Genomic DNA, 144,179 nt, shown 5'->3' with positions numbered 1-144,179 from the left:
CCCTTTCTCTCTATTTAACACTATTCCACCCTTTCTCTTTCACTATGAAATGCCCGATGTGATAACTATTGATATCTGTATGAACATGGTTTCTTAGATAGCTTTAGTGACACAAATCTCCGTTGCCATATATATATTCATCAAGTTTGATATTGTCTTCTTTCGTTATAAAGTATATTATTTCTATATAAGCCTAGGCCTAATATTTTTCATAATAACTACTATAGAGTCCAAAACCATCTTTAAGTCATTATCGGTTTAGTAGCTGTCCTAAGCAAAGCTTTCCCAATTAACTGACCTGCATTTTTTTAATCGATTTGAATGAACATAATTATGTGATATAATACGTTAACTTAACATTTTTAATGGCAGATGCATTAGGCTAAGCATGATAAAAACAATGTAAAAAAGGCAAAAAATGAATAATATCGCTTTCGCATAAGAAGTAGAAAGATCTATTTATCCGAAGTTTAAAGACCCATTTTAGTCACATTATGTATCTACACTGTAAAAACTGTGGTGTTAAAACTGACACCAATTGGTGTTAAAAGAGGACCACACCCTGAGGTGTTAAAACTTCACCATAAAGATTGAACATAACACCAAATAGTGTAAATGTAACAACCAAAGGTGTTGTAATAACATCTATAGGTGTAAAACTAACACCACCAATTTAACACCGGTGTAAAATATCTGGTGTGGTCCTCTATGTACACCGGTTAACACCACAGTTTTTGCTGTGTACACATCTCATCCGACTAGAAGCAAATCAAATGTCGTTTTTTATTCGAAATGCAGGAACTTGTCAGTATAGTATTGTCAGTATATGCGCCTCATTGTGATTGCTTAAAGTCGTTCTTATTAGGTTTTCTATAGTCCATTGTCAATGGTACATGGATTATTTTATAACCCCCCCCCCCAAAAAAAAAGTGGTTTTTAATGGAAGGGGGTATAAGCTTAGATCAATTTGGTTCTAGACTTTTACCCACTGTACCATACAAAATAAAAGCTTCTTTAAACAAATTGCCTGAGAGACACATCTCGACAGATTCTTTACATGCATAATTTGTTATTACTGGCAAGTTCGAATACTCCTCATCACAATTAACATTCTGCATGTACTGAGGACGGATCATTGCCCCCGGGCTTTTTTTTCACCATAAAACGTTATAGATTGCTACTATGCAATCAACAAGTTCATGTTTGGTTTATTATTTTCATTGTAAGACTACATCCTATCTCGTTGACGGAGTAACCCCGTCTGTATTGAACGGCAAAACTTCCTAATGTGGAAGCACATGTGAAGTGGTTGCCATTTTTAAGGCACGTGGTGCCCGACCCGTTTCAGCACGTTATTATAACAAACTTAATGTAATGACAGTTTTAAGCTACTTAACTCATTTTTTTAATTTAATTGGCTATAGTAATATTGCTTCATTGCTCATTTGTCATGTTTGTTGACATAATAAGTCCTAATGAAACAGGAGGCTGCTTTTTAATAAATCGGATGCAGGAAAACGAATAATATACAAATGTCTATACGACGACATTCAATTACAGAATAAAACATAAACGAACATCAACCAATATGTTACGGGAGCACCTATTTTCAGAAAAAAGGGTGCAATATTGCATCTTTAAAGTGCTCTCCCTTTTGAAAGGTACAAAGTTGGTGAAAATGTTTTTTAAACAGTGCTACTAATGTAATATTTGTTTATACCTTTCATAGCAATACAAGCGATAAAATCAGAGTTCCAAGGGGAGGGGGAGCTGGCCTGATCAGTTTTGTTTTGTTTTGATATTATTAAAGACCGTTTGAGTCCTTGAATTATGACAAAATGCTTCCAAACTAAATCAAGATGTAAGACATTGTCTATATAATCCTTGTACTTGGCTTAAACATTTTCATTGTTCTTCAAAACGACAAACAACTATCAAGTTCCACAATTCGTCACGTCTCATTAATTAATAATATCCGATACGGCTAAACAGGAAAGATATTTTTAGCACATGTGAGATCAGTAATAGCTCCCCAAACCATTCTGGAATCCTTCACCACTCCGCTACTTCAGACAACAAAATGTCTCAGGTTTTTTTAACGAACTTGAATTGCCCCAATCCTGCTCATAGTCAACTATGAATTTGCACAAACTGCTATACACTGTAAAAAAAAAAAAAAAAAAAAAAGCAGTGCCCCTCCTAGTTCCTCCTCCCCTTGCGTGCCTTGAAAATAAGGATGGAGCATGGTCCATCTTGGAAGGTGGGCTTTTAAAATGTTTTCATTAAAACATCTTTTCTTTCAGATATTTCAAACATTATTTCCCCTATAAAGACAATGTAATCCAACTTTCAAGGAAGATAATATCATATTCTTATCAGTAATATTCCAGAAAAAGGATGCTAATTGGAGGGATTACTGATACACAAGTGGTATGACTGGGGCGATCTTCAATATACATCACACTATGGACAATAAGAATCTAAAGTTGAGGAACTCTTCTAACCTTCTTAAGCAAAGATTTTTTTTCTTGAAAAGTTTATTGATTCACTTCAGGCATTTTCGGCCGATGTACAAGACAATTAAGGTTATAGGTTAGACCGTACTGCTATTATGACGTAGCTCCCAATAAGATCTTTTTTGTATTGCCTACGTTAAACTTCATTTTATTTCTATCAATTTATTTCCAGAGGTTGAACTTTTTTCATTTGGCCTGTAATCTACGAACGAATTTGTTACTACCACGCCTTAGTCTTAGAATAACTTACACAAATTTGTATTTTCCGGAACGAATTCTAGAACGTCTTGGTTACCCAGTCTTATCCTGATTCCTAGATTCGCTGATTACATAGACCTAGCTACAAATTCTAATTGCCCCAGAGGTGTAGATATGAGGTGGTTGAGTGGTTTAATGTGCCCTTCTACGTACAAGAAAGTACACAGTTCGAAATACGGCCATAGCACTGTAATGCCCAGGCATGTACACTGTACAAAAATATTTATTAAAACTTTAACCAGCACGAGGGTAAGTATGTCAACCAATTTGTGGCAGTATTTATTCAATGCGGGAAGCATATTGTCCAGTAAGATTAAAACAATAAGCAGCAATTGCTTTAAAATGGGCAAAGTTTTCATCACACTGGACAAATAAAAATGCCCGAAAGAAATGCCCAATGTTTGTTGGCCACAAAATTACCCTCATGGAGCATATTTACCAGATATTCTTTGAAAGTGTACAAGGAAGTTTATATACATTACTCTTTCTATTTGATTCATTGATACAGGTCTGTAATTCCCAAATGCACAAGCATTCAAGCGCCCCCTCTCTCTGAAAAAAAATACAATCGGTGTTCTATTTCATTTATATTCATATTTCGCTTTTGGTATTTTTTACATGACCAAAAATAATGATGTTCAAAAATACATACTCATTAAAGGTACTGAAAAACCCTTCAATTTCTATGATACGGGGGAGGGGGGCTAATTTAGCACATGTATTGTAGTACACTCCGATCCCTATATGATTTTTCGCGTGCAATTGTTCAGGGTTTCATTTTTACAACACGACAGGTGATTATGAGATTTTGTACCTCCGGTAATTAAAGTTAATTCAGTATTAACCCATGCCTTTAAGGGGAATCTCCCTATATACCTTCTGTATTGAAGCAATCATATCTGAGGTGGGTGTGGTCCCGAACACTTGGAGTTGACCCCTCTAATCCGGATAATTAGCGACGTCTACCCTTACGGTGTAGGTATGGGTAGTAACGAGTGTCGTCTGCTATTTAATCTAACATGTGACCATGTTTACATGTTTATAGGCTCTATTGACGTATATGCCTACATGTCACTATTGAAACGTGAATTGGGTCAAAATACCCCCTTCATTCTTGTGACTTACAGTGGCACTTCAGTTGCAACCATGGTAATCATTAATATATATATGTATTCAGACTATCATGATTATAGAAATAGAATTTTGAACATTCATTTAGGCCTAACTTATTTCTCCTCACCGAAAAAACGATTACCAAAATACATAAAAAAAAATAATAAAAAAAAGATGGTGCTTCCCCCATAATTCTTAGGTTATAATATTTTCCAATCATCACTTCTAATATTTGTTTTCACATTGTACTCCCCTGGGGCATCAGCAATTATTTGAGCTCGGACATCCATGGTCATTCTTTACAAACATAATGTCATATTGCTATAAACAAAACATCAGAAAGTGTAGATTTTGAAAAGAATATTATTATTAATCTCATGTGAAGTATATGGCAGGATGATAAATAAAATAAAAATTATGTATGTACACGCTGATACCCCTTTCCTAACTTTCAAGTGCGTCTAAAGAACTTTACCTTAGCTTCCTTTACTTCTTTATCTTGCTTTCTTTCGAACCATGGTAGTAAAATGGATACTTTATACACTTCAAAATTCTACCCAATTTAAATGTAAGAAATGTTGAATTTAAGTTATTCAAAAAATCAAGGTTTCATAAAACATTTGATTATATAAGCATGAATATGAATGTATTAAGTGCCCTTAATAAACAAGTATTTATTCGAACCTATGTGGTATTTTATTCATAGTGTAAGCCTTCATCTTCAACAGGCATGTTTTCTATGCGGCAAATAATTGACCTTGACCACTGCTGAATACACAAATTCCAGAGTAAACTATTTGAAATTTCAACCTTATTGTCATTTACAAGACATAAGGTTATTTTGAAACTTGGGCTTGATCTTGACCGCTAATTGACGTCACACTGTCCCGGAAGAACACGTCATGGACGAGGAAATATCTTGGGAGCAAAACACTCTCTGAGATCACGCTGAATACAATAATTGCCCTCAATTAGAAACAGTTATCATTTGCTATTTAAATCCCCCTGAAACCACGTATACGAGTTGTTTAGCAATATGGAACCATGTAAGTTATCATTCGATTTGATTATCACTGGTGTAGAATGAAAACCTTCGCTTAATTAGCGGATGTTAAAGATTAGACACACACTCTTTTTACGTTTGCGTGGAGGAAACGTGATTCCGTGACGAGCATTTCAATTGCTGTTCAGTGCTTGGGGGAGGGAGTGGGAAGGGGGTGATGTGTTTAGTTGAAGAGAAGGGGCAGCTGTGATCGTTAAAAGTAAAGTCTGACCAGACATGCATCCTAAAATTCATACTGGAAAAATAACTGATCTGGAGCATCGAATTACGGAGCTTCATATAGGGTTTGATACAGTTGGTCATTCAATGAGGCGTACAATTTTTTCCCCGTTTTTTTTGTGTAAAAAAGAAAAGAAAAATCTCTAATTTCTTTGGAGTGTTCTTAGTACTACAACCCTATTGACTGAATTTGTTCCTTTTGTAAAATAGTTGTTTTTTTTGTAAATACGTACATTTTTATATTTTTATTTTGGGAAATATTCCAGATTGTTTATGTAAGACCCTGCTTTAGACGGTCGAAGAATTGAATGGGGTTTCCCCGTGAATGAAATGATTTTGATAAATAAATAATATAAATAAAATGAAGAAAAACAAATGAAGCAAATAATATTTTGTGCGGATTACCATTGACCATTAAACCTGCAACTTAAACACGCAAATGGCCGATACTCTAGGCTGAAAAGGATATAATTTGAATAAGTTTGTAACAAAATTAATGCAGAAAATATTCCTGAAGTCGGCTAAAACGTAAATGAAGTTCTGACGTTTCAAATTTTGTATCATTACCTCGGTTATTATTTTTTCCCGGGGGAGGGGGAAATATTGTTTCCTACAAATCTATGCGTCCCCTATATACTCTCTGAAAAAAATGCGTAAGGCTCTAATTGCATTCAGGACTCTGCGACACGTGCCCTGATCATACTGGCAACACCTGACTTAAGGATAACGTAATGCTTCACGCACATTAGGTAAGGATTCAAGTTTAAAAGTTCAAAATGTTAGTCATTCTTAATTCGTGGCAGCACTTGATTTTATTCATTCACGTTGGGATTGACTTGTGGAGGAGTGTCTAACACGGATCTCATATTCTTCTTGCATGTAATCACACTTTAGATGGTTGTCTGGTCTACACCAAATGACTTGGTGACACGTCATCTGTGGGGCGACATTGAGGAGAGGGCAAGATCCACATTGTGTGAGACCAACTGTTAAACCCCTTGTTAGATCATCTTAAAGATTATCTTAACGCAATGGTTGTTCTAATATGATTTCCTCCCAGTCTATATTTAATGCAAATCCATTTTTTTCAGGGGGGATGTTTACCAAGACAAGGGCCCCGTTGCAAAAAAAGACCATTATGGTAACTTTGACGTCCAAGTGTAACCACAATGCATACGCTGATCAACAGCCAATCAAAATCAAGGATTTCAAGAAAGTTACCATTGACCATTGACATGCAAAGGTCTCCAGTATCATGATTTCCGAACGAAAAGAAAATCAAAGTTCTGAAATGCGATGGTCATGTTTGATTATTCAAATGTAATTTAAACACTGTCATTTCATATCAATTATATTTAGTTCTATATTGTAGATTTGCATACTTATATGAAAATGTTAATTGGAAGACAAATAAATGATTTAATAAATGTTTCCTACAGGTCGGGGTTTTTTTTAAAGACCGGATGAGTAAACAATCCAAAATATTGACTGGTATCTGTTCGTTCAACGTAAGACCTCATGGCCCAGAATTGACCCCTGTATAATATCAGGATGATGAAGACAGTATGCGCCGAAGAAAAGAACAAAGCTAGAAATCATGATTTTGATAATCATAGTTATCATAATCATTCAGGTGGGTGTTTCATAAAGTTGTTCGTAAGATAAGAACGACTGGTGATCCTTTCTTTTGGTAAATGGTATACACCATAGGCGATGGTTTAGCGCCCCGGGGGGGCCACTTACATTGACGAGTGGATACCATGCGCGACCAAAAAAACACGTAAAAAGGATGTCCTTTTCACGATAGGGCACGTTACGTACGTAACGTGAAAAGGGTGTCAAAAACACAAAAATAATGAAAAAAGGGTATCTATTTCGTTCGGAAAATTACGTGTTTAGGGTCGAATTTGCGGGGATGATAAAACAAAATTAAAATGTTATATAAAGGATGTCCTTTTTGCCCCAACACTACGTGTTTAGAGTCCTATTTGCGCGAGGTGTAGAAGGTGGGGTCGTACTAAACCAAATGAGGTAAAGCCGACAACCAAAGGACCCGTAACAATAAAACATTCCTGTACTTGTTTAGGGGTTCATTTCAGGGAATATTTGCCAAGAGTATCGTTTTGTTTCCAATACTTGTTAAGGGTAGGGTTTCACACGCCAATACTTGTTAAGGGGTGCATTTTCAGAATATGGAAATTACGTGTTTAGGGTGCCTTTCGAGACCCCATGGTCGCGCATGGTATCCACTCGTGAATGAAAGTGGCCCCCCGGGCTTAGCGCGTAAGAAAGGATCACCAGTCGTTCTTAACGAACAGCTTTATGAAACACTCACCTGGATTAGTAAAAATATGACGCTCGGGGTGGTGTTTCATCAATATTTTCGTCCGACAAGTTGTAAGATCTGACAACTTTCCTGTATTCTGATTGGTTGAGAAGCATTGTTACCATAGTAACTGTCGGATAAAACAGGACTTGTCGGATAAAACGTCCTACAAGTCCTTTCGTGAAACGCTCCCCAGATGTGCAAAATGATAGTGACGTGAAAAGTAACAGTTGCTTAGATTTAGCAGAGTGTTACCATTATCTCCATAACAAATGATGGAATTCTGATTTTTTTTTTTTGGATAGCCTTTTTGACGGAAAGTGTCATATTGGGGAATTAGGGCAAATTTGTAGATATCGTAAAAAGACTTCTCAGAGATTTACGAAGCTCTTCGTTCACTGTAAAAACTGTGGTGTTAAAACTGACACCAATTGGTGTTAATAGAGGACCACACCCTGAGGTGTTAAAATAACACCCTAGAGATTGAACATAACACCAAAGAGTGTAAATGTAAAAACCATAGTTGTTATAATAACACATATAGGTGTAAAACTAACACCACCAATTTAACACCGGTGTAAAATAACTGGTGTGGTCCTCTATGTACAGCGGTTAACACCACGGTTTTTGCTGTGTTATAATATCAAATTGTAAGCTTGTTATAAAAAAATGCTTTCTGAATTTCGGAGACTATGACATAATGATAGTTCCGTGTAAAGATGCAATTTTGCACGCTCGTTTAATTCGGTCGACTTGAAAATATATATTTATAACTCGTGTGCCACGTCGAACCTCTACCTTCATAGACACTTTGTTTATTCTGCCCTGGACTTTTGAAGACACATAATACGATATAAAGAGTGTACATTTGAAAGATATGATGTATTCGTGAAGTTTGAATAACCATCTTTCTGGCAATTATATTTCTTCAAAAGCAGACAGGAATTCCCAGTCACATACTTGAGCGCGAATGTTGACTCTCGATTCGTCCTTTCCGCAGGGAGGATAAAGTACTCTCCCCTTCCAATATCCCTACACCCTTAGTCATCTGATCCAGGCAGAACAAGTGACACCATGAAAAGTTTGACGGCCCCAAACTTATTTATAGCAGCGACCTGTCTCTCCATAACCTCTGTATAAGACGGAAGTGAATGAGGGGGGGGGGGGAGGCTCCGTGGAGGATCCAGCTAAGATGGATACAACGCCATTTAAGGGACCGTGTTTTAGGGTGTCTCAAAACGATTGTCTACCTGACTGCATCCGCACGCAGGGGGTGGGCATCGTGAGAGGCATCTTGTCTAGACTTCCCGGAGAGAAATATTTACAAGGGGTAACACTGAGCTCTTAAACACTAGAGATGAAATAAAAACAAAACAATGGAATCAAATGACGAATGCATGGAAACATAGGTGAAGGATAAATCCTGTAACAGTTCACTTGAAAGAAGAATTTAAAGGGAGGTTGAGTAAATTTGTGAAGGTTTGCAAAAAAAAATAATAATAAATCGATGGCATACACACTGTCAGTGCATCTAATAATGTTTGAAGAGGTTAATATTATTTTATAAGCATCATTACATGTTTCGAAATAAGTTGAAAAGTGATTATTTTCCCTCCCTAGCTTACTTTGTTATAACATAAGCGTCCATATTGACACTCATGTCTGTAGTGATCATTATCACATATTTTATTAGTGACCGATTAGCTTAAAATCTCAGGAGATTCCTGTCTGACCTAATGATTTTAAATGATGATAACAGTGTCAGCTGCAAGAGAACTGCTAATTATTTGTGAGTGAAATTAAACAATCCCTTAAACAATTCTTTGAAAAAATACCCCCTATTAATATTAGTGAATCCGACATTATTCAGAGTGTAAAAACAATAATTACACGGGGACCCTTTGTTCAAGGTGAATGTGGAATAAAAATTATGTTTAAAAAGACTTTATCCTAGTACATTAGCCACGTTAATTTCCAGCACATTGTAGCCTACTCCTTTTCTGATATGGATTTCGTGCAGATATTAATAATTTTCTTAAAGTCGTTGCCAAGATCTTAATTGTATTTAATGAGCGTCTTTTGAATATCTTAAGGAACACCCTTTTATTACTTTGAAAAGAGAATTATAAAACTAATTGGAACAGAATACAAGGGATTAAAATAAACTTCGAAGGAAAATAAAAGAAGGGCCCTAATTATCCCTCAAAAGCATCGAAAAGGTGATAGCTCGTAGTACATAAAATCTATTCACAAAACAATTGGAAAGGGGAATGTTATTTCTCGTTAAAATGTGATGATTGTAAATATGATTTATTGAGGAAAAGTCATGATAAGACGCGCTATTACAATATTACATTTGCACTCGGCCTTTTTGTAAAGAAAAGCCGGCAATCATTTGTTATCACTCTATAATGTGCAAGTGGAAGACAATTAAGCAAAAATGCTGCATTGTGGGTAATGGACCAGGAACCATTTAATGTAAATAACATACACACAAAACTCACATCCTCTCGCTTACATTATACACCCGCTCGGCCACGGCACCACCACCTACACACACCCACTCATAACCCACCCACCCACACACAAAAAAACGAAAACCTCACTACAAAAAAAAAGTCTTGCCAAAATCTGGGGAGTCATTGGGTTGTCACAAGTCATCGCATCAAGGTTTCCAGCCCTCTCGGAGGCCCATCATTTTTTTTCTTGAAGGAAATATTAATATTTCAAAATTTACTTGGGCTATAATCATGATTAAGAGACCGTAACCCGTCAATATATCGGCGTAGCCAAGGTTACTCTACGTTTTAAAAGACGTGATATCACGCAAATTATTACGTCACAAATAAATACAATGTGGAACTTCCTCTGAAGGTATTCTAATTGAGATTTGAAGAGCAAATAATGTTGCAACTTTTTCATAAGGATAATTTGTCAATGGAGAAGAACCTTGAAAGGTGTTGCAAGAATCTATTTCAACTGAAAGTAAAAAAAAATCTGTGTAGGTGGGCTTTGAACAATGAGCGGCTTGTCTTCATTCATTTCTTTCACATATCATTTAGAGTAAGGGATTTTTTTTTAATTCATGTTTTCATATATTTAAAAACATACCATGAGAAATACGGAGTCAATACCACCTAATCTGATTTTTATTAACGCATTACATTAATTCATTAAATATGTATATTCAAATTTTCTGACTAAGACCCCTAAAACGCAGTTAGTAAGTTTTACACTATTTTTGACAGGTTTCTTCGCAATTTTAACAGATTTTTTAAACTCCGAAAACTATATTTAAGTGACACAAAGCCAGTAATCCTTCCTCTTCGTTGATATTCCTTCCAAATTCTAAAAATAAATCCTCAAGAAGGGAGGCCCACCAAGTTTTCCTGCGACTCGTGTCTAACTCACTGGTCTCTCTCGAGTCTAAGAATCGGGTTCGTGCAATGGTCATATTGATACTATGTAACGCCATCTCACGGTAATTAATTGTGACTCTCAGTTCCGTCTCTTATTTCCTATGTTTAAGGCAGTCACGTGGCACTGTCTTTTCTTCCGATGGATTTCTTTCTGCTAAATTACCGACATGTATTGCAACATTTTTTTTCTCTGAAAAGGGAGAAAAATAGAAAGAAATCGTGTGCAGTACACTGATGAACTGTCTAATCTGCGAGGTGAAATATAGGGAAAAATCGCATTGTTCTTTTTTTTAGGTGATAAAAAAAAATATAACAAGGATAATAAGAGTCAAATATGAATGATATTGAAGACCTACATTTTTTACTAAAATTTCTCATAGAATTCACCAAAAGTGCAAACGAAATCCTTTAATTTCACCACTTTTGAAAATGAAAAAGCCCCCCCCCCCATGAAAGGCTCGTTTGCTTCGCTCCCTTGCTTTCGAATATTGTAGAAAATTGTAGCGTTTTACCCCCACCCCCTCAAAAAAAACATCTGCGCACGGAGAGGAAACTGAGGAAATGTCCTCTCTTGGAATGCGAATTTGTATATCAGTCTATGGGCACATGGGAGAAGTCTGTAGCACTAAAATCTAAGTGGCAAAAGATGTAGATGTTATAAAACAGCCGCGCATGCTTTGGACTATAGCGCAATCATCATGATCTTTGAAACATAAGTATGTATCTAATGAGTAGAATTTTTGCCTTGAACGCTGCTTGAATTTCAACAAATTGCTGGATGTCAATCATCCTTTAATGAAAGATATTTTTAAAAATCCCTATATAAAATCAAATGAGGACGTGTTTACATGAAAAAACATTAGGTGTTTATGTCTTAACAAAGCAAAATAGATGTAAGCAATAACTTTTAATTTATTCTTTTACAACAATCATGACAATATAATAATAATAACAATTTTATGTACCACAAAATCTCAAAAATGCTTCTAAGCAGTTAAGAGAAAGGAAAATGAAGTATAAAGGAAATAGAAATACTTTGCACAACAAAATGTATCAAAACTAATGTAACAATTTACAACTTTCTCACCAAATCATGAATGAAGAAATACCATCAAATGGGCCAATATACACATGATATGATCAATTTAAGATTTAAAAGGATGAATTTTAAGCATAACTTTAAATGTATTAACACTGTTGGCATTGCGAATTTGTAGGGGGAGATCGTTCCAAAGAAATGAAGCTGCATAAGATATAATATGATATAAGGCCACGGATCCACAAGAAGGTAAGACAGTAGTTAACCAGGTCACTGGAGTTGAACCTATAATTATAGATAATTAACATCCTCTTCCCCATCCCACTCCCCACTGTCTAGAATCACCCAAGTCATTTTGTTCCTCCTGACACCCCGTAACCCCACAGATTTTGGAAATCGTCTGCTTCCTCTATTTTGTCACAAAACCGAACTCATCATTTTCCTGATTTACATAAGCAGTGTTTCTTTGAAGATATTTAATGTACTTCTTGAAAATGGATCTTATTCCCCATATGCAGATACAAGTGGTTGTTACCCCTTTTGTTCAAGTTTCTATCTTTTTTCCCTTTTCATTATTATTATCATCATTACGGTTATTATTATAGTTATCATTATCATTATCCTTATTATCATTATTATTATAATTATTATTATCCTTTGTTATCGTTATTATTTTTTTATTCATTATTTTTATTATTATCATTATTATTATAATTGATATTATTATCATTCTTATTGTTATTATTATTATCATCATCATTATAAATATTGGTATTATCATTAAAGTCTACAAAATCTTTTTTCTTCTTTTGCTCCACCTCCTAATAATAATAATAAATTGGTACTTATATAGCGCATAATCAATTGAAATTGCTCTATGCGTTTTGTACAAATTGCTCTCAATATTACAGTTACATTACAACAAAAATAAATATGTTTTCAAACATATACCTCCTCGTAATTTTCTCCCCCCCCCCCCCCCTCCCCTTCCTCTCGTTCTTGTTTGGCTATGATTCCAAGCATAGTCTTAACCATGCAGCAGCTACCTTCAAGCTTCTTGATAGGAAGTTCAAGATAATAAGTACAAGCAGAGTTTTAACCATGTAATAGCTACTGTCAATCTACTTGGTAGGAAGTTCAATATAATAAGTTAATCCAAGGAAGACAGGCAATTATTTACCTGCCCTCTTTAGACAAACTCGAGCTCGAGGGTTTGTCTTGAAACAAAACCTCTCTGCACGATCATCATATACACATTTCATATTTCTAAAAAGGGAACAACATAAAGGTATTATCTTTCTACATCCTAAATGGCTTATGCTACACTGTAAAAAATGAATTGGTAATTTAGCACTTACAGCGCTTATTTTCTAGTTTGAATTTGAAAATCAGCACTCGTAGTGCAGTCACTATACAAGCGCTGTAAGTGCTAAATTATCACTTCATTTTTCATAGTGAATGAAGTCAGACATTGTACCTACTTAAAAGTGATACGGCTTTTAAAACCATTTTTAACGCTTTTTTATACAGGGTGTCCACATGCAGGTAAGGGAATTTTCAAGATTTCCAGATTGTTCTTTGCCTTTAATTTTATTGGATGGTTTGATATTAGGTATCTGCCAAGGAGGTAACAGAATGCAAGCTTTGAACGCAAAATTCTTAAAATCCATCATTCCGCTTGCATATCTGCATGGGACATCCTATAAATTTGACCAAAATGAGCAACGCTATTGAATTGATTGTTATGTGGGGAAAGATATACTTTGATTTTAGCAATAGTTTTTAGCTTAACCGATTGAAGAGCAAAAATCAAATCAGACCCGTGTTTAAACAGCATTTCTTAACAATCAAAAAGCAGCAATGACAGGCTGAGAAAGTGTAGTTTAGTCTACATTCTTGCCAGTTTTGATGTCTCCGAATTAAAGTTGAAAGCTGTTTAATAATAACAATATTTAAAAAAGAATTGCATCGGGAACCAAGCTGTCTACATTCTGATTAAGTCTTTGAATTAAGGAAATATACCAAAAAACAGGTCGACGCCATATTAAGTGCAACCTCCCCAGAAGGGTTTTTGAATGGTTAAAAAATGAGGAGAAAGAAAATTGAAGTAAGAAGGAAAGATTTTTTTCTTGAGATGTAATTCTACAATGCCCATCCTTTCTGGAAAAAACATAGTGACCCATAGTATGTGCCACAGTATGTTCACAGTGTGGAACACGATGTGAAATCACCTTCACACTGTTAAAATTGAGCATTTCAACAGTGTGGATCACATATTCACATAGTCCACCGTATGAACACACTAAAAAGTCACATCTTCACACAGAGTGAAAATATGTTCACACTATTGAATCTGACCATTTAATCAGTGTGAATAATATTCTCACAGAGTCCACTATGTGAACACACTGTGATCATACTGTGTGTCACTGTGTACTTTCCATCATGGCTATTATTCCATTGAGGAAAAAACATGACGTCACCATCGATTCTCTCTGCCCCCTCCAAAAAAGTAGGGTCAAACCTGTCTATTCTGGTATGACCAGAGCAAGTCGTAAGAATGACAAATATCGATTAATGGTTTGGGGCCATGATATTTGCTGTCTAGCACGTGAAAGAGAGCCAGTGATGATTAATTTCCTCCTTGGGGTACCTTAAATTTGGTGGTTTCCACGTGACACAATTTGTAATGTGTGGGACTCCAATCATTTGACATGAAGGAAGCTCATCCTAAAATGGCCGCAAGGTAATTCTATCAAACTCATTTGACTACTCTACTCTTGGAATCGTCAGAGGGACGGAAGAGAAGGGGAAGACACAGTAATTTGCAGGTTGTCGCAGACGTAATGAATAAATTAACCAACCCACTAATTACTTTGAATCAACCTCTTCACAACTGACACTTAGTTTGATTGATATTTGTTTGCTGTGCTGTAATCAGACAAACGATCGACATCACGTCGACATAATTATGTTTGACGCATTTTAATGCGATACCGTTACGGTAACGCTAATTATACCATATCAAAACCCACTCATTATGTCAGTATGAACATCCTAACGCTGTTGGCCTCCTATTTTTTAATGGATGTTCCATGATTTTATCTTTAAAGGGGAATGAAACCTTTGGAACAGGTAGGCTTATGAGAAAGTTATGAGCATTTGAATATTGCAATCCCTAATGCTATGGTGATCCCCCCATTGGCAATGCGACAAGGATGTGTGATGTCACATATAAACAACTTTCCCTTTGATGGACTATAAAATACCCCAAACTGTCTGTTTTTGCTTTTTCTTATAAGTTCATAAAATTTATTTTTATGGTGATACAAACTCTTTATCCATGATGTATTCTTTAAATATCTGTATTACATATTTCAAAAAAATACATCATGTATTCTTTAAATATCTGTATTACATGCCCTCCAATAGAAAAAAAACGCATTATCTACTGATAGATATGATAAAAGAGGCAGTTTCACTGAAATATATACTAAAGTAATGGGGAGGGTTGTTCACAAGTGACATCACACATCTTCATCGCATTGCCAATTTGAGGATCTCCATAGCATTAGTGATTGCAATATTCAAATGCTCATAACTTTCTTATTATTTGTCTGATTTTTCTCAATTTTTCGTTGATCTGTTTCTTTGATTTTCCTGTTTTAACACAAGCTGTCTTGATTTAAAGGTTTCATTCTCCTTTAAAAACCGAGTATATTCATTAAATGAAATGAGACACGTCAACGGATCATAAATTAAACTTTTTTCTCTCTCTCTTGTTCTAATCTTATTATTTTCTCATATCTACTAAATACACACTTTTTTAAAAGATTGCACAATCGTTGTCAGATGAAGAAAGAGACTCTTAAACTTTGAAACCCCGGGGGGGGGGGCGGCACTTACATCGAAGGGTGGATACCATGCGCGACCCCCCCAAAAAAAACCACGTAAAAAGGATGTCTTTTTCACGATAGGGCACGTTACGTACGAAACGTGATAACGGTGTCAAAAACACAAAAATAATGAAAAAAGGGTATCTATTTCGCTAGGAAAGCTACGTATTTAGGGTCACATTTGCGGGGATGATAAAACAAAATTGAAATATTTTATAAAGGATGTCCTTTTTGCCCTACCACTACGTGTTTAGAGTCCGATTTGCGCGAGGTGAAAGTTGGGGCCGTACTAAAATGGTGTGTAAAGGTAAAACTGACGAACGACGTCGACGGACATAAAAATAAAATATCGCTGTACTTGTTTAGGGGTTCATTTCAGAAAATACTTGCCAAGAGTATCGTTTTGTTTTCAATACTTGTAAAGGGTAGGGTCTCACACGCCAATACTTGTTAAGGGGTGCATTTTCAGAATATGGAAAATACGTGTTTAGGGTGCTTTTCGAGACCCCTTGGTGGCGCATGGTATCCACTCGTCAATGGAAGTGCCCCCCGCCCCCGGGGTTTGAAAACGCGGAAGACACAAGTTGAATTGAAAATAATTAGACAATTTTCATAGACCGTAGAACTATAGTTATCTCGGACACGTGGCTCTACATAGGTGTGTTAGACAGGCACATTGGATGGGATTTTATATCACCCCCCCCCAGGTTTCTCGTATTAGAACCTGGGCCAGGAAGTTCCACAGGGGTACGATTTACCACCCCTGCTCTTCAATGTCTTTAGATGAGTAAACTGCTTTAAAATGCCACGCTTAGCAAGTATTTGAGAAGTCTTCTAAAACAAAGTGGGCAATTATTACACCAGAAAATACCATTTTACTTTGTATACATGAACAATTCAGCCATTTGGCTGCGACTCATGTTTTTAATAAACCTTGAATTGAATTAAATTGAATTGAATTTAGTCTTGACTCAGATAATTAAAAGCACTTTATCGCTTGAAACAATCTTACGATTTTGCAATAAGCTCCTTAAAACGGGTAATAGTATTTACCAAGGGCGGAAATCTCTCACCAAAGGTAGGGGGACCAATTAAGGGCTGGAAAATTTTACAAAATTTTACACACAAAACAAGTTATAACCCCAAGTGTCAGGTGATTTCGACCAAAATAAATTTGAAAAGTAAAAAAAGGTTTATTACCAAAAACGTAAGTGAGGTCATCTCGTCCAAAATAACATGTTTTATTTCGACTTTAAATGATGTATTTCTTTCCGTCATAAAATACCAAAAATAGTAGGAGGGGGCCATTTGATATTGTATCCCTTACTATTTTGGATAGGGGAGGGACGCGTCCCCCTGTCCCCTCTGGGATTTCCTCCCATGTATTCAGAGAACACATCATTCTGAATCCTCATCTTCCATCTTTCTTTCTTTAAGTGATTTTTTCTCCTTTGCTCCTCCTTTTTTTCAAATAGAGAAGAAAAAAAAAATCATGTGAATTTTCTATTAACATGCCTTGTAATTATTACTTCTGCATTGTAATTGCTCTGTTCGATACTACATAAAAGAATCTGGCAACTTTATCAGCGTTCATACGGATACATGCTCTTCCACCGCAGCTCTTGCGTCATTTGGCGAGGCGTTTATCTACATTTGCCACTCTCCACCCATGAGTAGTAATGGGTTCCCGGTAGGAAGGAATTACTTGAATGCTCAATGCGCCCGATTAGGGTAGCCGGGGTAATAGTATGCAACGCTTCGTAACATTTGTATTTAACCCTATATAAATGTTGCAGAAATATCATAATTATTGTTAATATATATAGGTTAACCTGATGAAAATATTAAGGAAAGCTTGTATCACGTGCAGTGTGAATCAAAGAGTTAAGTGCTACACTATAATAACTGTGGTGTTAAAACTGACACCAATTAGTGTTAATAGAGGACCACACCCTGAGGTGTTAAAATAGCACCCTAAAGATTGAACATAACACCAAAGAGTGTAAATGTATCAACCAAAGGTGTTGTAATAACACCTATAGGTGTAAAACTAACACCACAAATTTAACACCGGTGTAAAATAACTGGTTTGGTCCTCTATGTACACCGGTTAACACCACAGTTTTTGCTGTGTACCTCTACCCACAGTTCGTTTGCTAACACATCATTTTTACGAAGCCAACTCGAAACCAGACGGCAGAGTTTCATTCGTATGGAATTCATTACCCTTATTTTATGTTGAATTCAGGTTATTTCTAGAGATCCGTCGTTCTATAAAAGGAAAGTTTATTGGTAGTTCACACCATATCTGTTACCACAGTAATAGCCCGTCTCTCAATTCTTATCCCTTTTATTGTTCAGTTTGGCAAGGAAGAGGAAGAAGCAGGGGATAAACTGCTCATCGACAACTTAATCTCTTGTGGAATATTACTCATTGAAAAGGGAGAGAGGGTGGTAAAACTTGGTGTTCCGATGTTTTTACGACGAATCGGGTTAGGATATTAGTGCCTCGGGATAGGGGGCGCCATTGCAAACGATTGATTAGATGTCATTTATTGACGCTCACAAATGTCATCGAATGAATTAAATTAAAGAAAATAAATACATTTGCATGAAGTCATATTCAGTTGTCGTTATATCCACCAGATGCATTTGCAAAATAACGTATAAAGTATTACGCTTGTCAATTTTTCAATTTAAAAGCAGAACTGACATCTGGATGCAGGATTTGATATCATCGCACATGCAGAGCTATTGTTTATCATTACGAGCTTTAAAAATACTATGTATAACAAACGAAGTAGGCCTACTTTACTACAAGTGATACGTCTTGGTAGATGTATATATATATATATATATATATATATTATAACATGAAACAAAAAATGCCTTAAACACGTTAAAGACCATCGTATCTTGCAAAATCAATTAGATGGAACTAGGAGTACATTATTTTGGGGAAAAATATATTAATTTAAATCCCATAACAATGTTGTTAAAGTACCTCATAATCTCCAATAAAAAAGAGGGATAAGGACATAAATAAGATACTAAGGTAAAATAATTGACATTCGTTACTTTATTAATAGGCCTAATTTGTAACACTTGCATTAACTTGGGAAATCGATGATTAAGGAATATTCAATTATCTTTAAAGATGTAATGGCACCTATCTAAACCGTAATGAAAGTAACAAACCAAATAAACGCTATTGCATCACAACAAGACCTCATTAATATTTCTTTATCACTTTGCAGTTTATTCCTCTGTAATCATGCATGGTCTTGCAATTTGAGACTACCATTCTATAATTTGTAACTCTATCATGTCATTGGTTAGAGCAACGAGAATGCAGAAAAGTTATCATTTCTGACAAAATACGTATTACGTTTTAGTCAATTAGTCATTGAATTTTGAAAATAGAATGTAATCTTGGTCTTATAAATTGTGGCTTTATAATTTTCAATGTTGATTCACCAATTGTGAAAAACACTACTAAGAGAGGCTGCTGAATATGACGTCATAATCTTATAGCACCTTCCTTTACATGACAGATATTGCAGATTCTTCTCTTAGTTTAGTAATAAGCTATATTGATGTTATCATAAACACAAAATATTCACTGCTAGATTTATTTTCGTTCGGTCTCATTTTCATGTTTTCATAATAAAAAAAATCAGAATTAAATAACGTTTGCAGAAAATGATGAATGACGACTTTCATGCTTTTATGAATACCTAATTTTATGCTCCAGGGCTCCCAATCAGCTATAATTACTCATTAATGTAAATACTATTTTTTCCTCAAAGTCATGTATCAGGAAGTAGGACTAGTTTATAATTTTGCATGCAATATTTCATTTATTTATATGTTGTTTCTTTCTTCTGTAAAATATATATCCAATATATTGCACTCTTTAAACATGCTAAATTAAATCGTTAATCTTACATTACTTTGTCAGACATCACTTATACAAGTCATGTCAATTTCAACCAATACATAAGGTTTACATCGAAACTTGGTACTCCGTTTTCAGAATTTTTACAATTATATTATAAGTACTGTTTTTGATTCATAAAAACACCAACGTGAAAGACAACGACGAAACAGGTCATACTAATGACTCGATTGATAAGCATTGAGATATATGAATGGCAAGTAGATGGTATTATTGTAAAAAACAAACAGAGCGTGAAGGAGATTCAAGCTGCTGGTTGATAATAATAGTAATACCTATACTAATAATATAAATATAAAAACTAATAACATTTCTGCAAGGATTCACCAATTCTCCATTTACCCTTTCGAGAAAGATCATGGGGTAAACCTCGTTAATGGATTATGAAACCACTAGACTGCACTTCAGATTTTATGAAATACCATTTGCAAACTCTTCAAGTACAACTTATTTCAATACTAAAGTAAAAATCTGTCAAATAGAACAGGTTTTTTAAGAAAGGAAAATTGTTTGGTAGCATGGGTAGGTTGGAGTTTGGAATATCACCTACTTTTATTTTTCATTATCACATAAGTCCATAATATTTTGCATTATTTCAGTAATACTTTTCACTTCATAACTACGTGTCAGCACATTCGAAACATAATATGCATAGTAGATTTCTAATGTCTCTGGATTTGTCTACATTGTATCAAACATATCCAATATGCATACATGGCATTGTTGATAAACAATGTTGGCGATAGGGCCAATCATATTCCGGTGTACACGATCATGGCTTATTTGCAGTGGGTATTTCATATTGTTAGAAGTGTCTTATGTCACTGGACTGTATAGTTATGCATTCGAGTCGAATGTAACATAGACGTCATTTTCGACATAATAACTAAGTTTCCTACCCGGCTCATCGTTCTCTTTACTCCTTCCCTCGTCGATGTCGACTTCGTCTTCTGTAATTGGTATAAACGATGAAGTTCTATCGGTGCGGGTGTGACCGTTTTGACGACCTCGGATAAGCGAGGGGATTCTCTTTGAGCTATCAATACGAAGGACGTCGGACGATATTTTGCCTCCGTCGTAGACATCGTGTTGCGAGTAGACGTTAAAATGGACGTCCATGTTTACGGGGTTGTCGTGACTCATGTCGCCAAAGGCCATGACGGGGTTGATGGCGATGGGATGATCTTTATCACGTCGTCGACAGCGTACGATGCCGATTATTATGGCGATGAGGATGATGAAGGCGACGCCACCGCAGACTGCGATGGTGATGATGAGATTGAGGCTTAATGGAGACGCGGATGTTGGGACGTTATTCGGTCTCGGTAAATACAAACACCATGTAGTAGGTTGTGGTTCTGGAGTGGCAGGCATGGTGGGTATGGTAGGAAGCTTGGTGGTTAGGGTACTACTTCCTGGGTCTTCAGTCCTTGGTGACGTCTCAGGAGCAGATGTCACCTCAAACCTTGCGGCCAAAGATGTACCCAATCCCACTCCATTTCTCCGCGCTCTACAAAAGAGAGTCCCTGATTGATCAGGCCGAAGATTCCTTATCGTAAATACAGAGCTTCTACTTTCATTGTAGTTTCTGAATTCAAGTTGGTCATTATCAAACTTAGTAGAACCAGAAACGAACCAACCAACGGTGTAACCTTTCAAATTGATCTCACACATGAAACTGATATTCCCTCCTACTTCTGCTTCCTGCCGTAGTGGACTCACCGAGAGCAAGGGCATCTCACACGACAATCCTTCCTCCTCACAATCCTGGACATTTTCACCACACGAAAAAGCACACACTGGATGTACTGTAAGAGCTCGCCGTACGTCCAAAACAAGACCTGTTGAATATGTGTTATTATTTTTCATCTGTATGTTCTCGTTTCCGAGCCAATTTAAAGAGCCCGAAGAGTAGGTAAACATGTCTGTTGTGCACGTGAACATTATGTGATCGTTCGGCGAGAGAACATCTTCGCTTGTCATGTTTGAGGAGCAAGTTGGCACCACCAACGATGGCGTCATCGGAGTTGTCGGAATCGTACTTGATATTGTAGTCATCATGGTCAATGTCGTAGTCGAGGGCTTCTCTGCGACCCGAACGTAAATCGTTCCGTTTTCTCGATCCTCTCCTCGGCAGATATAAAGTCCCTCGTCGGTGCTTCTAACATTAGAAATTGATATGCGCAAAGAATAGCAATTCTCATCTTGTACTTTTCCTGGAACAAACGTACAAGGGGCACGTTGATTCGTAATTATAACTCTATCATCACCTTGCAAAACGGCGTCATCTTTTAACCAAGTCAGTTGATTCCTTGAATGTTCAGTATCAGTAACACAATATAAAGTCAGGTTGTCTCCAATATTTAAGGTTTGTCCTGTTTCATTTTCCTGCAAGGGACGACTACACATGCCGATATCGTCTGTTTGTGCTTGAGTACCAAGTCGATTAGCGTCTTGCATCGCTAAGACGTTTAGAAGGAGCCATATGCACCTTCCACAGAGTCCTGGCAAATTGATCTTCATCTTGAGAACTTGAAATCCAAACCGTTCCTGTCTATTTCGTGTGACCAACCATACGAGACTGATAAACAGTAGGGTCCGTAAGTATAGTCTCTATATGAGTAACCCCAAAAGCTCTATTGTCAACCTGTGTCCGACTCCCACAATACCTGTATACAATAGCTGTCCATATAAGGCAGTTAGTTCTTAAATATTAACATCCAGAAAAAGGAGAGAAAAAAAAATCAAGGACCATTTACAAAGGGTTGAATTTGTGACGTAATGACGTACGACAATAGTTCGTTTCCACTGAGGCGTATCCAAGCAGTTTTTTTTGTCGAGATTACTCCGTTTTCTGTAGAGTAAAAGGGATACCTCCTCCTACCGTTATTTTCGACAAGACTTTCTATAATTATAGTCACGGTGGTGCAATTGAGTTTCACCTTTCCGAGCCCAATTTAATGCCTCTCTTATATACCTGTACAAACATTCTACTTTAATTGACAGCATTTCAAGATGTATGAATAAGGCCTTGACGACATTCTTGTCTTTAAAATAAAATGTATTTTCAACTATTTCAGGCATAGGTTTTGTATTTCTGGAATAATCTTAATGGTACTAAAGAATGTTCCTGAATAAACTGGACTTGAAATACAACACAAATTAATTGACAATGTTCCACAACATAGTTTTTCTTAATTACTTTTTTTTGTATTTTGACGAGTAAGCTAATGTGCCATAGGTTATAGTCAAATTGAAAACAAAAAAAAAATACTTATAAAAATACGGCATAAACAACAGCGGCCTGTATCCAACGTCTGCTCACTCATTAATTTTACAGACCTTTCGAAATTTTCGAGCTATTAGAACTGCGTCGACTCTACGGTGAGTTGAGGTTTTTTTTTAAGTCTCTGTATTATAGTTCAACAGCTTTCTTTCCATCTGACATATACATTTGGTGTAATTTAAATGTTTCTGTGTACTGAATGATGTCTTATCATAGAGTATTTTTCACTTTGGTTGAGAGGATCGATAAGGGAAATGAATTCAGAAACTTAGAAGGAAAGAAAAAAGGGAAAATGGTCATTAAGTTACGAGTAATCACTGCGCTCAAACTGCCTCTTTAAAATACAATACAGTAAGCAAGGAGGCCATTCCATTCATCAAAAGTGAATTGTTATTACAAGGGTGTCAATTTTTTTTTATAATAAAACGGTGACCATGAACTGAAAAGTTCTTCATTATTTTCCCTTGATTGGAAATTGGACTTGGTTCGTGGGGGAAAAAAGAATGATTTCAACAGGAATAATCATCCTTCTGGTATTTGAAGGAGATGTCTCCATGGAAACGAGAATGCTAATGATGCTGTTCACTCCCCACTCCCCTCCCCTTCTCTCTCATTCTCTTTCTCTCTCTATCTTTATTTCTCTTTCTCCTTGGGTTGGAGAAATATAATGAATACTAAGCTAGTATAGACTCTCTCCTTTTCAATGGATTAATCATTGTACGGGCTGCTTTTCAATAAGGCCAATGAATCCGAAATATATAAATGGCATATATTGTTAACAGCGTACCTGCAGGATTGTATTGTAACTGATTGGTCTCAGATAAAAGCTTTGTCCGTGGCAAGCACTTTATTAAAAATATTGTTGAAACTTTTCCCACGTTAGTCACTCAAGCTTTGCATTTGTTATCTTTAAGTTATTCACATGGGCTTGGAATATGTGTGATATTTTCTTGATATTATTCATATTATGATCATAATATATGAGGACCTTTGACGATGCTTAATCGTATGAATGCACATCTGGCATTCAGATCATATCAGGGCCCTGTTGTACAAAGATTTACGATTGATCCCATCAATCGCAACTATGGACGGCCAGCAACGTCAACATCTATTATGCACGTTTGTTCAAAATATTTTCTAGCTGTGATGTATATTCATGCATTCATTGTTTTCTTGAAAATTCACTGCGCTTCTTTTGCATAAAAGGGACATTGTGCAAATTTTTCGAAGAAAAAATTATGACACTGATGGATTTCCATAGAGTTACGATTGATCAGATCAATTGTAACTCTTTGTACAACAGAGCTCAGATGAAAATCAACAATAATCTAATGCTAGTATTCACCAATTCACCACCCTCCCTCACATCACTCTTTCTCATATTCTCTCATTCCACTCTTGCCGCTCCCTCTTTTGTGCCCATGTCACCTTTATTCAGTTTCCATTTCTCTCCCGCTCTACGCCCTTCTTCTTCTCGGGCTTTTTGTGTTTACTTACATAAAACATCATGGTTCAAAGGTATGTTGATATAAACTGACTTTTAATGAATGCAAAATCAACAAGAACACCGACCGCATGAAGCTTTAAACTGAACGAACCTTTTCGATTAACATTGGTCATGTTGGTAGGCAGGAGAGAAAGTAAAAATGGCTGTTCATTTGCATTGCTGATATAATTTCAGGAGATTATTGACACGTTAGATATTTTTGTAACCGATACACAGATTAACCGGTTAAATAGATAAATGTTATACATGTGTAAGAGATCTGAGAGTTTTAAAAGAAGAATCTCATGCAAATATTTCAAAAATAAAAGCTGAAGCAGATTGCTATGAGGCCATACAATATGCGTTTTGGAAGCTAATGTATTGTTTAGTGAGTGTGTGTGGGTGTGTGTGTGCGAAGGGGGGGGGGCTCATAACCACACACTCGGGGCATAACTATCGTCAAAATTTCAAATGGTGTCTGTCTACACGGTAAAATGTTATGCCAATTTAAATATTCTTGGGCAAGTATTGGTCCTGAAAAGGACCACCCAATGTCGACGTTTCGACAAGGGTGTTCTTGTCGTCCTCAGGAGAATGAGCAAAGTTTTCTATTACCATTATATAGTATAATACATTATCATTGAATGAGTTTTGCTGAGTTATTACTTTTCGTGACCAATAGTATTAACATAGCTAAATAGTAACTGTTGCGGTTGATCTTCAAATTAATTTCATCGCCATCAATTTCGAATTCATCTATTTCCCATATAATTTTTTTGGGGGGTGGCAAAAATGAGATTGACCCCAACCACCTTACATTACTTCGTTTAGCAGTATCGCTTGAATTGTAGTTTCATTTGAAAACAGAAAGCACTGGTTTGTTACGATGACACGTGTGAAGAAAAACAACCCAACTAAGTCACTCCTGTATATCTTTATACATTTTTTTATTGATTTACAGTATGCTTGATGTCTAGGAAATTCACAAAATGCCTGTGTGTCATCATTTTGTCTAAAGTCCGCAACTGTGAAAGAAAAATAAATGGATGTATAATTGTCGCCGGAACTGCACAAGCATTTCTAGACTAAAGAAACATGGGCAATTATCTTCTTTTACAATTACAATGTGCAAGATGACGTAGGGAGTATAGACACTAGGTGGGAAGAAAAAAAGGAGAAAGAATGGTTGTAATAAAGGAGATATACATGCATAAAGGCTTGGTCACACCACCCGAGCGTTGTTGGAGCGGTCGTGGAGCGGTAGGGAGAGAGGGTCGAATTTCGCTCAAAAAGTTTTGGAAAAAAATGAAAACAAAATCGAAAAAAAAAAAAAAAATCGAAATCGAAAATGGTGAACGGAAGCGAGCGGTGATGATATTTTTTCTCTCCGCTCCACGACCGCTACAACAACGCTCGGGCGGTGTGACCAGGCCTTAAAATAGATAGGGAGATGGGAGAGAGGTAATGAGCTAGGGGATGAGTGAGTGAGTGATGGGGATTGGAAATATTGATGGGGTGAGCGAAAGAGAGAGGGGCCAGTAGAATGAATTAATTAAAGGGAAGAAAAATATGAAATTATGCAAATAAGCGAGATACTTGTTTATCAATTAAAATACCATTTAAATTGACAATATCATTATTCATTCATTCATGTCGAAAAAATACTATAATAATGTACATGTATGTCTTTATTTTGTGTTTGATATCGTCTTCTTGAAAAGAGTTTTCCATTTTAAACACAATTAACGATTTTGACCAGCAAAAACGAAATGTATTATGTTTCACATTGATTTTTCTTTTACATTTTCACACTCATATTGAGCTCATCAATCTGCGTATACAGTTAAAGAAATTATCTTCAGTTCAAATAGATAAATAATATGAGTTCTAGTCGACTGCCTACTTTCGGAAATGAGGCTTGCAATAACCGATTACCATAAATTTCTCAAAGCATGAACAATAACACATTCATAATAAAATCAATCATTTTTCCTGGCTATTTAATCATTCAAAAATATTGATTTTTTTAAATATATACCCATCGTCAAATATCATTTTGAAATTGATGTTTAAATTTTATTTAAAAAATAGTTGAAACATACAAATCAAGAAATGGAACATTTCATACAAAGCAAATTTCGATATATAAGAAAACATAATTTGAAAGACTATAGACGTTACATTGAAAATAAATTGACTCAATTCTCTGCAATAAATGAGAAAATGAACCCCGACCTGCCTGAGCTTAAATGCCGTCTTCATCTGTAAGTCTACATTCATGTTTTACTGTACCTGTCTAAAAAAATAAATGATATATAAAAAAAAAATCACTTCATTTTAAGCACCCATTCACATGTTTTCTTTTCACTTTTTAAGGAGACGGTAACTTACATTGCTCATGCATTTAATTATTTGGTTTGATAAACAAATAATTAAGATTAACAAATAAAATTCACCATTAAACATCTGTTCAATAAACACAGAAGTGAGGAATATTACTTAAATAATTACAAAACCGTACTAATAATACCGTGAACTACTCGAGTTCCACCACCTAGTTCTGGGTCAGGATAGTGCTCGTAATATCCTTGGTCAATTGACCCATTATGACGAGGGAGCGTACCCTGGAAAGATCCAGCTGAATTCGATTTTGAAGGAATGGATGCGTACACATCTGGGTCTCTTTCGAATACTGGATTATCGAATGAATTATCATCAACATCATCATCATCCGCATCTAAGTAGGGTATGGGAAGGAGATAACCGGAAGGCTCATCTGCTTCGTCTGATTTGTCCTCGGTTGGGCCACTCATTTCCTTAGCGTCTTTGCCTCCGAGAACAGTCTGCATATCGTAGGCATTGAACGGAGAGGGCGCCTGCGAATCTAACATTGCAGCATCCCTGCGGAGTCTCCCGCGCTTCTCCGCGGAGGCATTCCTTCGAATCAATAAGCAGGTGAAGCAAATGATGAGGACGATTAGGAGAATGGATATCGTTACGACTATCGAAATGATTTCAGCGATACTTACTCCCGCTGAACTGTTCTCTCCTAGGTCTGGATTTGGCGTTTCCATTGATGCATTGACCGTACGCACAGGTGCCTGTGTCGATTGTTGTGAAATGACTTGCGTAGTTTGCATCCTCGTGGTAGCTGCGGTGGAAGGGTCCGCTGCGATCGTTGCAGCAGGGGTCGTAATTACAGTAGTAGCAGTTGTCGCAGAAACAGAAGTGTCAAGAGTGGCCGTAGGAACAAAAGTGATAGGAGTTGTCGTAGAAACAGAACTGGCAGGGGTGGTTGCCGCTTTTGTAGATGGAGGCATTGTTGTAGGAGCAGTGGTGCTAGAGAAGGGTGTGGTTGTGACAGGCATAGTTACAGTTGAAGGAGGGGATGGCGGTGGCGGTGGTGGTGGTGGTGGTGTTATGAATGGAGTGGAGGAGTGCTGTTGAGAAGTATTCTGCCCAACGGTTGATACAGAAGGTATGGTTGTGCGCATACTAGTAGCTTCAGTCCCAGAATTCGGCGAACTCACCGTATTGTTAGAAATGACAGTTTCTGTCATCATCGTAGTAGCTGCATTCAGAGTAGTAGTTTCCGCAACAACTAGCAAGGTACTTACGATCTCAGTGAGAATTTCGCTTGAACCGATTTTCTTTAGAGAACATTGGAACTGTGTCCCATTACTAGCAGGATCAATATCAATAAATATAAGGGCACACGTAGAATTGTCATCAGAACAGTCTATACTCACAGTTGTGCCTTGAATGTTGGCAGGAATGTTCCACCCTACCGTGTGGTTACGGATGGATGTCTCACAGGTGAAGTTTGCATCACCACCTGCTTCAATCCGCTGAGACATCGGGTAAGCCGTGAATGGGGCACCGACAGAACAGTTCCGCGCACTACCAGAAACACAGTTATCATGACTCATATTACATGCAGCAGAGCAAGTAAAGGTTGATCCAAGCACTTCGGATGTGACTGCAAGGTCCAGAAGACTCGTCGTAAACTCTCCGCTCATTGAAACATTCTCGACTCCACCTTGAATCATTGATCCCCATGCAGGTGTCCAAGGAGGATTGCCAGTCTGTGTCCGACAGGTCAATGTGATAGTGCCATCTTCGTTTTCAGAATCGCCAACTTGTAGATCAGCGTGGCACATCGGATATATGCTATCCGGTACAACGATTACATCTATGTCCAACGGTGCTGATGTGTCGTTATTGATGCGACAGGTATAAAACTCTCCGGCGTCATCTGGAGACACACCAACAATGGCCATACCATAATTGTAACAACCATCGCCAACATCCACTTCGCCTGGTAATAGCACCCGAGGGTCTTCCACAAACTTACTGTTCCCCATCACTAGAAGAGTTTCTCCACGGTACCAGGACGCCCTCTCGAAGTTGGCCGAACTGACGTTGCAGTAGAATATGAGAAAGTCTCCCGATTCCGGTGAAAAGTTGGATGTCGACACTGATAGTTCACCGGTGCACTGGGCAGAGATTTCCTGGACTACGAGAGAGACCATGGCCATTATAAAGGGCATCCACTGGCAAAATGCTGAGAACCCCATTTTACCAATAATATTGGCCTGGTAAAAACGCATTCAACCAGTCTGTTAAGTATTTAAAGAGTGCTAGAAGTCTAGCTGCTAAGAAAATTATACGTTGGAGACCAGAAGGTATTGCAGTATTATCGAAAGTTCAACTAAAATGTTTTCTGGGAAGATTTGTCCAACTCGTATCGATTTTGACAATCAAGATTCGATTCGCACTCACAACAATGGTAAAATATGCATGTTGCAGACATGGATATACTTTGATAATGATCACAAACGTTCAATTACTCTCGTCTCCTCTCAAGATGTTCGGCATAGTTTGCAATAAGTAAAAGGCAGTGTCGGCCACCGGCTTGCAACAAGTTCTTCTATTATTCTTTTTTGTTGCTAAAACTCATGCCTCATCATTCCAAAAATAGCAATCCAAATAAAGACGATGTGACGTCGTGGTATCGAGACAATTTGCATGAATTCAGTTATTGGCTTGGAAAACTAAGAACAATAAGACGACCGCGATCGAGGTAGCCTTGGCCGACTGAATGCCTGCGATGGTGGGTGCTGAAGGATGGAATAAAATAACATAGACATCACACGTTTGCCAATTTGAATGAAAATATGCTGGAAGGTGGAAACAAAAGTTGAAGCAAGTTTCTCACTCTGAGGTCATATTCGTCCCCCATCTCGAACGTGTTACAGATCGTACAGTAACCAAGAGCTGAGATCATACCCCAAAACTGACCAACACCATGTTCTTAAAGAAAGAACGAGAGAGGGTGACGCTTAAGCCAGGGTCCCAACTCATTATGCAAACGCATAGTGTGATAGGCGATTGGGAACAACATTGAATGAAGAAATATCTGAGAATTTCGGAAAATTTTCATTTCCATTAATAGTTTTACTGTTTACTGTAATTGAAAAGTTATATAAATATTAAATTGTGTTTATCAACCTCTGTCTTCAAGTTCCTCGATGTAAATACTAATAACCAATTCAATGAAGCCTATTGTTTAGTAATTTCAAGGTTTATTGGTTTTATTGTCGCGATACGCGATAATCCGTTAATTAATAAACTAATAAAATTAAGGGAGTGTTCAATGAAAACTGCAATCAAGTATTTGTATTATGGAGTCTTGCAATTTGTTCAAAGCTTGTACTGATTGCCCCCACCCCCCCCCCCCTGATAAAAAAGTGCATTCTGATTTTATGACGGTTAAAAAGACATTTGTCGATTTTTATTGTATAATAACACATTATTGTCATTAATTTACTTGTTACATTTCTCTTGACTATGAAAACGATTTATAATTGAAATAAAAGAAGAAAAACTATGTAGTTCTTACCCTCTCCTTAAAGCATCCAGTCAAAAGAAATGGTCGCGATGCATCGTTCACACGTTTGCTGTGGTTGATGATTAGTAGAACCATGCTGTACTCCCATAGCAGAGAGGTCGAGTTAATAATGCAAACCCAAGTCCAATTATTTTGTGAATTAATTAGGCGTGGCATATCTGATTGAATTCCTGATATTAAGTTCTCCAGAAATAGCTCTCTATTATACAGCCTGTAATTATTTCAGATCGATTAATTAAAACAAAAATCTATTTTGTTTATTTTTTGCTGTTAAACCCTAACCGACCCAACGCCCAATGTATCATAAAACTCATTGGAATTTTAAGGTGTATATGCGCATTATTTTATTTGTTTTGCCTATTGGCGAGTCTTGTCGTATTTGGTTTTACCACAAGAGACAGATTATGCATCCTCTGTTTCGACGTTTGTTTGCCATGGGTAAGTTTGAATATCACAAATCCTTTCTTCGGCTGCTTTATCTTTCATTCATTCGTTCTGAAGTAAATCTTAACGTATGTGATTAGAAAATGAGATGAGCAATGTTCCATTTTCCCTCGATATTCTGAGGTATAAGTAACCGTTTACATGGTTGAAATGGATGTTAAATCACGATTTTATGAATAAAAATTCAAGGGATGGACTTTTTAAAGTCACTTTTCCGTAGATGCCAGAATTAGGTTTTTCTTGGGAAAAAAGTCCTTCCGATAGTAGATGCAGTACGTTTGGAAAGACAAACACTAATGTAATATTGCAAATTAGAATTCGGGGAGTAACACGTGCTTCTTTCACCAAAACGAAAATGATGAAGAAAAAAAAACTAGAGAAAGAAAGAGATTTGCATTGAAAACGAGATGGTATGGGGGTGATTTTTATAAATCGAATTTATAAAACGACAAAAAACAGTAAAAAAATGAGTATTTTCTGAAGAGAGCCCATATTACAATATCTATAAATAATAAATAATAATAATAATAACGTTTTATTTACCCAGGGTAGCCACTTCAGTTAGGAAACTGCTCTACCAGCGGGCCCTGCATAACACAACATGTTATTAAATTACCCTTCTCCAATCTAAATGCTTAGCGCCGAGCAAGAAGGCAGAAGGTCCCATTTTTATAAGTCTTTGGTATGACTCGGCCAAAGATCGAACCCACGACCTCCCGTTCATGAGGCGGACGCTCTACCGCTGAGCCACCATTTTAAAAATGAAATAGTGTAATAATGGCTATGACTTCAGTAGTATTGATTGGATTCACATTGAAGGCTGTCTTTTATTACAAGCCAGTTCGTAGTTCCTTTCTGCGCATGATCAAAAGATTCTACGCATGATCAGAAGAAGATCATTTGTACTAAAGTGACATGGTGCTTTAAAATCTAATGAGATAAGCACCAACTTTGATGTCTTGATTATTCATATATTCTTTTGAATTGTCGTTTTCATTTTCATCCACAAAAAAACAACAATGCTTCCACGAACGACTGGTATTTCACAGTTTGTCAATTACATTGTGCAACATGCTAAGATATGCATTCAAAGTAGGAATGCAACAAATACCTTCATTAAGTGCTCATTGGTGTGCTATTCTAGTCACCTGGTCTATTCAATTTCTTCATCCTGCTATGTAAGGCAAGCTTACGTAATATCTTGCTTTGAAATCTGCCTATTATGATGAAAGAAATGAAAGGTCATTTGACCAAAATTGCCCATGAAGTAACTACGAACTGGTCTATGATCTGCTGCCGTCTTTCGATCAACTAATAAAATATATTGGCACTGTGAACTAACTTAAATGTACAATTAATAATTCGTTAAACTGCACATAACTGCAATTCTTTGCTTTGGGAAGTAATGTAAATATACCTACAATCCTTTTTAGAATAGTTCGCATTTGGGAGTAGTACGCATTTTGGAATATCGAATAGCATTAAGAATTGTGAAGCCAGACATACCAGGTGGGTGTTTTATAAAGCTGTTCGTAAGTTAAGGGCGACTTTAAGAACGACTGGTGATCCTTTCTTGTGGTAAATGATATAATAAATTGGCGATGGTTTACCGCGTAAGAGAGGATCACCAGTCGTTCTTAAAGTCGCTCTTAACTTACGAACAGCTTTATGAAACGGCCCCCAGAAGAAGAAGATATGATAACAATGGTGATAATAATAGTGATAGTGATGAAAAGAGTATACTACTACTGCTACTACTACTACTACTACTACTACTACTACTACTACTACTACTACTACTACTACTACTACTACTACTACTACTACTACTACTACTACTACTACTATACTACTACTACTACTACTACAATTACTACTACTACTACTACTACTACTACTATACTACTACTACTACTACTACTACTACTACTACTACTACTACTACTACTATACTACTGCTACTACTACTACTTCTACTACTACTACTACTACTACTACTACTACTACTACTACTACTTCTACTACTACTACTACTACTACTACTACTACTACTGCTACTACTACTACTACTACTACTACTACTACTACTATTACTACTACTATACTACTACTACTACTACTACTACTACTAGGCCTACTACTACTATACTACTACTACTACTTCTACTTCTACTACTACTACTACTATTTTTTTCTACCACTACTACTACTTCTACTACGACGACGACGACTCCTACTACTACTAATAATAAAAATAACTATAATAAATGATAATAATAACAATAATGATAATATTAATAATAACAATAACTACAATAATAATTATAGTAGTAACAGCAATAATATCAATGATATTAATAATGATAGTGATAATAACATTATGAAAAAGAGAATCCTGTTGAAATTGAATGCTGCATCTTTTTTAAATGCACCACTGACTATTGCCCAAAGTATACGAAGGGATTTTCCCCGTGTGTTTTATGCTCTCTGGAATTTACACTCTGTCAAACAATGTTGTTGTCATTTGCTTCTTGTTTTTTAGTCATTATTGTAAGCAGCAACGCTAAGTCAAGCAGAACGTACCTCACTTGCTATTTTGTTTATTTTTGTTTGATAATGAACTGAGAAGAGTCTGGTTCACAAGAGAAAATTTTTATCGCTTGCCCGGATTTCTCATTGCTGCGCTTATTCACTATTTTCATCATTGTTTTTTTTTATTATTAGCAATGCAATTTTATTATAGCTTATCAAAAGTAATAATCTCATACGAAAACATAACGAATGGGAAGTTGACTGGAGTTGGCTCAATTTTCTGGTCAAGGGGAATTTCGGGGGTATTTTTATTCATGATTTTCAAGTTTTCCCAGTTTTCCGTACACAGCAAAAACTGTGGTGTTAACCGGTGTACATAGAGGACCACGTCAGTTATTTCACACCGGTTTTAAATTGGTGGTGTTAGTTTTACACCTATAGGTGTTATTACAACACCTTTGGTTGTTACATTTACACTCTTTGGTGTTATGCTTAATCTCTAGGGTGTAATTTTAACACCTCAGGTTGTTGTCCTCTATTAACAACAATTGTGTCAGTTTTAACACCAGAGTTTTTTCAGTGTAAGTATAGTAAAAGACAGCAAAATAAGGAAGTTCCTTTGCACAATGTAAGGTCACAGAAACCTGAAGGGGAAGGGGTGTCATTGTTTTGTTTTTTTCGTTTTCTCTAAAATAGCCATCATGCATTGCACACATTAAGAACACATTATAGAACCTGGATAGATTTCATTGAACTTGGTTTACGAGTTGAACTTTGGTTGCCAAAGGTTCGAACAATGTTCAAAACAAATATTTCAAAAATGTGCAAAACAGCGATGTTTAACATTCTAGCAAGAAAAATCTGACATTAAACATTGCCATGATTGCTATTTGCCTTTTTCCTTTTCAGTATTTTATGTTCAATATGCAAAGGAATACTTGTAGGATCTCCCTGGAACATGAAAGGTTTTGTATAAATGTTTGGAGAAAAGAAACCGAATGTTAGTGCACAAAAGCAAACCAATTGTTTACCACCTTAAGAAGGAAGTTTCGCATTTAAAATAATTCAGTTTGGTTTTCTATTGATATTTTGATAGTTATCTTGGGGGGAAAAGATAGCGCGTACGTTATCTCTTAATACTAATATACCATAAAATACATGCACACTTTTTGCGGCAACTTTCCTTTGAGTCAATAGAGTTTAATCATACGAATATTATTTACAACGCCATTTTCTCTATTTACGCCGTTGAACTAAATCACATCAATCATATAATTAGGATGATATCGGAATTGTAATGAAGAGAACACTGAAACATAATCCTTCCTTGCAACATAGCGAGAGGAGAAAGACATATTGGGTCGCATATAAAATTTAAATAGTCTGTTTATGATCGCATCTGGATATACGGTCAAGTCTACCACAACACAGAGCTGATATGAAAATTTTAAAATGTCAAAGAAACACAAAGTGGACGATGACCTAATGTAAAAGTCGATATTTCTGAAGCTACATGCCTATTCATGACATGCAGGCTGATCACTGATCATGCTGATGAAAAATATATATTTATCATTTACCACTTGAAGCGCCCAAATAAGGAACGGCAGGCATGGAACCATGAAAAAATAAAAAGTAGAAAAAAGACTATGCATTCCTCTCATCATGCCCTCATTGAAGGTCAAGTCCACCTCAGAAAAATGTTGATTTGAATCAATAGCGAAAAATCAGACAAGCAGAATGCTGAAAATTTCATCAAAATCGGATGTAAAATAAGAAAGTTATGACATTTCAAAGTTTCGCTTATTTTTAACAAAATAGTTATATGAACGAGCCAGTTACATCCAAAGGAGAGAGTCGATGATTTCACTCACTCACTATTTCTTTTGTTTTTTATTGTTTGAATTATACAATATTTCAATTTTCACGAATTCGACGATTAGGACCTCGTTGCCTGAAGCAATTCCACGTGTTCAGGGAGGAATGAAACTTCATTTCACATGACAATGACGAGAAAATCAAAATATTTCATATTTCATAGAATAAAATACAAGAAATAGTGAGTGAGTGATGTCATCAGTTCCCTCATTTGCATACCGACCGAGATGTGCATATAACTGTTTTGTGAAATGAAGCGAAACTTTAAAATGTCATAACTTTCTTACTTTACATCCGATTTTGATGAAATTTTCAGTGTTATGCTTGTTGAATTTTTCTCTTTTTATTCAAATCAAGTTTTTTGGGGGGCTGGATTTATCCTTTAAATAACAATAAAACTCATTCCCCCATGCAATCCATGCACAGAGTACTGACATCATCTCTCTTTTTAGAGTTAGCAAATATTGCGTGGTAAAAAGAATAAAGAATTGGTGAACATCTGACTAACAGAATAGGGGGTGTGCTTGTCTTGCTATTCATTTCAGGTATGTGTATGTGGGATTTAAAGTCACAAAAACCATATCGGACAAAATACAAAATTATGATATGTTCTTTGGCATGAAACAACACATATACATTTACCAAAGTACAGATAATAAGTAGATAGTAATTTGTAGGGGCGTTTGGTTAATCAATATCAAAAGTAAATCCTCAATATTATTTCTAACCTTTGGACATTACAAGATGATCATTTTATTCTTTGCTGTTATGATACAGCTCAGTTATCATTACCAGGTCAGTACCACACACTTACATACATATAATATGATAAATGCATTTTGGCAATAAAACATTGATTACTCAAGTCTGAACACGAAAATTAAAACACGAATATGATAAATGATTTTAAATGATAACGGCCTGCTCACAATATCAAATGCACCACTGCCGTACAGATTGTGGGAGGGGACCTGCCCCCACACCCTTCCTTGCCTGACCGACAAAATAAGAGGGAAATGGAACAAGGAGGGGGGGAATGGATGGGTAAAATATGAACATATCTCACAAAATTATATATTCAAATTTTCCAAATAATAAGACAAGTGCGAATGATAATGGGGGGGGGGTGTGAAAGTGACAGAGGGGGGGGGGGGGGTTAGCTAAAGTGATATATAGGTGAAATGGGGGGGGGGCTCTTATACGTGATTATACCAAAGTCTAGACGCCTCTTATATTTTCAACGATTCAATAGTTTGAGCAAACAATTTCACGTACATGCACGATCAATCAAGTCCATAGCCCATATCTGCAAATCGATTGACTCTACGCGTGTGGGTTGTAAGCATGGAACTCAACGGGTAGTCAGTCTTTTATTAGAAAAGCATGATTTCTCCCCATCCTTTGTTGACATAACATGAATAAGAGTTCCTCACACGCAATATTATCATTATTGTGTGAGTTGGATAATCCTCAACCAAAATATATGATTCCGATGGCACTGTAGACGAAACATTGTTTGCTTGGTCGCACAAATAATGTGTTATTTGCTTGGCTACTTCATCATAGGGAAGTTATGCCGCAGCCAAATTGTCTAGCAATATAGTCTGAATACTGAACTACTAACATATCCGAGCACTAAGCCAGAACACTTTCAATGGTTGCCTTTCTCAGAATGGAAATTGGTGATATTGCTGGTTATAAAATGTGCGAAATTAAAAGTAAATCAATACAGCACATTGAACGTTTAGAACACTCTTGCAAACTATGAATAGCTTTAAGTAAATGCCTAAATATTTTGCGACTTATATAACATTGCTGGTTTTATAATACATTTAACAACAATCATTTGTGTTAAAACGCAAGTGGTTTTAGTAAAATTCCATGATTTGAATTTCGCCAAAAGATTACCACCCAACTACTTTCTGAAATAAAAATACAGTTCATATCTGAATGTCAGTATGACTATAATTTACCCATAACGCAAGCAAACACGCCTATACACACTGAAAACATATATGAAGCTTCACTGATATCATGATCCACTGGTAAATACACACAAGTACATATCTCTCAAAATAGTTCTCTCTTGACAATACAAAGTTTATGACCGTTTTTCAATTTCGCATTGGGTTTTATCTTGTTTACTCAGTCTAATATTATATTATTATTCCGTGCAGCCTTCATATAAGCCAGATTATGATTAAGGTCTGATGCACAAAAAATGTTTACCAATATGCAAATAAAGTTAAAACTCAGATTCCACAAATGATTTTTCCTTTGACTTCAGAACAAACCGATGGTACAAAATTACCAGAACTTTCTATAAGAAAGAAGCACTTCGATTAAATGGTTCAGGAAACTTTGATAGTACCTTATAGCTGAACTTGTTGTAATTATTGCCCAGAAAATCTACTTATCAATTGGAAGTCATTGCTTCCCCATATGCACTGATGCATGAATGTGGTTTTTATGAAGTAACTAGTACTGAACTATGTTAACCTTATAAGTAATTCAAGTAATTTTGAAAAATGGAGGAAAATAAATGTTTATTTGAATTGAATAATAATATGATATATCAAAATGGTCTTCAAAACTAAGTTTTGTTTAGTATGGTTATACTTATGCTTGAATGTTGAAAATAGCAGTGCTTTAAAAGTGAGGGAGGAAGCTGGCCTAGTACTGTAGGGCAGAAGGTGGGGGCTTTTGCTTTAACCAAAAGAATCAGATGTTTATTTTCTTTACATTTCTTTAAACGTTTATTCAAAGCCCCCCCTTCGGCAGCCCCTGTTACGTAGTGTATTCTATCAATAGGTACAAAATAAATTTTTGAGCAATTGTTTTTAGTGTTGCCGAACTCATAATGGTACTCCGTGACTGAATGATTTTGAGAGCTCATAAAAATAAAAACACTCGATCACTCGACTCAAAATTTAAAGAGGAATATATAATCCTGTTAAAATGACTTCAACAATAACGCATGTAGAGTATGGTCCAAAATATAGCTTCGTTAGAACGATCGGATCAGTTAAACTTTCGGATGGCCGAGCGTGTGTTAATATCGCGGTCCTTATCAAAATGTTCCTGATCAAAATGTTCCACATAAATTCAGTCAGAAAATTGATTGTAGCATATTGGAAACAAACAAAAAAGACAATTTCTGAATCAGCACGATTTGTACAGGCCATGTGAACCAAGTTACTTTGTCACTGAAAAAGAAAATTCCAGCTGCAAGAAACTTACAATCCATCTCAATATAATATTAGACATGGACTATTGTTTAAAGTGATAACACTACAAATCCCATTAAATCGTTTTGACCAGAGATCAATTCAAATTTGCCGATTCGGACTCAGATGCATCCTAAAAATTAAATAACTTAGAAAAATAAACATTTATATTGCTCTCGCACCAACGGCTACTTTTGAGGATATGGATTTAGAGAGGAGCTTTAGAGGCGTTACAATGATAACATGATGTTTGTTGAAAATTTCGAAGTGTACTGATAAATAAGGGTAAAATTTATTCCAGATAAACTATAGAATAACCGACTGGTCAATCATAACTAGCTGCCTCAGGTATTGCCAAACCATGATCGTCAACACAATCTCCATCTTTACCACCCGCCTCTTCACCTTCCATCTTCATCATGGATACCAAAGGGCCAGGAGTAGGAGGGTAATTAGGTTTGATCTCCTCTGGATGTTCTGTGCTAAAATGAACGCGTACGTTTGCCCTGTTCCTCTTGTTCCTTTTAATGACCTTGGCGTAGGGTGGTTCCGCCTTGACAACAGCCTCTGGGAGTGTGCCATCAATTGCAGTATCTGGAGCAAGTTCCAAGACGACCCCGTCGTCCTGTGCAACTGGAGGGTTATCCGTACTGTGCTCTGTATCTTTATTCGAGTTTATGATGATTCCACTTTCGAGTGCAGACGTATTTTGTGAGTCACTACCATCAACAACGTCATTCTCCCTATCTTCTTCGCCCAGTTTCTTATTCTTGATGATGGAATACGGGTCTTCTTCTATCGAAACCTGGGGCTCAACTTCGTCTGGACCATCGACGATATCTGATCCTACTGAGAGGGAAGCATTGTCAGATTGCTTAACGTCTAGACCAGAATCGAATGAATTTTCCTTTGGCAGACTCGGAAGACGATCTAGGACATTCCGAGAATGTCGTTTCGCTTTCTCACTGTCGGAATCATTTCCCGGTGTAAGATGTTCTGCTGCAGGAGGGTCTAGGGATCTTGAACTACTCACAGGACTGGCTTCTGTTGGATCTTTTTCGGAAGACGTCGAAATCTCTGATTTGTGCGGGTTTAATTGAACTGGTTTTGCCTGTCCTGGAGCTACAGGAGCCATTCTCTTGCTTCCCTTTCCAGGAAGCGTTGATGATTTCTTCACATAGTGGACTCTCTCAGGAGAAGATGCTGTTTTCATAGGTCTAGGTAAGGAGTTTGTTCCCGTGTTAGTAGGAACCGAACTTACCGGTGTAGCTGCTGATGATGGTTTAGTTGGTGCCTCTTTTCTAATTAAGTCAGCAGCAGCTTTTGTGGGTGTCGCGACTGGGGCCGGTGCTTTCTTCTTCGATTGCCTCTTCTGATTGGACGTTGTGGTTTTCGGTCCTTGAGAGGTTGGTTCCTCTGAATGAGTTGTATCTGATCGAGTTGGTGCTGGTTGAGAAACTGCAGATGAGTCCATAGATTTATGAGTTATAGGTGGCTGCCCATCCCTGGTTTGTCCACTCACAGTCTGTCCAACCGGTACAGTCGGCGCTTTCCGTTTACTCGTTTCTCGCTGAATATCGTGAACACGTGCCCTAGCCTGACCTTGGTCGTCTCTATCAGTTTGTTTTGGAGACCTTCCTTTATCCTCATCTTTCCTCTCCAAAGAAGTTGTGCCACCGGAAGTTTCCTTGATAAATGTGACCTTCACATTGTTATTGACTTTAACTTCCGGGTCACTTGTCTTAATTCCTCGATCATTGCTATTACTTAACTCGCTTCTATTTTTTGAATGCCCATTTTCTATTGACAAATTCTTGATGGGTTGGTGGACATGTCGGGTACGGTAGGAGGAACTGTCCCTTACAGATGGTGATATGTAGTTAGGGTCGTAATCATGTTCGATTGTAAACGATTGTCTTTTGGCGCAAAGGATAAATGCAACAATGAGAGTAATCGCGGATGACACACCCACTAATGCGATAATCACTAGCTCCATTATCAAAATTACATTGAATAAAAAAAATACCAGCAAATAAGTCATCCAAGCATAGATAGTGAGTTATTGCCACATTTAACTGCAATTCTCCAAATTAAAATTTTGCCATCCGATTCTGTGAACAAAATGAAATGTTCCGTGCCAGCAATAGAGTATCATTAAATATTCATGTATTGGTTGTGATGTAATACTTCGCACAATACAATTTAGCGCTTCATAAACATGCATCCCAGCTATACTGTTCAAGTATCTGCACTCCGTCTGTCTGTATTAATATCAGTGTCATGTCATTATGCACGAACCCCTTGTCAACAAGTAATCGCAGATGATTGCAGTAGATCGGTCGATATAACAAACAAACTTGAATGTGTTCTCACCGTTAGGGAACTGATGTTCAATCGAAGGGCGATCGATAAAATGTGTAGTTCATGGTAGAAGACAGCAACATGTTCTGCTAAGCGGGATGAAAGCATGTGACAGTTAACATGGTTAACATGGAATAATCCACTTCTACTTTGCGCAATCGTTTATCTCGAATCCGGGCTTACAAAACTTTTCACTCGCTGAGGAGTTCCATTCCAAAGTTGGCAAAGAATGTCGTCAAAGTTTTACAGCCTCTCTCATCATCCCCTCAAGACTGGGAGGAGATACGTTCCTGATGACACTCACAACCAATTTTTTTCCGCATAAATGCATGCATTCACTGCAGATATGTACATATTCCCTCAGCTCGTACGTTGTTTTTTCAAGAGCTTGTCACAGTCATTGATTTTTTGTTTCTTTTCATTGCGAGATTCGTCACCCCCACTGAGCCAATTGTTAAGATCTATTTATCCCCACACTTAGCCCCTCTCTGCCCTCGCATGCGTGGCTAGACGGACTTTGGAACGGGTGAGGTGCGGGGCAGAAAGCATGGATCGACCTGCAGGCCCACACATCGTCACAGGTAGCTATTGTCATAAAAGATGAAACGCCCCCAAAATACAATGATATCCGAGTTAAGACCTTCGTAATACCTAGCAGGCCGGGGAAAATGGGCAGTTTAGCCTTCTCACTTTTTTCAAAAGACATTATGTCATATTCCAGCTAAGCTGAGATATGACGCGTTTGCTTGAGAATCTGAAAGTCCTTGGATTAATTTCGCTATGTATATTACAATTCTAGTTCATGTTCACGTCCTTCAAGTTATTTGAAACTCCTTTCATCATTTTTTTTCATTTTTTTGTGGCAGATTATTATTTACATTACGAAGTTAGGAATTATTACGAAGAGAGAGATTGCGGGTTATCGGTTTATGAACTATGCTTCGTTATATTTCTGATTTCTTTTCACGACTTTACACCGCGTGCGCATTCAATTTATAACTATAACATGTACAATTTCATGATTTCTTTTCATTCATACTGTTTTCACACCGCCCTTTACATGGTAAAATTATCGTAATTTAAATGATGATTCCAGTGACAAATAAGGCAAATTACGAATGTTTAGCACGTGTGAAACCAAAGTAAGTGGAATCACGTACGCTAATGACAATCACTAATTCTACCCTACTCCGGAGGTGAATTCCAGTCAAGTTTCATTCAATTTACGGTACGAATTTTCCGTGTGAAAGGTCCGATGATTCTAAAGACTAATTGAAATCATCATTACAATGATGATTCAAGACTCACGTGTGAAAAGGCCCATAGTGCTCATTTTTCGGTGAGTTATACCATGGTCACATTTGCTCTACGGCGGCCGTACGGCGAGTCGAAAACAGCCGATTTATTCAAACCACCTATATTTAGCTGGTACAAAAATGATAAAACGGCTGTTTTCGACTCGCCGTACGGCCGCCGTAGATCAAATGTGACCATGGTATATGTAATCTTTGGCGCATTGTAAACTTAATGTAAGAATGATTAATTTTTTTTCAAAACTTGAATTCAAGTTCACGTAAACTAAAGGAAATGAAAGAGATATAAAAGCTACTATGATAATCCAAAATCTGATATGTATGGCATATTATAAGAATGACATGGAATTAAAAAAAAATGCATGTCATCTTTGGATAAATTCCAACGATTCTATTGACCTATTATGGACCGTTTCTTAAGGGAAATGTCATCATTGCAGAAAGTTGGTTCTAATATTAAAAGGTGAATAATCTTGGAAAAAACACCGTGATGGTTTGATGTAAGTCCTTCGAACTATAATAAAGTTTTCATTGATTTATACTTTAGATAATGAGGTTAATTTGTTAGTCTTATTTAAGGAATTTCTACTTTCTTTTTAGCTCATTTGAGTCTCGATTAACGTTTGTAGTTTTGTTAAAATGTTCATTGTGATTAATGTCAGTTAATTAAAGTGAAATGTGATATATTGATACCATGGGTGTCGATCACGGGGGGGATGGGGGATATATCCCCCCCAATATTTCAAGTGGGGGGATGGCCTGTATTATCATCCCCCCAATAATTTAGGATAGAAAAATTATAATAATGATGATGAAAAAATGAAGTTTGATCATGATTATAGTGATGATTATAGTATGCCATCAATCAGTTTGTTTCCCTCGCAATTTGTGTATATTGTTATTACATAAAAACATTCTTTTTCAGGACTATTAAACAGATGGGTGGAGGTTCAAGATGAAAAAGAATGAAATGTTTATGTATATGATATTTTTAAAACATGACATAAAAGGACCCCAATGAAAAACAACTTTTGTTGATAGGGTGTTCCATCCCTCCAGTGGTGAATAAATTAAATTTAATAAATCAATTAATTCAAAAGGGTGGAAAAATAAACGGGAGTGAAAGGGTGGCAAGATAAATAGTCTAAGGAATGACCATATAGCTATTACTGTGATAGCTCTATGGAATGACGGTAAGCCCGATGGCGCACGAGAAGCCACACAGTTTGTAATTTGTGCTAGTCTTAATTGTTCCGAATCTGCATGTTATCATCATGCATTAAGAAAAAAATATAACCAGTCGGGTTAGATTTAAGAGAGAAGTGGTATACACAGAGGCGTTAATCCGGGGGGGGGGGAGGGGGGGGCAGGGGGGCGATCGCCCCACCAATGAAAATATTTGGGGGAACATATCGTTTGGCCCCCCTCCCAATAATTAAGCATGTGTAACTAAAAAATAAAGTAAGATTGTAATGCTACACTGAAACCAGCAAGCGAGATTGAGATAACAACTCGATTTTGATTTAAAATCGTGCTCTAAATGTCTGCTTTTCAGATTGGAATATAAAAATTTTCAGCTCGCTCTTCGCTCTCGCATCATTTCTCGACCAAACCCCATACTTTTTATGATTAAATAGGTGAATAGAATGTCCCGTTTTCAGTTCTATACCTCAAAAGAACTCCCGCTTAGATTTTCAATAATTTTTTGTTGGATACATATCTTGTTCTTTATTAAAAGCGTCCATTAAACTGTCTTTTTTTTCCAGATCGAAATATCAAAATTTTCAGCTCGCGCTTTGCGCTCGCATCTATTGTCTTCTAGATACCCATCTTGGTACCAAAAATGCTTAGAATATCAAGCTTTTACGTCAGAATATAAACAAATTTCAGCTCGCTCTCTAGTGAGATACATGTGTACATGTATCTATCCTCCTCATGAGTTACTACAAACAAAACCAAACACGTACATTTTTCCTGTTTTCATGTCATACAAAAAATTTCAGCTCGCGCTTCGCGCTCGCATTGTTGGTGAGAGTGAGATATGTGTCTCTTTTTCATGAGTCATATATATATATATAATATAGTCCTATGTGTGTGGGGGTGTAGGGGTGTGTGGGTGAGTTTGTTCGTTTTGTGTGATCGAGCGCCTTTGGAACGTTGATTCATGATTTTGCCCCCAATCTGAAAAATGGATCGACGCCCCTGTATATACATCATATGCTCAATAAACAGATCACTTGTACATGGTCCAGACAATTTTTGTCATTTTTTTCTTTCGTAGGCTTACTTGTAACACAAATTGAATTTAAAAAAAAACTATATAAGTACAGTACAACACCATGCATATCAATCACTCGCAAATGTCCTAACCTGTGATTTTAATGGGGGTAATGTTGAAAGATCCCCATCCACAAGAACTTTTGTGTCGATCATCCCCCCCAACCAAGAATACCGATCGACACCCATGATTGATATTGATGAGATATGATTGATTATGTGAGTAAATGGGGGTCTAATTACTCATGTGTGCCCTATATAGGAACTTAGGAAGACACGATAGAGGGCGCTAAATCAGATGCGTGGAAAGGAGATAAGGACTCATAGGCCTAATTCATTTCCCATAGACTCGCGTGTTAAAGTGGCACATAAAAAGAATTCTTAAAAAGGAGGAAATTCGAGGGTTGAATGTTTACTACCAGTGGATAGGATAAATGTCTGACATGCCACATCTGACCAGAAAAGGGTACCTCGACCGGCTCATTTTAAAAATAAATCAGCATTTATGAAGACTACACCTGACGGGACCAAATTCATCACTTGAGAGAGTAAAATTACCCTAATTTTTCCGCCAGTAAATATATAGTTCAATAGTGGTGATATATCTTTCCAATTTGGAAATAGTAAGTTCAGTAGGTACCCTCCCTAGAATCAGTGTTAGATTGACAGTCATATTCATTTTTGTCAATCAGCAATATCAAATTTAATAATTGAGCAATGGGTTGACTGGATAAATATCTATGGCCAGCCAGTTGTGATTAGAACCATAAAGGAAAGGGGGTGCCGTGGCCGACCGCGGCACCTATGCCCGTGAGCAAGTCTTATGATTGGCAATGCTCTTTTATCCTGCATTCAAATAAATGAAAATGATATACGCATTATTGGTAACTAGGTGTACACTTACACATGTATATATTCTAACTCTTTGTAGAGTGGGAAAGGGAGATTATTTTTTCGAAAATGAATTTTTACAAAATGTAGGTCCATTAGTGTAGGAAATTTATTGTTATTCACTCAGGGGTGAGGGGAGGTTTCATTTCATTGATAAGTAAATGAAACGTACGCTATGAAGTGGTAAATATTGTTCGCTGGTCAGCTATGTCGACAGAGAAAAAAAAACTCAAATGTCGATCCACTCTTCCTCCTTGGTCGACCTTTTTTGCCGACGCTATGTTATTGGCCAAGGGAACTCGTCAACTTTATCTTTGCATATGGAATCGTGATGATTATAATGGTAATCGAATTTAAAATAGTTATGATACTAATACTCCGGTACTTCTATTGATAATAATAATGATAATAATGATGCTAATACTAAGTACATAAATAATAATGATCATATTAAAAATAACAACAATAATCATAATAATCATAAAAACAATATTACAAATGATAATTAAACAAAAGATTATGATTAATAACAAAGATGACAATAAAAACAAAAAATACTTTACTAGTCACAACGATGATAAGAAAAACTTCGAAAATGATGAAAAATTTTTATTCATACTAATCATAACAACAAAATAATAGCAATGTTCAGTTTAGCAGCACTGGTATTCACCACGTAATTTTCAATCAACCCCCCCCCCCTTCTAGAGAATGAAAAAAACATAGTCACCATATATCTGCAAGTCATTTTTTTCAGTTGTAGGGGAGACCGGGGTTAGTTGGAACATGGGGTAAGTTGAAACATTTAATTTTCTTTAACGCCTGTAAAGTAAATTTATGCAATACTGCCCTCAATTTATTTTTATTGATAATACAACAGTTGTATTATTAATAACAATAAATTGAGGGCAGTATTGCATAAATTTACTTTACAGGCGTTAAAGAAAATTACAATGTTTTTACCCCAAGTTCCAACTAACCCCGGTCTCCCCTACCCTTTATTATCCATAGCCCTCTGAGTATCGACCAATCGGGTAGATTTACCTTGGTCGAGGGGTACAGGGGCCCATGATACCTATGCGGCCGCGCCAACTCGAAAATAGGGGGTTCTGGAACTAAATTTTGGTCTTGAAACAACTGGTCTCCAGTCTCTTGTAACGATTGCTAATAATGCAATGCTCTGGAACTGATCACCTGAAGAACGGGGTCTCCGGAACTCTTTAGATCGAAGGCGATGAATAAAAAAATTGTTAAAAAAAAGGCGCGCTCGTCTTGCTAGATTCATATTGGTCCAGCGCAAGCTAGCTGTGGGCGCGGGGAGCTTCGGGGGACCGACATAAGGGCTCCGCCCTGATCGAGCTCGCCGCTCTGACCGGCTGAAGAGGTCATGAAGGGCGCTCTCTGGAGCGAGAAATTACAAATTTGAGGGTCTCCAAAACGGGGGGGGGGGGATGGGAAATTCTATGGCTCCCTGGATGGGCGATGCTCTGGAATGGAAATTTAGGCTTAAAAGGGGGGTCCCCAACCGCTGCATATACGTATCAATACTTTGAGTACCCCCCCCCCCCGGGTGGGGGAATTTAAACAAAAATGAACAGAGGTCTCGGGCCGATTGCACGAAAGGGTCTTTGCAAGAAGCGTCTTTCGTGTCGCCCATTTATTATTATGCGCCATGTGAAACGTATTGTAAATAAATTACCTGCAAACATATTTTATTCATCCGTTAGAGTTAATTAACAAAATCTTTGTTTATAAAATGATGTGATCCGGGATGTGATATACCATTAAATCGTATACAAATTGATTTATATGCTAGCTAACGAATTTCATTTGTTTATCATACATTTCAGAAATATCTGTCGCTCAGCTTTTCATTCGAGCGACACGAAAGACGGTTCTTGGAAAGACCCTTTCGTGCAATCGGCCCCTCATCTTTTGATATGAAGAAAACCAAATAACTTACCTGCATAAAAGTGTTCATGTCAGGATGGGCAGTCAAGCGATACTTTTCTATTCTACATAGGACGCTGGGTTTTCACGGCTGTTAATCATGCCTATGAGATCGTGGGTCCCTGTATTCAATAGTACAACGAAATAAAGGTTCCAAAAGGTGCTGCCTTGCCCCGGGCCTTGCCATGCCTATAAGAGGATTTTCTATACGAACGCCCGACTGACCATTGAAACTACAGGTATATACAGTTAGTCATCTGCAATACTGCTCAGATTGACGTTGCATGTGTTATCAGTGTAGTAAAGGCTTGCCATTTGACACCTTCAGAAGCGGCCAACAAAGTATCATCAAGGGAAGACATGGTTTAAGTCCATAGACGAAAGAAAGTCATATGCACTGTACGAAGGGTAAGATCTTTAATTGCAATTTGTGTGACTAACTTTCAGGCCTGGTCACACCGCCATAGCGTTGTTGGAGCGGTCGTGGAGCGGTAGGGAAAGAGGATCAAATTTCGCTCACAAAATTGGGGAAAAATCGAAAACCAAAAAAAAAAAACAATCGAAATCGAAAATGGTAAACGGTAGCGAGCGGTGATGATTTTTTCTCTCCGCTCCAACAACGCTCGGGCGGTGTGACCCATGCCTTTATTCTCGATGTGTTTGTGTGTGTGTGTGTGGGGGGGGGGGGTGATATCATATAAAGATATGCACTGACCCTACATGGACTAAAACTAGTATGAATACAATACATATAATGGTATATAAGTCAAGAGCTACATACCTGCGATGGGACGGTCAGATACATGTTTTTCGGGGCATTTTACTAGAACCCCGGGGGAGGGGGGGGGTGCGGATTTCCGTATGACGAGTGGACCATGCGCGACCATGGGGTCTCGAAGAGCACCCTAAGCAGGTATTTTACATATTCTGAAAATGCACCCCTTAACAAGTATTGGCGTTTGAAACTCGACCCTTAACAGTATTCGAAACAAAACGATATCCCCTGGAAAGTATTCTCTGAATTGAACCCCTAAACAGGCTAAACAAATAGAGCGATATTCACGGACGTCGTTCGTCGTTTATATTGGGTTTAGTACGGCCACACCTCGCGCAAATCGGACCCTAAACACGTAGTGTTGACTGCTTGGGCAAAAAAAAGAAAATATTTTATACAACATTTAAGTCTTTTTTTATACCCTCGCAATTTGTCCCTAAACATGTAGCTTTCCTAGCTAATAGATACCCTTTTTCATTATTTTAGTGTTTTGGCACCCTTATTACGTTACGTACGTAACGTACCCTATCTTGAAAAAGACACCTTTATACGTGTTTTTTGGTCACGCATGGTATCCACTCGTCAATGTAAGTGCCCCCCCCCCCCCTGGGGGGACTAGAACTCCATTCCATCTAAATAAATATCTTATTTTATATTTACATTCCCAAATCAAAATTGAATATAGCAATTTGTAATGTTTCGAGCTACTTAAATGATTCCAAGTTTCTTTTCCAGAACGTATTATGTAGTATTGTAATACCTCAAATGTATCACAAATAAGATTACATTTAATAAATAGGAAATTTCATAATTGTAAAATCACAACGAGAAGGTTGATATTAATACAATAAGGAAGCTGGAAGAAATTTGGGTTACAAAAAAATATATATTTACACATTTAATACCACAAATGCAGCATGTCGATACGATGGTTTTCTTGATTAGTTCCATCAAAGCCCAAAACTTCTGTTAAAAATAGATAATTTACACAAAACTTCATAACTTACTCAGATTTCAAAGTACTTCAATTGTTTTCCCAAACGGAATGTAGTTCTACAGAGGGACGCACTGTATTACTGATATCCTTGAGGAAATCCTCTAAGATTACTTTTATTTATTTCACATCTTTATACAGGGTAACCAATTTAGCTATACACGATAAAAACATTAACAAAGATAAAAAGCTGGTTTGCAATCCGGTCCTGTTAATCAAAATACATAAAAATTATAAAGTACATAATGTGCAAAATAGACAAGAAATAAATCTAAAAAAAAACCAACCCTCTGTGCCGTCATCAGATTCATCAGAAACACACAAACACACGGAAGCACCCAAAACCCCCACACACTCCCTCACATACTATGGCACATTCTGGAGACTCGTTACTTACTTGTAACATATAATAATTAATTTAACATTATGATTATATATTGACATGAGCGAAAACAAATTATTACATTCAACATACGTTAATAAATAAACATTCAATGGACAGGGCCACAGATGGGAGGGGACGTCAGTCCTATCATCTCAATTCTGATTTTATTGTGAAAATGATACATGACAAAAGTCCGAAGACTGATATCATATTTACAAAGTAAAAATGTACATGTATATTATTAAAAGATAACAATATATCACAATTCTAGAGTAGTGCTAGACAAATAATCAACAAAAAAAGCCAGGAAAAGATCATTTTGGACAATCTCAACATAAAATTGATCGAAATCATAACATTGTAAAACTATCATTATCAAAATTAATCAGCAAAGTTGCGAGTATTAAAAACATATATAGGTTAACATTTACACTTTTAAAATATGATTAAAAGTCATGCATATTGAAAACTAGAAAAATATGTATATCAAAAAATGTAAATAACAAGACAAATCAAATAATATGTAAGTCCTATAAAAATATAAACCAGATCAATGTTGTGAATAATTGCAATCTTAAATTTGTTTGAGAATACAATGTATGACAGTCATTAAACTAAAGAGAAATAAATATGATGTTACAATAGATAGTGATGTTACAATAGATAGTGATGTTACAATAGATAGTGATGTTACAATAGATAGTGATGTTACTGTATATAGTGATGTTACAATAGATAGTGATGTTACAATAGATAATGATGTTACAATAGATAATGATGTTACAATAGATAGTGATGTTACAATAGATAGTGATGTTACAATAGATAGTGATGTTACAATAGATAGTGATGTTACAATAGATAGTCATGTTACAATAGATAGTGATGTTACAATAGATAGTTATGTTACAATAGATAGTGATGTTACAATAGATAATGATGTTACAATAGATAGTGATGTTACAAAAGATAGTGATGTTACAATAGATAGTGATGTTACAATAGATAGTGATGTTACAATAGATAATGATGTTACAATAGATAGTGATGTTACAATAGATAGTGATGTTACAATAGATAATGATGTTACAATAGATAGTGATGTTACAATAGATAGTGATGTTACAATAGATTGTGATGTTACAATAGATAGTGATGTTACAATAGATTGTGATGTTACAATAGATAGTGATGTTACAATAGATAATGATGTTACAATAGATTGTGAATATCTTCTACTTGGCCGGAAACCCCTTCCCCTTTAAAACTCGGCCCTTCTGGCTGTAAACACACACAGCAAAAACTGTGGTGTTAACCGGTGTACATAGAAGACCACACCAGTTATTTTACCCGGTTGTTAAATTTTTGTGGTGTTAGTTTTACACCTATAGGTGTTATACATTTACACTCTTTGCTGTTATGTTCAATCTCTGGGGTGTTATTTCAACACCTCAGGGTGTGGTCCTCTATTAACACCGATTGGTGTCAGTTTTAACGCCACAGTTTTTACAGTGAACCCTTTGCCATCCGTCTCTCTTTTATTTAATATATAATTTCATATTTATTTCATGTATTTCCTTCATTGTTTATATGCATTCATACTTGCTGCCGGGTTCATTTTTAATATGATTTCATAATCAATTTCATTTTCAGACTTTCATCCAAGAATAGCTTTCATATGTTGACGTCGCTTCATGTTACTTATAACATAACATGCCCAAGGATTATAGCACTGAAATTTGATGCATATCTTAACCTCGGTCACATACAGAATGGAGAAGCCATGACTAATGTTTTTTTTATTTCAAAGAGAATACTCTGCCAAGCATTCCGAGTCTTTGCCCATGCACGTTTACTGAATTAGCTATAGGCCTACACATTATGTGGATGCCTGTTTTTATTTTCGTGTAATGTTGAACTACCTTTGTGACATTATAGACTTCCTCTGTAGAGTGTGATTGAGGCTCCCTAACAACTTTTGAGCTGCGGCAAGGAGTATACCATATTGGGACCATATTGTGAATTACATCGTGCGGGCATATTTTCAATTACATTATAACATGTGAAGATGTGCATTCATTGATAGAAATTTATCTCATGAACATTTCTCCACGCGGCCTATACAGTGCGTATCAGAAAAAAGTTTATACTTTGAAAAAGCCCTGGTAGTTAAAAAATAAACAAGATATGGGTAATGTTTTCACATATATTCTTGGGTTTGGCTTTTATCTGTCCAATGAAAGTAAAAGTTATGACAGAATGTTTATACACTTGAGTGAGCACTGCCCATTTTTGTAAAGCTCGCAGAAATATGCGCAGAAATGCTCGTTTTCACGCTGTGTCAAGGGGAAAGGGCGAAATCAAACTTACCCTGCGAAACCTTTCTCATACATTTTCCTTGATATTTTAGTCCATTGAAATAAAATGGATACATTCAAGTATTTTATAACAGTTTTGCCACCCAAATTCAAATATCAACATATAGTAAGCACAACCTTTACCCTATTTGTGCCAGCTGGATCTGAGTACATAACTGAATCTGAACAAAAGTTTATATCAGACATATCCAGCATTTTTTCACTAAGTTTTTATCATTTAAAGTGGGTTTACATTTCATTTTTCATGTAATACCTGTTTCTCCATACTTTTCTCAAGCTTGACAATGACTAACAAAATAAATATAAAGCCTGAGCCATTTCGTGTTAATCACAGCTCATTGTAAAGCAATTATCGTCACGACGGCCTCGGTATGTGGGGGATTGGGGTGGGGCGCAATGCACTCTTCGAAGTGTTTTGGGCAAGGTAACAAGTTCAAAAAGGTAAAGTATTTTCAAATCAATTTTACTAGGTAAACACTTTTTCTTCATGATAAGGTCTAATTTAGTCGCATAACTATTTCAAGGTTCTGCGCAAATAATTGTTCACTAATTTTTCAAAAGTAAGTGATGCTCACTCAAGTGGAAATATTTTTCGACAGTTGCCATTAATTTGCTTAAAAGGATCGGAACCAATTTTAAAATGTGGAGAAACCTTCAGAATATTCAAATGTATAATTTTACAGGGTTTTTTTAAGTGTAAACTTTTTTTTGATACGCACTGTATAATGCTGCATATTTCATTCATCTAACAATGAATAATGCTGGTTTTCGATCCGTAACGTTGCATTGTTGGCATGATAATGCCTGTATAATGCGAAAATCACAAAGGCATATAAACCCCAAACTGGTGTGAAAATACGCTATTCGGTCTTACGTTAGTACAGATTAATCAGTCTGTCCGTATGAAATCAATATGACCTTGAGTGATATAATTTTAGCATTTTCATCATCATTATCATCTAAATCCGAGTCGCAGTAACAGTAGAATGTAGTAGTAGTAGTAGTAGTAGTAGTACCAGAAGTAGTAGCAGTAGTATAGTAGTAGCAGTAGTAGTAGCAGCAGCAACAGTAGTAGTAGTAGTAGTAGTAGTACCAGAAGTAGTAGCAGTAGTATAGTAGTAGTGCAGTTGTAATAGAATCTCTTTTTTGAAATAAGAATCAAGCCAATTTTGGGGTCATCTCGCGCCCATTTCCCTTATTAAAATCGACCTACTGTCGTTTCTGTCCTTGTTTGTCTGATAGTCACACCCCCCCCCCCCCCAAAAAAAACGGACTCAGATATTCGAATTACAACATACTCTGTCTTTTGACGACAGGCTCTGTCTGTTTTTGCAACAGACTCTGTATTTCGATTTTTACTTTAAAAACACGCAACTTATATATTGTGGCAACAGTCTAAAAGGTAGTCTCAGTCAACCTTCTGCGACTCAATTTAGGAATAAAACGTAGTAGAATCTGATGCTAATATTGAGACTTGGAATATCTTACTGCTTAATGTTCGGAATCATCGTACAAATACCTATCTTCAAATCTGTGACCATTCTATCATCATTCTTAGAATAAAAGCAAGTTTTTGTCTAGTCGTAATGACGTCATAGAAGTCGTACGATTGGCTACGATTTGAAACTAATTTGGCATTTACTCCAAATAAAGGCTTACAATCTTACATAATCTTACATATTATTCTTTCAATTAATTTTAACGTCAAATAAAATGACATGTTCCATTTACATTTTCAGAAAATGAGCAAAATTCGATTTGTTCTAAAGTCGGATCGCGAACAGTCGTAAGGTGTACATGGGCCTTTAGGGAAAACTTCACTTTTCCTTGGTTCTTGCTTTCTTTCTGGCAGAAATTATTTTTTTATGAGGAATGTTACTTAGCAGCTTCTACCTCTTGGCTGTTTCATAACCATGCGATTCACGTTTTTACCAATCGGTCGGTAATATTCTAAAAGTTTGGAATGTTAATTTTAAACAAAAGAGAATGAATAAAGTATTCGCGAGAAATGAACAAAGAGGGCATCAAAGAGATACAAAAAAGGGTCATCCTTAGTAAGTCATTTTTTTTAATCCAATAAGTGAGAAAGGGAGAAAGGGCATATTGACTAAAGCTATACAGAAAGCCTTTCAGTTAGATAATCTTTTTACATGCAATCATTTTAAAGTGCTTTATCATGTTTATTGATTGTCAGTTTTATTTCTCATTTTGATAGGAAACGTGATCACTCAGCCGACATGAAGATGTAGACATCAATGATGTGGGTGGACTCTATTCTCGGAATCACTTTACACGTTCCGTTTCGTTGGAATATTAATTCTTGACCAATCGACGTGAGATTCACAGACCGGGAAGGAAATGGCATCGGAAACCTGCAGACAGCTTTTCGCCAACATGATGCGAAGGAAGGCAAACCCAATGCATGCGCAGAATCAGATGTTGGAATCTCAACTTCACCAAAAACTGGGCACATTTGAGCTAACACTCCTTGGGATAGGGAGTATGGTTGGCGCAGGACTGTATGTTCTCACTGGTGTTGTAGCGAAGGAGACAGCAGGTCCTGCCATCGTTGTATCGTATCTTATATCAGCGGTCGTAGCTATCCTGATAGCTATGTGCTATGCCGAACTGGCAGCGAAGATTCCTCGGACCGGTTCGGCATACACCTTTATCTATATAGCTCTTGGTGAAGTTTGGGCTTTCTTCATCGGATGGAATCTGCTCCTAGAGTACGTGGTTGCGTCAGCATCTGTTGGCCGCGGAATTAGCGGATACATTGACCATCTTTGCAATGGGACGATTTCCAACTTCACCATCGAGTATCTTATGGGTGGAGAACCCTGGCAAGCTACCTACTTTGCTCAGTACCCCGACCTTCTTGCGATAGCAATTGAACTATTTATCTCTATTTTTGTTATACTTGGGGTATCTATATCATCTTGGATGAATACAATATTTCTTTCCATTAATGTAGTGGTTGTTCTTATTATTTGTGGCTTTGGAATAGCTTTCGGCAAACTCGAGAACTGGACTACCAACGGTGGCTTTGCCCCGTTTGGGATAGAAGGTGTCGTAACGGGCGCTGCTACTCTATTTTATTCGTTTGTAGGGTTCGATACTATAGCTAACTGTAATGAAGAGGCGATAAACCCTAAACGAGGTATTCCCATCTCCACGATTGTTTCTGTGTCGGCTGCCGCCATAATGTACATTGCAACTTCTGCGTCTTTAACCCTGCTGGTTCCATATAGCGACATCGACGTGACCTCGTCGTTCCCGAATGCTATGGCTGACCATGGTATCACTTGGGCCACGTATGCAATATCCGTTGGCGCAATTAGCGCTATGTCATCGACACTCCTGGGCGCCATAATATCCATGTGCCGTTGTGTATATGCCATCGCAAATGACGGACTCTTGTTTCCTTTTCTGGCCAGAATAAACGAGCGAACCAAAACACCCATCAATGCAACCCTCGTCTCCCTAATCCTCACACTTCTCATGACAATTTGTTTCTCAATGGATCAACTTGTCCGTTTTCTCTCTGTTGGAACGTTAAACGCATTTGCCTTTGCCTCTGGTTCTCTAATAATATTACGCTACCAGCCCACGGAGTCAGATCTACACACCACTGAGCTTACAGATTACGCCTCCACATCAGATGAATCTCGGAACGGCTCGCAGGATTCTTCAGATAACATTCCTGACGTTGATGAAGACTTACACCAACAAAATGATGATAAACAAAGTCTCACAAACGGTCCAACTGATCAGACAAGCCATCTATACCGCAACGTACCTATGATACCGGGTACCCTGAAGGAACGATACCGGAACATCCCCATCATCAAGCACCTCTCCAGGTTCCCTCCGGGGCGATGCGTCGTTTTTAGCCTACTCATCTCAGTGATCTGTGTAATATGTGCACTTGCCGTTGCAGAGTATGGCTTCAAGAGCCTCCTTGATGGAGATTGGTGGGCGATACTACTGCTAGTGTTCTTCACAGCAGGAGCTGTTCTGTCTTTTCTCCTGATCGCTATGCATCACCAGGAAACACCATCAGAAGAATATTTTAGTGTAAGTAAACATATCCAAGACAACGCAACAAACTTTTGGACATTATTGATTTGATAGGCAGAGCTAGAGAGCATTTTAAATTCATTTGCACTGCGATTATTTTGAGCTGAATTCAGTATTCAGTACTCTAAAAAAGTGATTTGTTCTGTTATTCAAATGCATGCTCTTACAAGATTACAGCAAGCTTTCCCCTTCCCAACATATTACGAATTAATTAGCTTTACGCTTTAAATCTCTAAGATATTTTTAAATATTAACCAGTAACGTAGAAACTTCATTTGAATGCAACAACAGACACGCGAGATATTGTCTATGATGATGGGGTTGGAACAAAGCTATTACCTCTAATCAATGGATGTTCGGATAGATGAAATGTATAATGTGGCATAAATTTCATTTATTTTAACTCATCGGGCATTACACATGTTACATGTCGTCGGGTCTAATGTTTGGCATTGTTCTCTTCTCTTTAACCAGGTAAAGTTTGTTCCATTAGTTCCATATATGAGCATCTTGGCGGATATTTTTCTTCTCTTGCGTCTAGATGTCGAGGCATGGGTGCGCTACGTAATCTGGTTGGCAGTAGGTACGTCACCAGTCACATTAATCAAGTCAATCACGTTAATCGCACCCGAGATATTACTTTTAGATTGAGGCACAGCATCGCATTAAGAGGACATTTTTTAAACGATTGCTGAACTTGTTCAGTGCACTGGGAACGATCTTTAAAGTGGGGATGGTGGTGTAAATTGTATAAGCAAAACAAGTTTTATAGCGGGGAAATTGGTCCCCGAGAAACTCGAAACGCAAAAAGGGAAGTTTCTCCTCAAAATTAAGTTAATTTTGGTTACACTTTTCCATCTTAAAACATCTTCAAGAATACTTGGGGTGCTGCCTGTGGAGAAGAATAAACGCAGCATCCCAAATTATTTTTTGTTTGGGGGTGCTCTAGTTCCCTCTTTCCACCCATGTTTCCCAGGGCCATGAACTTATTGGAAATTATCGGTTTTGGTAATTTCATTTGTAAAAAAATGCATCTAGGACGTTCCACAGTTAAGTCTGTGCGCAGCATGATCTCCGCATGTTCTACGCTACGCGCTTTGACGTCACAAAGGCCTTTATACGTGATTGATTAGACATAGGTATAGGGGGAATTTTCCCTTGATCTGCATTTTAATAACAAAGAAGATTTGTTGTTTCATAAAGCTTAGTAACTGAAAATTATCGATGGATCCATTTATATATACCCCGACAAGTTCAAAATACTTTACTCTGCATTCATGCAAAGTATGACGAATATGACCTCGAGTTTGAATAAATGCAAGAGCAGTTTGAGATATTTCCTTACTAGGTACAATCCATTTGGGGCGATTTGGGGGTTTTAAAAATTTAGTTTCCTCCATAAAAAAGTGCTGATAGTGTAAAAACAAGCACATGAACCCGTTTTTCAATGTTTATACCTCTTAAGTATACCTTCCTCTACAACTTTGCAAATTTTGGTGAAAATGACATGGGTTTTGAAAAGAAGGCAGCAAATATTGTACTTGACAAATTTGTTACAAAAATTGCCAATTTTTTAGATAGGTTTTTGTGTTCTTTTTGCATAATTTCAAAAGAACTGGAGGTGCTGCCAGCCTTAAAAGGGCAATCTCAAATAGCAATATGAATGGATTATTCATCTTAAGGATGAAAGTTACATAGATGTTGACTGATTAATATATAGGCGTTTATATTCAACGTAGTGATCCCATGGCTTCTATTAATGTCCAAACCTTGTGAATGCGCATTTATCGAGATCTTCAAATTGGGCATGTTGGGCGGATTTCAATGCTCGACAGCAAAATTTCAAGCACATAAGCCTTCTTCATATTTTTTCATATCCAGAATATTTAGGTGCTGAGGAACCTCAGTGGTGAAAACGATATGGATTTTATTTTAAATGTGGAACGTCCGTAATGCCGTCCAAACCAATATTTTTCTCGCTTACTTCACTAGCGTGATACTGTCTCCGTCTCAAGCAGGAATTGAGATTCTGTTCGGGTACCTATCGTTTCCGAGACTAAACATGCTGAAGAAAACGCCCTCCTACGGCAAATTCTGGTAAATTGGAAACTTGGAAATCCACCAAAATGTGCGATTTACCAAAATGTGACGTATCAGGCCTTCGCAATCTCACCGTTCTGCAAGAGACCGTAGAAAAAAAGGAAGCAACACAATGATATTTAAAGGTCAAGTCCACCACAGGAAAATGTTGATTTGAATAAAAAGAGAAAAATCAAACTAGCATAACGCTGAAAAATCAAAATCGGATGTAAAATAAGAAAATTATGACATTTTGTAGTTTCGCTTACTTTTCAACAAGTATGTGTACAACTCAGTGACATGCAAGTAATTCAGTCGGTGTCCCTCCCTTACTATTTCTTTTGTTTTTTATTGTTTGAATTATACAATATTTCATTTTTTACAAATTTGACAATATGGACAAACTTGACTGAACCATATAGTATTAAGCAATGCTAATTCCATATGTTCATATAGGAATTATTGTTGTTTCACTCGACAATCAGGAGAAAATTTAAAATATTTCATATTCCATGTAATAAGGTGCAAAAGAAATAGTGAGTGGATGATATCATCAGTCCCCTTATTTGCATACCGACCAGGATGTGCATAAAATAACTGTTTTGTGAAATTAAGCGAAATTTTAAAATGTCATAACTTTCTTATTTTACATCCGATTTTCAGGAAATTTTCAGTGTTATGTTTGTTATACTTTTTCTCTTTTTATTCTTATCAACTTTTTGATGGGGTGGACTTGTCCTTTAACATGTTTAAGTATTAGCTGGGTTTTGGAGACTCTTTGGTAACGTCCTGACGTGCCACCATGAGTTTCGATCGAACGATCCATAGCGGATGCAAGCACCCCCCCCCCCCCCCCCCCCTCTCTCTCTCTATCCTCTCTCTCTCTATCCTCTTTGTGTCGCAAAAGGGTGCGTCATTATCTAGTGGTTAAACTCTCTTCTTTCAATCTGAGGGACGTGGGCTCGATTCCCAGCCATGGCATGTTTTTCCTCAGCAAGAAATTTCTACACACTGTGCTGCACTCAACCCAGGTGAGGTAAATTGGTACCGACAGGAAGTAATTCCTCAAAGAGCTGTGAGCACCGGAATTGGTAGACCAGAAGCGCCTTATTTTTATATTATGTATCACAATATTTAAAGTGGAGAACTCTCTTGTCATACGATTTCCCGCTACCGATTCCCACTAATGCTATTTGTTACTATCACTTGTTATGTTTTATAGAGGTTCCTTTACTGTAATCTCTTATTCTCTTTTAATACCTTCCGTTGCAGGTGCTATTATATATTTTGCCTATGGATACAGACACAGTCATTTAGCTGATCAACGAAGACAGGGTGAAGTCCTTCGGTCACAGTTTGATTACGGGACAATGATATCTCACCAGGATTAAAAGGGCCTTTTTAATACCGTCTTCGAAATCAGCAATACCGAGCTTTCGCAACTGGAACGGGAACGAAAATGTATTGTTAATGCCCGTCAAATCAAAATGACAGCCGATAGGGCCTTGTCGAAAATTAGTAAACTCATGAGACAGGTGATCGTCGTAAATTCTTAGCTGACGAAAAATTACAAACATGTCTTTTGTCCAGAATCATGATCGACAGTAGTTTTGATTCACCGACTTTCGACAAAGACTCCTTTTGACATAAAGGACTTTTTAACAAAAGATGATCTACGTCCCAGAATGCATCTGTTTAGTGTTGCGAAATCTCTCTTATCTGCTTATGGGGAAAGGAACAGAACTTGGTCACAGTGATTTTTTTCGGATTTGGACAGTGTTAAGGAGGACTTCAATATGACAATGATGTTTTTATATTGATTACGTGAGTCGTTGATACCAACTGACGTAGCAGCTTCAGTTGCTGTAGTATTTAGATAAGTTTCATATTGTCGATGTGTAAGAATGGAGGTTAAAATGTATCAATTAGTATTTATTGCTCCATAATGTACCTTACCAAAAGTTCATGCCTGGAAACATGAAAAGTGAGCATTCGCAGCCGCAACGGAGATGGATTCTCCAACATAGAAAATCTATTGAAAACGCCCTTATATCACAACGAACAGCTAAGAGGTGTTTTTTAGCCGAAAATTGGTGAACTGGGAGATGATCGTCGTAAGATTCTGAGCTGATGAAAAAATCACAAACATCTCGTTTGTCCAGGTTCCACGATGCTGCATTAATTCACCAATTTCCGACAAAGACTTCCTTGTCATGAAGGGCTTTTGTCAATAGATTTTCTATGTTGTAAAATCCGTCGCCGTCGCGATTTAGAAAACTCCCGGATGTCACAAAAAGACAGTGTGAGTACTTTTCACAACAACCATCCCAAAACTGTGATGATTGTTAAGAGATTATTAAAGAATGAAAAGCCGCTTGTGGAATTTCATCATGAAAAACACTGGTCGTTTCAGTAAGGTACTTTCATAAAATCAGAAAACAAAATAAAAATATTAATAAAGACTTGACAAAAATCAAAGAAACACAGATTTGTAGATTTTCAAAGCTTGAGTTCTGTGATGCCATGAACAATCAGCTTCTCCGTCATTCGTCATGTGATATTAATCCAATAAAATGCATATATGCTTCCATAAGAAGTGTGTTCATAAACCACCACAATGTTTAGGTTGTTTGTCTGCTTTTCTCACTCAAGAGTGACAAAATTATTCTAGAGAAGAACACTGATTATCGAGCAGTTCTTAAATTACATAATTCATTCGGTAAGAGCCCTTTTCTCGGGAGGGGACTTTTTTATTTAAGAGGGAGGGGAATGTTGTCAATCGCAGTGCGTATTTGTAAATGTGTACGGATGTAAATGGTAAAATTGTAAACGGAGATTAGAATAATGGTTTCTATAGAAGCATGAATAAGACAAAAATAATCAATGAACGTTGGCATAAAATCGTCTAATTTTCCCCCCCAAAAAGTTCATATTTTCCCCCAAAGGTTTTTTTTTTCACTGCGTCAAATGTATTAGGTGCTCTTAATACTTTGAACATGTTGAAACAAAATTTAAAAATTCGACTCTCAGACCCTTATTTGGGATTATTTCTTTAAAAAATTGGGCAAAATGATATTTCGGAATATTTCTATTCCAAGATTTCTATTTCGAACCGTAAAATATAAGTTTTTTCATTTCCTTTCTTGATGACACACTGCTCCTGAATGGAGCAGTGTGTCATCAAGGAAGCGTAAATTCTATTTTTGAATTTTCACAAAACTCTTAAATACTTCTCTCTCTCTCTCTCATCTTATGCTCTAAAAAAATCCACCATTTGCGGTGGAAGTGGTCAGGGAGAAATACCTCTTCAAACTTCATTTCTAACTACAATTTGGAAATGTGCAAATATGAGTTATATTAAGATGGTTTAACCGTACTTGCATATGTTATAAATAACCTCAATGCTGTCCAGAACCGTATAGTCCTCCATTTAAAGGTATTGTTTAACTTTGTGAGCAGTCGATTTAAAAAATTCTCAAACCAAGATGAAACATGTGTACAAGTGCATGTATTAGAACTAATAAACCCTGAAAACAACCATTATTGAGAATGAAAAGCTAAAACTACAAGGCAAGCCCGGATTTAGTAAATGGGCGTCTTATAGACACCTAAATAGTACACATAAGTGTATGGGATGAAAGTAAGATGGTGTTTCCGGTCACTGTATATTTCAATTTTTGAAGCACTAAATAATCATTTTCGAACGCAATTTTTTCAGGGCTTCATTTTTGGAACATATCACAGACACAGGTGACAAGTGTGACCTTCTAGCTCAGATTTTTTAAAAGTCAAACCAATGTTAACCAATCACTTTAAATGCGTTGCATTTCTTATATGTACTCAAAAGATATTTGGAAATAAGCACAAAATCTCATTTTGCCTTAATTAAAGGCGCTTGAATTGATTTTAATTTTATTTACATTTTTACCAGACTAATGAGATACCTCATAAAATAGGGAGAAATCACTAAGTTCTACATTAAGTTGTAAGTCTTTCTAGTAGGGTACATTAGGCTACCCTTTTATGACTGGGCGTGACGGTTACCTTGAATCCAACTCTAAAACAAAACTATCCAATTGTGTTTCAAAGTTAGATTTAAACATTAGAATTTAAATACGGAGCCCTTTCACCCTAATTATAATCTGAAATAGAAACTCATGAAACCAAACTAAACAAGAGAAAACCATGTTAACAAGTTTCTTCCAAAAAAAATAAAAATATTGAGGTATTCATTATTTGGTCGTAACCTTGCTCTGTTTGCCATTTAAATCTCGTCCTGTGTAATTTCATAAAGTACATGGCAATACAATTGAATAGAATCCGACCTTGATTTGAACTAGGCTATGCTAGTCTATTGGGATCATACTGATCACAGAGTCAAACAATAAATTACCAAATACGCTATGATAAAAAACTGAGAAGACAAACAATTCACTTTGAGTTCGCATACTCTCATGCGTTCTATTGTTGGGAGAATATTTCAATCCTTGTTTGCTTTTCTTGAGCATACAGAAGACATAATTTGGAAGCCAAAGTCGCTCAATCAACAGTAGTGTGAAGCTACATCGCCTTGCCCCCCCCTCATTTTTTCTATTTTTTTTAATCAAGTGGCGACGAAGTGAGAGAAAGATTAAGAAAAAAGAGGGAAATTATTTATTTTCAGTAATGTAATATCTTGTGGTGTCGTGTAGCTTCATTGCTGGAAAGAGGGGAAAAGGCACAGCTTTTTCGTGTTAGGTATAACCCCATCCCCGATATAAAGTTTGACTCCCGTTTGGGATCAAGTTTTTAGAATTTGCCAAAAGAGTTTGAAATAAGCGAACAAAATGGTTGCTCGTAGTGGAGCAACGCTAAACAGAGTTCAAGTTATAACAGAATCTAAAAATGATTTAAAACGAAATTTTGTAAAGGTACAGTGTTTCCAAATAGAGTTGGACAAGGTCGGCAGGATCTTGACCGTGTCCTGGGAATCTTGCTCGATTCAAACATGGACTCGCGGACCATATGGCCCGTTTCATAAAAGATAACAAAAGATAATTTTGAAATTGTTGGAACTACAATGACAACTAGGCTCTGAATTCAATAACAGTCATAGTTTGAATGGAAAAGATGATAATGGCAGTTACAATAGACTTGTGTCCAAATGGGGTGGACTTTAGTATCTGCCTGATAATGAATACACTCTTGGCTGCGAACAACAATACATGTCCATCGTCGACTGATTTCATTGGCTTTTATTTTGCTGGTTCTTCATAATTTGAAAATGGATTTCGAGATGCCTCTGCTCAATGGGCCGCATTTTGAACTGAGGTTTAAATCAAATCCTGGGGAGCGTTTCATGAGGGGACTTGTCGGACGTTTTATCTGACAAGTCCTGTTTCATCCGACAGTTACCATAGTAACAGTGCTTCTCGACCAATCAGAATCCAGGAAAGATGTCAGATCTGACAACTTGTCGGACAAAAATACTGATGAAACGCCCCCCTGGGTTTAAGTTTTAGTTTAAAGGACAAGTCCACCCCAACAAAAAGTTGGTTTTAATAAAAAGAGAAAAATCCAACAACCGCAACACTGAAAATTCTTCAAGATTGGATGAGAAAGTTTGTGATATTTCAAAGTTTCGCTAATTTCACAAAACAGTTATATCAACATCCTGGTCGGTATGTAAATGACGAGACTCGTGACGTCATCCACTCACTATTTCTTTTGTATTGTACTATATTGATTATGAAATACTCTAATTTTCTCTTCATTGTCAAGTGAAACAACGATTTATTCCACCCTGAACATGTAGAATTAGCATTGTTTAATGCTATATGGTTAAGTCAAGTTGGTTATTATCATCAAATCTGTTTAAATAAATGAAATATTGTGTAATTCAAAAAAATAAAAATAGGTATCATCATCTGTCTCGTTTGGAGTGTCCTAGGCCCACTGGGAGAAGAGTTTTCGTAACTGAAGTGGCCACCCTGGGTAAATGTACCGTTGATATTATTCTTCTTATTATTATCATTATCATCATTAATATTATTTTCATTATTTGCATGTCACTAAGTTGTGCATTTCACTGTTTTTGTGAAAAATAAGCGAAACTTTAAAATGTCATTACTTTCTTATTACATCCAATTTTGATAAATTTTCAGCGTTATCCTATTTTAATTTTTCTTTATTTATCACAATCGACATTTTTCTGGGGTGGATTGAAACTTTAACTATGGAAAGCCAATTTGGGGACAAATCTTTTTTTTATTTTAATTTATCCACTTTTATTCTGTATTGTGGCAGCAAAGGGAAAAAAATATCAAATATAGATCTACAATATCAGCTTCTTCTTTCTTTTTTTTTATTTTATTTTTTTATTTTTTGGCCCCCACAATTTTAACACAGCCCAGTCAGCAAAGTATCTGGGCCAACATTGGCCCCACATGGGTTTCATGTGGGCCATATGTCCCATATAATCCCCGTATGGGCTGGCCCACTTGAAACCCATATGGCTAAAAACATCTGGGCCCCATATGGGATATATATGGGCCATGTGGCATCATTAGTATCGATCGATCTGGACTGCATTCATGAACATACATTGTACAACAGTAAATGACCAAAATTTTAGCTAATACAGCTACAACAATTAATATGTTTATGTTTATGCAAGGATTCCACCATGAAAAGTTTCAGAAAAGTATGTAATATATTACTATAAAATTAAGAATCGAAACATTTAATGTCAGGAGAAAATTTTCAATGTTAAATATTTAAAATTGTTATTAACCATAGCCTGTCAAGTATAGCATACTCGCTCTATATATAGAAGTCGATAACAAGATTTAGCGGTTAGATGTAGGATAGGATGAGGATAGGATTACGAGTTACGGTTAAAATGTAGGATTATAGGATATGAAAAGATGTTAGTGATTAGAATATTGGGTTGTAAAGTCACCTTTATGACACAATTCAATTTTTTTTTCATAGATTAAAACATCGTGAACCTACATGTGGCCCACATGGGACCCATATAAAACACAGTATCGTTTTCATATGGGGCCCAGATGAGCCATGTGGGGTTTACATGGGTTTCATGTGGGCTTGACCAGATTTTCCCCATATGAAACCCACATGGCCCATATGGGCCTCTGATGGTTTGGATGGTGCAAAGCCCATATGGGCAGCTCATATGGGGCCCATAATCTAAGCCCAGATGAGCCCATAGATAACCCACACGGGCCCCAGATACTTTGCTGACTGACCATGGTCCCACTTGACTTCAGAATACGGGCCACTGATGAATTAGGATATTCCCCTAGAAGGTAGTTACAACAGACGAATGCCTGGAGTTTCCTCTTTTGATCCCTAATCGGTACTTCCATATGATGCAGCATTCTCTGTAGATCCGTTGCCATGGTTTCCAGCATCGAGGTCATCATTTCCAAATCTCTGGGGTGATATTCTCCCAGCTTTACTGTGCCGATAGCCGTATGTCATGTAAATGAATATACCTAGAAAATGAGAAATATTGTGCCAAATTGATTAATAAAATTCCGCTGAATAATATTACTCATAATTATCTACTAAATTAAAGCAGACAATAGCCATAAAAAAGGTGTGACTTTCATTTTTTCTAAGTTTTTATGTCATTCTACATTTACCAATTGTGATTCCTTTCTATAATGGATTAGGACAATATAAAACTGCAGTTACTGAAACGTGCTTAGCTACATTTTATACAAGAGCTCATGTAGTGTCATGATAGGATGGAGCTATTTAATTAGATGTTTATTTGTACAGAGTACAGACTGTTACACCCGAAGATTCATCAGCCACTCGATGAAGCTTAATGTTAATATCTGCAGAATCCTATAAGGGCAATCTAAAATTGCATTTGTTCACCATCAGATACTAGGTTTCAAGACAGAAGTTTTTCCTCATTTGTAATTTACTCTTTCTTGTACTTAGTTCTCTTTACTTCATGTCTTGCTATCTTTTAAGCACCTTGAGCATTTAATTAAAATGGAAAAGAAGCTATATAAATCATAAGTATTATTATTATTATTATTACACAGCAAAAACTGTGGTGTTAACCGGTTTACATAGAGGACCACACCAGTTATTTTACGCCGGTGTTAAATTGGTGGTGTTAGTTTTACACTTAAAGGTGTTATTACAACACCTTTGGTTGTTATATTTCCATTCTTTGGTGTTATGTGCAATATATAGGGTGTAATTTTAACACCTCAGGGTTTGTTTCTCTATTAAAACCAACTGGTGTCAGTTTTAACACCACAGTTTTTACAGTTCATATTAGTACAGCGTATAAAATAATAACTCTAGTGCAGTAAAACAAACAAAATACACAAAGTCAGGGGGATAAAATGACAACAGTGTGACAGATAATTCCTGCATTTATATATGTGTATGTTGTGTGTGAGTGTGTGTGTGTGAGGGTGTGCATACATGTCTGTGTGTGTTTCTGTGTGTGGGTTTATAATTTATGTGTGTCGGTATGCATATATATACATACACTTGTATTATTATTTTGCGGGTTTCGTAGGCGTATAAAAAAAATCCACATATCGTCTAAGGGGGCGCTAGACATGTTTAACTAATTTTGAATACTGAAGTATTCACACGGTATCGGAGGTTGACAAGTTTTTTTTAAACATGTTGCCTACCGAAATTAATGATTCCCATAGGGTTTGTACTGGGATAACAAGGTTCCAGTTTGTATTGGGTTAAGACTGGTATATTAGACGAGGCTCGAGTACAGGTAGCATTATTGATATGTTCCATTTCAGCATTAAATATTCACAGTGAATAGGTAGTTGAAAAAAAAATCAAACGACTACTACAAGTTATTAAAATGAGATTCTTGTATAGTTTGCATTATTAACCATTTACCAAAGCTAAAAGACAGGCGTTAAATTAGTCTCCATAAGCATGATACGTAAAGCTGTCAGATGGTGAATAATGAGCTTGTTTACCGATTTTGAAATGTAGGGATCGTATTTCAATTGACATTATTTTTCAATAATATGCTGGTAACGTTTACATGTAGGGTAAATTCAACTACTGAATATTATGTGTCATCGTGTCCAAACGACCGGCATATAAGGAGCCATATTCAAATGAAATACATTCTATTTCGTAACAATGTTGTTCATAGTCTAGCTTTCTGAAAACTAAAGCAAAACAATGTATTCTGCACAAACAAAAAAAATATAGCTACCACTGACAGTTGTTCCATATAGCTTCAAACATCCTGATAATTTAAATGTTTAAAGGACAACATGATACAGCAGGCTGGCATTCGTAGTAAAGACAAATTTAGAAACTGCCTTACGGACCTATTAGTGACTATACAATATAATTATAACAGTTTTTATATAAATATTTTCATTTTTTTGTATTCATTAATTATAATAATACTAAAAATAGACATTTATATTGCGCCTTCTATCTAGAAATAATTTCTACCATTAAAAGTATGACACAAAGTGTCAAGCGCAGTAAAATATAGTATCTGCGCTATTCAAAGTGGCATACTCGCATAGTTTGAACATAAAGAAAGAATAAAATCTAGAAATTAACTTACCTACGACGACCCAGACCAGGAATCGTAACCACGTGATCGGTTTTAGTTTCAGTAGTAGTAATATATTGACAAAAATAGCAAGCCAAGGAAACAAAGGAACGAATGGGACCTAAAAAAAAATAAACGCAATAAAAAGTAGAAAGTCATTGTTGAGATTCATTTCGGCTGTTCATATTATAATAATTTGGTTAACTCGCTCGAGTTTCCCGATTATCACTGCAGATGCCAAATACTCATTAATAATTGTAACACTACTTTTCAAAACCCCCACTAATGTTGTGAGTTTGGGGGATTGATGACATCAGTTTCTAACCCTGTCAAAAGGGAGAAATCTACAGACGTCATGCACTTCCTCAACTTTTCTGGTGAAATTTTCACCGTTTCCGAGATTAGGCATCATGGCACCGATGCTACAGTTATTTTCTAATATCAAAAGTGTTTGGATATGGGTGGATTAAGGTGTGAATGTTGTGCCAAGTACTGGACTCGGAAATGTCCCGTAGGACACTTAACATTTTTACCTCTAATTTACCCATGGACGACAGAATTTTTTTTTCGTTGGTTGTCATTTTTGTACATGACTACCCGGTAGAACTTTATTTTCACCACATATCGAATTAAATTTCTTCGTTTGTTTCGATAGCAGGTTGAAAAAAGTCGCGCAAATTGCTGATTTTCTGGATTTGCCCTGTTACGGTGCCAAGGATTATCTTTGGCAATTGCAACTGCATTGTTTTTAGCTCTCCAGTAAAGATTTCAAGCCATGATATTGGTTGACAGGTTTTGGTGTACAATGGCTGCGTTTCATTAAGAGTTACAACTATAATTGATTTGTCATTATGACAAATACCATGGTAACAGGGTTAAGCAACTAACTAAAACCAAGGTGCCCATGGTAATACAGTTATGTCAAAGATAGCACACTTGTAAATCTTTCTGAAATGGACCCTGGTAATGGTTGGCAGTACGTCCATAACATTTCATAAGTCGTGCTAATACTTACCCTGTAATAATCTCGTGTGTCTACATTCTGGTAATGAAGGGAGATTACTATCAAGCCGACCAGTGAACAAACGCAAAAGAAAATTAAAAGAAGAATTGCCCAAACTTTTGCTGTTGCTAATTCAGCGTGCCCGAATTCTACGAGAGAAAGAGCGCAGAGCTGGAAGAAAACGGAACTCCAAAGTCCGATCTTGACTGCCACCCCTGGTTTGAAACTACAAAGTTCACGAAGGAAAGGTGTTGAACGGAACTGGTGTTTAAGTGTTCCAGGTGTGTATGCGGACGCTGCGTCAAGAAGCATGGAGTTGTCATCGAAGGACTTCGCATTTCCTGTCTGAGTAAGACTATGATTTTTGTTCTCCTGCGAAGTCATCTCCAAACCAGCACTGGCGTCAGGCATTATATCATCAGGTCCATATCGGAGGGTGATGACAGCAACGGCAACAAAAGAGTAACCAAGAAGGACACCAATGGAGAGGAACTCGACAAGTTGGGACAAGGTAAAGAACATGGCAGGTATGATAACGAGAATTGTGGAGAACATTACTGCATAGACAGGCACTTTGGTATGCTGATTTACAATGCTTAGAAATTCGAAGAGTATTCCGTCAGAAGCCATGGCGTAGATCGACCTTGGGAGGCTATAGAGACTCATTATTATTGTAGTAAACATTGCACAAAGGGCACCCACGCCTACCATCCACCTTGCCCACTCTATACCACGCTGCTGGAAGGCAGCAGCAAATGCCGATTGTTCATCCAAATCTGTGTAAGGTACCATGAGGGTCAGTGCGGCAGATGCGAGGATGTAGCATACACTGGTCAACAGGATTGCAATAAAGGTAGCCCTGGGGATACTCTTTCTAGGATTCAAGGTCTCTTCATTCGCCATGGCTATTGTATCAAAGCCAACGAAGGAGAAGAAGAGGGTTGCTCCTCCTGCAATCACGCTCCCTGGTCCGTTGGGGACGAACCCACCATAATCTTGCCAGTTTTTTATATCTGCTTTAGTAAATCCCATCACAACTATAACGCCAATGATCGACAGGTTAATGATCATTAATATGACGGTGACCCCTGCTGAAATGTTTGCTCCTGCTGCTATGAAAAGCGATATCAGAATGACCAATAAAGAGGCAAATATATTCGGGTATGGGGAAAGGTAAGAAACGTCCCAGACCTCACCACCCATTAGAGTGTCAACTGTAAAGTTGGTTATCCGGTACCCAGTCAAAAAGTCCAGGTACCCCATGAATGAGGAGGAAACAGATGCAGCGGATATGGCGTACTCAAGGATCAAGTTCCAACCAATAAGGAATGCCCAAATTTCGCCTATGGCGATGTACGTGAAGGTGTATGCAGATCCTGTCTTCGGAATCCTACAGGCAAACTCCACATAGCACAGAGCGGACAGTATCGAAGCAACAGTGGCAATGGCATAGGAGACAACAATGGCAGGTCCAGTAACTTCCTTGGCCTCAACGCCGGTGAGAACGAAAAGACCGGCACCAATCATCGCAGCTATGCCCATTATCGTCAGCTGAAATGTGGTTAAAGAACGCCTGAGGGATGTCTCGAAGGCCTCTTCAGCACTTCCAAGCTGCTTCCTGCGGCTGATGGTGCTACAAATATCCCCGCAGCAATCCATGGCATCTCAGGGGAAAGACGAACGGGCGGGGGAATCTTCTAGTGCAGTGGAGATGTATGTTCTTCTCTAACCAAGGTTGTTATTTCATTGAACTTCAATCTAGAGAGAGGGGAAGAGAGAGAGGGAGAAGTTGTAAGCCGTTTTATATCTCAAGATTACTTAAACATGTTACACATCAATACGATCTGAATAAATGCAGAATTGTTAAACATCAAACGAACATTCGATTATACCAGAAATTACATCACATCCAAACGAAAGGTCTTACAAAGACAATTTACAAGACTTCTTGTATTTCGTCCAATCCTCGCCTCAATTCTTGCTTAAAGTTACCGTTGTAAGCGCAAGGATTGTGGTATTGCGTCATGCTGACGAGTTGATCGACTCGTTAATTTTCGATTCGTTTTCATGAATGTTTATGATGTTTTGTGTTTGAATACATTAACCCTATTCTAAAGCCAGGAGGAAAATATCGTAGAAAAATATAGCACCGAGGCGGAAGGGGGGGGGGGGTAATTCAATTTGCGCTTATGGCCATATAGCTCACATAATCACGACCAGACATGTACATCATAGGGTGATTTCAAGTCAGATGTTGGCCTTGGTGTTGGTGCTGGTGTTGGAATTTGGATTGCTTCCCCTCGCTCCATAATTTAATAAGATTTAGTAAAACTGATCCAGATCACGTAATTGACATCTCAACAGCTACTGAGTGACTTTCCGCGACCATCTTCATTTTATGTTTGGTGTTATAATCGTGTAAATATTTCTTACCTGAAATATTCAATATCAATTCTTTGAGTCATGAGTGTTGATAAGGGTAAAGGTATGTGTCAATAAAAAATACGATGGGCTGCTATGTTACTTCTAATAAATACCTTGTCAAATACCACCCCTAACCTTCCCATCCAATGGAAAATTTGGAATCTGTTACAATTCAACGCTGACTAGATTCTTCATGCATTCCAAATTCACTCGTGAGGTCGGTCATTTTACCTTATCCTCTCCGCTTTTCAAATAATGTAGTTGCCATGGTTGGTTGAGTTCCACGTATAGTCTGAAATACTTTCGGGAGAATGCGGAAATCTACACAACAGTTATAATGGTAGATGAGCATGCACATGATTTGTTGGTGTTTTTTTTGGGGGGGGTGGGGGGTGGGGGACCAGGATGTATGGCATGTTTGGGAAGAATTTTGCGAATATGATAGATAAAAAGTGGGGGGGGGGGGCAATCACCAGTTCAGCTGATTCACACATTTATAGGCCTTTTTGTATACTGTACTCTCTTGAATGTTTGTGAAGAATTTTGTGAAAATATAATACATATTCCAGAATGTGAACATTTCTGGAAGGAAAGCGCCCCTATTCCTTCATTTCGAACTTGTGGGATACATTTTTGTCCAAGAGGTTTTCTCACGTACACCTTACATTGAAAGCTTGCCGCGGATAGGAATAGTGACTAGCCGAATTCAGTTTTAATCTTATTGATTGATTAACTTTTAAATCTCAAAGATCTAAATGCAAATTTAACAGCTTATATCTCATTCCACACGTTTATAGATGTAAATCTAAGATTCGACTTTTCAGTATTCACAGCCGATCTGGCTTTATTTTGAATACTTGTAAACTAGAGTATAATATCAATGAACTCATGGCCCTCATTTTTGCAATAGCGTCATACAACATTCTCTCAATGCATGATGCTTCCCAGCTGGTATCTCATCATGACCATCACGGAGACTAAAGAACAATAAAAGGGCATTGAAAATGAGAAAGATATATATACATGCCCTAACAATTCAAAATTATAAGAATCAGCTAGCACCATTAATGTATGATATGAATTTTTTAATTACAAATTATAGGTTTACAAGAGCCTGTAAATTTTGGCGTGGACCTATCTACGGAGGATTATCTATTGTTACTGGGGGTGCCGTGACAATGCTCATCACCCCAGTAACAATAGAATAATCCTCCATGGATAGATCCATGAATTTCGGGGGTTTTACACTTATTTAAAATCTCACACCCATTCAATTTCTCTGAATATTACTTAAAAACGAGGAATATATTTTAAAGACGTATCGTTTAAATTGTCAATATTTCGGATTCGTTGCTTCTCTGCTGGACTTCATTTAACATAAAAGTTGCTCTTTGACGAAAGATTATTGGAAAAATGCCAAACTCGTCTTTTGTGCAACGAGTCATGATTACATAATGACCATTGTTGCAACAAAGAATGTCCAAATTAACACATCAGTTCACAGCGGTGATGCGTGGAAGAATTGTGACGCACTGTCCATTATCAAAGTGTACAGTATTTGAAAAAAAATGATCTCCAAATGGAAAATTACCACAAATTACCGCCGATAGACATGCTAGACATTATAGACCTCAATGAAACGGTTACTTTAATGCAACTAACCGAAATCACAAAACTGGGCATATACTGTCGTTCTTCTAACAAACTGTTATTAAAATGATTTCGAGCATGGACATTTAATAGAAAGCTCTTACAGAGAAGACCCGGGGGCCACTTCCATTTACGAGTGGATACCATGCGCGACCATCATGACCATGGGGTCTCGAAACGCACCCTAAACACGTAATTTCCATATTCTGAAAATGCACCCGAATAAGTATAGGCGTGTGAAACCCTAGTACCCTTAACCATGGATCCTAGGATCCATGCCTTAACAAGTATTGGAAACAAAAACGACACTCTTGGCAAATATTCCCTGAAATGAACCCCTAAACAAGTACAGGACTGTTTTATTGTTACGGGTCCTTCGGTCGTCGGCTTTAACTTGTTTGGTTTAGTACTCGGACCCCAGCTTCTACACCACACGCAAATCGGACTCTAAACACAAAGTGTTGGGGCAAAAAGGACATCCTTTATAAAACATTTAAATTTCGTTTTATCATCCCCGCAAATTCGACCCTAAACACGTAATTTTCCTAGCGAAACAGATACCCTTTTTTCAATTCAATTCATTTATTCAATTCAATTCATTTATTTATTCAACCATCAAAAGGATAAAAACAGTACAATATACAGTATCAACAAAGTATCAGAAAAACAAACAAACAAATAGATGGTTCGGAGACCCCAGAGAAGCAATGCTTATGAAAGGGGTCACCACGCGATACATTAATACATTACAATTGACAAAATTAAGGAGTAAAAATCCCAGATCAAAATTAAAAGAAACACTCCTGCAGCAAAAAAAAAAAAAAAAGGGGGGGGGGGGCAGCACTAATGTAAGATGTGAGATCATATGCATTCGATCAATAAACAGAAAATAACATTTTCCTGCATAAAGATCTAAATCTTGATAAAGTAGAACTATTTTTTATATCATTTGGAATTTCATTCCATAGTTTGGGGAAGTAAGTCTTAAATGAATTAAAAGCAATGGATGTTCGAACATATGGAGGGCGTAGGCATTTGCTGTGACGAGTATTATGAGAATGGATTTGAGAATTTGAAACAAAAATGTCACTGAAGAGAGGTGGTAAGATTCCGGCATTAAGCTTGTACATAAAAACTAGTGAATTTAATGATATCAGATCTTTTAAAGTTAATAAATTTGATTGTAAAAACAAAGGCTTTGTATGACTATTAAAAGGAGCATTTGAGATAAGTCTTATTGCTTTCTTTTGTAAAATTATTAATTTATCTAAGTGTGTTTTGAATGTATGACCCCATACAATGTTACAGTAATTTAAATGAGGAAGTATGATACTGTTATAAAGAGTAATTAAAATTGAATGGGGAACAAAATGTCTAATTTTAGAAATAACTCCAATAGATCTTGAAACTTTGGTACAGATTGAATTGAGATGTGGTTTCCAAGAGAGGTGTTCATTAAAAATTACTCCTAAAAATTGAAAATGTTTTACTTGTTTTATATTATGTCCACCAAGAAAAATATTTAGAGAATGAGGAGGGTCCCTCCTGCCTCGAGTTCGAAAAATGATATACTTTGTTTTGTCTAAATTCAGAAAAAGTTTGTTGCAAACGAACCAATTGTTTAATTTTCTTAATTCATTGTTTGCTGATGAGACAAGATTATTTATTTTTTGTGAGATAATGTGACTGTTGTGTCATCAGCAAACAATGAAAAGTTTAGAATTGGGGAGCTATTAATTATATCATTAATGTAAACAAGAAACAGGAGGGGACCCAACACAGAGCCCTGAGGAATTCCACAAGATATGTCTCTGTGTCGTGATTTGACACCATTAATCACCACATGTTGGTTTCTATTAAATAAATAATTAAGAAACCACTGAAGGGGAATTCCTCGAACTCCATAATATTCTAATTTTTTTAACAATATGTGGTGATCAATGGTGTCAAAAGCCTTAGACAGATCCATAAAGACACCAAGGCAAAAATTACCATCATCTATTTCTTTTGAAATTTTGTTAAATAAATTTAGGACACCAAGGTCAGTAGAAAAGTTCTTCCTAAATCCAAATTGTTGAGGTATTAAAACATGATTAACTGTTAGAAATTTGTACAACCTGGTATATACTAACTTTTCTAATAACTTGGAAAAGAATGGTAATAAAGCAATTGGACGGTAGTTTACAATGTCATGTCGATCACCCCTTTTAAAGATGGGAACAACTAAAGCAGTCTTAAGCTTATCTGGCACTATTCCTTGTGATAAAGATTCATTTAAGATATAACAAAGAGGGTTTACAATGGAATGAATACACTTCTTTATAACACGACCAGCAATAGAGTCAGGACCAGGTGAAGCAGAAGTTTTCATGGACGACAGAACATTAATTATTTCAGTATTGGAAGTGGGATTAAAGAATAAAGAAGAAGGTACAGGGTTTGATAAATAGTCAGTGAAATGAGAGACGGGATTAGGAATCTTTTCTTGCGTGGTTTTACCAACATTAACAAAATACTTGTTAAAAGCTTCACTGATTGATGTTTTACTAAAAATCTTTTCATGGTTAAAATACATATGAGATGGAGGTGAGTCTTTCTTTTTACCTAATATATTATTAATTTCAGACTAGGTTTTTTTTCATTTCGCCTTTTGTTTTGCTAAATAGGTTTTCATAAAAGATTTTTTTACACTGACGAATAGTACAGGTTAATGTATTTTTATACTCAGTATACTTATTTCGACTTTGAGAGTCTCTTTTTTTATATAGCAACAATAAAGTCTATGTTTTCTTTTGATAGATTTCATGATACCATGAGTAATCCAAGGTTTATTGTACTTTTTTATTTTAATTTTGGTTAAAGGAAAACATTCAGAGTATAGGGAAGTGAGTTTATGAATAAATAGGTCATATGAGACATTAACATCTGAATTACTATAGATTGGTGACCAGTCGATTAATAGAAGCTTTCTCTGAAATGTCAATATTTTTTCTTCAGTTATAATACGTGACTTACAATGATGCAAATGAATTGGAATAGACATGGTGTCAGTAACATGAAAAATTGGAAAGTGATCCGAAAGATCAGAATAAATTATACCACACTTATTGTTCATATCAATACAGTTAGTAAAAATGTTATCTATTAACGTAGCAGAGTGCCTTGTCACACGTGTAGGTTTGTTAATAGATGGAAAAAGGCCACATGAAAAAAGAGTATTTAAGAATTCATTTGTCTTGTTGTCAACGTTATAATTGATTAAGTTAATATTGAAATCACCTAATAGATAAATGTCCTTTTTTGAGTAGTTAATGTCAGTAAGAATATTTGAAAGTGTTTCGTTGAATAAAGTTATATCAGTATTGGGTACTCTGTAAATGCAACCAACTACAAGAGATTTCTTTTTTGGTTGATTAATTTCAACAAAAACAGTATCACAGTGATCTTTACTTAATGATATCATATTGCACAAGTTATAATTAATGCCATCTCTTATATACAATGCTACACCTCCTCCATTTCTACCAACTCTATCAGTGTGAACAAGGGAATATCCATCAATATTATACATATCAATTGAAATATTATCACGAAACCATGTTTCAGAAATCCCGACAGCGGTAAATTTATAATCTAGAGATTTCAGAAGAAGCTGTAAGTCGTCAAAATTACGAACAAGACTTCTGGAATTAACATGTAATATAGAAAAGTTGTCACAAGTAGAATGATACTTAGGGATAAATTCATCAGAAAATATATATTTATTATTTTTGTGTTTTTGACACCCTTATCACGTTACGTACGTAACGTGCCCTATCGTGCATCGTGGTCGCGCATGGTAGCCACTCCTCAATGTAAGTGCCCCCCCCCCCCCGGAGAGAAGAGTGAAGCTTTTGCCTTTATTCTCGAAAAAAATATGGAAATGTTACCATTATTCTGATTAAACATGATCAAATAAATCGTACGGTTAATACAACATATTCACCTGTATAATATCGTCACATCCAAAAAACGGGTGGGAAAAGTTGAAACCATGATGTTGACGAAAGTTCCCGAATTCATATTGCACAAAATCGCCGTATTTCACTGCCTATTTTCCTTCATCAGTTTATAACGTATAAGGACCACGCTTCTATACGTTATAAGCACCACCACCTCAAGAGAAAATGCACGTCTTTTATATAAACTAGGCTAAATGAACTTCTTGACCTGTCAATGAATGGGGAAAAAGCGCCACACCACACGGTCCATCCATGCGTTCGAATTGAATGATTCGCGGGATCTTAAAACTCTTTTAAGACTAAATCCGTCATTGTTGGTTTCGTGACTATTAAAAACAGGGAATTTGAAAAGAAGCTTAAAAAGCCAAATATTTTTAGGAGGCCAGAAATAGTGTGTGGAGCAAAAATTCAAAAAGAGATGCGAGGGAGCGAGCAAACGTTTCAATCTTGTTAAAACCAAAACTACCACATTTTTAGACGATATTCATAGAATAATTAAATTCACCCTTACAATTATCTTTTTATCATTTTCTTAATTGCTTTTCTCTTTCTTTTCTTTTCGTTGTGAAAATGTTAGGGTCCATGTCCCCCATCCCTCACCCCTCATCTGTACAGCAGGGAGAGCATGCTCGAAATACTACTACACATCTCCTCCATTTACACAGATAATGTTACCCATTTTTAAAGCCCCCTCTCCCTCTCGGCAGGCCAGCATACTGTATAAGCACAGTATGTATTTAAAGATATGTATATATTCATTGTATACAGTAAATATTATGTCTTTGGTAACTGTCATGATATTTGTAGCTGAAGATTTGTTTCCTAACAGGTTGTGTTCAGTATTTCAGTTTAAACAATGAAAGGACAGCACTTTTTTGAAACAATCCAACTTGTTTCTAGGGAGTCATTCTTTTTTAATGTAATTAAGTAAATGTCTGATTACTAGTCAATTTTCGTGTCCTAATACCCCCGCCCATCCCCTTTCATTAAACGGAAAATTAGAGTGATTAGTTAAACAAATTTACCTAATTAAAATACGCCGATGTGGGGTCCGACCACTGGACCCAAGGTCCGCGAGGCCGAGTGTCCGCGAGACCGACTTTTTTCCCGTCAATCGGTTGCCACGGTCGAGTGGTTTAAGACGCCTCGTTGCAGCGGCGTAACAGGTGCCTGTTATCGGGGGGGGGGGGGAATAATTCACGGTAACTAATAAGTTTCAATGGCGTTTAGTGGGCGTTGGTGAGCACGCGAATCGTGCGAAACACGTACTGCGCACACGAAACGTCTCTCGGGGGGGGGGGGGGGGTTGCAGGGAGGGGTATTTCTGCTACTTACAGAATAAACTTACGATGCCTTATTTCACTGACACTACTTTATCATTAACTCTGCTCATTTTACTTATTTATTTTATGTCAACATCTTGTAGTAGAGATGATGAGATGACAAGATCTCGGATCTCGTCATGTCGACATCTTTTAGAAGAAATGGTCAGATGACAAGATCTTCGATCCATGATCATGTCATCTAATCATCTCTTCTTAAAGATGTAGACATGATGAGTTCCGGGATCTTGTCATCTCATCATCTCTTCTACAAGATGTCAACATGATGAGATCCGGGATCTTGTCATCTCATCATCTCTTCTACAAGATGTCAACATGATGAGATCCGGGATCTTGTCATCTCATCATCTCTACTACAAGATGTCAACATGATGAGATCCGGGATCTTGTCATCTCATCATCTCTTCTACAAGATGTCAACATGATGAGATCCGGGATCTTGTCATCTCATCATCTCTTCTACAAGATGTCAACATGATGAGATCCGGGATCTTGTCATCTCATCATCTCTTCTAAAAGATGTTGACATGATGAGATCCGGGATCTTGTCATCTCATCATCTCTTCTAAAAGATGTTGACATGATGAGATCCGGGATCTTGTCATCTCATCATCTCTTCTAAAAGATGTTGACATGATGAGATCCGGGATCTTGTCATCTCATCATCTCTTCTTAAAGATGTTGACATGATGAGATCCGGGATCTTGTCATCTTATCTTTTGCTATCAAGATGTCGACTTCCCTAGATAATTATCTCGACATCTCGGTGGCACTTTTAAGCTTCCATACGTAACTCGTCATGTCTACATCTTTAAGAAGAGATGATTAGATGACATGATCATGGATCGAAGATCTTGTCATCTGACCATTTCTTCTAAAAGATGTCGACATGACGAGATCCGGGATCTTGTCATCTCATCATCTCGTCTAAAAGATGTTGACATGATGAGATCCGGGATCTTGTCATCTCATCATCTCTTCTAAAAGATGTTGACATGATGAGATCCAGGATCTCGTCATCTCATCATCTCTTCTAAAAGATGTTGACATGATGAGATCCAGGATCTCGTCATCTCATCATCTCTTCTAAAAGATGTCAACATGATGAGATCCGGGATCTTGTCATCTCATCATCTCTTCTAAAAGATGTCGACATGATGAGATCTGCGATCTCGTCATCTTATCTTTTGCTATCAAGATATCGACTTCCCAAGATAATTATCTCAACATCTCGGTGGCACTTTTAAGCTTCCATAGAAATGTTATCTAAAAAATGATATGAAAAAAGGAATCTATTACTGAATACTGTAGTAGTTGAATGAATGAATGAAATTGAACAATATGTTTATATCGATTACACCTTCGTAGCAAACAACAACAACGCCACCCCCCCCCCCCCCGAAAAAGGGGGGAACGTGAGCGAGAAAATAAAAAGGTATACATGGTATAGGAGAACGTAAGACGAGCGAGAGCAGACAAGGAATAGTTCAAGGGATAGTCACAGCTTCTCCCTCCATGCATGACCCCCCCCCGGAAACGCGTTTTGCGCGCTCAGTTAGTGTTTCACACGCTTTGCGTGCTGACTACCGCCCCCTTGAATTAAATCCTACACTCTAAATTACAGGGATTTAAAATAAGTCCAACTGGACTGTAGTTAGGGACCAGTCGATTTCTGGATTTAGTTTTAGTCCTAAAGACTTAAATTTAAATCTCAAATGATTTAAATATAAAACTTTCGAGATTTAAAAATGAATCTTATGGATTCAAACTAAATCCGGACTTCGATTGGTCCCTAACTACAGTCCATGTGGACTTATTTTAAATCCCTGTAATTTAGAGCGTAGCTTCCCCATTAATTTTAGACTTAGATAACGGAGAATTTTTGGCTGTGTCCCTCCCCATTTCAGGCAGAAAACGTAAGAAGAGCGGATACAGACAAGGAACGATTCAAAGAATCGTCGGATTTTCCGCAATTCAACATTTTCTCTCCCTCCGTTAATAACAACGACGGACTATTAATTGGATATACTGTGTTTTCATGCATAATTAAAGAAAAAAGGAAATTATTTATGTGAATCGAAATTAATTTGGAGTTGTATACCAGAAAAAGGGAAAAACATTTTGGTTAAAGATAAACATTGCTCAATGCTCAAATTATTCAATTGTTTGCTACTTTCAATTGAAGGACCATGATCCTGTTTACATAAAACAAACGCCGCAGCAACGAGGCGCCTTAAACCACTTGACCGCGGGTACCGATGAAAGGAAAAAAGGTCGGTCTCGCGGACCTTCGGCCTCGCGGACCCTCGGTCTCGCGGGCCCTCGTTCTCACGGACCCTCGGTCTCGCGGACCTTCGGTCTAGCGGGCTGTCCTGTATCTTGAAATAAATCAAATGGACTTAAAATCACCAACGATATGAATACTTAAAACGTACAAGATTATATTAAGTACTTTCAACAATGATTATTGTTTAGATTAGAAAGCAAAATGAATAATTTATTCAGAGTAATTGCACATTTCATGATTACATAATCACAACATATGGCAAATCACTTTCAACAGTAATTATTGTTTAGATTAGAAAGCAAAATGAAACAGGCATAATTGTAAGAACAGGACTTACTGCGTAGATCGCGTTTCCCTATTATAGTTTCCCAGCATAAACTGAAAATGACGAGAAATACAAACGAAACGGTCGTATCATATAATCATTGAATACATGAATAGTAATCGAAACCGGCACACGCCTTAATTACCATTTCTACCCAGTTCTGTAATAATTATTGATTACGTTATGACAGATGTTTTAGAAAACTCAGACAGCTGCTGTTATAGGTTCATGCGATCATTCAATAAGTTCTTTCAGACACTTGACACTATGGCCATAATGCGTTAAGTGGTTTACAAACAAATAAACCATGTAATATTCAATTTTATTCACAAGTATTTTAAAATGTGGAAAGGTGTGTTTTATGCATTTATACAGTTACATCGGCACCCACAAAGAAATTTAGGCGTATAAACCCCTCAATAAATGTTCTGCAACTCGGGTTTGTAGGGTAATTAATTTCTTAGTGTACCATCATCATACATAAATATGGTATCGTCTGTTACGATCTTAAAAGCGACATGGGCTTATAGTGTAACTCGCCGGGTAAGTTCGCGAAAAAGTGTTCTATTGGAAATCTAATTTACGAGCGCATACTTCTGTAGGCCTACAGGGTACCATCAATTTTCCATAAACTACGCGAGTATTATTGAAAGAATCGTACTATATCAGTTGTGTAATGTTAGGGAGTAATTATATAATTGAGGGCGTTAATTTGTACAATCTAATGCACTTCATTCGATATTTGTATGTAATAATATTGCCAACAAATATTGCGGTGATTGCTTTGAATGCTCTTTGAATTCATAGAGATGTATATTATTGACACTAGAGTAATCGCTCGCATTGACGCGCGCGTAATGCGGCTGTGATTCCATGTATTACGCAGCCGCCATCTTAAAGAGGGCAAGAGCGCGGATTTATAACACACGGCTCTATGGGAGAATATCACATATTTTACTTTTTTACATTATATTTTCAATTTAATGCTGTATGCAACGTTAAAATCACAAGGCAAAACATTTTTATGTTAAAATGTATGATAACCATGCATATTTTATAAAGGAGATGGACTGAACATCCAGAAAACGGGGGGAAACTACGAGGTCGACTGAGTTTTTAGTAGTTATTCAATATAAGCCATCATATAGCATATACCGTGACAAGGGTGTCAGATAAGGTCAACTTAACACTTTAGAGTGTTCATATGTTCTCATTATTTGGTGCTCATTTGACTCTCAGTGTTCAAGCAATATACTGTGTTGAAACAACACTTAGAGTGTAAAATAAACACCAAATACTCAGAAGTGTTGAAACAACACCGTGACAGGTGTTGGATAGAAATATTTCAACAAAAATTATTGTTGAAGTTACACTTCACTAGAGTAACTCAACACTCTGTTGTTGGGTTATATATTTAAAAAAAATACCCTAGTGTTAAGTTACACCGCCAGGCTGCAAGTGTTGAAGAACTTGAAATCGGACACCAAATGGTGTGAATCCGAACCGTGAAACAACACCAAAGCTGATGTTGGTATTTTTTTTACACCAATGGGTGATTTAAACTTTCGTTAAAATTTTCGCTTCTGCAGGTGTTCGAGGGTGTCAAATGAACATCAAATGGTGTCAACTTCATAACATTATCCGACTCGTGTTCAAATCGAACACCAAGACTGGTGTTGATATATTTTAACATCCTAAATGTTGGTAATCTTAACACCAGTGGCAGTGTAACTCCAACACCAGATGGTGTGGTCCTTTATTGATTGGGTTGATGATAGATTTAACACCCGTGGTATTAAATATAGCTAACGTCGCATAGTCTCCAATATTATATTTAATGGGATAATCAGTGATTGCACCGTATGATTTCTATGAAAGGAAATACCACTGCCTTTTTTCCTTCTGGATGTACAACCGAAAGCAGCACACGATCCCGGCATGATTTCCTCAAAATTAACTGAAAGGAGGGGAAACTTCAGACCAAGCCCTGATCTACATCATAGGTAATGCACGTACAGCAACCTATTTTTTGCCCTCTTTAAGATGGCGGCCGCCCCGAACATGGATTCACAGCAATTTGATGAAGTCCGCCCTCTAGTGTCAATAATATGCATCTCTATGAGTGAATCCTTTGCGTGCATCCGTTGCGTTGGTGTACAAACTAATGGTACCAAACAACACAGAGGCAGTGCGCGCACACACTGGACACATTTTTAATAAGCTAGGGAGCGAGTTACACTAAAGCAAGAGTTTTACAGTTTAAGACCGTAACAATCGTCGGAAAGCATGATTATTCATCTTTACAATGCTGCGTTATTTTAATGCTAATGATATCATGTTACCGATGTTCCTAATCGTGAATTTCCAATTGCTTCGAGGATGGACCGGGTTTGAATGAGCCGATACGTGTAGGTCCACACATGGTGCATTCTTATGGTAACAGATTAAATATGTTTGGAATAATGTTGAACCCTGTTATTTCAAAAAGTTTAAAGATGTTTAATTTGCAAAAGATGAGAATGTTGGTTTCATTGTTGCTGAGCATTTTAAGTTTATGAAAGCTTTCACTTCAAGCAAACAATCGATAAACATCCCTTCAACAACACAATAATAATAATAATGATATGCAATTTTTTATATAGCGCTTAATACAAATGTTTCAAAGCGCTGCATACTATTACCCAACACAAACCACTCCTTTCAACCTTAATCTTAATAACACACCACTGAAGGCACCCATGGGGGGCATCGACTGTCCATAAAAAGGATACTGTATGTACTAGCATAGCAGTGGTAAGAACATGCTTCTCATATTTAACACTGTGCCAATCAAACAATTTGTGCTCTATCCAGAGTGGATAAGAGGAAAACTATTTTCTCACGAAAATTCAACATTAGAGCTTGTTCCGATCACTCAATCAATGGTTTATAATTTTCAATATACATAATATAGGGTACTTTGTGTGTGGGTTTTTTATTAGTATTATTTTATCCTTTTGCTGTTGAAAAAATGCGTTCGCTCATGGTACTTGAGTTTTAAAGAATAAATTATACATTTTTTCTATATCAGCTGGTTAACAGATATTAGCGCGCAACTTATCGGGCGGTCTCGAGCATGGAATCAAAGGAAAGCAACTTCATCCCGGTCCTCCCTAACAACTCTCTGGTTTTACACACACACACACAAAACTTACCTCCGTGATTTCTTCTTGAGCCTGAATGATTAGTGCTTGATCACTCACATACCCCTGAGTGGCTAATGGAATTTGCGATTACGCTCTATGCAATCCGGATCCACATATTACCATGATTACGAAAACGTGATATCGCCTATTCACATGCGTATGAAGAACACCAATCGCACCGATAATTGCACATTGTCGTTGCCTCAACACTGTGAAAGTGTTCCTTATGCCAGCTGTATAGAAGTCAGCGTTTGATGGTATAAATTACCAGGTGGAAAATATCTAGAGGTGAAATTCTATAGACCTGAGCTTTTATTTTATTTGAAGAGCGGGGATGTTGTAGTATGCTGGTAGAATCAATTACCATTCATAATGTTCATAGTACTAATCTCATTCGTGTCCAAGGGGATCCTCTTAGTCCTTACCTTTTTTATCTTCTGTATTGAAGTAATGGCTCATCAATTACAAAAAGATAATTTGATAGAAGGAATTGACTTTGAAGATAAAGAAATCAAATAAGCATTTTATGCAGATGATATGACATTTTTGCTCGTAATGTAACATCTGTTGATAGACTAAAAGTTTTATTAATTTACAAAATTTAAAAAAACATTCTGGATTAAAAATCAATAATGACAAAACAAAAGTATAAGGTTAATGTAAGTATTTGGATTATGACTTCGCCTTCGGCGAGATTGATTTTTAAAGTTTTAAGAGTATTTTTCACTCTAGATGAACGTAAGAAAGAAGATGTAAATTACAAAGAAATCCTAATCAAAATTTAAACATTCTTGAACTTTTGGAATCTAAGGGATACAACACGCTTATGGGGAAGATTCGACTTTTGAAGGTGCATATTTATTCTAAAGTTCTCCATCGAGCGTCTCTTACTCCTGTTCCAAAATGGATTTATGAATCATTGGATGAACTAACTTTTGATTTCTTATGGAAACGAAAGAAAGACAAAATTAATAGGAGACAATGATTTTAAACTATAATCAAGGGGATTACAGATGTTAATGGTCTCTATGTAGGTAAAGGCACAGCAAATAATGTGGATTAAAAAAAAAATTAAATAACGATGAAGTTATGATATGGATACAGTACTTTAAATTTGTCATTAAAAATTTGGGTGTAGATTTGATAGGCCTATTATCATGTGACTATATACCAGGTTTATTGAAAGTAACAGCTTCCAAATTTTACATGGACTTGTTAGAAGTGTGGGTAAATAAGAAGTACAGAGTTACGGAAAGTGGTGATTTTAATAATGATAGCGTGGGCGCGTCGTTGTCTATAGTTGTTCTTACTCTCGCCTTTCAACAGAGGGTTGCGGGTTCGAATCCTAGCCGTGGTGTGTTTTCCTTCAGCAAGAAATTTATCCACACTCTGCTGCACTCGAGCGCCTTGAGCACCTAGCAAGGTGGATACGTGCGCTATACAAATCCTTAAAGGTCAAGTCCACCTCAGAAAAATGTTGATTTGAATCAATTGGGAAAAATCAGACAAGCACAATGCTGGAGATTTCATCAAAATAGGATGTAAAATAAGAAAGTTATGACATTTCAAAGTTTCGCTTATTTTTAACAAAATAGTTATATGAACGAGCCAGTCACACCCAAATGAGAGAGTTGATGATGTCACTCACTCACTATTTCTTTTGTTTTTTATTGTTTGAATTATACAATATTTCAATTTTTACGAATTTGACGATTAGGACCTCCTTGCCTGAAGCACAAAATGTTAAAATAATGGAATTCCACGTAATCAGGGAGGAATGAAATTTCATTTCACATGACAATGACGAGAAAATCAAATATTTCATATTTCAAACAATATAAAACAAAAGAAATAGTGAGAGAATGACATCATCGACTCTCTGATTTGGATGTAGCTGGCTCGTTCATATAACTGTTTTTGTGAAATGAAGCGAAATTTTGAAATGTCATAACTTTCTTATTTTACATCCGATTTTGATGAAATTTTCAGTGTTATATGCTTGTTGAATTTTTCCTTTTTTAGTCAAATCAAGTTTTTGTTGGGGTGGACTTGTCCTTTAAGTATTTATTATGAAGGGAGTTATATATTCGATAAGATGCTATACGATAAAGAGGTTTAAAGAACGGATTGTGATCTCACCAATAAGAAAGTAGAAAGTACAATTTTAAGATTGAGATATTGCACACTGAATAGTCGATAAAGGGAACTTCAGTATAAAGTCTTGCATAATATTATTTACACGAACCACCACCTTTTCCGTTTTGGTCTTGTTTCGACCAATTTATGCTCATTCTGTGAAAAGGAAGAAGAAAGGGATCAACATTTATTTTATACTTGTGAATTTTCAAAATCACTTTGGGATCATCTTTATGCAAGAAGTTTAAATTTTGAAATAAAACAAATTTAGTTGGCAAGAAATTACTTTCGGGAAGCAGGAGTGAAGTAAAGGTCAATATTAATTAATGTAATCATGTTTTTATATTAGTTAAATATCTTATTTACAAAACCGAGAATAAAAAAAATCTTCCTCACTGAATGAAAAAAAAGGAAAAGTATTAGACAGGGGTCGCGGAAACGGGGGGCTTTTTTTTCAATACCGTGTAGAAAAACGTAAAATGACGATAGGATTGTGATTTTTTGCATGGTCAGCCCCCCCCCCCCCACTTTGAAAACCGTTCCTCGGCCCCTGTCAGAGGGGATCAAAGAGAAAAAAGGCAACAATGAGGGGGACTCTTACAATCCATTTCTCTAAACATACGAAATGGGAAAGTATATCGATAAATATACGGAGCTAAAAGAAAACTATACGGAGCTATTTGCAGCTATGTGCTTCCCGAATGAAGTTGTCACATGATCGCAAACACTAGCATACCTAACGGGGGGAGGGCAGATCCCCCCCCCCCTCCTGACGAGTCACAACTCATGCAGGGAACGTATCCCTGCCCCCCCCCCCTTGAGAAGCCAAATTAATAATATGACATGTAAGAATGCAATGAAAACAGACGTGTGCCCCCTCTTTTGAACAAGAAGACCTTTTTTTTCTTTTTTGCTTGTCATTTTTTCTGGTAAGAAATCTTTGATTTTTGGTTGAAGACCCTTTCTTTTTGGCTTGTCTAATTTTTTCGCGGACGAATTATCCCCCACAAAATTTGCCCCCTTTTGGAAAATCCTAGGTACGCCAGTGATCGCAAATTGACCAATTGTTTATCTAGAATGCTCATGAATATTCATAAGAGGGATTTGAATATATGTATATAAATATCTCTCGACAAGAAATTAGCCAACAAATCTCGTGCAGGGGTAGAATCTCGAACGAATATGCGCTTTCGGGGAATCACCGATTGTTCGTAGCCTTGCACCTGTAAACACTGCGATACAAATCAACACTTGACAAAGGATTTTATATGTTGCATCTTTTGTTTCTTTTATTAAAAGCAATACTTTTTAAAGTCGATTCTAATGTATATACAAATTGTGATTATAAATAGTTTAAGCCTCATGCAGACCTTTTATGGAGCAGGATATTTATAAAAGAGGGGGGTCAAATGAGGGGGTTGTTTCCGTTGCATATCATACGCTGCTAGAGTAATAACTGAATGAGTAGAGGTGATAAGCCGCACACCAACAAGAGTTATTATGATGGCTATATTTCTTTTCTTTTTAAATCATTTCTATGATTATTCTGAAAAGGATTTCAAGTTCCCATTTCCATAAATATCTATACATTTTACATTTTTATACATTTTCTATACATTTTTGCCAATATAACGCCCTCGTCTTACAATCAAAACACATCTTTGAGAACATGAAATAGACTCAATATCTGCGTATGAAAAGAAAACCTATAACAGTAACTGTTCAAGGTCTTGGGGCCCCTCCATGGGAATTACAATTATGGTTACTATAATGTGTGCCGAGATTGAAATAATTGCTATCGACCAATGATATCATGGTACAATAATAACTGCGGGTTTCCATGATGGTGCATTTTTCAAACGCAGAACGACAAATGTTTGACTGACTTACATGACAACTTTTGGACAAAAATAGACAAGTCTTATTATAAAACGCTCCTCAAACAGATCGGGCAAGCTGACCCTGACTTAATTTTAGTAAAGGCAAAAAACGGAATAGAGAAAAATAGTGGTGAAGTTTCGATGAAATCCATCAGAAAATGAGCGAGTTATAAATTGATTACTTTTTGTTACCTAACAGACGATCAATCCGAGTCCGTAATCGTTTTGTGCATGTGATTTGAATTCCCCCAAATTCTGGGGAAAAATTATGAATAGAGAGAGTGGTTATATATTCTCGGGAGGGGCCGGGTCATGATATACCCCCTTTAATTACTTATTTTACCAGTCATGTTCCATGGAATTTATTGAATTCATACTACTTGATATGAAGGGGCCGCTCATACATGTATGACGTCACAAATGAAAAGCTTTAATTACGTAACTCTTAATCGTTAATGGATCATCATTCTTCACCATTAATTTCTCTATTTGATTTCTGCTTGTGCTAAAGCCAACTTATCGCCAGGATAAACTTTAGGTCGCCCGAATGCGTTTATTCAAACGACAGATAAAGTATATTTTCTATTTCATTTCAACGGACACTGCATCTATCAGCTTGGCGTCAAGATACCGTTTCTATCGTTCTGTAGAGAGCCGTAAGAGGGCGTTGGACTAGTTGATGAGCCGCTCTGTGCTTCCTCAGCCTCTTGTCTCGCTTGCTGTCCCACTTTACTGTGTTTATATCCATAGAGGGCGTATATCAACAAGCCTGAAGAAGACATATAAAAGACAAAAAATATACATAACCTTTTTTGAAACTGAATCATGATACAGCATTTTGATATTGGGATACTAACATTGGAATTCCAACTTCTCTGACTCTCTCTCTCTCTCGGTATTTTTTTTAATGGAAACCTCCCGAGGACCTTCAAACAATTGCAAATGACAAGCAGGAAAACAAATTTGGCAAAAGCGAACAAGCTACCATCTTTCAGAGATCAAGGGGCATGTGATTGATCATGGTTTGAATGCTTCTGACAAAAGACATTTCCATGGTTAAAAGAGAACTCGGATATTAAACGCAGCTGCTGAACATTAGAGATATTTCCATCCTCTTATTTAAGAAAAGACGGGTCGACTTTTAACAAATTGTAATACATTCTGCATTGGCGAACGTTTTGCTTTTGACGAAATGTGTTTTTAGCACATTCAATGTGAAAACATTAGTATTCATCTAAGGTGGGACAGTGTAAATTTGGTACACAATACTTTCACATCAAGGTGAGATCGCTGGTACGATCGCAGTGACCGTACCCAGCGACCGATAAAATCATGGTGTTAAAATTTCATCGTACTCAACGACCGATCGTATTGGTCACTAAGTACGATGAAATGCTACCGATCGTTTTGAGTATGGCCTGGAGAGCGCTTCATGAAAGGACTTGTCAGATGTTTTATCCGACATTTACCAGAGTAATGGTGTTTCTCAGCCAATCAGATTCAAGGAAAGATTTCAGATCTGACAACTTGTCGGACAAAAATGTTGATGAAACCCCTGAAACACTCCCCAGATTGTGACGGATGCAAGCTTGATGTGAAAGCACAGCATACTCAGCGATCGATCGAAATACAATGTCATGCTGTATTCATCCTTTGTGACGTCAATGCGCATAGCGTAAAATATGCGCAGATCATGATGCGCATAGCGTAAAATATGCGCAGATCATGATGCGCATATTATACAGCGACCGATCGCTTAGGGCCTGACCAAATTTTGACGGCGGTGTTAAAGATGGCGACCGTACCTTAATGTGAAAGAAGTATTAGACTTCCAAATTCTATTGTGTGTCTTGTATAATCAGAAAAGAAATGGATAGACAGAGTACTCAGCAAATATTCTGAGCTCGACAGATGTTTGAGTCGTGATTTTAAAAAGGGGAATTTTCAAATCTAACTGTTTGACATGAAAGCCACTATTGAAAACAGACATTAGTGCATGAAATTGAATGTCAAATAGGTAAGATTTTAGCTCTTTTCATTCTGATCATGCAGGCATGCAAGTGCATAGCAATAATGATACAACTATTCTGAACTTTATTGGAACAGGACGCATTATCCAAATAACATTGAAGACGAATATGTGTAAACACTAAACACACAAATACATATGAATCAAGCACACTCATGGAAAGACAATTATTGAATTACTCAGGAATCTAGGGTCGGACTTTTAAGGGATGCGATTTTTTTTTCAAAAAAAATTGAGAAAAAAAACCATTACACATTTCGTCTCCCGAAAAAAAAAATCATATTGCTCATTATATGGCAGTGAGTCCAAACTTCGCGCGTGTCCAAACTTCGCGGACGGTCATTATCTCCAAAACTAGCCAATATCCTTAAAATCTGATATCATCAATGTGAAAAAGGACATAAAATTACCCTTCGCTGAAAGTTTCTTTAGGATAAGTCCAGTATTCATGATAATATTGGCAAAAGATCGGCAAATTTGTCACCGTTAGCGCCCGTTTTGAAGAAAGCAACAAGCATCACGATATCACCATTTTACAAGCAGAAATCATAAAAAATGTGAGTTAAATGTGGAACTAACCGATTCCATAGCATTTTGCCATCAATCTGATATAAATATTTCACTTTTTGAGCTTGAGTCTTTGTTTAAATCTCCACAAAAGCTTTGGTGCGCGAAGTTAGGTCACACTTTTTCTGAACGGTTTTCCAGCACAGCCCGCATTCGCCGATCGGAATAGAATTTTGAGATCGCGATACCGGCGAAACCCCGTGACCTACTTTACATTTTCGTCCATGATTTTATAGTTTACGATCTTGCCGTCAATGTGGTAACTATTTCTTGAATTGGTTTTGTATAAATTATGAATAATCTGTGGACAAAATTAAGCCTGATGAATATTTTTGAAAAGTGCGCGAAGTTTGGACACCCCATCATACAAGGTGCGCGATTGCAAATTGTATGAAGAGTGCCCGCGTCTTCTGTCACCCCCATGATCCGAGCCTGGTTGTTTGTTTGTGGTATTTGTCTGGGGATTATTCTTCATATTCATTTAGCTGTTAAGCCTGATGCTTGTTCGCGATTGCAGTAGCTGTTGATTGAGATAAACGTCCTGTTGAATATGATAAACAGTTGAATTTCAAGTCCAGATACACAAATTATTCTTCTTGTAATTTTAGTTTTATTGATATGTCTTAGCGAGATATGCATCCTGCAAGTGCTAAATGTGACAATTTTCAGCTTGCGCTCCCATCAATAAATTGTTTAGTGATATATCCATTCCATTTATGTCTAAAAGTGCTTAAAACGTCCAGTTATCCTCTCAGGATATGAAAAAATTTCAGCTCGAGCTTCGCGCTAGCATTATTTTTTTGAGACCTCATCCTTACATGTCACTGCTAACAGATCTTGACATGTCCCTTATCGAATTTTGTAGGACCTGTATTAATCTTTTTAGCTCGTTAGCGCTCGATTTTCTTCTTCTTCTTCCTATAATAGTAGACCGGCCAAAAGTAAAAAAGTGCTCTAGATAAGGATTCGACGGCAAAATTTGTTAATGCTTGGCATCCCAGCTAAAAGTATTGCAAAAATACCCAGGAATAGCGTACGGCCGGATGCCAAGCGCAATTTTGCGTGAAAGTGTCATTTTTAGCGTAAAATCTGAAAGAATGTCGAAAATCACGCATTTTGATATTTTGACGGATTATCATCATATTTTTGATTATCTTTGATATGAAATTATTTTTATTCAGAGTTTTAAATTATAAGTCTCATAAATATGCATTTCAAATTTGAATATTACACACACACATATGGCACAGGGAAACATAAAACCGCGATTTCCTCAAAATAAAAGTTAGTGAAAACTATCAATAGTTTGAAGTTTTTTTATGCAACTAAAATTCTTCGATTTAAATTGGTTGGTTGGTCCTGAAAAGGACCACCCAATCTCTGAGATTGGGTGGTCCTTTTCAGGACCAACATTTGCCCAAGAAAGATACATGGTGTACCGTGAAATCCACTATACTATAAGTACATACTAAAGCGAGTTTTTAATTACATGTATAAGTGAATTCTATATAAAGCGAGTTTTTAATTGGATCGCACAATTTGTCAATTCTTTGCATCCCAGCTAAAAGTCTTGTGGAAATCCTAAGGAATAACGTACGGGCGGATGCCAAGTGCACTTTTGCGTGGAAGTATTTTTTTTTTCGTAAAATTTGAAAGACTGTTGAAAATCACGCATTTTGATATTTTGACGGATTATCATCATATTTTTGGTTATCTTTGATATGAAACTATTTTTATTCAAAGTTTTAAATTATAAGTCTAGTAAATATGCATTTCAATTTGGAATATTACACACACATATATGGCAATATGAAATATAAAATCGTGATTTACTAAAAATAATAGTTTGTGAAAACTATCAATAGTTCTAAGTTTTTTAACAACTAAAATTCTTCGATTTAAATTGGTTCATCTATTGAATATCGATCGTTTCTAATGTCACAAATATTATAAGAATTATGAGACTTATAATTTGAAACTCTGAATAAAAATAATTTCATATCAAAGATAATCAAAAATATGATGATAATCCGTCAAAATATAAAAATGCGTGATTTTCGACAGTCTTTCAGATTTCACGCTAAAAATGATATTTTCACGCAAAAGTGCACTTGGCATCCGCCCGTACGTTATTCCTTAGGATTTCCGCAAGACTTTTAGCTGGGATGCAAAGAATTGACAAATTGTGCTATTCAATTAAAAACTCGCTTTAGAATTCACTTATACATGTAATTAAAAACTCGCTTTAGTATGTACTTATACATGTAATTATGTACATAATGTACGGTATTTTCAAATTTTCTTTCAAAATGCGCACCTTGTAAAATGCACATTGTCTCTTTTCGGATAACATAAAATGAGATATATTCCATCTTACTTGAAAATTCTTTTAATATTTGTGGCATTAGGACATTTACTATACATTCGATAGATAAACGCATTTAAATCGAAGAATTTAAGTTGCATAAAAAAAACTTCAAACTATTGATAGTTTTCACTAACTTTTATTTTGAGGAAATCGCGGTTTTATGTTTCCCTGTGCCATATGTGTGTGTGTAATATTCAAATTTGAAGTGCATATTTATGAGACTTATAATTTGAAACTCTGAATAAAAATAATTTCATATCAAAGATAATCAAAAATATGATGATAATCCGTCAAAATATCAAAATGCGTGATTTTCGACATTCTTTCAGATTTTACGCTAAAAATGACACTTTCACGCAAAATTGCGCTTGGCATCCGGCCATACGCTATTCCTGGGTATTTTTGCAAGACTATTAGCTTGGATGCCAAGCATTAGCAAGCATTAACAAATTTTGCCGTCCAAAGTATAAAAAATCGCTTTGGCCGGTCTACTATATAAGTACACACCACCTGTGGTGTATTGTCGTACCGTATTATGGATTTGAATGCTGAGTGCTGAGAATTCAACGTTGAAGAAACAAGCATATATATAATATTTACATATTTACATACAAATCAAAACATTTTAAGGTTCGCATTTGCACCCCCCCCCCCTCCACCACTTTTCAAAATCCTGGAGTCACCAATCTTCGGAGCGGGTGCTTTTTAATTATCTTATCCACTTTAAATGAGAACAAACAATAAGAAGATGAATAGATTGAGATCCGTTAACAAGTTAACGAATCAACGGATCTCAATCTATTCACTTTTTTGTGACGAATACAAAGGCTGTGGACGCAGAATTTTTGTAAACTCTCGGTTTGATAACCAAACTTTCGACCTTTTAATGGGTCTTCATCTGGGGAGCGTTTCATGAAACGAGTTGTCGGGCGGTTTATCCGACAAGTCCTGTTTTACCCGACAGTTACTATAATAACAGTGATTCTCAACCAATCAGAATCCAGGTAAGTTGTCAGATTTGACAACTTGTCGGAAGAAAATATTGATGAAACGCCCCCCTGGACCCCCCTGGACTTGATTGTGGCAGGAGGAGAGGAAGTTTATGAATGTCTAGTGCATGATTATATAATTTACCTATGGCGATCCATACAAAGAACCGGATCCATGTGATAAGAGTAAGCATAAGCATCAATCCACAATTAAGAAGAACGCTCAGAATAGGTACCAAGGGGACAAAGGGAACCTGCGAGATATAAGTAGGAGAAAGAATAGCTCAATCGTAAGCATGGTTATTTGTGCAATCTTTCCTTACCTTTCCATGTCACTCTAAATGCAGTGAGGTAGTCTGGTCCCCAATCACACTCCTCTCATTTTTGTGAGACGAGGGACCAATCAGTTTTGAGTGGGATTTACATCTTTTGAGAGTGAATTTTAGCCCTTCTGGAGTGAACAGTATTTTACATCCAATTTGATGATTTCGTCAGTCTTATGCTTGTTGGAGTTTAATCTTTGGATACACATCAACTTTTTTTTTGGGGGGGGGGGGACTTGTCCATTAAGAATGAGAACATAATATAAACTTACACTGAACTGCTGACCCGGGTCGTTCTGGTAATGCAGAGGTATTAAACTAAAACAGGTCAAACTCACAATGGACGTCGAAATTAAAAGGAGGATGGCCCACCAGTCACAAGCAGCTAAATACTCGTATCCATGGAGAACAATGGCGATGGCTCCGACCCCAAATAGGACTCCTACGAGAAGGGCCACTAAGACGACCTTTCCTGGTGTGTAGCCATAGAGCCGCCATATGATGGGCCATCCTCTGTATTTTTCTATTAGAGTCCCAGCAAGATGGAGATCATAGGCATTATCCGTGTGGGTCACGATGGGATCTGCCGATGATGCCGAGCGCAGAGGATATTCCAAGGGCATCAGATTGTGATTGTCACCTTTTGCGTCGTACTGATCTCTTAAAAAGGAATCGTGGATGCTGACGTTGATGTTGTAGCCACCAGGTCTGTAGCGTAACACCACTATTGAAGCTGCAACAATGGCATAGGCACAGAGAACACCGATCGATAGAAACGCGACAAGGTCTACTAAGGTGAAAAATATATCTAGGAGGGCAACGAAGAATCCGAATATGATCCCGGCGGTGACAGGTACCTGGGTCCTGCTGTTGACTGTGGCAAGGAATTCAAATATCAGTCCATCTGATGCCATCGCGTACAGGGATCGAGGCAGACAAAAGAGGGACGTTAAGATACAAGTAAAGGTAGAACATATGGCTCCAACCCCAACCACCCACTCGGCCCATAGGACACCATTGTATTGGAAGGCCTGCGAAAAGGCGGAGGCGGCATTAAGTTTCCAATATGGTATAATCAATGTCAGTATTGCTGATGGAATCATGTATAAGATTGTTATGATAACAATAGATGAAACCATTGCGATGGGTATACTTTTTCTTGGGTTCAGAGTCTCCTCACTAGATATTGCAATGACGTCGAAACCAACGTATGAATAGAAACACGTCGCTGCTCCTGTTATAACCCCCTTAAAACCATATGGAGTGAATCCACCTGGTCCTTCCCAGTTCTCTATATTCACATACTTTGCACCCAACCCGACAATGATTCCTACGACAATAACATTAACCACTAAGAAGATATTGTTCAAGGTCGATGATGTTCCTACCCCGAGAAGAACAAAGATCATGACAAATAGACAATATGCCGCTCCCAGGATATCAGGATATGGGGCTATAAATGGTACGTCCCATGTTTTATTCCCCATTACGTAGGTTATCGTGAAGTTCGAATAAGCTCCATTCGATAGCTCATCGATGTAACCACTGAAGGAGCGTCCAACCGAAGCAGCAGAAGCAGTGTACTCGAGGATCATGTTCCATCCGATAAGGAATGCCCACAGCTCACCAATCGTGACATAAGTGAACAGGTACGCAGAACCGGTCCTTGGAATCCGACACGAGAACTCTGCATAGCACAACGAAGCGAACAAGGAAGCCAGACCGGCGATGAAGTAGGAAATAAACACGGCAGGACCGGCATATTCCTTGGCAACGGTTCCAGTCAGGACATACAACCCGGCACCAAACATGGAACCAATGCCAAGGAAAGTCAGGTCGATAGTGCTCAGGTAACGTCGTAAAGGCGTCGAATACGTGTCTTCATCTGGGCTAAACTGCTTCTTTCGACTAAGCGTCTTCAAGAACTTGACGCAAGTGTTTTGTCCGTTTCCATCCATTGTGGCTGACTCAACTGATGTCACTTGTTACCAGCAATGCTACCAATAGGAAATGCCCCTTAATAGAGTATCAGGTAGTATCCGACATTTCTGCAGCAAGAGAATATTTATGAAAAAAGATATCAATTTGATGAATGAAACTTTGGTACAGGTCCAATAATGTGTATTTTGTAAGACGGTCACCTAATGTTTCTATTTTAGACAAGTGTATGTGACCGTTGATTTGTTTTCATCCATTAATTTTTTAAAAATTTGAATCAATGGATTATAAGCGGCCTCTAGCTTTCTCTAACGTATTTATTTCTAATTTTAAAAAAGTCACTCCCAGGATTTTGTTAAACGTCCCCGAAACTCGATGAAGACACAACAATGTATAGGGGTTACTCGATTATTGACATAAAAACCGTGGAAAAAATATTGCCATGATTCTTTACAGTAGTGTTAAAGATCTTTTTGGAAGCAAACAAATATACATGTATATTATATTTAACTATATAAGATCATTATTATCATCCAAGAATTGGTATACTTTGTAAATAATATTCTTGTTTGTTTTTTCTATTTATACTGTATATGCCTATGGACATGCTGAAGACAGTTTGATAGATGATAGCATGTTTTTTTTTTCTCTCTATACACGGTATTCAAATGAATAAACTGAAAAAGACAAACTGAAACTTTACACCGATGGAAGGATGATAAATAACATTTTCAAAAGCTTTAGAACATAAAAAAAGACCACAAGCCTTGCGGAACCCAACTTCTAGTCTTTTATAACGTCATGCTAGGTGGTTACACTTCGTAATTCCGAAGGTTCGTAATTCCGAAACACGTGAATTGCCTATACCTCGATGTTCGTTAATCCGAAGACGAAAAAGGGTTCGTTAATCCGGACATTTGTGGCGTAATTCCGAAGGTTCGTTAATCCGAAAAGGAATGATAGTCGTAATTCCGAAGGTTCGTTAGTCCGAAAAGGAAATGAGGTTCGTATTTCCGAAGGTTCGTTAGTCCGAAAACGAAATGAACAAGGAACTTCATTTCGTTTTCGGATAAACGAACCTTATTTCGTTTTCGGATTAACGAACCTTCGGAACAACGAACCTCATTTCGTTTTCGGATTAACGAACCTTCGGAACAACGAACCTCATTTCGTTTTCGGAATAACGAACCTTCGAAATAACGAAGCTTCGGAATTACGAATTTATACTATGCTAGGTAATTTCGAATAATGATCACTTGCGTTTTGGAAAATGTTTAGTGCTTAGATGGCCGACGAAAACCTAAAGATCTCTATCAATATTCTGGAGAATAAACCAGTTTGTTGTTCCATTCTGCGCACGAACAGAAGAAGGTCTTTGGTTCTAAATTGGTTCTAATATTTAATGAGATAAGCGCCAACTTTGATGTCTTGATAATTCATGCATTGTTTTGAATTGTGTTTTTCATCACATCCATAAAAAAAATAGTCGGCTAGCGACTGCTATTTTACAGTTGGCAGTTGGCCAAGTACATTGCTATAACAACATGCTAAGTGCATTCAAAGTAGAAATGCAACAAAAACATTTATGGAGTGTTCTTTGGTGGGTGATTCTATTCACCTGGGGCCCGTTGCATAAAAGTTTTTACCTGAGAAAACTCAGATTATTTTTACAGGAATTTTTTCCCTGTGTTAAAGTCAATGGCAGAAATCAGACTAAACTTAATTTTCGGTTTTTACCAGAGTTTTTTCAGGTAAAAAAGTTTTATGCAACAGGCCCCTGGGGCCCGTTGCAGAAAGAGATCAAACGCAACTAAAAAAAATCTTACGCAAGTTGATTTTCAGCCAAAGAATCACCCGTATTCGTGACTTGCCCTTGATATTTTGACTTGCGTTTAAACGCGACTCTTTTTGCAACAGGCACCTGGGGAGTGTTTCATCAACATTTTCATCCGACAAGTTGTCAGATCTGACATCTTTCTCTGATGTTGATTGGCTGAGAGCTACTGTTGCTATGGTAACTGTCGGATAAAACCTCCGACAAGTCCTTTCATGAAACGCCCCCAGATGTATCTTGCTATAGGTAAGGCATGCTTACACAATATCTTGTTTTGAAATCTGCCTATCATAATGAAATAAATGAAAGGTCATTTGACCAAAATTGCCCATGAACTAGCTACGAACTGCTCTATGCTATCACTCTAAAAACAAATCAGTCAAAAATGACTAGTTAATATAGGGTCAGGTGGGTGCAACGGTTATTCTAGTCATATTTGACTATTTTCTAGTCATGTTGTACTAAAAATAGTTATTTCTGACTAGAATATATGTCAGAAATGTGAATATCAGTGATTGTTATATAAGTTGCTCCCAGCTGACTACTGGTCTAGTCAATTTGACTGATTTGTTTTAAGATAATTTTCTTCGTTTTCTGTGCTTTTTGAACAGCCAATTGTTATTTCGGTTATTCACAGAAAACATTTTCTGTCGAATTATTGTTGCTTTTTCGGGTAGCTGGTTACATATATATTGGTCTGTGAGTGACAGGTGTGATGTCAATGTTTTTTATGGCAAGATAACAGGCGCACGTGCAGATGACGATTATTCAAGACGAATGTGGTGTAACACTCATTGATATGAAATACTTTGACCTTTTGAAGTAATTAAAATCATTTTTACAATTATAGCAGGTACCTCTAAATCGTTACATATATCCAGCTGATGAAGTAGAAAGAGAAGCACATTCGGTAATACGTTGATTGGAATGAACATGACAAAATGAGAAAATATTGATAAAGGCTTGATGAAAGTTCGTCAAAGAATACGTGACGTAATATGCGATCAGCCTCCCCGTCTATACATATAGCATTTATAGATAAATGCCATAAATTCCATAACTTGGTTTCTTATTGAAAATGACGGATACGATTTTTTGTTATCCTCCAAAAGAGGGTGTGAAAGGTCTGATGATGTACATGCGTATCACATAGACATATTTTACCTTTTCCTTTGTCATGTTTGAGAAATCTTTCATCAGATTATTATGAACAATATTTCAAGCATCATCCACATTTCAATGTTTTCGCCTTTTGTTCGAGTTAGAGTAATCTAGTGAATTCCTAGTAGTATAGGCCGGTGCCCCAATGTCTGATGCAAACATAGTCGAATAGTGATGGTGATCCCCAGACCTCGGCCAATAAAAATCAAGAAAAGTTGTCAGATATAACAACAAGTTGCGATGACATACTCTTCTGGGGTGTTTGACTTCTGGGGAGTCACACTTAAATGCCTTGTTGAGTAGGGTATGAAAGGCACGACTCCATTGGTCAGTTCATACCAAGAGGACGCTCAATACTGGATATTGAGAATGCGCGTTCCATATTCTGTACGCGTTGGCATAAGTGCGACTCTATGTCCATGAAGTCATACCACGGACCTACCTCTGTGAAACACCCTCCCCCCCCCCCCCCGATCACAAATATACAAATATATTGAACGAGGAGAGGTGTTACTTTTGATACTGATAACAGAAAAATAAAACAAATGAATAAATAAATAACTATCGAGATAGATATAGCGATTCTTGACATTTTTCTGGGGGACCCTTTCATAGCAGAATAGTCTTACTGTCTGAGACGAGAAAATCTGACTTGCGAATACCATCACGGAGATTTTTAACGCTTTTGGATGCTTTATCGGGGCCTCCTTTTAAATACTACACACCATTCAGTCAATGGCGCTGGCATATTAACGGATAACTGAATATGAATGTGAATATCATAGAAATTAAAAAAATATGTAGATACTTTCATCAATCTTTTACCAGATGCGAAATTTAATTAACACGGTAATGCATAGCTGATGTATATGCGTGTGTGTGAGTATGTAATTGAATTTTTTTTCAGACGTGCACGAATCATATAAATGAATATTAAGGATCTAGAATGTCACCATAAGAAAGGCGTTAACAGGATTCGAACCTCGGACTGTACCCCGCTTGGATTTCAGGCGCACGCACAACGCCCAATTTGAGCGCAATTGAGCAAATTGGTTGCGAGGGCGGTGCTTTCTTATTTCAAAAACAACAACCAGCGCAACATTTTGTTTGTTTGTTTCTGTTTCTGTTGTGGTAACTCCCGTAGGAACTCGGCAGGACAGCATTTTTTGCTGGTAAACGCCAAGCTGGTATATAACCAATTACCTTGGAAACATTTTACGTCTAGGTTAATCAGCCATAGTGGCTGACATAATAAACGACAGATATCACTCTTGGGCCTTTTTATCAAAGTGGAGACAATGGCAGAGTTGGGATTCGAACTCACAACCTTGCGATTATGAGTCCAATGCTCAAACCACTGGACCACACGACCCGTCATCCCTCCAACCTTTTAAAATGTTGAGTTAGCATTTCATTATTTTTAGAGTGAAAGGTCTAGAGTAATTCTGTGACGCGCGTTTAGGGGTAATTCACTTGAGTGCGGCAGGTTGGGGTCGATCCAACAGAATATTTTTTTTCTCTCTCTCTCTTATCATGTCATATATTTTGTTAATATTTCATTTTGTAATTGCTGAAACGCATTAGCATTAATATCTAGTATTTATGAAGTTTGATGTATAATTTATATTATTATATTTGTAATGGATTTATTGTATGATTTATAATTATGTTTCAAATAGTTTGTACAAATTGCTTATAGAATGTGATTGTGTATTTTGATTTGAGAGAATATAATAAAACATCCTTTAAAAAATCCTACTCCCATGTCATCATCGGCAGGTGATTTTTTTTATTTATACCAGGTGCAAATTCTTAGCCCTACAATAAGATTCATGGGACAGGAAAACAAGGGTATCGAGAGTGGAATTAACAAGATAGGGGGATAGGGCCCGGGGATGGGGTAGTAGTGTAGGAGTAAGCAAACTGATAGTGATTTTTTCCCCTCTTCTCTCCTTTCTTTCTTTTTCTACCTTTTCTTTTCTCTCTTCCTTCATTTCCCTCTTTTGTCTTTTCTTTTCTGTTCTCTCTTTTTACTTGGTCCCCATGGAAGACCAGCCGCACATATAATTGGTGCAGCTGAATATGGGTTATCGAACCGTCTCTTGTCTTAAGTTTGATCTTTTAACTTTCTTGACATGTTTCAATCAATCTTTTTTTTAATCAATGTTAAGAATCATTATGTATGTATATGTTACTCCTTGTATCTCTTGTTTATATATTGTTATGTATTTCTTTATGACGGACATAAAACTAACTAACTAACTAGATATAAGTACAAACACCTGGGGGGTGTTTCACAAAGATTTAAGCATGACTTAGGTCGCACTTAAATGTCGACGCGTACATAATATGCAACGCACAATCTTATTGATCAATACGCAGTAGTGCGCGTCCTCTTGGCATGATTTGACCAATGCTGTCATGCCTTTTATACAGTGCGTCCCAGAAAAAACGAAACCGAGATTTAGCGATCATTTATCATTACTTAATCATAAATAAAATAGACAAATGACCTACCAATTTAAAGCTTAGAATCTCCTCTTTCATCTGATATTACTTAGATTATTTCTCATTCACGCATGAGTGAGCAAAGACAATTTGAAGAAAGGATATCAAAAAAGCATTTGGCGGGGGTTATCTGGGTTTCAAAAAGAAAACCACATTTCTGAAAAGTTCAATATCTGCTCTTTAATTTGATACCTGAATTACAGAAAATGATCAAGAAATAACAAAGTTCTGGTCATTTGAAATAAGGCTTGAATTTCAATAATTTCATAAAATGAAGAGGTTCTCCAGGCTGGCGTTCAAACTCACTCGACACTCCGTTTTGTTGACGATCAGCCATGCATTAAACCTTTTGTTCACCATGCGATAGCTTCTGTGGGAAACCGGTGAAAACACGTTTATCTCATGAAATTATGGAAATACAAGCCTTATTTCAAATGACCAGAACTTTTTTATTTCTCAACAATTTTCTGTAATTGAGGTACCAAATTAAAGAGCAGATATTGAACTTTTCAAAAATGTGGTTTTCTTTTTGAAACCCAGATACCCCCCGCCAAATGAGTTTTTGGTATCCTTTCTTCAAATTGTTTTTGCTCACTCATGCGTGAATAAGAAATAACCTAGGTAATATCAGATGAAAGAAGAGATTCTAAGCTTTAAATTGGTAGGTCATTTGTCTATTCTATTTATGATTAAGTTATGATAAATGATCGCTAAATCTCGGTTTCGTTTTTTCTGGGACTCACTGTACTGTGCGCAACTAGACATTTAAGTGCGACTCTAAGTCATACTTAAATCTTTGTGAAACACCCCCCAGGATATCGCTCGCAATTGCAGGTGAATGCACTTATAGTCTAGATGATCGGTGCAAAAAATAGCAAGAATTGTTCAGATTATGGTAAAAGCATGAAATTTGGCTGACAGGTAGAGAAAATCGTGCTGAACATTTTTAGCAGGGGGTGCCAACCTGTCCTCTTCCCGTATAGCAACGGTTGCTAGGTAACATATTTACCTTGACAACCACCATTTTTGGGGTGTTTTCTACATTTCAAAAACTATATTTTGACTTCGAAGCTCCCATTTTACAATCACATATCTAGAAACATTCCAACCACGTATAGCAACAGTAACACATTTTCCATAGCAACTATAGATAATAATTACTTAACACAACATCTGGAAATAATGTCTGAATGAAAGTGGTTAGAAATTGGTCAATGTGTGACTCTAAAGTGAAAAATATATACCAGATCCCTAAATAGTTCAGAGACAGTCCAAATAATCATAATGCCTGCAGGCCTAATCTTATCTAGGTAACAAACCTAATTTCGATATACATAATTTTACTATTTTTGCATACTTTTTACTCACATATGACAAATCTAACACACAGACAAGAATCATCATTGGGCCATCGAATGTGCAGATAGGATCTCTCTTGTTGAAACTGAAACAGGGTGCAGTAGATGCAGAATGGAACACTCGGAAAAACACCGAACCTTGAGGGAAAGGGAAGCTGAATTTTTTTTAACATTAACTAATCGCTCCCAATTAAAAGACAAACCTTCTTGGGAAGTAATTGCGAGTAATGCATACGCACTTGTCAGTAAAATTATGATATCATATTGACTGACTTGAATATACAGTAGACCTGAAACAGCCTCAAGAATCATTTTCTGTATATGTACTGTAGAGCATGTACAGTAGACCTGAAACAGCCTCAAGAATCATTTCCTGTATATGCACTGCAGAGCATGTGCAGTATACCTGAAACAGGTCAAGCATCATTGTATGTATGTTGCACCTTTTTTATTTGATTATAATGTTGGACATTTGACTCATTTATTTTTCAATAGTTTCTATCTAGATAATGAAGAAACAAGTATTTACATAATGTACAACTGTGCAGTTTCCAGTAGTTTAGGACTTTGTGCACCATTCTAGCGAATGAATAGAACGTACATTCTATGTGTTACACATGCCTTTACAGAGTTGGGCATATACCTAGTCCATGCAAGATTTAGGACTGTCTGGATTGATCATAAGTCGGTAAAATCAAAACCACTGGAAAGCATGCATTATGCTCGACAAAGAATATTACAGGCAACATAGGAATTCATCGAAGTTACAGCCATCATCTTCGGTGTAACAATGAATTGCTCGACAATCAGAGTGTGAGAGACATTTCTCCACATAAGGAAATTATATAAGGTGGTAGTGCAATCAGCAATTTCATTTCCATCTGAGTTCTGAGTTGGACATGCAAAAATGTATTGGAGGTATTTTGAAGGAATTTTGAAGAAGCATGCTGATCTTAATGTTACTGTTCCGTGCCGGGGTTTTGTGGTCGAGTATGGATCACGTCCAGCCAACCTGGAGCCTGTTGCAGAAAGAGTTGCGTTTAAACGCAAGTCCCAAACACGGGTGCTTTATTGGCTGAAAATCAAGTTGAGCAAGATTTTTTGAGTTGCGTTTGATCGCAACTCTTTCTGCAACGGGCCCAAAATATCACAAGTGTGTCATATGGTACATCCTGCAAGATCTTTCAAATAAAGATCCATGAAGCTGCAGGATCCCAGCCAAAACACTTGCAATCGGAACTGACTGGTCAAAATCAACTTCTGTGAGAGCTTTCAAGTCATGATACATGTAGATCATGGAGCAGCAGGGTCCAGGCCAACAAGCCTGGAAACATAACTGATGGTTGGTCCAAATCAACTCTTGGGAGATCTTTCACGTGATGATAAATCCTGAAGCTGAAGGATTGATCCAGGTCAAAACACCTACAACAGAACGCGATAGCTATCCTATATCCTAGATCCTATAGCTACAGGATCCAGCCAACATGACTAGAAACGGAACTGATCGGTCAAAATCAACTTTAGCATGAATGATCTTTCACGTCATGATAGATCACAGAGCTGCAGGATTGATCCAAGTCAGAACACCTGGAGACGGAATCGCAACTCCTGCACATGGCATTAGGTCCGGAAACGGTATGGAAAGCTAATATGATCTTCATTGCAGGCTTCGAAAGGGAGGGGATAAACCAAGGCAGAGTTTGTTGGCTTTCAAGAGAACGACCACTGTTAGCTAGAGATAAGTGGTATCCAAGCACTCATTTGAAAATTACTTTCTGGTGGGATTTTGGTGTTTGAAATAATTTCTAACATAGTTGACTCATTTAATTCTTGGCGGTCATTTTTGATCGCTCCAATATCAGAGATATTCAACTTTTAAGCAACCATGACCTCCTGGTGAGCTCTCGTAACTGTTCTTCTAACTATTCTTCTCTTGTTAAATGTTGCTTTTGTGGAATTCTTTCCAAGGGCATTTGTAGGTGTTATACAGGGTCTTGAAGGATATTCATTTGGCAAATACATAGCCACAAAACCCACAAATTTCCAGAATGTCAACGGTTTCTAGACTTTCAATTCTCGATGATACAAATTCGATCAATTTTACTTCCATTTCCAATCACTCAGATAATTTAACAAGAGGTCTATTATCATTCAATGATAAATGGTTAACTAAATTATATAGTAATAACAGACATTAACAAGTTAACCTTTGCTATGAAAGACACCAAATAATTTAAATCGATTACATGTGTTTATGTTAATCCATGATAATTATGGTTTCCAAATGGAGAAAAATTGGTGATAAGGTGATTTTTAAGCATTACTATACCAATAACATGGAACCCATAGACATCGTCTTTGGAAATATGAAACATATCATGAGGTACAATGTAGTTTAATTTGTGCAAGATTTTACGCCAATCAATAATCTATCTATACTTGGTCCGCTGTTATTTTTAATTTATATTAATGATATTTACTGCAGTTCTGACAAACTTAAATACATATTATTTGCAGATGACACATCCGTCTACTTAACAGGAAATGATACTGAAAATCTTATAATAACCATGAATGAACAATTAGAATATATAGACACATGGATGAAAACAAACCATATGATTTTGAATGTTGAAAAAACAAAATATATGATATTTGGTAATTGCAAGAATGTAAATGATCATAGATCATTATTATTTAGAAATATCCCGATACAACGCGTTAAAGAATTTAATTTTTTGGGTGTTACAATTGATGAAAAACTTACTTGGAACTCGCATATCTCACAATTGAATAACAAACTTGCAAAAAGTATAGGAATACTTAATAAACTAAGTTTTTTACCTCAGGATGTCCTGAAGGTCTTATATCATTCTTTTATTACATCATACTTAGGTTACTGTACAGTGGTTTGGGGATTTGCTTCTAAAACTAAATTGAATCGCATACATGTCTTACAGAAGAAGGCCATACGTATTGTAACTCATTCCACTTATCTATCTTCTAGTAAACCCTTGTTCAAAAAAACAAATATCTTGCCAATTAATGAAATGTGTCAATATTATATTGCTACTTTTATGTACTGTTGCTATAACAACTTGCTACCGAAGTCTTTCGAATCATTCTTCTTATTCAATAAAGATGTACATACATATAATACCCGAAATAAGGATAAATTTCATCCACCTTTGATGAAGAAACAAGTTGCTAAATCATCAATATTTTATGAAGGTCCACTGTTATGGAATAATCTACCTGATAGCATAAGACAAAGTAAATCTTTAAACCATTTCAAGAGAAAATATAAACAGTTGCTACTAGAGAATATGTAATGTAATAACCAACACATAACTTGCTTGTTTTATCACTTTATCAATCTCCTTCTTGCTTTTCTTTCTTCTTCCCTCTCTCTTTTGTAGTAATATTCTTTCCTTGTAATAATTTGATACTTGTATTATGTATATGTATTATGTAAAAGTAACTCTACAGTAGGAGTCACTCTTGACAAGCCCTTGGCTTTTAGTGACTCCTCCACAATTATGTTCAGCTTTATGTATATTATGTATCATGTGTTTTTATGTGGAAATAAATGAAATGAAAATGATCGCAAGAAGTAAATCAATCTTTCCGTAAGACCTTTAACCATCGGTTGCTACAGTAAACATGTTACATCATCTGGTATTTCGCATGGGCGTGTATACATGGTACAATAGTTCCTGGGTTGTTGTGATTAATGTATACTATTTAATAGAAAAGATGTGGTTCATATGAAGTATGATCATGAAAAAATACCCTATAAGAATTGGTTACTGTGGAAAAAATGTTACCTAGCAACCGTTGCTATGGTGCTTTTTACTAATTCCTAAGGAAAAATTCATCACATGAGGAATCTATGGGCCAGATTTAATTTCTGAGCTATTCTGAGTAAATCATATTGATCATATTCATCTCAACAATGATAAACAATTTGTTGCTATGTAAAATGGTCCCTAAGCAGCCGTTGCTGGGAATAAATGGATCAAAACTGTTGTGATACAAAGAAACATGCTTTAGATTAAAATTCATGCAACACATCGCTCATGAAAATGTTTCTTAAGCCCAATACAGCTTAGTTACTAAGGTAAATATGTTACCTAGCAACCGTTGCTATGTTTGGCAAATTCACGTTGGCACCCCCTGCTAAAAGTGATTAGAATAACTTACTCTAGCTTTGTACCAATTTTCATGCTTTTACCATTTTCTGAACATTTTTTTCACCAATCACCTAGACTATTCATGGAAAGTCATTGCAATTTATTTAGGCCCGATGAACATGTGATTATCAAAAGGGGCACGTCCGTAAAATAAACGACATTTTGGAACATCCGACCCCCATTTTCTCTCAAGTTCGATTTCACTTCATTTCTGACCAAGTCATGGTCATTTTAGAGCATTACAGACTGCCAAAAGATCCAGATATTGTAGACAGAAATTATCTTGAAGGTCCCACATACGGAGTCGGACTGACATAATTAAAGGAGAATGAAACCATTGGAAGAAGATAGCTTGTGTGAAAACAGAAAAATCAAAGAAACAGATCAACAAAAGTTTGAGAAAAATCGGACAAATAATGAGAAAGTTATGAGCATTTGAATATTGCGATCACTAATGCTATGGAGATAGCAAATTGGCAATGCGACAAAGATGTGTGATGTCACTTGTGAACAACTCTCCCCATTACTTTAGTATATTTTTCACTTGAATTGCCTCTTTTATCACATCTTTCCATAAATCATACTGTTCTTTCTACATGAGGGCATGTAATACATATTTCTTAAGAATACATCATGGATAAAGAGTTTGTATCATCATAAGAAAAAGCAAAAAAAGAGACATTTTGAGGGTATTTTGTAGTCCACCAAAGGGAAAGTTGTTCATCAGTGACATCACACATCCTTGTCGCATTGCCAATGTGAGGATCTCCATAGCATTAGTGATTGCAATATTCAAATGCTCATAACTTTCTCACTATTTGTCCGATTTTTCTCAAACTTTCTTTATTCTTATTCTTTGATTTTTCTGTTTCTACACAAGCCTATTTGTTCCAAAGGTTTCATTCCCCTTTAATAGAATTGCCCAAAGGTCAAAAATAAGGCTAAGTTCATTTTAGACAAGTTTAGATATCGAACCCATCTTTTACATGTTTTAGGTGCATTTCTGTAGAAACTGATATACAACAGATGTTCGCAGCCATTATCATGAATATCGCAATCAAATGAATAACTTGTCTACCATGGTTATAATATTACCAATTAAATGCATTCGATTTGTATAACGACTCTAATCACTACCGGGAATGTGCACGCTATGATTACGATTAAACGAAATATAAATGTTATTCTATTTCATATACAGTATACATTACCTTTGCCATTATCATATCATGCATATTCTACATTTGCAGAAATTTAAATTGAGCACATTACATTAGATTTGTGCATGTTCAATATTTCTAGTATATTTCCGTATGGAAGCACAACACTAATACACGGTCATGATTAGCATTTCAAACTGTAAAAAGTAGAAATCTACAATATTAATTTTGAACTTAATGAACAGAAAATGATTAAACATCTCAACTATCAAATAGTGTGTCCATTCAATGTGTAAATTTGGGTTTTCTTTACTCCATTCATAGTGCATTCGTGTCTTTAATCTATTCCGTGTGTGGTTTACATATTTTTCAAACTGCACTATACCGACTATTATATATGCATGGATAACTTTCAAAGTGAATTATACTTGAATGCCTTTTTAAGGAGAGCCTTTTTGAGCATGTGATATAAGGTTTAACTCAACAATATCATGCACGAAAGCATTTTCATACAAACTTCATGGTAACTGCGTGGAAATGCATCTGTGAGAAAAAAAGTTCTTATCAGGTTTCTGAATTAAGCATGATAATTATTATCGGAGAGTGCTATATAAAAAATTAGTAGTAGTAGTAGTAGTGGTGGTGATGGTAGTAGCAGTAGTAGTAGTAGTAGTAGTATAGTGGTGGTGGTGGTAGTAAAGTATTCGGATCAATTTCAATTAGGATTAGTTTGAGAGCTTAATTTGCGAAATTTGTGTTACTAACCCTAATCCTTATTGATTTAATAATAGAGTGAAGTAGATTTCATGCGTTGAGGTTAATTCCTGCCAGACATATTTCCATACAATTACAAACGTCTTCTATCGGTTATGCATCCTTTCTGGATTTTATGACATGAGAAAAGTTGAGACTGTGAGCTATTCATAATTATAAACGGCAATCCTCCCGTTCCATTAATTAATGCGTGGTAAGCATGGTAAATGTCTTATTTTTCAGATTTCGAATTATTCATTTCCGTTCATCAAAATTCACGAAATACAATGGTGGTAACAATACATAATCAAAATAAAACAGACAATCCAATAATTTCACATTATAAAAAAATATTGAACTTGATTGAATTCAACAGAATTACGGGCCCCGCGAGCATGTTTTGCATAAAATAGGAATATTGATGTGATATTAATTATGTATTTACATATGCAAATGTAAATCAGATATATATATATATATATATATATATATATGTACGATATAAACGAATGTGTATTTAGATAAGGGGCTGGGACTGACTGTTAATTTAATAGTTAAAAGTAGTAATGTCTAATATCTTGTTATGGTTGGTTATGCTTTTATTCAAACCAACTAATTCAAAAAGAAACTATTCCCTTTTCAAGATCATTCACGCTGTTGAATTGTCGAAACAAAATAATTAACTAAAGTCTGGTGTAAATCAAGATGAGAATACACATAATAATAACACAAAAATACAAGAGTTCCTCTGCAGATAATCTCAAAGGATCGATAGGTAAATTACTTATAATGAAATTTTAAAAAAAAGGAAAGTTACTTACCCTTTCGTGACAATATCTTGAAGAAATTTCAACTCTTAAGCTGAAAACCTTTGATTTGGCTGTTTAGGATGCAGCGGATTGGTGGTGGAAGCAAACTAAAAAGCAATAAGTTGGCCTACGGGTTAAGTTTACAATACGTTATGCCATTGCTTTTTTTTTTTATTTGCGTCAGAACGCATCCAACCAAATCACGCCATGGAACAAAATCATAGACTGCGATCGTTCGATCCAAGTTTGCTGTACATGTGCACGTTGAAAGCTGAGGAAATTTGAAGGAGTGGCTGCACTCCATGCACAAAAAAGGGACATGAATTAGACCTTCTGTTGGCCTTCTTTTGTGGGGGAATGCTCAATGGTCTCCTCAAATTTCAAACGGAGTAGCCAAAGAACACACAGTGCTCGCAAGGTATATAAGCGATGTCAGTAACTTTAGAAGGTGATTATTGGTTTGCTGGTATACTTGATAATTAACAGGGTAGGATTCTGTTTCATCCTGACAAACACACAACACGCGAATTGGTTCTGCTGTTGGTGGTATTTCGTTTTCAAATCGTATAATTTCTTAATTATTTTCTACAATAATAAAATAACACACCACATACTATACTTATGTAATATTATATAGGCCTACAATAACACAGCAAAATAATAAAGTTGGCGTAGTCAAAATAATAAATCTACAGTGAAAGAATGCTTCTCAATCTACTACCAAAGAAGACAAATTTCTTAGTTTTAACATGTTTAACAAATATAAATACAAACAAATACAACAAATATAATGCAAAACAGATAAATGAAAGTTCAACAGATTTGAAGCATTTTGTATCAATGCAATTTATTTGCATTTGGCAAAACATATTATTTTACATACAAAATATTCAAATGAATATTTGTTTACTCAAAGTAACTTTATCTTCTTAAACAAAATATTGTACATCAGTAATAAAACGACTACTAATTTATCTGTATTTTTTTCTTCAAAAAATATAACAAGAATAATGCCGTTTTCATGAAGAAGATGTCATAGTTTTTTACACCATTTTAATACCAACATTTTTTGTCAATCTCGAATATCATTCCATTTGCAATGAGCTATATATTGATATTGATGTCCAACGTTTATAGTTAAGTCCATGGCTGAGCGACATCCAAAATGAATGAGGTTTCAATGTCTACTCTGTACATGACGACCATGCTCATAACGTTGTCAAACGTGCGGCGAGCACAGTGGGTGATTTCAAGTTCGGTGTTGACCTTGGTGTTGGTGTTAAAATTTCGATTGCTTCCCCTAGCTCCAAAACTTATTCAGAGTTTGTAAAACTGATCTAGATCACATTATTAACATCTCAACAACTAGTGAGTGATTTTTCGGGACCATCCTCATTTTATGTTTGGTGTTATAATCGTGTAAAAATTGACCCAACACCAACACCAAAAGGTCAACACTTAACTTGAAATCACCCAGTGTGTCCACATATTGGACTTTGTCAAAATATCCGATTCACACTCTTAAAATATGCTCAAATTGAAAAGTGTGAATATAACCTTATGGGCACCTCGACAGTGTGATTGTTCATAGCGTGTTCACATGGTCGACTATGTGAACATTATTTTGATTCACATGCACTGTTGAAATGCTCAAATTTAACAGTATGTGTGCATACACTGTGGCACACGGTGTACACAGCAAAAACTGTGGTGTTAACCGGTGTACATAGAGGACCACACCAGTTATTTTCCACCGGTGTTAAATCGGTGGGGTTAGTTTTACACCTATATGTGTTATTACAACACCTTTGGTTGTTCCATTTACACTCTTTGGTGTTGTGTTCAATCTTTAGGGTGTAATTTTAACACCTCAGAGTGTGGTCCTCTATCAATACCGATTGGTGTCAGTTTTAACACCACAGTTTTTACAGTGTACTTTCCAATGTTGTTTTTTAAGTCTATTGTTGTATTATTTTAAAGATCCAACAAATTAGTTTGTAGGCCGACATGCGGAAAGGTATTTCCATTAGTTCTAGTAAGTATTAATACGTAAACAACATATGTTACCTCGAAGTCATCCATTGATTGATTAAAAATGACTGGTCGAGTGGTTCTTCTTATGAATAGTTTCCTTCCTCATCTGATTTTATTTTCCATATGCCGTGAACCATTGATTGTTGTCTGGATTTTTATATCAGTATATAAAGCAAATAATAAACAGCTTATTTCAAAGTACAATAAAGATTAAATAAAAAGGGTGATTTACTCATACAGCGGAACAGACAGAGGAACACTAGCATGACTAGGAACATTAATTTGGAGGAAAACTTGTTGAAAAACAAAATTGCTTTGTTCGAGAAAACATTCACTTACAAACATTCATTTATTAAATCTATTCAATTATCAATCATAAAACGTGTTACCGCGAGAAGAACATAATTCGTGAAAATTTAGATTTTATTCATTTTTGTTTTCTTACAGCGAGTAGAATCACGCATATAATACTGGCGACGGAAATCTGCTTGGATCATTCTACATAGTATTTCAGGGTAACATTCATCAGATAGATGAGATCATAATAACATTAATGTGTTAACAGAGTTTGTGCATTTACTGCGAAAAAGCTTTCATAACATTCCCATTTAATATTGCACCATCGATAGAATCCGATAGAGTATTCAATTCAATTCTGTTATCCTTCCATTATTGTTTTTATACAATAACATCATGACAAATGAATGAACGGATGTGCCGTGTTATGTACATTATATCACAAATACGCAGCCGTTACGACTTCTGAAAGTTAATAGCCTCTTGTGCAAGATGGTCAAGGCAAAAGACATTCATGAATATCATTTACATCTTATTTTCTTCCATAGAAAGATCAAACAGAGTCAGACATAATATCAGATGAAGAGTTTATACGTATATGTCTCCATTTGTTTGGTCCTGTATTAATGATACATGTTTTTGTAGTCAAGATCTCACGAGCACGTTGATAGTCATTAGCAATGTAGTGGCGGGTCTCGGGGGTAAGTGGGAAGGGCGCCATGAAGCCAGCGATCTCTTGAGTGGAGAGATCAGTGCATGAACCCGCTTAAAAGTCGGTGCCTTCGCTGTTGTCAAAGATGTTGCGTTCGTGGAATAAAAACATATGGGGGCAGAGATCTAGCCCCCACTGAACTCGATGGAGCTACACCATTGCCCCGACATGTGTCCCGCTTCCAGGTCCTTGATGACACATACTGACCCTGCAGTCGAAGAGCCTAGTATTTACATCGTAGTCAAACCGCTTACCTAGGACTTTAAAGGGGTGGTCCAGGCTGAAAGTATTTACAGCCTAATAAATAGAGTAGAATTCACTGAGCAAAATGCCAAAAATTTCGTCAAAATCGGACAACAAATAGCAAAGTTATTGAATTTTAAAGTTTAGTAATATTTTGTAAAAACAGTCGTCATGAATATTCATTAGGTGGGCTGATGATGTCACATCTCCACTTGTTCTTTTGTATTTTATTATATGAAATTAGGTTTATTCAAATTTTTTTCCTCCAAGAACTAGAAAAATTGGATGGACAACTGATTTAGTGAATTAGATATTTATTGCTGCAACTTATTTCATTATAAGGGAGACATATTATTGAAACAAGACTATTATAAAATGATAAAAAAATATGATGTTATGTAATAACATAAGAAAACGGAAAGTGGAGATGTGACATCATCAGCTCGCCTAATGAATATTCATGACAACTGTTTTCACAAAATATTGCTAAACTTTAAACTTCAATAACTTTATTATTTGTTATCCGATTTTGATGAAATTTTCAGCGGTTTGCTCAGTGAATTCTACTCTGTGTACTAAAATATAAATATTTTCAGCCTGGACCACCCCTTTAATGCTCCGACAGTGCCCCTCGATCGTTGCAGTATACACCGCCGCACACGACACAATCCGACTCCGAGGCGTTTTTTTATCAATTGCACTATGCATTCAATATGAATGTTCCTATAGAAGTCAAGTTTATCTGATTTTAATTTCGGCAATAATACAAGGAACACGAACATAATTCGTTTGCGATACAAGTCTTTGTGAGATGGGAGTAAAGTCCAATTCAATGTGCGCAGGTCGTAGCCGGTGGTGAAGTCATTCGAGTTTGGAATTGAATTTGCTTTTGTTCCTACAAGGGAGCTCGAAATACAGTAGATTTTAGTATTTATAACGGTATTCGGAACTTTGATTGTGAGGAATTCACAGATTGGCTGTTCATAACAAATTCTTTGAAAATCTAATCGCATACACGTATCACCCCAGGGAAATATTATAACATGTGGTCCTCATGACGGGCTTACCACGTTATAAGAGGCACACAATAACTACTGAATAGAGTATTAACAAATTATGTTACATTATTATCAATGCTATAGGACTGGTCACACCGCCCGAGCGTTGTTGGAGCGATTGTGGAGCGGTAGGGAGAGAGGGTCGAATTTCGCTCACAAAATTGGGGGAAAAATTCGAAAAAAAAAAAAAATTAAAATCGAAATCGAAAATGGTGAACGGTAGCGAGCGGTGGTGATTTTTTTCTCTGCTCCGCGACCGCTTCAACAACGCTCGGGCGGTGTGACCAGGCCTTAAAGTTCAATGAATCAATATTGAAATCACCCAAGATGTATGTCATTATGATATTTTTCAACGGTGGTGAAATCATTTTCTTTCAACAGGAGTCAAAAGTTATGCAGATTTACACCAGGGGCCTGTTGCATAAAATTTTTTACCTGAGAAAACTCAGGTATTTTTTACCAGAGTTTTTGCCCTGTGTTAAAGTCAATGGCAGAAATCCGACTAACCTTATTTTTCAGTTTTTACCAGAGTTTTCTCAGGTAAAAAGTTTTATGCAACAGGCTACAGGAGGCTTATATACCGCACCAATCACAAGTATTTTTACCTGCTGGTTGACTAATTTCAATAAAACAAATAGACTAAAACAAATGAAAGGTTGCATCACTTGCCAGATCACATCTCTCAAAATATGAATAGGTGTTCTTTACATAAAGTCCAACACAACCTCCTAATGTTCCATATTAAAGGTATTGCTTAACTTTGTGAGCAGCCGATTTAAAAAAATTCTCAAACCAAGATGAAACATGTGTACAAGTGCATGTATTAGAACTAATAAACCCTGAAAACAACCATTATTGAGAATGAAAAGCTAAAACTACAAGGCAAACCCCGATTTTGTAAATAGGCGTCTCATTGACGCCTACATAGTACAAATAACTGAATGGGATGAAATCAAGATGGTGTTTCCGGTCACTTTATATTTCAATTTTTGAAACACTAAGTAGTGATTTTCGAACGCAATTTTTTCAGGGCATCATTTTTGTAACATATCACAGACACAGGTTACAAGTGTGACCTTCTAGCTCAGATTTTTTAAAAGTCCAACCAATGTTAACCAATCACATTAATTGGAACATACAGAGTTAAAGCCTGTTATATTAGGCAACATTTTAGCATCGTTTAGCTAAGTTTCAGACAAACTAATAACATTTCAGTAAGTCTTAGAAATCATATATTTGATCAAATTTCTTATCAATGCTCTTCGAATTGAGTGTATTAAAGAAAAGGGTTACACTGACATTAATATCCCTGAGCTTGTTGTCAAACCTATCAATATTAAAGTAATTACATTAGGGTTTTTTAAAACAATTTTCATCAGGATCAGGACCCTCATTTCCATAAAGGACATCAACAATTGCGAAACCAATAACATGATCAAAGTGCAGGTTTTCTAGTCTATCCTGGCTAATATTAAATTGTTGCATATCATTAAGAATAGAAACCTGTTGAAACTTGGATCATCAAGGTCATGCGTTAACAGAGCATGAAATGAAAGTAGAGTAACATTCATTCCAGGCCAATGGATCAATATCATTATTCCATAAATAACAATAATAGTATATATAGGTACCCCTCGGCACCCAGTGGAGCAGGTGGAGCAAGGTTTGCTCAACAATGACGTCATACCTAAATACGGATATGACATCATCATGGCTATGTATGACGTCATTTCCTGTTTCAATTATGTAGGTGTTAAAGAGGAGGGGAAAATGGGTATTTTCCCATGCATGAAGCCAATAGTGTTTTAATTAGAGAGGTGTTAATGAGAAGGGTAATAGAGGTTTTTCCCCGGGCATAACCAATGCATGAGTGTTCGAGCATAACGATATTGCATATCATTTGTATCATGGTGATGTCCGGTTTTGTAGCAGATGAAACTGAAGGAGTCGCAGCGTACTGACATGTTCAAGCATGTGAACATAGGTTTCCGATAAACAGAAATGTTAAACCTTTTCGCCCACTTTTCAACTAGTACATCTAAATGCACACAATTCTGTTTGATCTCAATTGTGTATTTGAGAGGCGGATGGAGCGCTTTGAGATGTGCAAGAAAGTTCTCACACGCTGCGCGGTTGGTGCAAACAAAGTAAAAGTTTTTTCCATGAAATTCCACATTTTATTGTCCCGGCGAAATAGAAATCTGAGAATAAAAATATTATTAAGTATCATCTACAAATACCCTTTTTATTCACGCTAAAATTTCCTTAACCCCGTACTATAGTACCCTTTTTACACAGGCTAAAATTTCCTTAACCCCGTACTATAGATGGGGCTAGATTGCCATTTGGTCCCACCTATAGTACGGGGTTAAGCTTAGCCCACTTTCTTTTTACACAGCATTTTTGCAAAGTGGGCTAACCCCACCTTTAGTACGGGATTATTTGGCCCTGCTAAAAAGCAGGGTTAATTATCCCAGCAATTGCGGTGCTAAGAGCGATAGTACGGGGTTAAGATCGCTAGTGTAAAACGAAAGTGGGCTAGCTTAACCCCGTACTATAGGTGGGGCTAAATGGCAATTTAGCCCCACCTATAGTACGGGGCTAAAGAAAATTTTAGCGTGTGTAAAAAGTGTACTTGTACTTGTACTACGAATGATCGACAAAAACCACTAGTCCGGGGTTAGCGAGTTTCGTGTGTGAAAAGCAAGCATTCCTTTCCGGGTTAGCAATAACAATTTGGCATGTATGAAAAGGGGAAAAAAATAGTACGGGGTTAAGGATAGTACGGGGTTAGCGATAGTCCGGGGCTAAGAAAATCCTGTGTAAAAGGGGTATTGGTGGGGCTAAATTGCCATTTAGTCCCACCTATAGAACGGGTTAAGCTTAGCCCACTTTCTTTTTACACAGCATTTTTGCAAAGTGGGCTAAGTACGGGATTATACTATAGGTAACATAGCATCATGGGGCTGCGGGGTAATAGGAGGGTATGAATCCGCCATTATTTTAACATTGTGGCGTCTATGGCGTAACGTCAGCATCATCGGGTTGTGAATGGTCAGCGTTTATCCTTTCGCAGCGATTTGGTGACACTTTGGTGAATGAAGACGTTAAACTTCGTCCCAAGACGTAAAAAAATCACATCTGATCGATACATATGTAAAGAATCAATTTAAACACAACGCCCCACACACTATCTCTCGTTGTCCGATAGAGGGGGTTAATACCTCTTCCAATTGTCGAAATTGTCAGAATGATCCTGCAAGCCCTCCTCCGTTTACTAAAAAAAAAATCATCAAGGAAGCAAATGATTATTCAGAAAGTCAATTCTATAAGGGCAAGAATGTGTCAATGTTGCCGAAAGAAGTGTTCATCGCAGCGATGAACTTAGGAAGGTGATTGAAAATGTTATATGTCGTTCCGCAAGACGTAAAGATTCATAACTCGTCGATACACGTACATGAAGAATCAATTTAAACACACACTTTATTTTATCCGATAGAGGGGGTTAACACATTTTCCAATTGTCGAAATTGTCAGAATGATCCTGTAAGCCCTCCTCCGTTTATTTTCAAAATTATCGAGGGAACAAAATAATGATTATCCGAAAAGTAAATTCTATTAGAGCAAATATGTGTCACTGTTGCCGATAGAGGTCCCTATATCATTTTGAATACTTTATGTCAAGGAAAAAAAATAATAATAATTTAGACAAGTTCAGAAAATCTGTTATGAAAAAATAATGTATTTACAGAGAGGGTGCTAAGTCATATCAAATCTCAAAATACATAATACAAAACCTTGTATGCTTTCAAGGAATTGATTTTAGTAAAGAAAACACACTATTTTGCAGAAACACATTCTATATCAGCAAATATCGTTACTTTAATTCAAGATTAAAAATAGGTATTGACAAACAATGCCGATCATAACCCTATCAAACTCTGCAAAGCTTAAGAAGACATTTCAAATCCGTTTAATGGAGTGATCCCAATAGTAATCATGGTAATACTGATAGAGATTAAATTATGTCATGTTATGTTTGCTTGTTCTGAATGTTTCGACTGCATTTGTTTTTATTGTGCTGTTTTGTGTTTATTCAGTGTGTATTTTTCAGGATCATCAATTTGTAAGTCATTTAAAACTTTTCTGTGATCCTTCCACTTATCTTAAATATTCTCACTTATGTTATGATATATTTTATTTAAAGTATTCATATTTCTTAATTTGGATGTTTTCATGAAGATTGTAAATGAAGTTTCAATTTCACTTTCAGTACCAAAGAGTATGAAAATGCATATTTTCATATCAGGTCACTTTCTTGGAATCAACAAGAGTACCAATGCCAACATGATTATATTTCTACAAAGTCTTTTGTAATTCACTACTCATGCTAGTTGTCACTTTCTTCTGTTCCTTCCAGTTCTTCTTCATCCTCACCTTCTTCCCGGTATTGGAATAGGGCATCGAACTTTATTCCGTGTCTGGCCAACACCCGTTGAATTGCCTTCCGAATGTCCATGTCGTTTTCTACTCTTCCTTTGATATCAGGCAAAATGTCCTGATTGGTGTCATCTTCTTCAAGATACAAGTTATGTCGCAAGGAATAAGAGTAGTGATCGAAGAAGATTCGTTTGACTGCCAATAAAACTTTCGTGTGAGTTCTCTCGAATTCTGGAACAAAATATGAATATTAAATGACTTGCGTCTTCGGAATACGAGTACGTTTGCGGATGGACTTGATCTTTGCAAAATTAATTCACTCGCTGGCGACCACAATTTTGTATTTTTGCCCACGCGCATGCGTACTCTTCAGTATTCTGAAGACGCAAGTCAATTTCGCTGGCCGGGACGGTTGGTAGATCCGCATACATTCGTAATTCCGAAGGGTCGTATTTCCGAAGGTTCGTTAGTCCGAAAACGAAATGAGGTTCGTAATTCCGAAGGTTCGTTAGTCCATTTTGAGGTTCGTAATTCCGAAGGTTCGTTAATCCGAAAACAAAATGAGGTTCGTAATTCCGAAGGTTCGATAGTCCGAAAACTAAATGATTAACTAACCTTATTTCGTTTTCGGACTAACGAACCTTCGGAACAACGAACCTTATTTCGTTTTCGGATTTACGAAACTTCGGAACAACGACCCTTATTTCGTTTTCGGATAAACGAAACTTCGGAACATCGAACCTTATTTCGTTTTCGGATAATCGAACCTTCGGAATAACGCCACAAATGTTCGGATTAACAAATGCTTTTACGTTTTCGGATTAACGAATATTGAGGTACAGGCAATTTGCGTGGTTCGGAATTACGAACCTTCGGGATTACGAAGTGTAACCATGGTAACGGTAGATCACTGGGACAAGACCTTGTTACAGTTTCCCATTCTTGCCCTCGCGCGAAGAAGCGTTGATAACTAATGGATATTAGCACAAAAGGCAATCACAGAAAGGGAATTGGGCCACGCCTCTTTTAATGAAAAAAAATACATGAAACATCATGAATATTCACTACATGTCCAAACGTGAATTGGAAAGGGGGTGCCAGAGGGGGACCAGAGGTGTCAGAAATCGGAGTGTCAGTAGATGGACACACCCATTGATCACTGATGAATACTCCACCTCGAATATCCTTTCTCTTTCCATTTGAGAACTACATTTACTCCCTGCGCAATAATTTTGGTTGACACACCTCTATCCTTGCGGAGTTTGAAGGCTACAAAGGAATATGGGAAATCCCTAGTAGTGGGTGGAATTCCTGGCCAAACTCTTCAGTAGCAAACAATTTCTCACTGATATCAATATGTTTAGTCATCAAGAGGTGCAAAGAATTGATTTAATGGCTAGCAAGACCATATCAGCTAAAGTTAGTAGGTCTGTGTATATGTAAGCCTATATGTAGACTGGTCAATGTATAGAGCGTCTATGCCTCTTTTTGTTCTGATTCATCATTGGTTTGTGTTAGTGTACATCACATACTTAATATTAGAGAGACCTTTACAAATTGCTCATGTAAAAGGAAGGGGGTAGAGAGGAGCTTTGAGAACTAATTTACTGAAGAGAACTAGAGTGGTACCTTCAAGAAGGTATTTAGAAAAAAGGCACAGAGTAAGGTAAGGTATCTAAGGGCTAATAGTGCACAACTAAGGAGGGATGGGGGGGGGTGGCTGTGTGCTCCAATCTCAGTCTACCCCCCCCCCCCCCCTCTTTATAAGCCATGCCATCTATGTAATTATCTTTCTCTCTCTCTTTCTATCTCTCTTTTTTTTCTCTCTCTTCTATCTATTTTTATGTATCTCTTCCTTCTTACATCTGAGAGGCAATAGCCCTAGGAAAATTTTGATATAATAGGTCAAATGCAAATGTACTAAAGTAGTATGTTCTTATACTTTTATTGTTTCCTCATTGAATCTCATGTATATCTGGTAATTTTGATTGAGGCAGTTCTGGTATCCTGATATCTACACAAAATTTACAAACACCTTTATATTACAATTACTAGGGACCCATTGTCATTACATTCACTGCTGGGCTGTATGCAGGCAGGATATGTATGCATCCATATAGTGAATATAACATGTATGAGTAATACATTAAAATGGGTCATTGCATAGAAAATAGGCATTTTCAATGCATTTCTTTGTGCTAGTGTGAGTGTACAGATATGAAAGAATAGCAAAGTAGCTATTCAATAAAATAAAATTCATAGGTCATATAATATAGGTGCCATGAGCCTAATTACATCAGGAGGGCTCAAGATATTCGTTCGACCCAACCCATTCGAATTTTTTTCAATTTGATGTTGCTGATTGACAAAACTGTATGAATATGATTCAAAATCTAACACTGATTCTAGAAATGGTAACTACTGAACTCCCTTCGCCCAAAGTGGGAAGATAAAAAAGTGACTTGGAACTATTTTTTTGACTGGCGGACTAATTAGGGCTATTTTACTGTTTGAGTCGATGAATTTGATCCATTCATAGTTATCTTCATAAATGGCAATTTATTTTTAAAATGAGCTGGCTACGCTACCCTTTCCTGGTCAGATATGGAATGCCAGATATATATCCTATCCAATGGTAGTAAACATTCCACCCTCTAATTTCACATTTATTTTTTATGAATTTTTCAAAAGTGCCATTTTAACACACAAGTCTATGGGGAATGTTTTACGCGCGTGACACCTACATGATCAGTGCCTATATTGCTGCGAGATTTGAGGGCAGAAGAAATTGTGGAGCGGGGTTGCGTGTTACGTGCAGGCGCCGGGATAATTATGTGCAAACAGCGTTGTCCAGAATTTCGCCAGGATTCGTGGAAACAACGGTATTTGTGCAAACGCCACGCGGGGACATGCACAAATCTGTCCAAATTTATCAACGGCATATGTGCAAACATGACGACGGGATATGTGCAAATCACTGTTTTTATCAATACTATTTCTGCCTGAACAGGGAAGTAGGTTCAGGACCATCGACCATCGTTTTTCAAAGAGGCCAGGGTGGAAGGGGGCGGCACCAGGCTTAAAATTATGCACTCAGTACTGTTTCGAACACGGCATGGGGCACTTTTAAAGCAAATGGGTGATTGGGCTCAAGAGTATTGTTTTCAACTCAGGCACGGGGAAATTATACTCACAATATAATAATGCTTTACTGACACACATTACTGTAACAAAAAGAATCCAATCTCTACCCACAAATGTAATAATACTCTTTTCTAAAAGATAAGTAAAGCGAACGCAGCACTCACAAGGTAATAAATTAGAACATACATTTAACGTGTATCTCTACCCAAATATTTTTTAGACATGTGAAAAGAGTCGGGTGCAAGTTAGTGTTCAATTCCACCATTATTCAGAAAATTGGGTCATTAAGTAAAGCAATAATACAAGATTTAATGTTTAAAAAATGGTACTAAACTATGAGGTCTGAAAGAAGAAACTTTATTTATGTGTGTGTTCTTAGGAACCAGCTAGGGATTAGGGAACCAGCATAGGATTAGGGAACCAGGAAAGATTAAGCAGCAGGAGAACGTAGCCAAGATACAGTCTTTTGTCAGATAATTCAATTCAATTCAATTCCGGTTTTATTGTGAAAATGGTACATGGCAAAAGTCAGAAGACTCATATTATCATATTTACAAAGTAAAAATGTACATGTATGTTATTAAAATATTACAATATATCACAATTCTAATGCTAGACAAATAATCAACAAATAAAGCCAGAAAAAATCATTTTTAACAATCTTAAAATAAAATGGAAATTATAACATTGTTATTATCATTGTTCAAATTAAATCAGCAAAGTTGCGCGTATTAAAACCATATATAAATTAACATTCACACTTTTAAAATATGATTAATAGTCATGCACATTTAAAGCTAGAACCTGAAGGAAATTGGTTTTGAGATATCTGAGCCATATGGCTCAGATATCTCAAAAGCAAATTCCTTCAGGAGGCGTGTTGGACAATCAGCTGGATGCCCGGGTTTAGATGTATTCAGCTTCTTCAGGCATTTAAACACCGGATTACCGGTGGTGAAACTGGTAAGGACTTAATTCATATTTTTATAATTTTCATTGTATCTTTCTTTATGTATATGCAACCTTTTTACGCAAAGTATTGGTGGAATAGATTACTGAAATATATATTTTTCTTTTAATAAGAAATAATTTTGGCCAAAGATGCATTTTAAAGCATATCAGGTGTAAAATATAGTCTTCACCCAAGACCCATTTATTAAAAACAATCTTCATAACTAACCCCAGTAATAAATCATAGATATAGAACGTAGTCTTTACCTTGTACCCTGTAGCTTCCTGAATAGTTGTAAAATTGTTAAGTTGGTGTGATAAATCATTGGTCCATAAACTACTACAATGTCCCCACCACCCCTCCCCCAAGAAAAAAAAATGTTATAATAAACGCTATGGTCTTCGGATATGAATTGAACTTAATTTATAAGAACGTCCCTGGCATTCGCCGATATTTTTTTTCAAAACGAATAGTACAAAATAATACAAAACAAAAACAAGTGGAATGCCTCTGGCTGTCTCACCTGCATCACGCGGTTCAATATAGCAGCAGTGCTGACTTTGAATACTACTCTAACTCGCACAAGATGTTCAGTGATACATGGTTACTCTTATGTCCACTTTTTATGAACTAGACCAATAAACTTACAGAGATATGATGGTTATTCAACAAAAAACCCCAACATGGCCAAAGTTCATTGACCTTACATGACCTTTGACCTTGATCATGTGACCTGAAACTCGAACAGGATGTTCAGTGATACTTGATTACTCTTATGTACAAGTTTCATGAATCAGATCCATAAACTTTCAAAGTTATGATGGTAATTCAACAGATACACCCAATTCGGCCAAAGTTCATTGACCTTTGACCTTGGTCATGTGACCTGAAACGCGCACAGGATGTTCGGTGATACTTGATTACTCTAATGTCCAAGTTTAATGAACTAGACCAATAAACTTTCAAAGTTATGATGGTAATTCAACAGATACCCCCGATTCGGCCAAAGTTCATTGACCCTAAATGACCTTTGACCTTAATCATGAGACCTGAAACTTGCACAAAATTTTCAGTGATGCTTGATTACTATTATGTCCAAGTTTCATGAATCAGATCCATAAACTTTCAAAGTTATGATGGAAATTCAACAGATATCCCCAATTCGGCCAAAGTTCATTGACCCTAAATGACCTTTGACCTTGGTCATGTGACGTGAAACTCATGCAGGATGTTCAGTGATACTTGATTAACCTTATGTCCAAGTTTCATGAACTAGGTCCATATATATTCTAAGTTATGATGACATTTCAAAAACTAAACCTCAGGTTAAGATTTCGATGTTGATTCCTCCAACATGGTCTAAGTTCATTGACCCTAAATGACCTTTGACCTTGGTCATGTGACATGAAACTCTAATAGGATGTTCAGTAATACTTGATTAACCTTATGGCCAAGTTTTATTAACTAGGTCCATATACTTTCTAAGTTATGACGTCATTTCAAAAACTTAACCTCAGGTTAAGATTTGATGTTGACGCCGCCGCCGTCGCCATCGCCGTCGGAAAAGCGGCGCCTATAGTCTCACTTTGCTTCGCAGGTGAGACAAAAAATAAGCTGATGAACACAAAATAACAATGTTTCGTCAAAAAGAGAAACAATTTATGTCTCATTATAAATGCCTCATGGCATAAATAATAGAAGGGAGTGATAAGCATGCAGGCGACAGATATACATATATACATACATACACATATACACCCATATATCCCGGGGGCCACTTACATTGACGAGTGGATACCATGCGCAATATTTCAATTTTTATGAATTTGACAATAAGGACCTCCTTGCCTGAAGCACAAAATGTTAAAATAATTTAATTCCACGTGTTCATGGAGGAATGAAACTTTATTTCACAGGACAATGACGAGAAAATCAAGATATTTCATATTTCATATAACAGTGTATAATAAAATACAAAAGAAATAGTGAGTGAGTGATGTCATCAACTCTCTCATTTGGATGTAACTGGCTCGTTCATATAACTATTTTGTTGAAAATAAGCGAAACTTTAAAATGCCACAACTTTCTTACTTTACATCCGATTTTGATGAAATTTTCAGTGTTGTGCTTGTTGAATTTTTCTCTTTTTATTCAAATCAAGTTTTTGTTGGGGTGGACTTGTCCTTTAAGGGTAGGGTTTCACACGCCAATACTTGTTAAGGGGTGCATTTTCAGAATATGGAAATTGCGTGTTTAGGGTGCTTTTCGAGACCCCATGGCCGCGCATGGTATCCACTCGTGAATGGAAGTGGCCCCCCGGGCCATATATACACAATATACATATGTGAATATACATTTTACATATATATATACATTTTACATATATATATACACGCATATGCAAATATACACAATCAACAATGGATAGATATTTTGACGATGATAATATTTATAGGAGAATGAACACGTATCAATGAAGCAGATCATACATATTTTGTGATAGATGCACCGATGAATTAGGCGAATCATTCCTTAGAAACCAATAAACGCATTTTCACTTGTACATAAGTACGAAACTGAATGAATCGATTACAAAGACAATCGATTGTTAACAAATGCCAGTCATGCTTTCTCTGAAAAATTCTACCATATAATTATTACTTGTTTGTCAAGTCATTTCTACAACCGTTTAATTATGCATATTTCGTTGAAAAAATAAGCTGGCTGCCAACCACTAATAAACACACAGAAACACTTCAAAATAACAACTTAAGCGTACATTGTAAAAACTGTGGTGTTAAAACTGACACCAATTGGTGTTAATAGAGGACCACACCCTGAGGTGTTAAAATAACACCCTAGATATTGAACATAACACCAAAGAGTGTAAATGTAACAACCATAGGTGTTGTAATAACACCTATAGGTGTAAAACTAACACCACCGAATTTAACACCGGTGTAAAATAACTGGTGTGGTCGTCTATGTACACCGGTTAACACCACAGTTTTTGTTGTGTAGCACAACGAAAATCCTCACAAAATACATGATTCTGAGAGAAAATGAAAACTGATTCATGCCCTAGATATTAACATATTTTAAAGGCTCTCCCGAGCACTTCCTTTAAGTAGCGATAGTCGACGGGATGTCGATTTATTTATGTAGTTTGATTGGTGTTTCGTTATTCAGTGACGTTTTTTAGTGAGTGATTGAAATCATCGACTCTCTCATTTGGATGTAACTGGCTCGTTCATATAACTACTTTGTTAAAAATAAGCGAAACTTTGAAATGTCATAACTTTCTTATTTTACATCCGATTTTGATGAAATTTTCAGCATTGTGCTTGTCTGATTTTTCCCTATTGATTAAAAACAACATTTTTCTGAGGTAGACTTGACCTTTAAAACCGATCTGATCTCAACCCCAAGTCCACTCCGCTTTCCAGCGCTTCTCATCATTTTGTTAACTGCACTCACACAACACTTCTCATGTGACGCTATTCGAAGAGGTCGTTGGACGCTTGGGTTTCTACGCGTATTTCTCTGGGAGATGAACGCGAAACTTCCTTTGCTGCCGCTTTGAAGCATGGCAGGAACTTCCTACATGGAATGTCGTGGCTCTATGCAAATTTTAGCATCATGGTCAGAATTTCGTTTTCTCTTCACTGTTTTCACCGGCTGTGCATATGCCATCGTTGATTCCTTCGCTTAATTAAGCCTTCATCGTCGACTTCACTGCAAGTTCCTTCCTCTTCGTCGAGGCCACCCCTTACTCCTTCGTGTAAACCATCTCTCACTCCTTCGTCCAAGCCATCTCTCACTCCTTCCATGCCTTCGTCCAAGCTATCGCTTACTCCTACGTCTAAACCATCGCTTACACCTTCGGGTAAACCATCGCTTAATCCTTCGTGTAAATCAACGCTTACTCCTTCGTGTAAATCAACGCTTACTCCTTCGTGTAAACCAATGCTTACTCCTTCGTCCCTTACTCCATTGTCGATCCCTTCATTTTGTACTTCTGCGTCGGTAACCTCGTCGTTTACTCGGCCATCAGTGTCTTCATCGATTAATTGCTGTCCTTCGACATGCGGAGTCATGTCTCCTTCAAACACAATCTGGGCACTGTTACGAATTATTCTAAGTACCTGCTCTTGATTGCTTGTAAGTGACACGTAGTGTTCTCCGTTGCCTTCTGACAGATGTCCCAACACAATGTATGGCACATCTAATGTGAAAATATTCCCCTCATTAATTTCCGGTGAAATTAATGTTGTTCCTCCGTTTAATGAACTTATGACAAGGATTTGGATGTGAAATATGTCAGCAATTGCCTGCAAGGTGAGGTGGTCTCCGTAACTTCCATTGCTTGACATACGAGCAAGGTAATCTTCGGGCACTTCAGTAAGAAATGCTGTCCATTCTCTTCCGTTCCCAAGATATGTGTTACTTGCCAGGAATCGAATAACCTCTTCTCTTATAGTACTATGGGATCTAAAGATTCCCAAAGTTGCTAACTGATCAGATACAGCACTGAATTGGCAGTTCCCATTGCCCTTCGGATTTAGACGTACAGTGAGTCCAGAGTCTTCGAATAACTGTTCAATGCAACTTTCCCGAGTTATAACTATATAGTACTTCTCAACGTGCTCCCTTCTTGGAATGGTGACTCGTTCGCGTTGGTTTGGATAAGACAAAGTATCAGCAGTTATGTCAACCAATCTACTGCAGGAAGAATCGGAGCATCGGCCAAAGAAGACACTGAATGGGGTGTTCCAACCCAATACTTCCTTAGGTTCGTCATTGAGAACCTTCGCGCATTTGGAAAGTTTAGGTACCCAATTTACGCCATATCTTCTAGAAATAAGGTCGAAAAGTATCTTTGACCGGTGAGACCTTTCAACCTTTCCCTGTGATTTAGGATGATATGGGGCACTCGTTAGGTCTTGAATTCCTCTACGACTTAACATAATTTTTACTCTTCCTTTAAATTCCGTTCCCTGGTCATGTTGTATGTAGGTCGGAGTACCAAACATGTCAAAAATTTTTGACAAGTGCCGTGCCACATTGGTGCTTGATTTAGTTTCCATAGGCCTCAACCATGTATAGCGACTGAACACATCAATTGCGGTCAGTATGTATCTGTAAGTCCTTTTCTTGTACGTGGCTGCTGTTCTCATTTTCAGAAGGTCTATCTGGATTCTTTCCATGACATGTTTCGCTGTAATGGGTATATATGGTGCTTTATTAGTAAATGTCACATTCATGCGCCGATGCGTTGAACATTGAGACAATATATTTCGAACTACTTCTTCTGAAATTCCGGAAAACTTTCTCTTCAGCCTATGATAGATCCGCCTTGCTCCTGCTCCATTTGCCTTGAAGTACTCTTCCATGACAATGTCTGGTATTTGCGACTTTTTCAATACCATTTCTTCGTCTAAGTATAGTTTTGGCGGATCACCTTGCAAACTGAACCTTCCTCTGTATCTGTTGTATCGCGTTATGGCGGATTTTTCCTCGGTGGTTCTTTGAGCACATGCAACATTGAAAGAACCTTCGATGAGCTTTACTATTGTATCATAGGTCACATCAGTCATAGCAGATGCCCTTTTCTTTCCCTGACTCTTGACCACTGCTACCAAGAGCAAAAATAGCCCTATGCATCTTTGGAACTTCATCCTGAGGTGGGGAAGGGCAAAAACAAAACAAGTACCGTTAATTATGTTTTAAAATAAACTTAAGAAATACAATGAGCAACAGATAGAAAGTGACCTCTTTAATCCAAAAGATCTACGCACTATATAATTGCTAATTGAACTAATGAAAAAATATAACAGTTCACTATTTTCTCTGTTAACATGAGCATATTCAACTCTTGGTCTGCCATAACGAGTGGCCATGTTAATATTAAGACAATTTGTAACTTCTCCCGAAAATAAGACAATTTTCTAAGATTGTTTCAGAAACTGTTGAATCCCCGGGAATTTCCAGATTGTTTTAGAATCTCCAGGGTTTTCTGGAGGTTTGACGAAGTGGGAAGAAATGTTAAAGGACAAGTCCACCCCAACAAAAACTTGATTTGAATAAAAAGAGAAAAATTCAACAAGCATAACATTGAAAATTTCATCAAAATCGGATGTAAAATAAGAAAGTTACGGCATTTTAAAGTTTCGCTTATTTTTCAACAAAATAGTTATATGAACGAGCCAGTTACATCCAAATGAGAGAGATGATGACATCACTCACTCACTATTTCTTTTGTATTTTATTATATGAATTATGGAATATTTTTATTTTCTTGTCAGTGTCATGCGAAATGAAGTTTCATTCCTCCCTGAACACGTAGAATTCCTTTATTTTAACATTTTGTGCTTCAGGCAATGAGGTCCTAATCATCATATTCGTAAAAATTGAAATATTTTATAATTTTATATATATAATACATAAGAAAATGATTTGATATAACAATTTTTTTCATGTACACTTGCTAAGGACACCACAAAGAGTTTCTATACCCAAAATTAGTACATTTGGAGCTTTATTTATGGAGTTAGAGGAAAAAGTATGATTTCGCACACTAATTACGCATAAATTAGCATAATCACTTAATTGGCGATTTACATGAAATAAATTACTATACAGTCTTGTAGATTATGTCCCAGGCAATCCGTGTGCCAATTTTCGGCGCCGTCGCGCGGTCGACGGCCGAGATCTTAGGGTTCCTATGGCCGGGGGGGGGCCTCCCAGCCCCCCCCCCCCCGGCCATAGGAACTCCCAAAATACCCCGGCCTAGATAGGGTTAACCCTTATTTAATTTGACCTAAGGCAAATAGTGCTTGATAAGTTAATGGAGTTTGAAAGACATTGTTGGCTACTGAGAGACATTATAATCAATCCCTTGGTAGTTTATAATAATACCTAACATGTTTGTATTCCGAAAATTATATATTCCACATTATCTTGCATTACTTACATTCATGAACCATTTCGACCTTTAATGAACTTAAATGACCTTCAACTGACCTATGCATGGTTTAAATGTCCGGTAATTCGTAAAACTGCATTTGATTTTTCATTAGCTATAATTTGATACCAAACATCATTGGCGGCGGAAGCAAAAAAAATTAGGAGGGAACAACAAAAAAAAATTTGACAAGCAAAAAAAAAGGTTCTATTGTCAGTTCAAAATGATTGAGGGTCTGTGTGTCCAATGAAACTGGAAATAAACATTGAGCTTGCCGTGCTGACCCTACTGGGGAGCAGAATTAATTTAGCCAAAGAACTGAGGCTACAGCTCCATTTATTGTCTTGTTTATTACTTGGTGCGTGCCTTGGCGCAGCAATTGGGCACACGTTGTATAGTACCACGCCTACTATCTCTGGTCCAGCTAGATTGTGGGCTAACTTACGTGCTCCGCAAGTCGGGATTTTCCTTATATTATTAGGTGTGTAACCTATGTCATAGACATATGCGTGTGTCCATTCGTAGCGCCACGAGTTACTTCCAATAATTATCAAAGCCCGGGGAGCAGTCAAATATATTGCTGTACACACGCGTGACCAATAATTCTAAACACCCCCTAAACGAGTTTTTCTCTGTGTGCAAAATAACCCCCTAAACAAGTTTTTGTTGCTATGTATTAACATTGCTATTATCCGGGGGGGGGCACTTACATTGACGAGTGGATACCATGCGCGACCAAAAAAAACAGGTAAAAATGTCTTTTTCACGATAGGGCACGTTACCTACGTAACGTGATAAGGGTGTCAAAAACACAATTAGTGAAAAAAGGGTATCTATTTCGATAGGAAAATTGCGTGTTTAGGGTCGAATTTGCGGGGATGATAAAACAAAATTAAAATGTTTTAAAAAGGATGTCCTTTTTGCCCCCAACACTTCGTGTTTAGAGTCCGATTTGCGCGAGGTGTAGAAGGTGGGGGTCGTACTAAACCAAATAAGGTAAAGCCGACAACCAAAGGACCCGTAACAATAAAACATTCCTGTACTTGTTTAGGGGTTTATTTCAGGGAATATTTGCCAAGAGTATCGTTTTGTTTCCAATAATTGTTAAGGGTAAGGTTTCACACGCCAATACTTGTTAAGGGGTGCATTTTCAGAATATGAAAATTATACGTGTTTAGGGTGCGCATTGTATCCACTCGTGAATGGAAGTGCCCCCCCCCCCTCCCCGGGGGCTATTATACAAACACTAGGATATCAGCCACAAATATCAATATCACTAAGGCTCTTGCATACCTGATACTTTGAAGCTACAATCATGAGAGCTGGGTAGGGTAGAAGTGATGCATTGAAGACTCTCAGAGCCTCGTAAAAGAATCGAACAGTCTGATGAGTGCTCAAACTCGGGTTGGATCCAGTGGACTACCATTATGATTGATGCGTCTTTCTAGTTTTATCCAGTTGAAATCGTCAAGACAGCCATTTCAAATTACACTAGCTATAATTTGTCAGCTGCATTCAGGCCTGGCTCCATTGTCACAGTAATTTTATGCATTTTTTTCGTGAAAACACGTATCCCGCAACTTAGCATTTCCCTCCAACAAGCTAGGACTCAACCCAATCCATCTGAGAAGTAATTAAGGCCCGGGGGTACGTGGAGGCGGTTTATGTGCGAAAGCCGGGATATGTGCAAACAACGGTATATGTGCAAAATTTCGCCTCGGATTTGTGCAAACAACGGTAGGTAATCAGGGTACTAATGGATAATTCGTTTTTCATACCCGTTCAGCGTACAGCGAAAACGGAAAATCAGTACGTGGTTCGGTCTTTGAAAACAAAAAACGAAATCACAGCGTGAAAACCCGTGCTGTGATTTCGTTTTTGTTGATCAAAAACAGAATATTGAAATCAGAAATGTTTTGGGCTCTCTCTGATTTCTCATTTTATATTTGTGTTTTTATGTATCAAAAACAAAACCAGAACACGCTCTCCGCTCTGTGATTCCGTTTGTAAAAACGAAAACAGCGAAGACGAGATCAGAGACTCCCTTTTCCAGTCCCTGCAACGTGATTTCGTTTTTCGTACAACCTACAACCTACAGGCATATTAAAGAGCGCCCTCCAGGAGGTGAGGCAAGTTTCAATGGAGGTTTTAATAAACTGTACCACACATATTATGTTGAAGCCAGTTTAAAAGGAGGTGAGGCAAGTTTCAATGGAGGTTTTTTTCAAAAGAATAAACTGTACTACACATTATAGTGAAGCCAGTTTAAAAGGAGGTGAGCTAGGCAAGTTTCAATGGAGGTTTTTATAACTGTACTCTAAATTATGGCGAAGCCAATTTGAATGGAGGTAAGACAAGTTTCAATGGATCGAGGTTTTCTAAAAAGAATAAAATAAACTGTACCACACATTATGGTGAAGCCAGTTTAAAAGGAGGTGAGGCAAGTTTCAATGGAGGTTTTTTTTCAAAAGAATAAACTGTACTACACATTATGGTGAAGCCAGTTTAAATGGAGGCGAGGCAAGTTTCAATGGAGGTTTTTTAAAAAGAATAAACTGTACCACACATTATGGTGAAGCCAGTTTAAAAGGAGGTGAGGCAAGTTTCAATGGAGGTTTTTTTTTAAATAAACTGTACCACACATTATGGTGAAGCCAGTTTGAAAGGAGGTGAGGCAAGTTTCAATGGAGGTTTTTTTTCAAAAGAATAAATTGTACTACACATTATAGTGAAGCCAGTTTAAAAGGAGGTGAGGCAAGTTTCAATGGAGGTTTTTTTCAAAAGAATAAACTGTACTACACATTATGGTGAAGCCAGTTTAAATGGAGGTGAGGCAAGTTTCAATAGAGGTTTTTTTTTAAGAATAAAATGTACCACACATTATGGTGAAGCCAGTTTGAAAGGAGGTGAGGCAAGTTTCAATGGAGGTTTTTTTTCAAAAGAATAAATTGTACTACACATTATAGTGAAGCCAGTTTAAAAGGAGGTGAGGCAAGTTTCAATGGAGGTTTTTTTCAAAAGAATAAACTGTACTACACATTATGGTGAAGCCAGTTTAAATGGAGGTGAGGCAAGTTTCAATGGAGGTTTTTTTTTAAGAATAAACTGTACCACACATTATGGTGAAGCCAGTTTGAAAGGAGGTGTTGAGGCAAGTTTCAATGGAGGTTTTTTAAAAGGAATAAACTGTACCACACATGGTGCAGACAGTTTAAAAGGAGATGAGGCAAGTTTCAATGGAGGTTTTTTAAAAAGAATAAACTGTACCACACATTATGGTGAAGCCAGTTTAAAAGGAGGTGAGGCAAGAATAAACTACTGCACATTTTGGTGAAGCCAGTTTAAATGGAGGTGAGGTAAGTTTCAATGGAGGTTTTTATAACTGTACCCTAAATTATGTTGAAGCCAATTTAAATGGAGGTGAGGCAAGTTTCAATGGAGATCGTTTTTTTTTAAGGAATAAACTGTACCACACATTATGGTGAAGCCAGTTTGAAAGGAGGTGTTGAGGCAAGTTTCAATGGAGGTTTTTTTAAAAGGAATAAACTGTACCACACATTATGGTGCAGACAGTTTAAAAGGAGATGAGGCAAGTTTCAATGGAGGTTTTTTAAAAAGAATAAACTGTACCACACATTATGGTGAAGCCAGTTTAAAAGGAGGTGAGGCAAGAATAAACTACTGCACATTTTGGTGAAGCCAGTTTAAATGGAGGTGAGGTAAGTTTCAATGGAGGTTTTTATAACTGTACCCTAAATTATGTTGAAGCCAATTTAAATGGAGGTGAGGCAAGTTTCAATGGAGATCGTTTTTTTTAAGGAATAAACTGTACCACACATTATAGTGAAGCCAGTTTAAAAGGAGGTGAGGCAAGTTTCAATGGAGGTTTTTTTTTAAAAAAAGAATAAACTACCACACAATGTGGTGAAGCCAGTTTAAAAGGAGGTGAGGCAAGTTTCAATGGAGGTTTTTTTTTCAAAAGAATAAACTGTACTACACATTATGGTGAAGCCAGTTTAAATGGAGGCGAAGCAAGTTTCAAAGGAGGTTTTTTGAAAAGAAAACACTGTACCGGTATTATGGTGAAACCAATTTTAAAGGAGGTGAGGCAAGTTTTAAAGGAAGTTTTTTATAACCGTACTCCAAATTATGGTGTAGCCAATTTAAAAGGAGGTGAGGCAAGTTCCAATTGAGTTTTTTATAACTGTACTACAAATGATGGTGCAGACAGTTTAAAAGGATGTGAGGCAAGTTTCAATGGAGGTTCCACTTCCTGCACCGTGATTTCGTTTTTTGTACGAGCTACAGGCATATTAAAGAGCACCCTATAGGATAATTATACTTGTGAACGCAGCGCTTGCATCTAGTCAGTACATACCGTGCAGGCTTTTTTGATACTACCACGTGCGTGATCGTGAATCAATAAGTTGACGAGAAGCTACAAGATGGCCTTTTCAAGTTTGTCCATTGAAACTTGCCTCACCTCCCTTTAAACTGGCTTCACCATAATATGTGGTACGGTTTATTTTTTTCAAAAAAACCTCCATTGAAACTTGCCTCACCTCCATTTAAACTGGCTTCACCATAATTTAGAGTACAGTTATAAAAACCTCCATTGAAACTTGCCTCACCTCCTTTTAAACTGGCTTCAACATAATATGTTTGGTACATATACAGTTTATCAAAACCACCATTGAAACTTGCCTCACCTCCTGGAGGGCGCTCTTTAATATGCCTGTAGCTTGTACGAAAACGAAATCACGTTGCAGGGACTGGAAAAGGGAGTCTCTGATCTCGTCTTCGCTGTTTTCGTTTTTACAAACGGAATCACGGAGCGGAGAGCGTGTTCTGGTTTTGTTTTTGATACATAAAAACACAAATATAAAATGAGAAATCAGAGAGAGCCCAAAACATTTCTGATTTCAATATTCTGTTTTTTGTTTTCAAAGACCGAACCACGTACTGATTTTCCGTTTTCGCTGTACGCTGAACGGGTATGAAAAACGAATTATCCATTAGTACCCTGATTAGTAGGTACATGTGCAAAATTTCGCCGGGGATTTGTGCAAACAACGGTATTTGTGCAAACGCCACGTGGGGGAAATATGCAAATCTGTCAAAGTCCATCAACGGCATATGTGCAAACATGACGACGGGATAATATGTGCAAATGAACAATTTTCAAGGGAAATGTGCAAAGCACCTCCGGGATATCGGTTCAAATCATTGTTTTTAGCAATATTAAGGCTCTCATGAAATACATAACATTATTGTTTATAATGTGAAACCTGCCTGCATATATAGTACGTGGAGAAGCTTTTCAAAGAGGCAGGGTTGTGGGTACTAGTGGCGTAGCTACGGGGGACTGGGGGCACGTCCCCCCCCCCCCCTGAAAAAATTTGCGGAACAAAAAAAACAGAAGGAAAAAATAGGAGGAAGACGATAGTCATTAAAATAACGTGGGAAGACTTGCAAAACAAAAAATCTATCATGTTGCTAAATAAAACTTTCGCTCGCGCTTCGCGCTCGAACGATGAAATTCATATCTTGCTCAACAGGCCGATATGGAGCTTAAACTATCAAGTTTTGAAGTTAATATACAAAACATTTTATCTCGGACATCGAGCTTTCATTATTTTCTCCATTTACACATGTAATGCACTCATGCCCTTTTTACGCAGGATTTTCTTAACCCCGGACTATCGCTAACCCCGTACTATCCTTAACCCCGTACTATTTTTTACGATACTGCAACAAATAACAAGTGTTTAATTTCTTCTTTGTGTTTAATTTCCTCTTTTTTTTATTACAGGAAATAATTATACATAAATAAAACAAATAATGATCTTACATAAATCTCTTGAAGTGTCCGAAGTAAAATCCCGAAGTGATGATGCTATATCCAAGTATTAATACAAATGATAAAAATCCCAGTTGACTGGCGAAAATTCACAATGATGGCGATGATGAAACTGATGTTGAAGTCCGATGAATAATAAGAGTCACTGCAACGAGTTGAAATGTCCGTGAAGACGATGTTGATGATGATTAACAGTCAATTTCAGTAATCCATGGGTTGAAGCGTGTTCATTGAACAGGTTGATGATGTTGATGATCTCGATGAGAACTGATAATTTCTCAAAATAACTGCAAACAGTTCATTGATGCATAAACTGCTCTGATCTGATCTGGTGAAGTGATCTCATATGATGTGATGATGTGATCTAATATGATGTGATGATCATCTTGAAAAATCTGCAGCTTTTATACTAATTACAAGTGTTCTAGATCATTCTCAAATTTCGACTAATCTACAAGCTTCTAGAATTGTCTTCCAAAAGAACTTTCTCCTTTCAGGAGCAGTCAAAATCCAGAACACTCTTGAATGACCTCATTGAAATCAACAGTGTAAACAAAATACCTAAGCCTATTCATTTCCACTACCAATACAATTCTATTGTTTGGCTTTTCCTTATTCAACAATAAAACTCCTTGGCCTTTAAATAGGCAAGGCCTGCATAATAAAAAGACATTCTTGAATGTTCTTTACAATTCTTGGCTATCCTTAAAGGGAAATAACTAATAGATGAATGTAATTGCTTTTAAAATTCTTTTACAATTATTCATATATGTAACACCTCCCCCACCGGGGAAAAGAAAGCTTTACCGTAGTAAAGGTTTCTTTAAGATTACTTTTTCTTTTAACTGTTCAAACTCATCTTGATAAATTGTTTACATTTATCGTGTACAAAAATATAGTACTTAACGAACATGTTAAAATAAATGAACATCAAAGATGTTTTCTTCAAATGACACACTTGGTCAAAATCATGAATAATTTCACTTTTTATACTCTTGATAGAGCATCAGCAATTACATTATTCTTTCCCTTTATGTGTACAATTTTCAAAGGGAATGGTTGGAGCATTAGGCTCCATCTGTACAGTCTTTGATTCTTTGTTTTGAATTTCTCCAAAAACACAAGAGGATTGTGGTCTGTATAGACTGTAATCTCTCCATTGGTTAGATACACCTCAAACTGCTGAAGGGCTAGTACGAGACTCAGGGCCTCTTTTTCAATAGTTGAGTATTTCTTTTGAAACCGATTGAGTTTCTTAGAGAAGCAGCACACTGGTTTTTCAATGCCTTCTTCATCTTCTTGGAGCAATACTGCTCCTACTCCAACATCACATGCATCAATAGCTACTTTGAACGGCTTTGTGAAGTTTGGAGCTGCCAAAACAGGCTCATTCACCAAAATGGCCTTTAATTTCTCAAACGATCTTTGACATTCGTCAGACTAAACATACTTCACTTTTGCCTTCAGCAGGTTTGTCAGAGGACTAACCACTGTACTGAAATTTGGAACAAATTTCCTGTAGAAGCCACTCATACCTAAGAATCTGAGCAATTCTTTCTTAGTTGTGGGAATTGGGAAGTCTAAGATAGCTTGTATCTTGGCTTCTCTTGGTAGCACTTGCCCTTGACCAACCACATGACCAAGATATGTGACTTTTGCCTTGGCAAATTCACTCTTCATCAGATTCACTACTAGATTGGCTTTGTCCAGCCTGTCAAACAGTGCTCGCAAATGATTCAGATGATCATTCCAAGTATCACTGTATATTAGGATGTCGTCAATGTATACGACACAATTGTCAAGTCCGGCAATCACTTGATTTGTCAACCTTTGGAAGGTTGCTGGTGCATTTTTCATTCCAAAAGGCATGACTTTGCATTGAAACAAGCCTTCAGGTGTAACAAAGGCTGATATCTCTTTGGCTCGGTCAGTCAATGGCACTTGCCAATATCCTTTAAGCAAGTCTATCTTTGTGATATAGGCAGAATTTCCAACCCTATCAATACAATCTTCTAACCTAGGAATTGGATACGAGTCAGTCTTAGTTACTGCATTTACCTTTCGGTAATCAATGCAAAATCTCTGAGAGCCGTCTGGCTTTGGAACCATTACAATGGGAGAACTCCAACTACTCTGACTCGGTTCAATTATGTCATTATCTAACATAAACTGTATTTCCTTATTCACCATTTCCAACTTGCTTGGATTGAGCCTATAAGGATTCTGTTTGATAGGTCTTACATCACCTATGTCTACGTCATGTACAGTTAAAGGTGTACGACCTGGTTTGTCTTTACATACATTCTCATATTCTCTTAACAGGCCAGATATATCATTTCTTTGATCTTCAGGCAGGTGTTTTAATGCCTCATCCATGTTTCCTAACATCTCTGAGTTAGACAACTTTACACCACATGGTTCGTTCTTAGATACATCTGTATAAGACAATTCATTATCTGTCTTTCCATAACATTCTTCTTCATGTACATCTACATGTTTTTCTTCTTCTTTGACCTGTGTTGTACCTATTGGCTGACTAGCCTCTCGCTCAAAGTATTCTTTTAACATGTTTACATGACAAACTCTTTGAGACTTTCTTCGATCAGGGGTACTGATCACATAGTTGACATCATTCAATTTCTTTTTGACTATGTAGGGACCACTAAACCTAGCTTTCAAGGGCTCACCTTGCAAAGGCAACAACACTAATACTTTGTCTCCAGGCTTGAAACTTCGCTCTTTTGCATTTTTGTCAGCTTGAGCTTTCATTTTTCCCTGCGACTCTTTCAAGTGTTCCTTAGCCACATCACAAGCTTTTGAGAGCCTTTCTCTAAACTTTGACACATAGTCTAGAAGGTTTACATCATCATCCTGAACCATAAACCTCTCTTTGATAAGCTTTAGAGGACCCCTAACCTCATGACCATAGACCAATTCAAATGGACTGAAACCTGTGGACTCATTCGGGGAATCCCTAGTTGCAAACAGTAGGAATGAGATCCCTTTATCCCAGTCATCGGGATAGTCTTCACAATAAGCCCTAATCATGGTCTTCAAAGTCTGATGATAGCGTTCTAACGCTCCTTGGGACTGTGGGTGATAAGCAGAAGACTTAATCTGCTTTATTCCCAACTCCTTCATAACTTGCTGAAATATTCCTGACATGAAATTTGACCCTTGATCAGATTGAATTTCCTTCGGCAGACCGTACCTAGTGAAAAACTGCACTAACGCCTGCACCACTGTCTTTGCAGTGATACTTCTCAAAGGTATCGCCTCTGGAAACCGTGTAGACAAGTCCATAATCGTCAGGAGAAATCTGTGACCCGACCTCGTTCTGGGTAAGGGTCCGACACAATCAACAAGAACCCTAGTAAAAGGTTCATCAAATGCAGGAATGGGTATCAATGGAGCAGGCTTGATAGAAGGCTGTGCCTTACCAATAATCTGACATGTGTGACATGTCTTACAGAAATGCACAACATCTTTGTGCATCTTAGGCCAATAGAAATGCCTCATAATTCTATCTTCTGTCTTCCGAATACCGACATGACCTGCCATAGGTAACTCATGAGCCATTTTCAGAATATCTGTGCGGTAACAAGGAGGAACTACAACCTGGTGAATTATACACCAATCTTCATCAGCTGGTCTCCGGGGAGGTCTCCATTTCCTCATCAAAATGTCATCTTTGACATAAAAGCACTCAGGAACCTTATCAGCCTCAGCCTCAGAACATGCTTTCTGTGACAAGCTTTTTAATTCTGGGTCTGCCTGTTGTGCCTGTACAAGGGAGGATTTACTAAACAAACTATCATTGTTAGCAACAGAGCCTTCAACACTATCCCCATTCAAATCCTTGAAAAAGGTTTCAGCTAACCAGACATCAGTACTCTCCTCTACATCAGCAGATTCCGCATCATCCTTTTCAGCTCTACGAGTCTGAGACCTAGTAACAACACAATCCGGGAAAATCCCTGGAAAATCTTCCTGCAACAATTCAGTTTCAGCTACCTCAACGGGCTTTTCCGAAACCACTGGAGATGCAACAACTTTATCTCCAGCCAAGTCGTTACCTAACAAGAAATCAACACCTTTCATGGGTAATTCTGGAACGACACCAACAGTCACAGGACCACTAACTAGGTCACACTTTAAGTCGACCTTATGCAAAGGGACCGACATGAAATTTGGGCCAATACCTTGAACTAAGACGTTGGCCTTCTCTGAACTCTCCGGAGGAAGAGCCGAATCCCCTGGCACCATCAGGGACTGTGCAGCCCCTGTATCCCTAAGGATCACCACTGACCTACCAGCAGCACCAGTCGAACAAGGGGATACTTCACCATCATGCAAAAAACTTCTAAAAGTTTCATCAACCTGCTTGACTTTATCAGCAAATACTACAGAAACACTCTCAACATCTCGATTAGGCTCTGATGGAACAAACTCCATCGAGGGAACACTTGTTTGCTTGACAAAACCCATGTCTTTCTTAGTTTTGGTTGGCATTCCAACCAATTTCCAACATGATTCTTTCAAATGTCCCGATTTATGACAATGAGTACAAATTTTGGAACTACGACTCTCAGACCGTTTGGTTGATTCTGTGCCCCCACTAGCCTGATTCTTGTTAGCGTCTTTGTCCTTGCTTGCATATTTTCCCTCACTAGGTTTATTGTGGGATTTAAATGACCCTTTACCTTTCTTTTTCCAATAATTCTTGAAAGGAGGCCTATCTCCACTACCTTTATGTGTGACCTCAAATTCATCAGCTACTATGGCTGCTTTACTGACTTCAGTAATTCTGTGGTCATCTAAGTGAGATTTAATGCCAAAAGGAAGACTCTTTTTGAATTCTTCTAGGAGGACAACGTCCCTAAGGTGAACAAAATCTTTGTCAACTTTCAGTGATCTGTACCACTTATCGAACATCATTTCTTGTTCCCTAGCAAATTCAACATACGTCTGGCCTGTTTGTCTTTGCATGTTCCTAAATTTATGTCTGTACGCTTCTGGTACCAACTCATATGCATTGAGAATTGTTTCTTTTACTGTAGCATAGTCACATGATTGCGTTTCAGAGAGCGAAGAATAGACTTTTGCAGCCTTTCCAACAAAAACACTTTGGAGGAGAAGAGTCCAGTATTCCTCGGGCCAATTCAGTCTCTTGGCCACTTTTTCAAATGACACAAAATATGTATCAACTCCCTCTTCATCAAATTTTGGCACAAGGCGAATATTTTTCGCCACATCAAAGCCTTGGGGAGATTTATCTTTAACAGAGTTAGTATTAGTATTTGCATGAGCTAACTCCATTTCTTTCAACTTTAACTGGTACTCCAATCTCATTTTCTCCATTTCAATGTTTTCTCTGATTCTTTCCTTTTGAAGGTTTTCTTTGATTCTTTCCTTCTCAAGGTTTTCTTTGATTCTTTCCTTTTCCAATTCAATGTTTGCCAGTTGGATCTGAGCATCCTCTGACATATTGATAGAAGTTTCAGGCTCCTCTGTAAGCTTCATGTGACTAGCTAACAAGTCAATTATCTCTGCCTTCTTTAAACCTGGGGCTAGAGATACACCCAAATGATCACAAACTGTTATCAAATCATCCTTCTTCAGTGACTTCAAATGATCATATGACAATTCTGTCATTGCAAGAAATTCTTCAACATCAAATGTAGCCATAGTGAATATACACAAATACAAGCACGTAATAACACAGTACAGTATATTCTAGAACTTTCCAAAATGTTTCCAATTCAAATTGGCTTTTGTTTCAAACTGACTTTCGTCTCAAATTGGCTTTCGTTTCCTGAAAAACTGTTTTTAGTTTCAAATTGTCTTATACAAATTTGGTTTTCGTTTCCCGGACAAGCCCCCAAAATTATTTGTTACGATACTGCAACAAATAACAAGTGTTTAATTTCTTCTTTGTGTTTAATTTCCTCTTTTTTTTATTACAGGAAATAATTATACATAAATAAAACAAATAATGATCTTACATAAATCTCTTGAAGTGTCCGATGTAAAATCCCGAAGTGATGATGCTATATCCAAGTAATAATCCAAATGATAAAAATCCCAGTTGACTGGCGAAAATTCACAATGATGGCGATGATGAAACTGATGTTGAAGTCCGATGAATAATAAGAGTCACTGCAACGAGTTGAAATGTCCGTGAAGACGATGTTGATGATGATTAACAGTCAATTTCAGTAATCCATGGGTTGAAGCGTGTTCATTGAACAGGTTGATGATGTTGATGATCTCGATGAGAACTGATAATTTCTCAAAATAACTGCAAACAGTTCATTGATGCATAAACTGCTCTGATCTGATCTGGTGAAGTGATCTCATATGATGTGATGATGTGATCTAATATGATGTGATGATCATCTTGAAAAATCTGCAGCTTTTATACTAATTACAAGTGTTCTAGATCATTCTCAAATTTCGACTAATCTACAAGCTTCTAGAATTGTCTTCCAAAAGAACTTTCTCCTTTCAGGAGCAGTCAAAATCCAGAACACTCTTGAATGACCTCATTGAAATCAACAGTGTAAACAAAATACCTAAGCCTATTCATTTCCACTACCAATACAATTCTATTGTTTGGCTTTTCCTTATTCAACAATAAAACTCCTTGGCCTTTAAATAGGCAAGGCCTGCATAATAAAAAGACATTCTTGAATGTTCTTTACAATTCTTGGCTATCCTTAAAGGGAAATAACTAATAGATGAATGTAATTGCTTTTAAAATTCTTTTACAATTATTCATATATGTAACACTCTTCACACATGCCAAATTGTTATTGCTAACCCCGGATAACGAATGCTTGCTTTTTACACACGAAACTCGCTAACCCCGGACTAGTGGTTTTTGTCGATCATTCGTAGTACAAGTGCTTCACTCGTACACTTTTTACACACGCTACAATTTCCTTAACCCCGTACTATAGGTGGGGCCAAATTGCCATTTAGCCCCACCTATAGTACGGGGTTAAGCTTAGCCCACTTTCGTTTTACACATGCGATCTTAACCCCGTACTATTGCTCTTAGCACCGCAATTGGTGGGATAACCCTGCTTTTTTGCAGGGCCAAATAATCCCGTACTATAGGTGGGGTTAGCCCACTTTGCAAAAACGCTGTGTAAAACGAAAGTGGGCTAAGCTTAACCTCGTACTATAGGTGGGGCTAAATTGCCATTTAGCCCCACCAATAGAACGGGGTTAAGGAAATTTTAGCCTGTCTAAAAAGGGTATCTGTAAAATGTCCGTTAATATGGTCTTCATATAAACATTCAAGCTCATGTTGCGTGGTCGCATTAATTGATTGGCCAATTTCCTCTTCGTGCATTCCATTAAGTTCTCAAAATATCAATTTTCAGATGTGACTGTCAAAACGTAGGCTTATAAGTAAGCACTGCGCGCTCGTATTTGATTGGTGAGCACTCTATTCTATATAAGCAAACACAAACCCCAGGCCTTTTCATTACATTTTATTTAAAACTATTCAGCTCGCATTAACTGTTAAAGAGCATTAACCACTGTAATGTGTATTCATATTTACAAAATGCTTAAAATTTCTAGTTTTCAATTTCAATTCATTTTTTTTAATGTCTCGAAAAATGAATACTGTCTATATCCATACGCTATATAGATACATGGCAATGGTTTGGAAGATGGTGAGGTCTAAGTTTTAAAGTTTATTTACATTTTTAACCACCTAGTATTTGAGTAAAGACTACGCTTTAATCTAGCTCAGGTATAGCGTTAATCATGTTGCTTGGAAGATTATATGGCCAAGAGTCTCAAAGTAGTAGTCTCAAATTAATAGACTAATAACATTCATCTTGTATGGTACGGTCGTATTGGGTCTGGAAAAGAGACTACCAGCATTCGTTTCGTAAAATAGTCAATTATGACTTATTGCCAAATAAAAACAAGGAATGGAATGGTATGGATTTGTCACAAATCAGAAGGTCGAAAATTTAGAGTAGCACCCTTTGTCTCATACAGAATAGTCCACTAGGTCTGAGAAAATAGAAAAACATTCATCTGATTCCAGGGTCGGCGGAGCGAAATTGAAAGTGGGGGGGGGGGCACAGGGAAAAAAGGGCACTTGAAAAAAAAGGATATGTACTCTAGTAGTGTAATGAGCAAAAATTATGGAGGGGACAGACATGGCGTATGGGGCAAAATTTCTTTAAAGCTTCGAGCGAGCGAAGTGAGCGAGCAAAATGTTGACACTTTTAATGAAAAAATAGCATTTGTGATAATTTGTGATAGGTTTTGAGATAGAGAACAAAATCATATTTCACCACTTTTCTTTCCTTTTTTCTTCATTTTTTTTTTCTTGGTCTTAAAAAGTTTTTGGGGGTCCATGGATCGAGGTCAATTTTTAAGGGGGGCAAGTCCCCCCCCCCTCTCCCGGTTTAGATGCCCCTGCAGAAAAGAAAGAACGCTAATTGCAAATGCATATACCTCATATTAACAAACTGGACACTTGAACAAACCAGAACAGAAGGGGCATTTATCAGAGGTAAATAAGGGCATATTCATATGGGGCACTTGATCAAAGGTGGAAATGTGCACACTGCAGGAGAAGAATTTC

General features: G+C 36.9%; 4 protein-coding genes across 5 annotated transcripts; 1 reads left to right on the top strand and 3 right to left on the bottom strand.

The window, feature by feature from the left end:
* The first annotated feature begins 47,488 nt into the window (after positions 1-47,488).
* LOC121427738 (cationic amino acid transporter 4-like) lies at positions 47,489-61,109 on the top strand. Its single transcript, XM_041624279.1, has 4 exons — positions 47,489-47,774; positions 54,114-55,975; positions 56,453-56,561; positions 59,330-61,109. The coding sequence occupies exons 2-4, from the start codon at positions 54,257-54,259 to the stop codon at positions 59,446-59,448; spliced, it is 1,947 nt and encodes a 648-aa protein (XP_041480213.1). The 5' UTR covers positions 47,489-47,774; positions 54,114-54,256; the 3' UTR covers positions 59,449-61,109.
* Positions 61,110-64,393: 3,284 nt separating this feature from the next.
* On the bottom strand, positions 64,394-83,956 carry LOC121427737 (cationic amino acid transporter 4-like). 2 transcript variants are annotated; one of them, XM_041624277.1, is made up of 4 exons: positions 83,862-83,956; positions 68,650-70,395; positions 67,647-67,755; positions 64,394-65,553 (listed from the first exon to the last, which is right to left on the bottom strand). In XM_041624277.1, the coding sequence occupies exons 2-4, from the start codon at positions 70,294-70,296 to the stop codon at positions 65,408-65,410; spliced, it is 1,902 nt and encodes a 633-aa protein (XP_041480211.1). In that variant the 5' UTR covers positions 70,297-70,395; positions 83,862-83,956; the 3' UTR covers positions 64,394-65,407. The 2 variants fall into 2 exon arrangements, with proteins under 2 accessions (XP_041480211.1, XP_041480210.1); XM_041624276.1 differs by lacking the exon at positions 83,862-83,956 and adding an exon at positions 76,697-76,944.
* Positions 83,957-87,624: 3,668 nt separating this feature from the next.
* On the bottom strand, positions 87,625-110,258 carry LOC121427736 (cationic amino acid transporter 4-like). Its single transcript, XM_041624275.1, has 4 exons — positions 109,871-110,258; positions 94,417-96,192; positions 93,967-94,075; positions 87,625-88,637 (listed from the first exon to the last, which is right to left on the bottom strand). The coding sequence occupies exons 2-4, from the start codon at positions 96,100-96,102 to the stop codon at positions 88,480-88,482; spliced, it is 1,953 nt and encodes a 650-aa protein (XP_041480209.1). The 5' UTR covers positions 96,103-96,192; positions 109,871-110,258; the 3' UTR covers positions 87,625-88,479.
* Positions 110,259-126,409: 16,151 nt separating this feature from the next.
* On the bottom strand, positions 126,410-131,331 carry LOC121427867. The gene is made up of 2 exons (XM_041624439.1): positions 130,996-131,331; positions 126,410-128,417 (listed from the first exon to the last, which is right to left on the bottom strand). The coding sequence occupies exon 2, from the start codon at positions 128,414-128,416 to the stop codon at positions 126,410-126,412; it is 2,007 nt and encodes a 668-aa protein (XP_041480373.1). The 5' UTR covers position 128,417; positions 130,996-131,331.
* Between the last annotated feature and the right edge of the window lie 12,848 nt (positions 131,332-144,179).

This window comes from Lytechinus variegatus, chromosome 14 (genome assembly GCF_018143015.1).
Source record: "Lytechinus variegatus isolate NC3 chromosome 14, Lvar_3.0, whole genome shotgun sequence".
In the NCBI taxonomy this organism is placed as follows: Eukaryota; Metazoa; Echinodermata; class Echinoidea; order Temnopleuroida; family Toxopneustidae; genus Lytechinus; species Lytechinus variegatus.
The sequence above is the reverse complement of the archived record's forward strand: the minus strand, read 5'-3'. Positions and strand labels throughout refer to the sequence as shown.

What these genes read in the sequence shown, in the direction of transcription:
- LOC121427736 (XM_041624275.1), bottom strand. Translation starts at nt 96,102, where the DNA reads ATGGATGGAAACGGACAAAACACTTGCGTCAAGTTCTTGAAGACGCTT. An exon ending in ACCCGGGTCAGCAGTTCAGT is followed by an intron (nt 94,076 to 94,416) that starts GTAAGTTTATAT and finishes TATATCTCGCAG; the next exon opens with GTTCCCTTTGTCCCCTTGGT. An exon ending in CTTTGTATGGATCGCCATAG is followed by an intron (nt 88,638 to 93,966) that starts GTAAATTATATA and finishes TGTCTTCTTCAG; the next exon opens with GCTTGTTGATATACGCCCTC.
- LOC121427737 (XM_041624277.1), bottom strand. Translation starts at nt 70,296, where the DNA reads ATGGATTGCTGCGGGGATATTTGTAGCACCATCAGCCGCAGGAAGCAG. An exon ending in ACACACGAGATTATTACAGG is followed by an intron (nt 67,756 to 68,649) that starts GTAAGTATTAGC and finishes ATTTTTTTTTAG; the next exon opens with GTCCCATTCGTTCCTTTGTT. An exon ending in CCTGGTCTGGGTCGTCGTAG is followed by an intron (nt 65,554 to 67,646) that starts GTAAGTTAATTT and finishes CTCATTTTCTAG; the next exon opens with GTATATTCATTTACATGACA.
- LOC121427867 (XM_041624439.1), bottom strand. Translation starts at nt 128,416, where the DNA reads ATGAAGTTCCAAAGATGCATAGGGCTATTTTTGCTCTTGGTAGCAGTG.
- LOC121427738 (XM_041624279.1), top strand. Translation starts at nt 54,257, where the DNA reads ATGGCATCGGAAACCTGCAGACAGCTTTTCGCCAACATGATGCGAAGG. An exon ending in CATCAGAAGAATATTTTAGT is followed by an intron (nt 55,976 to 56,452) that starts GTAAGTAAACAT and finishes CTCTTTAACCAG; the next exon opens with GTAAAGTTTGTTCCATTAGT. An exon ending in CGTAATCTGGTTGGCAGTAG is followed by an intron (nt 56,562 to 59,329) that starts GTACGTCACCAG and finishes CTTCCGTTGCAG; the next exon opens with GTGCTATTATATATTTTGCC.